This window comes from Ranitomeya imitator, chromosome 1 (genome assembly GCF_032444005.1).
Source record: "Ranitomeya imitator isolate aRanImi1 chromosome 1, aRanImi1.pri, whole genome shotgun sequence".
NCBI lineage: Eukaryota > Metazoa > Chordata > Amphibia > Anura > Dendrobatidae > Ranitomeya > Ranitomeya imitator.
In genome coordinates this window covers 601277499-601421677 of record NC_091282.1, presented here as the reverse complement: position 1 = coordinate 601421677, position 144179 = coordinate 601277499, and positions in this window count along the sequence as shown.

Genomic DNA, 144179 nt, shown 5'->3' with positions numbered 1-144179 from the left:
AGATAAGGTGGCGGATGCCCTGTTGGCCATCTTTTCACGTGTAGGATTTCCCAGGGAAATGCTTACTGATCAAGGGACCCAATTTATGTCTCGCCTAATGGAGGCTCTCTGTAAGAAAATGCAGGTGAAGCACCTGGTATCGAGTGCGTACCACCCACAGACCAATGGCTTGTGTGAACGCTTCAATGGTACCCTCAAACAGATGCTACGCATGCTGGTTGAGACTCAAGGGCGCGACTGGGAGCGGTACCTCCCACACCTGCTGTTCGCTTACCGAGAGGTTCCGCAGGCCTCGACGGGGTTCTCCCCCTTCGAGCTCCTGTACGGCAGGCGAGTTCGGGGACCCCTTGGGTTGGTAAGAGAATCCTGGGAAGAGGAGCCGAACCCTTCTGAAGTGTCCATAGTGGAGTATGTCATGCGCTTCCGTGACAAGATGCAGACCTTGACGCAGTTGGTGCATGACAACATGACGCAGGCTCAGGCTGATCAGAAGCACTGGTACGACCAGAACGCCCGGGAGCGGACCTACCACGTGGGTCAAAAGGTGTGGGTGCTGGTCCCCGTACCAACGGATAAGCTTCAGGCAGCCTGGGAGGGCCCGTACGTCGTCCACCAACAGCTCAACCCGGTCACTTACGTGGTCACGCTTGACCACGCTCGGGGTAGGCGAAAGGCCTTTCACGTCAACATGATGAAGGCTCATCACGAACGTGAACCTTTCGTCCTACCGGTCTGCAGCTTGCCCGAAGACGGTGGGGAAGACACCCTCCTGGACATGCTGGCCCAAGCCAAGGCCAATGGGTCCATCGAGGATGTGGAGGTAAGCGCCTCGTTAACTGAACCCCAGCGGTTGCAGTTGCAAACCACACTGGAACCCTTCCGGGTCGTATTCTCCAACCGACCTGGGAGGACTGAGTTAGCCGTCCACGAGGTGGACACCGGGAATCACGCCCCACTACGGCGAACACCCTATCGAATCTCTGACCAGGTGCAGCAGACTATGCGCCAAGAGATCGATGAGATGTTACAGCTGGGGGTGATTCGACGGTCAAAGAGCGCGTGGGAATCGCCTGTAGTTCTCGTGCCAAAGAAGGACCGGACCACACGGTTCTGCGTGGACTACAGGGGGCTCAACGCCATCACAGCCTCGGATGCGCACCCAATGCCGCGCATCGAGGAGCTGCTTGAGAAGTTAGCTGGCGCAAAATACCTGACAATAATGGATTTGAGTAGAGGATACTGGCAGATTCCCCTGAGCCCCGAGGCGCAGGAGAAGTCCGCCTTTATCACACCCTTTGGACTGTACGAGTCCACGGTCATGCCCTTCGGCATGAAGAATGCCCCTGCCACTTTCCAGCGGATGGTCAACCGCCTGCTTCAGGGACTGGAGACGTACGCCGTGGCGTACTTGGATGACATTGCCATCTTCAGTCCCTCCTGGAAGGAACACCTGCAGCATCTCGAGGAGGTGCTCAGGCGGATTCACCAAGCAGGACTGACTATCAAGCCGGGGAAGTGTCAGATGGGCAAGAGGGAGGTTCACTACCTAGGACACCGGGTAGGCGGAGGCACCCTGAAGCCAGAGCCGGAGAAAGTGGGCGCGATCGTGAACTGGCCCACTCCCGTGACCAAGAAACAGGTGATGTCCTTCTTGGGCACTGCAGGGTACTATAGGCGCTTCGTACAGCACTATAGTAGCCTGGCAAAACCTTTGACGGACCTCACCCGGAAGAAGCTACCCCACATCGTCAACTGGACAGATGGCTGTGAGGGGGCTTTCAAGGCGTTGAAAACCGCACTGTGCAACGCCCCTGTGTTGAAAGCAGTCGACAGCAGTCGACCGTTCTTGGTGCAGACCGACGCCAGCGAGTTTGGCCTTGGTGCTGTACTCAGCCAGGTTGACTCGGAGGACCAAGAGCACCCCGTGTTATACCTGAGTCGGAAACTTTTGCCGAGGGAAGTGGCCTACTCCACCATCGAGAAGGAGTGCCTGGCCATAGTCTGGGCCCTGCAGCGCTTGCAGCCCTACTTGTACGGTCACACCTTCACTGTGGTGACCGACCACAACCCTCTGCGCTGGCTAAACGCCATGTGTGGAACCAACGGCAGGTTGCTACGCTGGAGCCTTGCCCTTCAGCAGTTTGACTTCACCATTGAACATAAAACGGGCAAAGAGCATGGGAATGCAGATGGACTCTCCCGCCAGGGTGAACCTACTGAGGTGCCCATGGAGGCATACCGTGGGGTACTGCCTCCCTAGCGCACACCAAAAGGGGGAGGTGTCACGATATGGTATGAAATATCATAAGTAGTTCTCTTGCTAGCCTGAGTGGGCTAAGCCCCCCCTTCTTGGAGAACAGTTTGTAGCTGCAAATTCCTGGCTTTCCTTCTCTGAGAGTATGGGGGAAGAGAGGTTTTATTGCCGAACGGAATTTACGACTAGCATTTCCTGTGTAAGCTCTAGTCCAGCTAGAACAGGAAAAATGGCTCCAAAAATTCATGAAAGATTCTTTGTTTAGTTTTGTTAGATATTAGGCAAACGATTTAAGCTAGAAATACGAAAATATATATTCATAGTCTCACTCGGTGTAGCTACACATCTCATGACACTCGGGTTTCTAACTCCATCTGGTAAAGAAGTAGGGTTTTCTCTGTAAATATGTATCCCAGATAGGACATATTTGATCTCATTAGAATGCTCACGTTAATCTGAGATGAATGATGAGCTTTTTAGGACGCTGACATGTTTTGTAGTGAAGTTATAGAAATCAGAGAGAATAGTTTAAAGTTTAGGCAGAATGTAGAGAGAGGAGGGTCTGGATAAGCCAGCCTTTCTGTGATGTCACAGCCTTAATGTTTTAAGTGTCTGGCAGGCTCTGAGGAGTCGCTTGCTGCTGGATTTCTTGTCCTGTCCTGGAAGAGCCCTGCTCACGTCCCAATGAGCTGGGACGTATGGAAAAACTCCACTAGCCTGGTTGCTTGTCATGCTTTAAACATGTAAGTGTTGCTTTTCTCATTTATTCCCTTTATGTTATAATTAACCATGTACATATTTGCAATTGTCTCATTTATAACCTCTTTATAAACTATTTTTGATAAAGCATTGCCTAATTATTTTTAATGGGATATACTATTATATATTAGTTCGTTCTCCTGTTCTAAACCGTACCCTAAGTCTCTGAAGGGAAATACGCTACTGTTACTGTTGTGTTGGGTTAGCTTCGGACCCGTTTAATCGAAGCTGGTGGCAGCGAAAGTGTGCTGACGGTTGGATTATGCTGAAGCAACTGCGGGTTTGATAATTATTGTTCCTGCCTGTGTGGGAGTAGTTATCGCGTCGCTGCAGCGTGCCCAATAGCCAGTACATAGCAGGCAGCCTTTCTGGCGACTAATTACCCAGGGTGCAGTACCTAATCTGACCTGAGAGTAAGGGGGGCGCCAGAGAGCTGCAAGTGTTAAGTGGAACTGTAAGCGGGATATACATAAATCCCTGCAGTTCGTGGTATATAGAAAAGCAGTGGGATACCTAGAATAAGCCCCTGCTGTAAACTAAGAGGTCAATAGCCTTGTGTGTGGTTTTTCATCACATCGTGGACTGGAGGGATAACTAAGATAAGCCCCCTGCACATGTGATAGCCGTCTGTTGGCCTAAAGTCACCTCAATCCGTGACGTAGGGGTGACGGTCACGGTGTGACTCCTGACCCGTTGGTGACAGCGGTCGGGGGGAATCGTGACAGTAATGCTATGGCCTGGGGAATCCTACACTGGGCCGTGCTGCACTCTTTGTAATGCTATGGCCTGGGGAATCCTACACTGGGCTGTGCTACACTCTATGTAATACTATGGCCTGGGGAATCCAACACTGTGCTGTGCTGCACTCTATGTAATGCTATGGCCTGGGGAATCCTACACTGTGCTGTGCTGCACTCTATGTAATGCTATGGTCTGGGGAATCCTACACTGGGCTGTGCTGCACGGTATGTAATGCTATGGCCTGGGGAATCCTACACTGTGCTGTGCTGCACTCTATGTAATGCTATGGCCTGGGGAATCCTACACTGTGCTGTGCTGCACTCTATGTAATGCTATGGTCTGGGGAATCCTACACTGGGCTGTGCTGCACGGTATGTAATGCTATGGCCTGGGGAATCCTACACTGTGCTGTGCTGCACTCTATGTAATGCTATGGCCTGGGGAATCCTACACTGTGCTGTGCTGCACTCTATGTAATGCTATGGCCTGGGGAATCCTACACTGGGCTGTGCTGCACTCTATGTAATGCTATGGGCTGGGGAATCCTACACTGGGCTGTGCTGCACTCTATGTAATGCTATGGCCTGGGGAATCCTACACTGGGCTGTGCTGCACTCTATGTAATGCTATGGCCTGGGGAATCCTACACTGGGCTGTGCTGCACTCTATGTAATGCTATGGGCTGGGGAATCCTACACTGGGCTGTGCTACACTGTATGTAATGCTATGGCCTGGGGAATCCTACACTGGGCTGTGCTGCACTCTTTGTAATGCTATGGCCTGGGGATCCTACACTGGGCTGTGCTGCACTCTATGTAATGCTGTGGGCTGGGGAATCCTACACTGGGCTGTGCTGCACTCTTTGTAATGCTATGGCCTGGGGAATCCTACACTGGGCTGTGCTGCACTCTATGTAATGCTATGGCCTGGGGAATCCTACACTGGGCTGTGCTGCACTCTATGTAATGCTATGGCCTGGGGAATCCTACACTGGGTTGTGCTGCACTCTATGTAATGCTATGGCCTGGGGAATCCTACACTGGGCTGTGCTGCACTCTATGTAATGCTATGGCCTGGGGAATCCTACACTGGGCTGTGCTGCACTCTATGTAATGCTATGGCCTGGGGAATCCTACACTGGGTTGTGCTGCACTCTATGTAATGCTATGGCCTGGGGAATCCTACACTGGGCTGTGCTGCACTCTATGTAATGCTATGGCCTGGGGAATCCTACACTGGGTTGTGCTGCACTCTATGTAATGCTATGGCCTGGGGAATCCTACACTGGGCTGTGCTGCACTCTATGTAATGCTATGGCCTGGGGAATCCTACACTGGGCTGTGCTGCACTCTATGTAATGCTATGGCCTGGGGAATCCTACACTGGGTTGTGCTGCACTCTATGTAATGCTATGGCCTGGGGAATCCTACACTGGGTTGTGCTGCACTCTATGTAATGCTATGGCCTGGGGAATCCTACACTGGGTTGTGCTGCACTCTATGTAATGCTATGGCCTGGGGAATCCTACACTGGGCTGTGCTGCACTCTATGTAATGCTATGGCCTGGGGAATCCTACACTGGGCTGTGCTGCACTCTATGTAATACTATGGCCTGGGGAATCCTACACTGGGCTGTGCTGTATGTAATGCTATGGCCTGGGGAATCCTACACTGGGCTGTGCTGCACTCTATGTAATTCTATGGCCTGGGGAATCCTACACTGGGCTGTGCTGGACTCTATGTAATGCTATGGCCTGGGGATCCTACACTGGGCTGTGCTGCACTCTATGTAATGCTATGGCCTGGGGAATCCTACACTGGGCTGTGCTGCACTCTATGTAATGCTATGGCCTGGGGAATCCTACACTGGGCTGTGCTGCACTCTATGTAATGCTATGGCCTGGGGAATCCTACACTGGGTTGTGCTGCACTCTATGTAATGCTATGGCCTGGGGAATCCTACACTGGGTTGTGCTGCACTCTATGTAATGCTATGGCCTGGGGAATCCTACACTGGGTTGTGCTGCACTCTATGTAATGCTATGGCCTGGGGAATCCTACACTGGGCTGTGCTGCACTCTATGTAATGCTATGGCCTGGGGAATCCTACACTGGGCTGTGCTGCACTCTATGTAATACTATGGCCTGGGGAATCCTACACTGGGCTGTGCTGTATGTAATGCTATGGCCTGGGGAATCCTACACTGGGCTGTGCTGCACTCTATGTAATTCTATGGCCTGGGGAATCCTACACTGGGCTGTGCTGGACTCTATGTAATGCTATGGCCTGGGGATCCTACACTGGGCTGTGCTGCACTCTATGTAATGCTATGGCCTGGGGAATCCTACACTGGGCTGTGCTGCACTCTTTGTAATGCTATGGCCTGGGGAATCCTACACTGGGCTGTGCTGCACTCTATGTAATGCTATGGCCTGGGGAATCCAACACTGTGCTGTGCTGCACTCTATGTAATGCTATGGCCTGGGGAATCCTACACTGTGCTGTGCTGCACTCTATGTAATGCTATGGTCTGGGGAATCCTACACTGGGCTGTGCTGCACGGTATGTAATGCTATGGCCTGGGGAATCCTACACTGTGCTGTGCTGCACTCTATGTAATGCTATGGCCTGGGGAATCCTACACTGTGCTATGCTGCACTCTATGTAATGCTATGGTCTGGGGAATCCTACACTGGGCTGTGCTGCACTCTATGTAATGCTATGGGCTGGGGAATCCTACAGTGGGCTGTGCTGCACTCTATGTAATGCTATGGCCTGGGGAATCCTACACTGGGCTGTGCTGTACTCTATGTAATGCTATGGCCTGGTGAATCCTACACTGGGCTGTGCTGCACTCTATGTAATGCTGTGGCCTGGGGAATCCTACACTGGGCTGTGCTGCACTCTATGTAATGCTATGGGCTGGGGAATCCTACACTGGGCTGTGCTACACTGTATGTAATGCTATGGCCTGGGGAATCCTACACTGGGCTGTGCTGCACTCTATGTAATGCTATGGGCTGGGGAATCCTACACTGGGCTGTGCTGCACTCTATGTAATGCTATGGGCTGGGGAATCCTACACTGGGCTGTGCTGCACTCTATGTAATGCTATGGCCTGGGGAATCCTACACTGGGCTGTGCTGCACTCTATGTAATGTTATGGCCTGGGGAATCCTACACTGGGCTGTGCTGCACTCTATGTAATGTTATGGCCTGGGGAATCCTACACTGTGCTGCACTCTATGTAATGCTATGGGCTGGGGAATCCTACACTGGGCAGTGCTACACTGTATGTAATGCTATGGCCTGGGGAATCCTACACTGGGCTGTGCTGCACTCTATGTAATGCTATGGCCTGGGGAATCCTACACTGGGCTATGCTGCACTGTATGTAATGCTATGGGCTGGGGAATCCTACACTGGGCTGTGCTGCACTCTATGTAATGCTATGGGCTGGGGAATCCTACACTGGGCTATGCTGCACTGTATGTAATGCTATGGGCTGGGGAATCCTGCACTGGGCTGTGCTGCACTCTATGTAATGCTATGGCCTGGGGAATCCTACACTGGGCTGTGCCGCACTCTATGTAATGCTATGGCCTGGGGAATCCTACACTGGGCTGTACTGCACTCTATGTAATGCTATGGCCTGGGGAATCCTACACTGGGCTGCACTCTATGTAATGCTATGGCCTGGGGAATCCTACACTGGGCTGTGCTGCACTCTATGTAATGCTATGGCCTGGGGAATCCTACACTGGGCTGTGCTGCACTCTATGTAATGCTATGGCCTGGGGAATCCTACACTGGGCTGTGCTGCACTCTATGTAATGCTATGGCCTGGGGAATCCTACACTGGGCTGTGCTGCACTCTATGTAATGCTATGGCCTGGGGAATCCTACACTGGGCTGTGCTGCACTCTATGTAATGCTATGGCCTGGGGAATCCTACACTGGGCTGCATTCTATGTAATGCTATGGCCTGGGGAATCCTACACTGGGCTGTGCTGCACTCTATGTAATGCTATGGCCTGGGGAATCCTACACTGGGCTGTGCTGCACTCTATGTAATGCTATGGCCTGGGGAATCCTACACTGGGCTGTGCTGCACTCTATGTAATGCTATGGGCTAGGGAATCCTACACTGGGCTGTGCTGCACTCTATGTAATGCTATGGGCTGGGGAATCCTACACTGGGCTGTGCTGCACTCTATGTAATGCTATGGCCTGGGGAATCCTACACTGGGCTCTGCTGCACTGTATGTAATGCTATGGCCTGGGGAATCCTACACTGGGCTGTGCTGCACTCTATGTAATGCTATGGGCTGGGGAATCCTACACTGGGCTGTGCTGCACTCTATGTAATGCTATGGCCTGGGGAATCCTACACTGGGCTGTGCTGCACTCTATGTAATGCTATGGGCTGGGGAATCCTACACTGGGCTGTGCTGCACTCTATGTAATGCTATGGCCTGGGGAATCCTACACTGGGCTGTGCTGCACTCTATGTAATGCTATGGCCTGGGGAATCCTACACTGGGCTGTGCTGCACTCTATGTAATGCTATGGGCTGGGGAATCCTACACTGGGCTGTGCTGCACTCTATGTAATGCTATGGGCTGGGGAATCCTACACTGGGCTGTGCTGCACTCTATGTAATGCTATGGCCTGGGGAATCGTACACTGTGCTGCACTCTATGTAATGCTATGGGCTGGGGAATCCTACACTGGGCTGTGCTACACTGTATGTAATGCTATGGCCTGGGGAATCCTACACTGGGCTGTGCTGCACTCTATGTAATGCTATGGCCTGGGGAATCCTATACTGGGCTATGCTGCACTGTATGTAATGCTATGGGCTGGGGAATCCTACACTGGGCTGTGCTGCACTCTATGTAATGCTATGGGCTGGGGAATCCTACACTGGGCTATGCTGCACTGTATGTAATGCTATGGGCTGGGGAATCCTACACTGGGCTGTGCTGCACTCTATGTAATGCTATGGCCTGGGGAATCCTACACTGGGCTGTGCCGCACTCTATGTAATGCTATGGCCTGGGGAATCCTACACTGGGCTGTACTGCACTCTATGTAATGCTATGGCCTGGGGAATCCTACACTGGGCTGCACTCTATGTAATGCTATGGCCTGGGGAATCCTACACTGGGCTGTGCTGCACTCTATGTAATGCTATGGCCTGGGGAATCCTACACTGGGCTGTGCTGCACTCTATGTAATGCTATGGCCTGGGGAATCCTACACTGGGCTGTGCTGCACTCTATGTAATGCTATGGCCTGGGGAATCCTACACTGGGCTGTCCTGCACTCTATGTAATGCTATGGGCTAGGGAATCCTACACTGGGCTGTGCTGCACTCTATGTAATGCTATGGGCTGGGGAATCCTACACTGGGCTGTGCTGCACTCTATGTAATGCTATGGGCTGGGGAATCCTACACTGTGCTGTGCTGCACTCTATGTAATGCTATGGCCTGGGGAATCCTACACTGGGCTGTGCTGCACTCTATGTAATTCTATGGCCTGGGGAATCCTACACTGGGCTCTGCTGCACTGTATGTAATGCTATGGCCTGGGGAATCCTACACTGGGCTGTGCTGCACTCTATGTAATGCTATGGCCTGGGGAATCCTACACTGGGCTCTGCTGCACTGTATGTAATGCTATGGCCTGGGGAATCCTACACTGGGCTGTGCTGCACTCTATGTAATCCTATGGCCTGGGGAATCCTACACTGTGCTGTGCTGCACTCTATGTAATGCTATGGCCTGGGGAATCCTACACTGGGCTGTGCTGCACTCTATGTAATGCTATGGGCTGGGGAATCCTACACTGGGCTGTGCTGCACTGTATGTAATGCTATGGCCTGGGGAATCCTACACTGGGCTGTGCTGCACTCTATGTAATGCTATGGCCTGGGGAATCCTACAATGGGCTGTGCTGCACTCTATGTAATGCTATGGCTTGGGGAATCCTACACTGGGCTGTGCTGCACTCTATGTAATGCTATGGGCTAGGGAATCCTACACTGGGCTGTGCTGCACTCTATGTAATACTATGGCCTGGGGAATCCTACACTGGGCTGTGCTGTATGTAATGCTATGGGCTGGGGAATCCTACACTGGGCTGCACTCTATGTAATGCTATGGGCTGGGGAATCCTACACTGGGCTGTGCTGCACTGTATGTAATGCTATGGCCTGGGGAATCCTACACTGGGCTGTGCTGCACTCTATGTAATGCTATGGCCTGGGGAATCCTACACTGGGCTGTGCTGCACTCTAATGCTATGGCCTGGGGAATCCAACACTGGGCTGTGCTGCACTCTAATGCTATGGCCTGGGGAATCCAACACTGTGCTGTGCTGCACTCTATGTAATGCTATGGCCTGGGGAATCCTACACTGTGCTGTGCTGCACTCTATGTAATGCTATGGTCTGGGGAATCCTACACTGGGCTGTGCTGCACGGTATGTAATGCTATGGCCTGGGGAATCCTACACTGTGCTGTGCTGCACTCTATGTAATGCTATGGCCTGGGGAATCCTACACTGTGCTGTGCTGCACTCTATGTAATGCTATGGTCTGGGGAATCCTACACTGGGCTGTGCTGCACGGTATGTAATGCTATGGCCTGGGGAATCCTACACTGTGCTGTGCTGCACTCTATGTAATGCTATGGCCTGGGGAATCCTACACTGTGCTGTGCTGCACTCTATGTAATGCTATGGCCTGGGGAATCCTACACTGGGCTGTGCTGCACTCTATGTTATGCTATGGGCTGGGGAATCCTACACTGGGCTGTGCTGCACTCTATGTAATGCTATGGCCTGGGGAATTCTACACTGGGCTGTGCTGCACTCTATGTAATGCTATGGCCTGGGGAATCCTACACTGGGCTGTGCTGCACTCTATGTAATGCTATGGCCTGGGGAATCCTACACTGGGCTGTGTTGCACTCTATGTAATGCTATGGGCTGGGGAATCCTACACTGGGCTGTGCTACACTGTATGTAATGCTATGGCCTGGGGAATCCTACACTGGGCTGTGCTGCACTCTATGTAATGCTATGGCCTGGGGATCCTACACTGGGCTGTGCTGCACTCTATGTAATGCTATGGGCTGGGGAATCCTACACTGGGCTGTGCTGCACTCTTTGTAATGCTATGGCCTGGGGAATCCTACACTGGGCTGTGCTGCACTCTATGTAATGCTATGGCCTGGGGAATCCTACACTGGGCTGTGCTGCACTCTATGTAATGCTATGGCCTGGGGAATCCTACACTGGGTTGTGCTGCACTCTATGTAATGCTATGGCCTGGGGAATCCTACACTGGGCTGAGCTGCACTCTATGTAATGCTATGGCCTGGGGAATCCTACACTGGGCTGTGCTGCACTCTATGTAATGCTATGGCCTGGGGAATCCTACACTGGGCTGAGCTGCACTCTATGTAATGCTATGGCCTGGGGAATCCTACACTGGGCTGTGCTGCACTCTATGTAATGCTATGGCCTGGGGAATCCTACACTGGGCTGTGCTGCACTCTATGTAATACTATGGCCTGGGGAATCCTACACTGGGCTGTGCTGTATGTAATGCTATGGCCTGGGGAATCCTACACTGGGCTGTGCTGCACTCTATGTAATTCTATGGCCTGGGGAATCCTACACTGGGCTGTGCTGGACTCTATGTAATGCTATGGCCTGGGGATCCTACACTGGGCTGTGCTGCACTCTATGTAATGCTATGGCCTGGGGAATCCTACACTTGGCTGTGCTGCACTCTGTGTAATGCTATGGCCTGGGGAATCCTACACTGGGCTGTGCTGCACTGTATGTAATGCTATGGCCTGGGGAATCCTACACTGGGCTGTGCTGCACTCTATGTAATGCTATGGCCTGGGGAATCCTACACTGGGCTATGCTGCACTGTATGTAATGCTATGGGCTGGGGAATCCTACACTGGGCTATGCTGCACTGTATGTAATGCTATGGCCTGGGGAATACTACACTGGGCTGTGCTGCACTGTATGTAATGCTATGGGCTGGGGAATCCTACACTGGGCTGTGCTGCACTGTATGTAACGCTATGGGCTGGGGAATCCTACACTGTGTTGTGCTGCACTGTATGTAATGCTATGGCCTGGGGAATCCTACACTTGGCTGTGCTGCACTGTATGTAATGCTATGGCCTGGGGAATCCTACACTGGGCTGTGCTACACTGTATGTAACGCTATGGCCTGGGGAATCCTGCACTTGGCTGTGCTGCACTCTGTGTAATGCTATGGCCTGGGGAATCCTACACTGGGCTGTGCTGCATTGTATGTAATGCTATGGGCTGGGGAATCCTACACTGGGCTGTGCTGCACTGTATGTAATGCTATGGCCTGGGGAATCCTACACTTGGCTGTGCTGCACTGTATGTAATGCTATGGCCTGGGGAATCTTACACTGGGCTGTGCTACACTGTATGTAATGCTATGGCCTGGGGAATCCTACACTGGGCTGTGCTGCACTCTATGTAATGCTATGGGCTGGGGAATCCTACACTGGGCTGTGCTGCACTCTATGTAATGCTATGGCCTGGGGAATCCTACACTGGGCTGTGCTGCACTCTATGTAATGCTATGGCCTGGGGAATCCTACACTGGGCTGTGCTGCACTCTATGTAATGCTATGGCCTGGGGAATCCTACACTGGGCTGTGCTGCACTCTATGTAATGCTATGGGCTGGGGAATCCTACACTGGGCTGTGCTGCACTCTATGTAATGCTATGGCCTGGGGAATCGTACACTGTGCTGCACTCTATGTAATGCTATGGGCTGGGGAATCCTACACTGGGCTGTGCTACACTGTATGTAATGCTATGGCCTGGGGAATCCTACACTGGGCTGTGCTGCACTCTATGTAATGCTATGGCCTGGGGAATCCTATACTGGGCTATGCTGCACTGTATGTAATGCTATGGGCTGGGGAATCCTACACTGGGCTGTGCTGCACTCTATGTAATGCTATGGGCTGGGGAATCCTACACTGGGCTATGCTGCACTGTATGTAATGCTATGGGCTGGGGAATCCTACACTGGGCTGTGCTGCACTCTATGTAATGCTATGGCCTGGGGAATCCTACACTGGGCTGTGCCGCACTCTATGTAATGCTATGGCCTGGGGAATCCTACACTGGGCTGTACTGCACTCTATGTAATGCTATGGCCTGGGGAATCCTACACTGGGCTGCACTCTATGTAATGCTATGGCCTGGGGAATCCTACACTGGGCTGTGCTGCACTCTATGTAATGCTATGGCCTGGGGAATCCTACACTGGGCTGTGCTGCACTCTATGTAATGCTATGGCCTGGGGAATCCTACACTGGGCTGTGCTGCACTCTATGTAATGCTATGGCCTGGGGAATCCTACACTGGGCTGTGCTGCACTCTATGTAATGCTATGGCCTGGGGAATCCTACACTGGGCTGTGCTGCACTCTATGTAATGCTATGGGCTGGGGAATCCTACACTGTGCTGTGCTGCACTCTATGTAATGCTATGGCCTGGGGAATCCTACACTGGGCTGTGCTGCACTCTATGTAATGCTATGGCCTGGGGAATCCTACACTGGGCTCTGCTGCACTGTATGTAATGCTATGGCCTGGGGAATCCTACACTGGGCTGTGCTGCACTCTATGTAATGCTATGGCCTGGGGAATCCTACACTGGGCTCTGCTGCACTGTATGTAATGCTATGGCCTGGGGAATCCTACACTGGGCTGTGCTGCACTCTATGTAATGCTATGGCCTGGGGAATCCTACACTGTGCTGTGCTGCACTCTATGTAATGCTATGGCCTGGGGAATCCTACACTGGGCTGTGCTGCACTCTATGTAATGCTATGGCCTGGGGAATCCTACAATGGGCTGTGCTGCACTCTATGTAATGCTATGGCTTGGGGAATCCTACACTGGGCTGTGCTGCACTCTATGTAATGCTATGGGCTAGGGAATCCTACACTGGGCTGTGCTGCACTCTATGTAATACTATGGCCTGGGGAATCCTACACTGGGCTGTGCTGTATGTAATGCTATGGGCTGGGGAATCCTACACTGGGCTGCACTCTATGTAATGCTATGGGCTGGGGAATCCTACACTGGGCTGCACTGTATGTAATGCTATGGTCTGGGGAATCCTACACTGGGCTGTGCTGCACTGTATGTAATGCTATGGCCTGGGGAATCCTACACTGGGCTGTGCTGCACTCTAATGCTATGGCCTGGGGAATCCAACACTGGGCTGTGCTGCACTCTAATGCTATGGCCTGGGGAATCCAACACTGTGCTGTGCTGCACTCTATGTAATGCTATGGCCTGGGGAATCCTACACTGTGCTGTGCTGCACTCTATGTAATGCTATGGTCTGGGGAATCCTACACTGGGCTGTGCTGCACGGTATGTAATGCTATGGCCTGGGGAATCCTACACTGGGCTGTGCTGCACTCTATGTAATGCTATGGCCTGGGGAATCCTACACTGTGCTGTGCTGCACTCTATGTAATGCTATGGTATGGGGAATCCTACACTGGGCTGTGCTGCACGGTATCTAATGCTATGGCCTGGGGAATCCTACACTGTGCTGTGCTGCACTCTATGTAATGCTATGGCCTGGGGAATCCTACACTGTGCTGTGCTGCACTCTATGTAATGCTATGGCCTGGGGAATCCTACACTGGGCTGTGCTGCACTCTATGTAATGCTATGGCCTGGGGAATCCTACACTGGGCTGTGTTGCACTCTATGTAATGCTATGGGCTGGGGAATCCTACACTGGGCTGTGCTACACTGTATGTAATGCTATGGCCTGGGGAATCCTACACTGGGCTGTGCTGCACTCTATGTAATGCTATGGCCTGGGGATCCTACACTGGGCTGTGCTGCACTCTATGTAATGCTATGGGCTGGGGAATCCTACACTGGGCTGTGCTGCACTCTTTGTAATGCTATGGCCTGGGGAATCCTACACTGGGCTGTGCTGCACTCTATGTAATGCTATGGCCTGGGGAATCCTACACTGGGCTGTGCTGCACTCTATGTAATGCTATGGCCTGGGGAATCCTACACTGGGTTGTGCTGCACTCTATGTAATGCTATGGCCTGGGGAATCCTACACTGGGCTGTGCTGCACTCTATGTAATGCTATGGCCTGGGGAATCCTACACTGGGCTGAGCTGCACTCTATGTAATGCTATGGCCTGGGGAATCCTACACTGGGCTGTGCTGCACTCTATGTAATGCTATGGCCTGGGGAATCCTACACTGGGCTGTGCTGCACTCTATGTAATACTATGGCCTGGGGAATCCTACACTGGGCTGTGCTGTATGTAATGCTATGGCCTGGGGAATCCTACACTGGGCTGTGCTGCACTCTATGTAATTCTATGGCCTGGGGAATCCTACACTGGGCTGTGCTGGACTCTATGTAATGCTATGGCCTGGGGATCCTACACTGGGCTGTGCTGCACTCTATGTAATGCTATGGCCTGGGGAATCCTACACTGGGCCGTGCTGCACTCTTTGTAATGCTATGGCCTGGGGAATCCTACACTGGGCTGTGCTGCACTCTATGTAATACTATGGCCTGGGGAATCCAACACTGTGCTGTGCTGCACTCTATGTAATGCTATGGCCTGGGGAATCCTACACTGTGCTGTGCTGCACTCTATGTAATGCTATGGTCTGGGGAATCCTACACTGGGCTGTGCTGCACGGTATGTAATGCTATGGCCTGGGGAATCCTACACTGTGCTGTGCTGCACTCTATGTAATGCTATGGCCTGGGGAATCCTACACTGTGCTGTGCTGCACTCTATGTAATGCTATGGTCTGGGGAATCCTACACTGGGCTGTGCTGCACGGTATGTAATGCTATGGCCTGGGGGATCCTACACTGTGCTGTGCTGCACTCTATGTAATGCTATGGCCTGGGGAATCCTACACTGTGCTGTGCTGCACTCTATGTAATGCTATGGCCTGGGGAATCCTACACTGGGCTGTGCTGCACTCTATGTAATGCTATGGGCTGGGGAATCCTACACTGGGCTGTGCTGCACTCTATGTAATGCTATGGCCTGGGGAATCCTACACTGGGCTGTGCTGCACTCTATGTAATGCTATGGCCTGGGGAATCCTACACTGGGCTGTGCTGCACTCTATGTAATGCTATGGGCTGGGGAATCCTACACTGGGCTGTGCTACACTGTATGTAATGCTATGGCCTGGGGAATCCTACACTGGGCTGTGCTGCACTCTATGTAATGCTATGGCCTGGGGAATCCTACACTGGGCTGTGCTGCACTCTTTGTAATGCTATGGCCTGGGGAATCCTACACTGGGCTGTGCTGCACTCTATGTAATGCTATGGCCTGGGGAATCCTACACTGGGCTGTGCTGCACTCTATGTAATGCTATGGCCTGGGGAATCCTACACTGGGTTGTGCTGCACTCTATGTAATGCTATGGCCTGGGGAATCCTACACTGGGCTGTGCTGCACTCTATGTAATGCTATGGCCTGGGGAATCCTACACTGGGCTGTGCTGCACTCTATGTAATGCTATGGCCTGGGGAATCCTACATTGGGCTGTGCTGCACTCTATGTAATGCTATGGTCTGGGGAATCCTACACTGTGCTGTGCTGCACTCTATGTAATGCTATGGTCTGGGGAATCCTACACTGGGCTGTGCTGCACTCTATGTAATACTATGGCCTGGGGAATCCTACACTGGGCTGTGCTGTATGTAATGCTATGGCCTGGGGAATCCTACACTGGGCTGTGCTGCACTCTATGTAATTCTATGGCCTGGGGAATCCTACACTGGGCTGTGCTGGACTCTATGTAATGCTATGGCCTGGGGATCCTACACTGGGCTGTGCTGCACTCTATGTAATGCTATGGCCTGGGGAATCCTACACTGGGCTGTGCTGCACTCTTTGTAATGCTATGGCCTGGGGAATCCTACACTGGGCTGTGCTGCACTCTATGTAATGCTATGGCCTGGGGAATCCAACACTGTGCTGTGCTGCACTCTATGTAATGCTATGGCCTGGGGAATCCTACACTGTGCTGTGCTGCACTCTATGTAATGCTATGGTCTGGGGAATCCTACACTGGGCTGTGCTGCACGGTATGTAATGCTATGGCCTGGGGAATCCTACACTGTGCTGTGCTGCACTCTATGTAATGCTATGGCCTGGGGAATCCTACACTGTGCTGTGCTGCACTCTATGTAATGCTATGGTCTGGGGAATCCTACACTGGGCTGTGCTGCACTCTATGTAATGCTATGGGCTGGGGAATCCTACACTGGGCTGTGCTGCACTCTATGTAATGCTATGGCCTGGGGAATCCTACACTGGGCTGTGCTGTACTCTATGTAATGCTATAGCCTGGGGAATCCTACACTGGGCTGTGCTGCACTCTATGTAATGCTGTGGCCTGGGGAATCCTACACTGGGCTGTGCTGCACTCTATGTAATGCTATGGGCTGGGGAATCCTACACTGGGCTGTTCTGCACTCTATGTAATGCTATGGCCTGGGGATCCTACACTGGGCTGTGCTGCACTCTATGTAATGCTATGGCCTGGGGATCCTACACTGGGCTATGCTACACTGTATGTAATGCTATGGCCTGGGGAATCCTACACTGGGCTGTGCTGCACTCTATGTAATGCTATGGCCTGGGGATCCTACACTGGGCTGTGCTGCACTCTATGTAATGCTATGGGCTGGGGAATCCTACACTGGGCTGTGCTGCACTCTTTGTAATGCTATGGCCTGGGGAATCCTACACTGGGCTGTGCTGCACTCTATGTAATGCTATGGCCTGGGGAATCCTACACTGGGCTGTGCTGCACTCTATGTAATGCTATGGCCTGGGGAATCCTACACTGTGCTGTGCTGCACTCTATGTAATGCTATGGGCTAGGGAATCCTACACTGGGCTGTGCTGCACTCTATGTAATACTATGGCCTGGGGAATCCTACACTGGGCTGTGCTGTATGTAATGCTATGGCCTGGGGAATCCTACACTGGGCTGTGCTGCACTCTATGTAATGCTATGGCCTGGGGATCCTACACTGGGCTGTGCTGCACTTTATGTAATGCTATGGCCTGGGGAATCCTACACTGGGCTATGCTGCACTCTTTGTAATGCTATGGCCTGGGGAATCCTACACTGGGCTGTGCTGCACTCTATGTAATGCTGTGGCCTGGGGAATCCTACACTGGGCTGTGCTGCACTCTATGTAATGCTATGGCCTGGGGAATCCTACACTGGGTTGTGCTGCACTCTATGTAATGCTATGGCCTGGGGAATCCTACACTGGGCTGTGCTGCACTCTATGTAATGCTATGGCCTAGGGAATCCTACACTGGGCTGTGCTGCACTCTATGTAATGCTATGGCCTGGGGAATCCTACACTGGGCTGTGCTGCACTCTATGTAATGCTATGGGCTGGGGAATCCTACACTGTGCTGTGCTGCACTCTATGTAATGCTATGGCCTGGGGAATCCTACACTGGGCTGGGCTGTGCTGCACTCTATGTAATGCTATGGCCTGGGGAATCCTACACTGGGCTGTACTGCACTCTATGTAATGCTATGGGCTGGGGAATCCTACACAGGGCTGTGCTGTATGTAATGCTATGGCCTGGGGAATCCTACACTGGGCTGTGCTGCACTCTATGTAATGCTATGGGCTGGGGAATCCTACACTGTGCTGTGCTGCACTCTATGTAACGCTATGGCCTGGGGAATCCTACACTGGGCTGTGCTGCACTCTATGTAATGCTATGGCCTGGGGAATCCTACACTGGGCTGTGCTGCACTCTATGTAATGCTATGGCCTGGGGAATCCTACACTGGGTTGTGCTGCACTCTATGTAATGCTATGGCCTGGGGAATCCTACACTGGGCTGTGCTGCACTCTATGTAATGTTATGGCCTGGGGAATCCTACACTGGGCTGTGCTGCACTGTATGTAATGCTATGGCCTGGGGAATCCTACACTGGGCTGTGCTGCACTCTATGTAATGCTATGGCCTGGGGAATCCTACACTGGGCTGTGCTGAACTCTATGTAATGCTATGGCCTGGGGAATCCTACACTGGGCTGTGCTGCACTCTATGTAATGCTATGGCCTGGGGAATCCTACTCTGGGCTGTGCTGCACTCTATGTAATGCTATGGCCTGGGGAATCCTACACTGGGCTGTACTGCACTCTATGTAATGCTATGGGCTGGGGAATCCTACACTGGGCTGTGCTGCACTCTATGTAATGCTATGGGCTGGGGAATCCTACACTGGGCTATGCTGCACTCTATGTAATGCTATGGGCTGGGGAATCCTACACTGGGCTGTGCTGCACTCTATGTAATGCTATGGGCTGGGGAATCCTACACTGGGCTGTGCTACACTGTATGTAACGCTATGGCCTGGGGAATCCTACACTGGGCTGTGCTGCACTCTATGTAATGCTATGGCCTGGGGAATCCTACACTGGGCTGTACTGCACTCTATGTAATGCTATGGGCTGGGGAATCCTACACTGGGCTATGCTGCACTCTATGTAATGCTATGGGCTGGGGAATCCTACACTGGGCTGTGCTGCACTCTATGTAATGCTATGGGCTGGGGAATCCTACACTGGGCTGTGCTACACTGTATGTAACGCTATGGCCTGGGGAATCCTACACTGGGCTGTGCTGCACTCTATGTAATGCTATGGCCTGGGGAATCCTACACTGGGCTGTGCTACACTGTATGTAACGCTATGGCCTGGGGAATCCTACACTGGGCTGTGCTGCACTGTATGTAATGCTATGGGCTGGGGAATCCTACACTGGGCTGTGCTGCACTCTATGTAATGCTATGGCCTGGGGAATCCTACACTGGGCTGTGCTGCACTGTATGTAATGCTATGGGCTGGGGAATCCTACACTGGGCTGTGCTGCACTCTATGTAATGCTATGGGCTGGGGAATCCTACACTGGGCTGTGCTGCACTCTATGTAATGCTATGGCCTGGGGAATCCTACACTGGGCTGTGCTACACTGTATGTAACGCTATGGCCTGGGGAATCCTACACTGGGCTGTGCTGCACTCTATGTAATGCTATGGCCTGGGGAATCCTACACTGTGCTGCACTCTATGTAATGCTATGGGCTGGGGAATCCTACACTGGGCTGTGCTACACTGTATGTAATGCTATGGCCTGGGGAATCCTACACTGGGCTGTGCTGCACTCTATGTAATGCTATGGCATGGGGAATCCTACACTGGGCTATGCTGCACTGTATGTAATGTTATGGGCTGGGGAATCCTACACTGGGCTGTGCTGCACTCTATGTAATGCTATGGCCTGGGGAATCCTACACTGGGCTGTGCCGCACTCTATGTAATGCTATGGCCTGGGGAATCCTACACTGGGCTGTACTGCACTCTATGTAATGCTATGGCCTGGGGAATCCTACACTGGGCTGCACTCTATGTAATGCTATGGCCTGGGGAATCCTACACTGGGCTGTGCTGCACTCTATGTAATGCTATGGCCTGGGGAATTCTACACTGGGCTGTGCTGCACTCTATGTAATGATATGGCCTGGGGAATCCTACACTGGGCTGTGCTGCACTGTATGTAATGCTATGGCCTGGGGAATCCTACACTGGGCTGCACTCTATGTAATGCTATGGCCTTGGGAATCCTACACTGGGCTGTGCTGCACTCTATGTAATGCTATGGCCTGGGGAATCCTACACTGGGCTGCACTCTATGTAATGCTATGGCCTGGGGAATCCTACACTGGGCTGTGCTGCACTCAATGTAAAGCTATGGCCTGGGGAATCCTACACTGGGCTGTGCTGCACTCAATGTAAAGCTATGGCCTGGGGAATCCTACACTGGGCTGTGCTGCACTGTATGTAATGCTATGGCCTGGGGAATCCTACACTGGGCTGTGCTGCACTCTATGTAATGCTATGGCCTGGGGAATCCTACACTGGGCTGTGCTGCGGCTCTATGTAATGCTATGGGCTGGGGAATCCTACACTGGGCTGTGCTGCACTCTATGTCATGCTATGGCCTGGGGAATCATACACTGGGCTGTGCTGCACTCTATGTAATGCTATGGCCTGGGGAATCCTACACTGGGCTCTGCTGCACTGTATGTAATGCTATGGCCTGGGGAATCCTACACTGGGCTGTGCTGCACTCTATGTAATGCTATGGCCTGGGGAATCCTACACTGGGCTGTGCTGCACTCTATGTAATGCTATGGGCTGGGGAATCCTACACTGTGCTGTGCTGCACTCTATGTAATGCTATGGCCTGGGGAATCCTACACTGGGCTGTGCTGCACTCTATGTAATGCTATGGGCTGGGGAATCCTACACTGGGCTGTGCTGCACTCTATGTAATGCTATGGCCTGGGGAATTCTACATTGGGCTATGCTGCACTCTATGTAATGCTATGGGCTGGGGAATCCTACACTGTGCTGTGCTGCACTGTATGTAATGCTATGGCCTGGCGAATCCTACACTGGGCTGTGCTGCACTCTATGTAATGCTATGGCCTGGGGAATCCTACACTGGGCTGTGCTGCACTCTATGTAATGCTATGGCCTGGGGAATCCTACACTTGGCTGTGCTGCACTCTATGTAATGCTATGGGCTGGGGAATCCTACACTGGGCTGTGCTGCACTCTATGTAATGCTATGGCCTGGGGAATCCTACACTGGGCTGTGCTGCACTGTATGTAATGCTATGGGCTGGGGAATCCTACACTGGGCTGTGCTGCACTCTATGTAATGCTATGGGCAGGGGAATCCTACACTGGGCTGTGCTGCACTCTATGTAATGCTATGGCCTGGGGAATCCTACACTTGGCTGTGCTGTATGTAATGCTATGGCCTGGGGAATCCTACACTGGGCTGTGCTGCACTCTATGTAATGCTATGGGCTGGGGAATCCTACACTGGGCTCTGCTGCACTGTATGTAATGCTATGGGCTGGGGAATCCTACACTGGGCTGTGCTGCACTCTATGTAATGCTATGGCCTGGGGAATCCTACACTGGGCTGTGCTGTATGTAATGCTATGGGCTGGGGAATCCTACACTGGGCTGTGCTGCACTCTATGTAATGCTATGGGCTGGGGAATCCTACACTGGGCTGTGCTGCACTCTATGTAATGCTATGGCCTGGGGAATCCTACACTGGGCTGTGCTGCACTCTATGTAATGCTATGGGCTAGGGAATCCTACACTGGGCTGTGCTGCACTCTATGTAATGCTATGGGCTGGGGAATCCTACACTGGGCTGTGCTGCACTCTATGTAATGCTATGGGCTGGGGAATCCTACACTGTGCTGTGCTGCACTCTATGTAATGCTATGGCCTGGGGAATCCTACACTGGGCTGTGCTGCACTGTATGTAATGCTATGGGCTGGGGAATCCTACACTGTGCTGTGCTGCACTCTATGTAATGCTATGTCCTGGGGAATCCTACACTGGGCTCTGCTGCACTGTATGTAATGCTATGGCCTGGGGAATCCTACACTGGGCTGTGCTGCACTCTATGTAATGCTATGGCCTGGGGAATCCTACACTGGGCTCTGCTGCACTCTATGTAATGCTATGGCCTGGGGAATCCTACATTGGACTGTGCTGCACTCTATGTAATGCTATGGCCTGGGGAATCCTACACTGGGCTGTGCTACACTGTATGTAATGCTATGGCCTGGGGAATCCTACACTGGGCTGTGCTGCACTCTATGTAATGCTATGGCCTGGGGAATCCTACACTGGGCTGTGCTACACTGTATGTAACGCTACAGCCTGGGGAATCCTACACTGGGCTGTGCTGCACTCTATGTAATGCTATGGGCTGGGGAATCCTACACTGGGCTGTGCTGCACTCTATGTAATGCTATGGCCTGGGGAATCCTACACTGGGCTGTGCTGCACTGTATGTAATGCTATGGGCTGGGGAATCCTACACTGTGCTGTGCTGCACTCTATGTAATGCTATGGCCTGGGGAATCCTACACTGGGCTGTGCTGCACTGTATGTAATGCTATGGCCTGGGGAATCCTACACTGGGCTGTGCTGCACTGTATGTAACGCTATGGCCTGGGGAATCCTACACTGGGCTGTACTGCACTGTATGTAATGCTATGGCCTGGGGAATCCTACACTGGGCTCTGCTGCACTCTATGTAATGCTATGGCCTGGGGAATCCTACACTGGGTTGTGCTAGACTGTATGTAACGCTATGGGCTGGGGAATCCTACACTGGGCTGTGCTGCACTCTATGTAATGCTATGGGCTGGGGAATCCTACACTGGGCTGTGATGCACTCTATGTAATGCTATGGCCTGGGGAATCCTACACTGGGCTGTGCTGCACTCTATGTAATGTTATGGCCTGGGGAATCCTACACTGGGCTGTGCTGCACTCTATGTAATGTTATGGCCTGGGGAATCCTACACTGTGCTGCACTCTATGTAATGCTATGGGCTGGGGAATCCTACATTGGGCTGTGCTACACTGTATGTAATGCTATGGCCTGGGGAATCCTACACTGGGCTGTGCTGCACTCTATGTAATGCTATGGGCTTGGGAATCCTACACTGGGCTATGCTGCACTGTATGTAATGCTATGGGCTGGGGAATCCTACACTGGGCTGTGCTGCACTCTATGTAATGCTATGGCCTGGGGAATCCTACACTGGGCTGTGCCGCACTCTATGTAATGCTATGGCCTGGGGAATCCTACACTGGGCTGTACTGCACTCTATGTAATGCTATGGCCTAGGGAATCCTACACTGGGCTGCACTCTATGTAATGCTATGGCCTGGGGAATCCTACACTGGGCTGTGCTGCACTCTATGTAATGCTATGGCCTGGGGAATCCTACACTGGGCTGTGCTGCACTCTATGTAATGCTATGGCCTGGGGAATCCTACACTGGGCTGTGCTGCACTCTATGTAATGCTATGGCCTGGGGAATCCTACACTGGGCTGTGCTGCACTCTATGTAATGCTATGGCCTGGGGAATCCTACACTGGGCTCTGCTGCACTGTATGTAATGCTATGGCCTGGGGAATCCTACACTGGGCTGTGCTGCACTCTATGTAATGCTATGGCCTGGGGAATCCTACACTGGGCTGTGCTGCACTCTATGTAATGCTATGGCCTGGGGAATCCTACATTGGGCTGTGCTGCACTCTATGTAATGCTATGGCCTGGGGAATCCTACACTGGGCTGTGCTACACTGTATGTAATGCTATGGCCTGGGGAATCCTACACTGGGCTGTGCTGCACTCTATGTAATGCTATGGGCTGAGGAATCTTACACTGGGCTGTGCTGCACTCTGTGTAATGCTATGGGCTGGGGAATCCTACACTGGGCTGTGCTGCACTCTATGTAATGCTATGGCCTGGGGAATCCTACACTGGGCTGTGCTGCACTGTATGTAATGCTATGGGCTGGGGAATCCTACACTGGGCTGTGCTGCACTCTGTGTAATGCTATGGCCTGGGGAATCCTACACTGGGCTGTGCTGCACTGTATGTAATGCTATGGCCTGGGGAATCCTACACTGGGCTGTGCTGCACTCTATGTAATGCTATGGCCTGGGGAATCCTACACTGGGCTGTGCTGCACTCTATGTAATGCTATGGCCTGGGGAATCCTACACTGTGCTGTGCTGCACTGTATGTAATGCTATGGCCTGGGGAATCCTACACTGGGCTGTGCTACACTGTATGTAATGCTATGGGCTGGGGAATCCTACACTGGGCTGTGCTGCACTCTATGTAATGCTATGGCCTGGGGATCCTACACTGGGCTGTGCTGCACTGTATGTAATGCTATGGGCTGGGGAATCCTACACTGGGCTGTGCTACACTGTATGTAACGCTATGGGCTGGGGAATCCTACACTGGGCTGTGCTGCACTGTATGTAATGCTATGGGCTGGGGAATCCTACACTGGGCTGTGCTGCACTGTATGTAATGCTATGGGCTGGGGAATCCTACACTGGGCTGTGCTGTATGTAATGCTATGGGCTGGGCAATCCTACACTGGGCTGTGCTGCACTCTATGTAATGCTATGGGCTGGGGAATCCTACAATGGGCTGTGCTGCACTGTATGTAATGCTATGGGCTGGGGAATCCTACACTGGGCTGTGCTGCACTGTATGTAATGCTATGGGCTGGGGAATCCTACACTGGGCTGTGCTGTATGTAATGCTATGGGCTGGGCAATCCTACACTGGGCTGTGCTGCACTCTATGTAATGCTATGGGCTGGGGAATCCTACAATGGGCTGTGCTGCACTGTATGTAATGCTATGGGCTGGGGAATCCTACACTGGGCTGTGCTGCACTCTATGTAATGCTATGGCCTGGGGAATCCTACACTGTGCTGTGCTGCACTCTATGTAATGCTATGGCCTGGGGAATCCTACACTGGGCTGTGCTGCACTCTATGTAATGCTATGGGCTGGGGAATCCTACACTGGGCTGTGCTGCACTGTATGTAATGCTATGGCCTGGGGAATCCTACACTGGGCTGTGCTGCACTCTATGTAATGCTATGGCCTGGGGAATCCTACACTGGGCTGTGCTGCACTCTATGTAATGCTATGGCCTGGGGAATCCTACACTGGGCTGTGCTGCACTCTATGTAATGCTATGGCCTGGGGAATCCAACACTGTGCTGTGCTGCACTCTATGTAATGCTATGGCCTGGGGAATCCTACACTGTGCTGTGCTGCACTCTATGTAATGCTATGGTCTGGGGAATCCTACACTGGGCTGTGCTGCACGGTATGTAATGCTATGGCCTGGGGAATCCTACACTGTGCTGTGCTGCACTCTATGTAATGCTATGGCCTGGGGAATCCTACACTGGGCTGTGCTGCACTCTATGTAATGCTATGGGCTGGGGAATCCTACACTGGGCTGTGCTGCACTCTATGTAATGCTATGGCCTGGGGAATCCTACACTGGGCTGTGCTGCACTCTATGTAATGCTATGGCCTGGGGAATCCTACACTGGGCTGTGCTGCACTCTATGTAATGCTATGGCCTGGGGAATCCTACACTGGGCTGTGCTACACTGTATGTAATGCTATGGCCTGGGGAATCCTACACTGGGCTGTGCTGCACTCTATGTAATGCTATGGGCTGGGGAATCCTACACTGGGCTGTGCTGCACTCTTTGTAATGCTATGGCCTGGGGAATCCTACACTGGGCTGTGCTGCACTCTATGTAATGCTATGGCCTGGGGAATCCTACACTGGGCTGTGCTGCACTCTATGTAATGCTATGGCCTGGGGAATCCTACACTGGGTTGTGCTGCACTCTATGTAATGCTACGGCCTGGGGAATCCTACACTGGGCTGTGCTGCACTCTATGTAATGCTATGGCCTGGGGAATCCTACACTGTGCTGTGCTGCACTCTATGTAATGCTATGGCCTGGGGAATCCTACACTGGGCTGTGCTGCACTCTATGTAATGCTATGGGCTGGGGAATCCTACACTGGGCTGTGCTGCACTGTATGTAATGCTATGGCCTGGGGAATCCTACACTGGGCTGTGCTGCACTCTATGTAATGCTATGGCCTGGGGAATCCTACACTGGGCTGTGCTGCACTCTATGTAATGCTATGGCCTGGGGAATCCTACACTGGGCTGTGCTGCACTCTATGTAATGCTATGGCCTGGGGAATCCAACACTGTGCTGTGCTGCACTCTATGTAATGCTATGGCCTGGGGAATCCTACACTGTGCTGTGCTGCACTCTATGTAATGCTATGGTCTGGGGAATCCTACACTGGGCTGTGCTGCACGGTATGTAATGCTATGGCCTGGGGAATCCTACACTGTGCTGTGCTGCACTCTATGTAATGCTATGGCCTGGGGAATCTTACACTGTGCTGTGCTGCACTCTATGTAATGCTATGGTCTGGGGAATCCTACACTGGGCTGTGCTGCACGGTATGTAATGCTATGGCCTGGGGAATCCTACACTGTGCTGTGCTGCACTCTATGTAATGCTATGGCCTGGGGAATCCTACACTGTACTGTGCTGCACTCTATGTAATGCTATGGCCTGGGGAATCCTACACTGGGCTGTGCTGCACTCTATGTAATGCTATGGGCTGGGGAATCCTACACTGGGCTGTGCTGCACTCTATGTAATGCTATGGCCTGGGGAATCCTACACTGGGCTGTGCTGCACTCTATGTAATGCTATGGCCTGGGGAATCCTACACTGGGTTGTGCTGCACTCTATGTAATGCTATGGCCTGGGGAATCCTACACTGGGCTGTGCTGCACTCTATGTAATGCTATGGGCTGGGGAATCCTACACTGGGCTGTGCTACACTGTATGTAATGCTATGGCCTGGGGAATCCTACACTGGGCTGTGCTGCACTCTATGTAATGCTATGGCCTGGGGATCCTACACTGGGCTGTGCTGCACTCTATGTAATGCTATGGGCTGGGGAATCCTACACTGGGCTGTGCTGCACTCTTTGTAATGCTATGGCCTGGGGAATCCTACACTGGGCTGTGCTGCACTCTATGTAATGCTATGGCCTGGGGAATCCTACACTGGGCTGTGCTGCACTCTATGTAATGCTATGGCCTGGGGAATCCTACACTGGGTTGTGCTGCACTCTATGTAATGCTATGGCCTGGGGAATCCTACACTGGGCTGTGCTGCACTCTATGTAATGCTATGGCCTGTGGAATCCTACACTGGGCTGTGCTGCACTCTATGTAATGCTATGGCCTGGGGAATCCTACACTGGGCTGTGCTGCACTCTATGTAATACTATGGCCTGGGGAATCCTACACTGGGCTGTGCTGTATGTAATGCTATGGCCTGGGGAATCCTACACTGGGCTGTGCTGCACTCTATGTAATTCTATGGCCTGGGGAATCGTACACTGGGCTGTGCTGCACTCTATGTAATGCCATGGCCTGGGGATCCTACACTGGGCTGTGCTGCACTCTATGTAATGCTATGGCCTGGGGAATCCTACACTGGGCTGTGCTGCACTCTTTGTAATGCTATGGCCTGGGGAATCCTACACTGGGCTGTGCTGCACTCTTTGTAATGCTATGGCCTGGGGAATCCAACACTGTGCTGTGCTGCACTCTATGTAATGCTATGGCCTGGGGAATCCTACACTGGGCTGTGCTGCACTCTATGTAATGCTATGGCCTGGGGAATCCTACACTGGGCTGTGCTGCACTCTATGTAATGCTATGGCCTGGGGAATCCTACACTGGGCTGTGCTGCACTCTATGTAATGCTATGGCTTGGGGAATCCTACACTGGGCTGTGCTGCACTCTATGTAATGCTATGGGCTAGGGAATCCTACACTGGGCTGTGCTGCACTCTATGTAATACTATGGCCTGGGGAATCCTACACTGGGCTGTGCTGTATGTAATGCTATGGCCTGGGGAATCCTACACTGGGCTGTGCTGCACTCTATGTAATTCTATGGCCTGGGGAATCCTACACTGGGCTGTGCTGCACTCTATGTAATGCTATGGCCTGGGGATCCTACACTGGGCTGTGCTGCACTCTATGTAATGCTATGGCCTGGGGAATCCTACACTGGGCTATGCTGCACTCTTTGTAATGCTATGGCCTGGGGAATCCTACACTGGGCTGTGCTGCACTCTATGTAATGCTGTGGCCTGGGGAATCCTACACTGGGCTGTGCTGCACTCTATGTAATGCTATGGCCTGGGGAATCCTACACTGGGTTGTGCTGCACTCTATGTAATGCTATGGCCTGGGGAATCCTACACTGGGCTGTGCTGCACTCTATGTAATGCTATGGCCTAGGGAATCCTACACTGGGTTGTGCTGCACTCTATGTAATGCTATGGCCTGGGGAATCCTACACTGTGCTGTGCTGCACTCTATGTAATGCTATGGCCTGGGGAATCCTACACTGGGCTGTGCTGCACTCTATGTAATGCTATGGGCTGGGGAATCCTATACTGGGCTGTGCTGCACTGTATGTAATGCTATGGCCTGGGGAATCCTACACTGGGCTGTGCTGCACTCTATGTAATGCTATGGCCTGGGGAATCCTACACTGGGCTGTGCTGCACTCTATGTAATGCTATGGCCTGGGGAATCCTACACTGGGCTGTGCTGCACTCTATGTAATGCTATGGCCTGGGGAATCCTACACTGGGCTGTGCTGCACTCTATGTAATGCTATGGCTTGGGGAATCCTACACTGGGCTGTGCTGCACTCTATGTAATGCTATGGGCTAGGGAATCCTACACTGGGCTGTGCTGCACTCTATGTAATACTATGGGCTGGGGAATCCTACACTGGGCTGTGCTGCACTCTATGTAATGCTATGGCCTGGGGAATCCTACACTGGGCTGTGCTGTATGTAATGCTATGGCCTGGGGAATCCTACACTGGGCTGTGCTGCACTCTATGTAATTCTATGGCCTGGGGAATCCTACACTGGGCTGTGCTGCACTCTATGTAATGCTATGGCCTGGGGATCCTACACTGGGCTGTGCTGCACTCTATGTAATGCTATGGCCTGGGGAATCCTACACTGGGCTATGCTGCACTCTTTGTAATGCTATGGCCTGGGGAATCCTACACTGGGCTGTGCTGCACTCTATGTAATGCTGTGGCCTGGGGAATCCTACACTGGGCTGTGCTGCACTCTATGTAATGCTATGGCCTGGGGAATCCTACACTGGGTTGTGCTGCACTCTATGTAATGCTATGGCCTGGGGAATCCTACACTGGGCTGTGCTGCACTCTATGTAATGCTATGGCCTAGGGAATCCTACACTGGGTTGTGCTGCACTCTATGTAATGCTATGGCCTGGGGAATCCTACACTGTGCTGTGCTGCACTCTATGTAATGCTATGGCCTGGGGAATCCTACACTGGGCTGTGCTGCACTCTATGTAATGCTATGGGCTGGGGAATCCTATACTGGGCTGTGCTGCACTGTATGTAATGCTATGGCCTGGGGAATCCTACACTGGGCTGTGCTGCACTCTATGTAATGCTATGGCCTGGGGAATCCTACACTGGGCTGTGCTGCACTCTATGTAATGCTATGGCCTGGGGAATCCTACACTGGGCTGTGCTGCACTCTATGTAATGCTATGGCCTGGGGAATCCTACACTGGGCTGTGCTGCACTCTATGTAATGATATGGCCTGGGGAATCCAACACTGTGCTGTGCTGCACTCTATGTAATGCTATGGCCTGGGGAATCCTACACTGTGCTGTGCTGCACTCTATGTAATGCTATGGTCTGGGGAATCCTACACTGGGCTGTGCTGCACGGTATGTAATGCTATGGCCTGGGGAATCCTACACTGTGCTGTGCTGCACTCTATGTAATGCTATGGCCTGGGGAATCCTACACTGTGCTGTGCTGCACTCTATGTAATGCTATGGCCTGGGGAATCCTACACTGGGCTGTGCTGCACTCTATGTAATGCTATGGGCTGGGGAATCCTACACTGGGCTGTGCTGCACTCTATGTAATGCTATGGCCTGGGGAATCCTACACTGGGCTGTGCTGCACTCTATGTAATGCTATGGCCTGGGGAATCCTACACTGGGCTGTGCTGCACTCTATGTAATGCTATGGCCTGGGGAATCCTACACTGGGCTGTGCTGCACTCTATGTAATGCTATGGGCTGGGGAATCCTACACTGGGCTGTGCTGCACTCTATGTAATGCTATGGGCTGGGGAATCCTACACTGGGCTGTGCTACACTGTATGTAATGCTATGGCCTGGGGAATCCTACACTGGGCTGTGCTGCACTCTATGTAATGCTATGGCCTGGGGATCCTACACTGGGCTGTGCTGCACTCTATGTAATGCTATGAGCTGGGGAATCCTACACTGGGCTGTGCTGCACTCTTTGTAATGCTATGGCCTGGGGAATCCTACACTGGGCTGTGCTGCACTCTATGTAATGCTATGGCCTGGGGAATCCTACACTGGGCTGTGCTGCACTCTATGTAATGCTATGGCCTGGGGAATCCTACACTGGGTTGTGCTGCACTCTGTGTAATGCTACGGCCTGGGGAATCCTACACTGGGCTGTGCTGCACTCTATGTAATGCTATGGCCTGGGGAATCCTACACTGTGCTGTGCTGCACTCTATGTAATGCTATGGCCTGGGGAATCCAACACTGGGCTGTGCTGCACTCTATGTAATGCTATGGGCTGGGGAATCCTACACTGGGCTGTGCTGTATGTAATGCTATGGCCTGGGGAATCCTACACTGGGCTGTGCTGCACTCTATGTAATGCTATGGGCTGGGGAATCCTACACTGTGCTGTGCTGCACTCTATGTAATGCTATGGCCTGGGGAATCCTACACTGGGCTGGGCTGTGCTGCACTCTATGTAATGCTATGGCCTGGGGAATCCTACACTGGGCTGTACTGCACTCTATGTAATGCTATGGGCTGGGGAATCCTACCCTGGGCTGTGCTGTATGTAATGCTATGGCCTGGGGAATCCTACACTGGGCTGTGCTGCACTCTATGTAATGCTATGGGCTGGGGAATCCTACACTGTGCTGTGCTGCACTCTATGTAATGCTATGGCCTGGGAAATCCTACACTGGGCTGTGCTGCACTCTATGTAGCGCTATGGCCTGGGGAATCCTACACTGGGCTGTGCTGCACTCTATGTAATGCTATGGCCTGGGGAATCCTACACTGGGCTGTGCTGCACTCTATGTAATGCTATGGCCTGGGGAATCCTACACTGGGCTGTGCTGCACTCTATGTAATGCTATGGCCTGGGGAATCCTACACTGGGCTGTGCTGCACTCTATGTAATGTTATGGCCTGGGGAATCCTACACTGGGCTGTGCTGCACTGTATGTAATGCTATGGCCTGGGGAATCCTACACTGGGCTGTGCTGCACTCTATGTAATGCTATGGCCTGGGGAATCCTACACTGGGCTGTGCTGCACTCTATGTAATGCTATGGCCTGGGGAATCCTACACTGGGCTGTGCTGCACTCTATGTAATGCTATGGACTGGGGAATCCTACACTGGGCTGTGCTGCACTCTATGTAATGCTATGGCCTGGGGAATCCTACACTGGGCTGTGCTGCACTCTATGTAATGCTATGGCCTGGGGAATCCTACACTGGGCTGTGCTGCACTCTATGTAATGCTATGGGCTGGGGAATCCTACACTGGGCTGTGCTGCACTCTATGTAATGCTATGGGCTGGGGAATCCTACACTGGGCTGTGCTGCACTCTATGTAATGCTATGGGCTGGGGAATCCTACACTGGGCTGTGCTACACTGTATGTAACGCTATGGCCTGGGGAATCCTACACTGGGCTGTGCTGCACTCTATGTAATGCTATGGCCTGGGGAATCCTACACTGGGCTGTGCTGCACTGTATGTAATGCTATGGGCTGGGGAATCCTACACTGGGCTGTGCTGCACTCTATGTAATGCTATGGCCTGGGGAATCCTACACTGGGCTGTGCTGCACTGTATGTAATGCTATGGGCTGGGGAATCCTACACTGGGCTGTGCTGCACTCTATGTAATGCTATGGCCTGGGGAATCCTACTCTGGGCTGTGCTGCACTCTATGTAATGCTATGGCCTGGGGAATCCTACACTGGGCTGTGCTACACTGTATGTAACGCTATGGCCTGGGGAATCATACACTGGGCTGTGCTGCACTCTATGTAATGCTATGGGCTGGGGAATCCTACACTGGGCTGTGCTACACTGTATGTAACGCTATGGCCTGGGGAATCATACACTGGGCTGTGCTGCACTCTATGTAATGCTATGGGCTGGGGAATCCTACACTGGGCTGTGCTACACTGTATGTAACGCTATGGCCTGGGGAATCATACACTGGGCTGTGCTGCACTCTATGTAATGCTATGGGCTGGGGAATCCTACACTGGGCTGTGCTGCACTCTATGTAATGCTATGGCCTGGGGAATCCTACACTGGGCTGTGCTGCACTGTATGTAATGCTATGGGCTGGGGAATCCTACACTGGGCTGTGCTGCACTCTATGTAATGCTATGGCCTGGGGAATCCTACTCTGGGCTGTGCTGCACTCTATGTAATGCTATGGCCTGGGGAATCCTACACTGGGCTGTGCTACACTGTATGTAACGCTATGGCCTGGGGAATCATACACTGGGCTGTGCTGCACTCTATGTAATGTTATGGCCTGGGGAATCCTACGCTGTGCTGCACTCTATGTAATGCTATGGGCTGGGGAATCCTACACTGGGCTGTGCTGCACTCTATGTAATGCTATGGCCTGGGGAATCCTACACTGGGCTGTGCCGCACTCTATGTAATGCTATGGCCTGGGGAATCCTACACTGGGCTGTACTGCACTCTATGTAATGCTATGGCCTGGGGAATCCTACACTGGGCTGCACTCTATGTAATGCTATGGCCTGGGGAATCCTACACTGGGCTGTGCTGCACTCTATGTAATGCTATGGCCTGGGGAATCCTACACTGGGCTGTGCTCCACTCTATGTAATGCTATGGCCTGGGGAATCCTACACTGGGCTGTGCTGCACTCTATGTAATGCTATGGCCTGGGGAATCCTACACTGGGCTGCACTCTATGTAATGCTATGGCCTGGGGAATCCTACACTGGGCTGTGCTGCACTCAATGTAATGCTATGGCCTGGGGAATCCTACACTGGGCTGTGCTGCACTCTATGTAATGCTATGGCCTGGGGAATCCTACACTGGGCTGTGCTGCACTCTATGTAATGCTATGGGCTAGGGAATCCTACACTGGGCTGTGCTGCACTCTATGTAATACTATGGCCTGGGGAATCCTACACTGGGCTGTGCTGTATGTAATGCTATGGCCTGGGGAATCCTACACTGGGCTGTGCTGCACTCTATGTAATGCTATGGGCTAGGGAATCCTACACTGGGCTGTGCTGCACTCTATGTAATGCTATGGCCTGGGGAATCCTACACTGGGCTGTGCTGCACTCTATGTAATTCTATGGCCTGGGGAATACTACACTGGGCTGTGCTGCACTCTATGTAATGCTATGGCCTGGGGAATCCTACACTGGGCTGTGCTGCACTCTATGTAATGCTATGGCCTGGGGAATCCTACACTGGGCTGTGCTGCACTCTATGTAATGCTATGGCCTAGGGAATCCTACACTGGGCTGTGCTGCACTCTATGTAATGCTATGGCCTGGGGAATCCTACACTGTGCTGTGCTGCACTCTATGTAATGCTATGGCCTGGGGAATCCTACACTGGGCTGTGCTGCACTCTATGTAATGCTATGGGCTGGGGAATCCTATACTGGGCTGTGCTGCACTGTATGTAATGCTATGGCCTGGGGAATCCTACACTGGGCTGTGCTGCACTCTATGTAATGCTATGGCCTGGGGAATCCTACACTGGGCTGTGCTGCACTCTATGTAATGCTATGGCCTGGGGAATCCTACACTGGGCTGTGCTGCACTCTATGTAATGCTATGGCCTGGGGAATCCAACACTGTGCTGTGCTGCACTCTATGTAATGCTATGGCCTGGGGAATCCTACACTGTGCTGTGCTGCACTCTATGTAATGCTATGGTCTGGGGAATCCTACACTGGGCTGTGCTGCACGGTATGTAATGCTATGGCCTGGGGAATCCTACACTGGGCTGTGCTGCACTCTATGTAATGCTATGGCCTGGGGAATCCTACACTGGGCTGTGCTGCACTCTATGTAATGCTATGGCCTGGGGAATCCTACACTGGGCTGTGCTGCACTCTATGTAATGCTATGGCCTGGGGAATCCTACACTGGGCTGTGCTGCATTCTATGTAATGCTATGGGCTGGGGAATCCTATACTGGGCTGTGCTGCACTGTATGTAATGCTATGGCCTGGGGAATCCTACACTGTGCTGTGCTGCACTCTATGTAATGCTATGGTCTGGGGAATCCTACACTGGGCTGTGCTGCATGGTATGTAATGCTATGGCCTGGGGAATCCTACACTGTGCTGTGCTGCACTCTATGTAATGCTATGGCCTGGGGAATCCTACACTGTGCTGTGCTGCACTCTATGTAATGCTATGGCCTGGGGAATCCTACACTGGGCTGTGCTGCACTCTATGTAATGCTATGGGCTGGGGAATCCTACACTGGGCTGTGCTGCACTCTATGTAATGCTATGGCCTGGGGAATCCTACACTGGGCTGTTCTGCACTCTATGTAATGCTATGGCCTGGGGAATCCTACACTGGGCTGTGCTGCACTCTATGTAATGCTATGGGCTGGGGAATCCTACACTGGGCTGTGCTGCACTCTATGTAATGCTATGGGCTGGGGAATCCTACACTGGGCTGTGCTGCACTCTATGTAATGCTATGGGCTGGGGAATCCTACACTGGGCTGTGCTACACTGTATGTAATGCTATGGCCTGGGGAATCCTACACTGGGCTGTGCTGCACTCTATGTAATGATATGGCCTGGGGATCCTACACTGGGCTGTGCTGCACTCTATGTAATGCTATGAGCTGGGGAATCCTACACTGGGCTGTGCTGCACTCTTTGTAATGCTATGGCCTGGGGAATCCTACACTGGGCTGTGCTGCACTCTATGTAATGCTATGGGCTAGGGAATCCTACACTGGGCTGTGCTGCACTCTATGTAATGCTATGGCCTGGGGAATCCTACACTGGGCTGTGCTGCACTCTATGTAATGCTACGGCCTGGGGAATACTACACTGGGCTGTGCTGCACTCTATGTAATGCTATGGCCTGGGGAATCCTACACTGGGCTGTGCTGCACTCTATGTAATGCTATGGCCTGGGGAATCCTACACTGGGCTGTGCTGCACTCTGTGTAATGCTATGGCCTAGGGAATCCTACACTGGGCTGTGCTGCACTCTATGTAATGCTATGGCCTGGGGAATCCTACACTGTGCTGTGCTGCACTCTATGTAATGCTATGGCCTGGGGAATCCTACACTGGGCTGTGCTGCACTCTATGTAATGCTATGGGCTGGGGAATCCTATACTGGGCTGTGCTGCACTGTATGTAATGCTATGGCCTGGGGAATCCTACACTGGGCTGTGCTGCACTCTATGTAATGCTATGGCCTGGGGAATCCTACACTGGGCTGTGCTGCACTCTATGTAATGCTATGGCCTGGGGAATCCTACACTGGGCTGTGCTGCACTCTATGTAATGCTATGGCCTGGGGAATCCAACACTGTGCTGTGCTGCACTCTATGTAATGCTATGGCCTGGGGAATCCTACACTGTGCTGTGCTGCACTCTATGTAATGCTATGGTCTGGGGAATCCTACACTGGGCTGTGCTGCACGGTATGTAATGCTATGGCCTGGGGAATCCTACACTGGGCTGTGCTGCACTCTATGTAATGCTATGGCCTGGGGAATCCTACACTGGGCTGTGCTGCACTCTATGTAATGCTATGGCCTGGGGAATCCTACACTGGGCTGTGCTGCACTCTATGTAATGCTATGGCCTGGGGAATCCTACACTGGGCTGTGCTGCATTCTATGTAATGCTATGGGCTGGGGAATCCTATACTGGGCTGTGCTGCACTGTATGTAATGCTATGGCCTGGGGAATCCTACACTGTGCTGTGCTGCACTCTATGTAATGCTATGGTCTGGGGAATCCTACACTGGGCTGTGCTGCACGGTATGTAATGCTATGGCCTGGGGAATCCTACACTGTGCTGTGCTGCACTCTATGTAATGCTATGGCCTGGGGAATCCTACACTGTGCTGTGCTGCACTCTATGTAATGCTATGGCCTGGGGAATCCTACACTGGGCTGTGCTGCACTCTATGTAATGCTATGGGCTGGGGAATCCTACACTGGGCTGTGCTGCACTCTATGTAATGCTATGGCCTGGGGAATCCTACACTGGGCTGTTCTGCACTCTATGTAATGCTATGGCCTGGGGAATCCTACACTGGGCTGTGCTGCACTCTATGTAATGCTATGGGCTGGGGAATCCTACACTGGGCTGTGCTGCACTCTATGTAATGCTATGGGCTGGGGAATCCTACACTGGGCTGTGCTGCACTCTATGTAATGCTATGGGCTGGGGAATCCTACACTGGGCTGTGCTACACTGTATGTAATGCTATGGCCTGGGGAATCCTACACTGGGCTGTGCTGCACTCTATGTAATGATATGGCCTGGGGATCCTACACTGGGCTGTGCTGCACTCTATGTAATGCTATGGGCTGGGGAATCCTACACTGTGTTGTGCTGCACTCTATGTAATGCTATGAGCTGGGGAATCCTACACTGGGCTGTGCTGCACTCTTTGTAATGCTATGGCCTGGGGAATCCTACACTGGGCTGTGCTGCACTCTATGTAATGCTATGGCCTGGGGAATCCTACACTGGGCTGTGCTGCACTCTATGTAATGCTATGGCCTGGGGAATCCTACACTGGGTTGTGCTGCACTCTATGTAATGCTACGGCCTGGGGAATCCTACACTGGGCTGTGCTGCACTCTATGTAATGCTATGGCCTGGGGAATCCTACACTGTGCTGTGCTGCACTCTATGTAATGCTATGGCCTGGGGAATCCTACACTGGGCTGTGCTGCACTCTATGTAATGCTATGGGCTGGGGAATCCTACACTGGGCTGTGCTGTATGTAATGCTATGGCCTGGGGAATCCTACACTGGGCTGTGCTGCACTCTATGTAATGCTATGGGCTGGGGAATCCTACACTGTGCTGTGCTGCACTCTATGTAATGCTATGGCCTGGGGAATACTACACTGGGCTGGGCTGTGCTGCACTCTATGTAATGCTATGGCCTGGGGAATCCTACACTGGGCTGTACTGCACTCTATGTAATGCTATGGGCTGGGGAATCCTACACTGGGCTGTGCTGCACTCTATGTAATGCTATGGGCTGGGGAATCCTACACTGGGCTGTGCTGTATGTAATGCTATGGCCTGGGGAATCCTACACTGGGCTGTACTGCACTCTATGTAATGCTATGGGCTGGGGAATCCTACACTGGGCTGTGCTGTATGTAATGCTATGGCCTGGGGAATCCTACACTGGGCTGTGCTGCACTCTATGTAATGCTATGGGCTGGGGAATCCTATACTGTGCTGTGCTGCACTCTATGTAATGCTATGGCCTGGGGAATCCTACACTGGGCTGTGCTGCACTCTATGTAACGCTATGGCCTGGGGAATCCTACACTGGGCTGTGCTGCACTCTATGTAATGCTATGGCCTGGGGAATCCTACACTGGGCTGTGCTGCACTCTATGTAATGCTATGGCCTGGGGAATCCTACACTGGGCTGTGCTGCACTCTATGTAATGCTATGGCCTGGGGAATCCTACACTGGGCTGTGCTGCACTCTATGTAATGTTATGGCCTGGGGAATCCTACACTGGGCTGTGCTGCACTGTATGTAATGCTATGGCCTGGGGAATCCTACACTGGGCTGTGCTGCACTCTATGTAATGCTATGGCCTGGGGAATCCTACACTGGGCTGTGCTGCACTCTATGTAATGCTATGGCCTGGGGAATCCTACACTGGGCTGTGCTGCACTCTATGTAATGCTATGGCCTGGGGAATCCTACACTGGGCTGTGCTGCACTCTATGTAATGCTATGGCCTGGGGAATCCTACACTGGGCTGTGCTGCACTCTATGTAATGCTATGGCCTGGGGAATCCTACACTGGGCTGTGCTGCACTCTATGTAATGCTATGGCCTGGGGAATCCTACACTGGGCTGTACTGCACTCTATGTAATGCTATGGGCTGGGGAATCCTACACTGGGCTGTGCTGCACTCTATGTAATGCTATGGGCTGGGGAATCCTACACTGGGCTGTGCTGCCCTCTATGTAATGCTATGGGCTGGGGAATCCTACACTGGGCTGTGCTACACTGTATGTAACGCTATGGCCTGGGGAATCCTACACTGGGCTGTGCTGCACTCTATGTAATGCTATGGCCTGGGGAATCCTACACTGGGCTGTGCTGCACTGTATGTAATGCTATGGGCTGGGGAATCCTACACTGGGCTGTGCTGCACTGTATGTAATGCTATGGGCTGGGGAATCCTACACTGGGCTGTGCTGCACTCTATGTAATGCTATGGCCTGGGGAATCCTACACTGTGCTGTGCTGCACTCTATGTAATGCTATGGCCTGGGGAATCCTACACTGGGCTGTGCTGCACTGTATGTAATGCAATGGGCTGGGGAATCCTACACTGGGCTGTGCTGCACTCTATGTAATGCTATGGCCTGGGGAATCCTACACTGGGCTGTGCTGCACTCTATGTAATGCTATGGCCTGGGGAATCCTACACTGGGCTGTGCTACACTGTATGTAACGCTATGGCCTGGGGAATCATACACTGGGCTGTGCTGCACTCTATGTAATGCTATGGGCTGGGGAATCCTACACTGGGCTGTACTGCACTCTATGTAATGCTATGGCCTGGGGAATCCTACACTGGGCTGTGCTGCACTCTATGTAATGTTATGGCCTGGGGAATCCTACACTGTGCTGCACTCTATGTAATGCTATGGGCTGGGGAATCATACACTGGGCTGTGCTGCACTGTATGTAATGCTATGGCCTGGGGAATCCTACACTGGGCTGTGCTGCACTCTATGTAATGCTATGGCCTGGGGAATGCTACACTGGGCTATGCTGCACTGTATGTAATGCTATGGGCTGGGGAATCCTACACTGGGCTGTGCTGCACTCTATGTAATGCTATGGGCTGGGGAATCCTACACTGGGCTATGCTGCACTGTATGTAATGCTATGGGCTGGGGAATCCTACACTGGGCTGTGCTGCACTCTATGTAATGCTATGGCCTGGGGAATCCTACACTGGGCTGTGCCGCACTCTATGTAATGCTATGGCCTGGGGAATCCTACACTGGGCTGTGCTGCACTCTATGTAATGCTATGGCCTGGGGAATCCTACACTGGGCTGCACTCTATGTAATGCTATGGCCTGGGGAATCCTACACTGGGCTGTGCTGCACTCTATGTAATGCTATGGCCTGGGGAATCCTACACTGGGCTGTGCTCCACTCTATGTAATGCTATGGCCTGGGGAATCCTACACTGGGCTGTGCTGCACTCTATGTAATGCTATGGCCTGGGGAATCCTACACTGGGCTGTGCTGCACTCTATGTAATGCTATGGGCTGGGGAATCCTACACTGGGCTGTGCTGCACTCTATGTAATGCTATGGCCTGGGGAATCATACACTGGGCTGTGCTGCACTCTATGTAATGCTATGGGCTGGGGAATCCTACACTGTGCTGTGCTGCACTCTATGTAATACTATGGCCTGGGGAATCCTACACTGGGCTGTGCTGCACTCTATGTAATGCTATGGCCTGGGGAATCCTACATTGGGCTCTGCTGCACTGTATGTAATGCTATGGCCTGGGGAATCCTACACTGGGCTGTGCTGCACTCTATGTAATGCTATGGCCTGGGGATCCTACACTGGGCTGTGCTGCACTGTATGTAACGCTATGGGCTGGGGAATCCTACACTGGGCTGTGCTGTACTCTATGTAATGCTATGGCCTGGGGAATCCTACACTGGGCTGTGCTGCACTGTATGTAATGCTATGTCCTGGGGAATCCTACACTGGGCTCTGCTGCACTCTATGTAATGCTATGGCCTGGGGAATTCTAGATTGGGCTGTGCTGCACTCTATGTAATGCTATGGGCTGGGGAATCCTACACTGGGCTGTGCTGCACTCTATGTAATGCTATGGTCTGGGGAATCCTACACTGGGCTGTGCTGCACTCTATGTAATGCTATGGCCTGGGGAATCCTACACTGGGCTGTGCTGCACTCTATGTAATGCTATGGCCTGGGGAATCCTACACTGGGCTCTGCTGCACTCTATGTAATGCTATGGCCTGGGGAATTCTAGATTGGGCTGTGCTGCACTCTATGTAATGCTATGGGCTGGGGAATCCTACACTGGGCTGTGCTGCACTCTATGTAATGCTATGGTCTGGGGAATCCTACACTGTGCTGTGCTGCACTGTATGTAATGCTATGGCCTGGGGAATCCTACACTGGGCTGTGCTGCACTCTATGTAATGCTATGGCCTGGGGAATCCTACACTGGGCTGTGCTACACTGTATGTAATGCTATGGCCTGGGGAATCCTACACTGTGTTGTGCTGCACTGTATGTAATGCTATGGCCTGGGGAATCCTACACTGGGCTGTGCTGCACTCTATGTAATGCTATGGCCTGGGGAATCCTACACTGGGCTGTGCTGCACTCTATGTAATGCTATGGCCTGGGGAATCCTACACTGGGCTGTGCTGCACTCTATGTAATGCTATGGCCTGGGGAATCCTACACTGGGCTGTGCTGCACTCTATGTAATGCTATGGCCTGGGGAATCCTACACTGGGCTGTGCTGCACTCTATGTAATGCTATGGCCTGGGGAATCCTACACTGGGCTGTGCTGCACTCTATGTAATGCTATGGCCTGGGGAATCCTACACTGGGCTGTACTGCACTCTATGTAATGCTATGGGCTGGGGAATCCTACACTGGGCTGTGCTGCACTCTATGTAATGCTATGGGCTGGGGAATCCTACACTGGGCTGTGCTGCCCTCTATGTAATGCTATGGGCTGGGGAATCCTACACTGGGCTGTGCTACACTGTATGTAACGCTATGGCCTGGGGAATCCTACACTGGGCTGTGCTGCACTCTATGTAATGCTATGGCCTGGGGAATCCTACACTGGGCTGTGCTGCACTGTATGTAATGCTATGGGCTGGGGAATCCTACACTGGGCTGTGCTACACTGTATGTAACGCTATGGCCTGGGGAATCCTACACTGGGCTGTGCTGCACTCTATGTAATGCTATGGCCTGGGGAATCCTACACTGGGCTGTGCTGCACTCTATGTAATGCTATGGCCTGGGGAATCCTACACTGGGCTGTGCTACACTGTATGTAACGCTATGGCCTGGGGAATCCTACACTGGGCTGTGCTGCACTCTATGTAATGCTATGGCCTGGGGAATCCTACACTGGGCTGTGCTGCACTGTATGTAATGCTATGGGCTGGGGAATCCTACACTGGGCTGTGCTGCACTCTATGTAATGCTATGGCCTGGGGAATCCTACACTGGGCTGTGCTGCACTCTATGTAATGCTATGGCCTGGGGAATCCTACACTGGGCTGTGCTACACTGTATGTAACGCTATGGCCTGGGGAATCATACACTGGGCTGTGCTGCACTCTATGTAATGCTATGGGCTGGGGAATCCTACACTGGGCTGTACTGCACTCTATGTAATGCTATGGCCTGGGGAATCCTACACTGGGCTGTGCTGCACTCTATGTAATGTTATGGCCTGGGGAATCCTACACTGTGCTGCACTCTATGTAATGCTATGGGCTGGGGAATCATACACTGGGCTGTGCTGCACTGTATGTAATGCTATGGCCTGGGGAATCCTACACTGGGCTGTGCTGCACTGTATGTAATGCTATGGGCTGGGGAATCCTACACTGGGCTGTGCTGCACTCTATGTAATGCTATGGCCTGGGGAATCCTACACTGGGCTGTGCTGCACTCTATGTAATGCTATGGGCTGGGGAATCCTACACTGGGCTATGCTGCACTCTATGTAATGCTATGGCCTGGGGAATCCTACACTGGGCTGTGCTGCACTGTATGTAATGCTATGGGCTGGGGAATCCTACACTGGGCTGTGCTGCACTCTATGTAATGCTATGGCCTGGGGAATCCTACACTGGGCTGTGCTGCACTCTATGTAATGCTATGGCCTGGGGAATCCTACACTGGGCTGTGCTACACTGTATGTAACGCTATGGCCTGGGGAATCATACACTGGGCTGTGCTGCACTCTATGTAATGCTATGGGCTGGGGAATCCTACACTGGGCTGTACTGCACTCTATGTAATGCTATGGCCTGGGGAATCCTACACTGGGCTGTGCTGCACTGTATGTAATGTTATGGCCTGGGGAATCCTACACTGTGCTGCACTCTATGTAATGCTATGGGCTGGGGAATCATACACTGGGCTGTGCTGCACTGTATGTAATGCTATGGCCTGGGGAATCCTACACTGGGCTGTGCTGCACTCTATGTAATGCTATGGCCTGGGGAATCCTACACTGGGCTATGCTGCACTGTATGTAATGCTATGGGCTGGGGAATCCTACACTGGGCTGTGCTGCACTCTATGTAATGCTATGGGCTGGGGAATCCTACACTGGGCTATGCTGCACTGTATGTAATGCTATGGGCTGGGGAATCCTACACTGGGCTGTGCTGCACTCTATGTAATGCTATGGCCTGGGGAATCCTACACTGGGCTGTGCCGCACTCTATGTAATGCTATGGCCTGGGGAATCCTACACTGGGCTGTACTGCACTCTATGTAATGCTATGGCCTGGGGAATCCTACACTGGGCTGCACTCTATGTAATGCTATGGCCTGGGGAATCCTACACTGGGCTGTGCTGCACTCTATGTAATGCTATGGCCTGGGGAATCCTACACTGGGCTGTGCTCCACTCTATGTAATGCTATGGCCTGGGGAATCCTACACTGGGCTGTGCTGCACTCTATGTAATGCTATGGCCTGGGGAATCATACACTGGGCTGTGCTGCACTCTATGTAATGCTATGGCCTGGGGAATCATACACTGGGCTGTGCTGCACTCTATGTAATGCTATGGGCTGGGGAATCCTACACTGTGCTGTGCTGCACTCTATGTAATACTATGGCCTGGGGAATCCTACACTGGGCTGTGCTGCACTCTATGTAATGCTATGGCCTGGGGAATCCTACATTGGGCTCTGCTGCACTGTATGTAATGCTATGGCCTGGGGAATCCTACACTGGGCTGTGCTGCACTCTATGTAATGCTATGGCCTGGGGATCCTACACTGGGCTGTGCTGCACTGTATGTAACGCTATGGGCTGGGGAATCCTACACTGGGCTGTGCTGTACTCTATGTAATGCTATGGCCTGGGGAATCCTACACTGGGCTGTGCTGCACTGTATGTAATGCTATGGCCTGGGGAATCCTACACTGGGCTCTGCTGCACTCTATGTAATGCTATGGCCTGGGGAATTCTAGATTGGGCTGTGCTGCACTCTATGTAATGCTATGGGCTGGGGAATCCTACACTGGGCTGTGCTGCACTCTATGTAATGCTATGGTCTGGGGAATCCTACACTGGGCTGTGCTGCACTCTATGTAATGCTATGGCCTGGGGAATCCTACACTGGGCTGTGCTGCACTCTATGTAATGCTATGGCCTGGGGAATCCTACACTGGGCTCTGCTGCACTCTATGTAATGCTATGGCCTGGGGAATTCTAGATTGGGCTGTGCTGCACTCTATGTAATGCTATGGGCTGGGGAATCCTACACTGGGCTGTGCTGCACTCTATGTAATGCTATGGTCTGGGGAATCCTACACTGTGCTGTGCTGCACTGTATGTAATGCTATGGCCTGGGGAATCCTACACTGGGCTGTGCTGCACTCTATGTAATGCTATGGCCTGGGGAATCCTACACTGGGCTGTGCTACACTGTATGTAATGCTATGGCCTGGGGAATCCTACACTGTGTTGTGCTGCACTGTATGTAATGCTATGGCCTGGGGAATCCTACACTGGGCTGTGCTGCACTCTATGTAATGCTATGGGCTGGGGAATCCTACACTGGGCTGTGCTGCACTCTATGTAATGCTATGGCCTGGGGAATCCTACACTGGGCTGTGCTGCACTGTATGTAATGCTATGGGCTGGGGAATCCTACACTGGGCTGTGCTACACTGTATGTAATGCTATGGGCTGGGGAATCCTACACTGGGCTGTACTGCACTCTATGTAATGCTATGGCCTGGGGAATCCTACACTGGGCTGTGCTGCACTCTATGTAATGCTATGGCCTGGGGAATCCTACACTGGGCTGTGCTGCACTCTATGTAATGCTATGGCCTGGGGAATCCTACACTGGGCTGCACTCTATGTAATGCTATGGCCTGGGGAATCCTACACTGGGCTGTGCTGCACTCTATGTAATGCTATGGCCCGGGGAATCCTACACTGGGCTGTGCTGCACTCTATGTAATGCTATGGGCTGGGGAATCCTACACTGGGCTGTACTGCACTCTATGTAATGCTATGGCCTGGGGAATCCTACACTGGGCTGTGCTGCACTCTATGTAATGTTATGGCCTGGGGAATCCTACACTGTGCTGTACTCTATGTAATGCTATGGGCTGGGGAATCCTACACTGGGCTGTGCTGCACTCTATGTAATGCTATGGCCTGGGGAATCCTACACTGGGCTATGCTACACTGTATGTAATGCTATGGCCTGGGGAATCCTACACTGGGCTGTGCTGCACTCTATGTAATGCTATGGGCTGGGGAATCCTACACTGGGCTGTGCTGCACTCTATGTAATGCTATGGGCTGGGGAATCCTACACTGGGCTATGCTGCACTGTATGTAATGCTATGGGCTGGGGAATCCTACACTGGGCTGTGCTGCACTCTATGTAATGCTATGGCCTGGGGAATCCTACACTGGGCTGTGCCGCACTCTATGTAATGCTATGGCCTGGGGAATCCTACACTGGGCTGTACTGCACTCTATGTAATGCTATGGCCTGGGGAATCCTACACTGGGCTGCACTCTATGTAATGCTATGGCCTGGGGAATCCTACACTGGGCTGTGTTGCACTCTATGTAATGCTATGGCCTGGGGAATCCTACACTGGGCTGTGCTGCACTCTATGTAATGCTATGGCCTGGGGAATCCTACACTGGGCTGTACTGCACTCTATGTAATGCTATGGCCTGGGGAATCCTACACTGGGCTGCACTCTATGTAATGCTATGGCCTGGGGAATCCTACACTGGGCTGTGCTGCACTCTATGTAATGCTATGGCCTGGGGAATCCTACACTGGGCTGTGCTCCACTCTATGTAATGCTATGGCCTGGGGAATCCTACACTGGGCTGTGCTGCACTCTATGTAATGCTATGGCCTGGGGAATCCTACACTGGGCTGTGCTGCACTCTATGTAATGCTATGGGCTAGGGAATCCTACACTGGGCTGTGCTGCACTCTATGTAATGCTATGGGCTGGGGAATCCTACACTGGGCTGTGCTGCACTCTATGTAATGCTATGGCCTGGGGAATCATACACTGGGCTGTGCTGCACTCTATGTAATGCTATGGGCTGGGGAATCCTACACTGTGCTGTGCTGCACTCTATGTAATACTATGGCCTGGGGAATCCTACACTGGGCTGTGCTGCACTCTATGTAATGCTATGGCCTGGGGAATCCTACATTGGGCTCTGCTGCACTGTATGTAATGCTATGGCCTGGGGAATCCTACACTGGGCTGTGCTGCACTCTATGTAATGCTATGGCCTGGGGATCCTACACTGGGCTGTGCTGCACTGTATGTAACGCTATGGGCTGGGGAATCCTACACTGGGCTGTGCTGCACTCTATGTAATGCTATGGCCTGGGGAATCCTACACTGGGCTGTGCTGCACTCTATGTAATGCTATGGCCTGGGGAATCCTACACTGGGCTCTGCTGCACTCTATGTAATGCTATGGCCTGGGGAATTCTAGATTGGGCTGTGCTGCACTCTATGTAATGCTATGGGCTGGGGAATCCTACACTGGGCTGTGCTGCACTCTATGTAATGCTATGGTCTGGGGAATCCTACACTGTGCTGTGCTGCACTGTATGTAATGCTATGGCCTGGGGAATCCTACACTGGGCTGTGCTGCACTCTATGTAATGCTATGGCCTGGGGAATCCTACACTGGGCTGTGCTACACTGTATGTAATGCTATGGCCTGGGGAATCCTACACTGTGCTGTGCTGCACTCTATGTAATGCTATGGCCTGGGGAATCCTACACTGGGCTGTGCTGCACTCTATGTAATGCTATGGCCTGGGGAATCCTACACTGGGCTCTGCTGCACTCTATGTAATGCTATGGCCTGGGGAATTCTAGATTGGGCTGTGCTGCACTCTATGTAATGCTATGGGCTGGGGAATCCTACACTGGGCTGTGCTGCACTCTATGTAATGCTATGGTCTGGGGAATCCTACACTGTGCTGTGCTGCACTGTATGTAATGCTATGGCCTGGGGAATCCTACACTGGGCTGTGCTGCACTCTATGTAATGCTATGGCCTGGGGAATCCTACACTGGGCTGTGCTACACTGTATGTAATGCTATGGCCTGGGGAATCCTACACTGTGCTGTGCTGCACTCTATGTAATGCTATGGGCTGGGGAATCCTACACTGGGCTGTGCTGCACTCTATGTAATGCTATGGCCTGGGGAATCCTACACTGTGTTGTGCTGCACTGTATGTAATGCTATGGCCTGGGGAATCCTACACTTGGCTGTGCTGCACTCTATGTAATGCTATGGGCTGGGGAATCCTACACTGGGCTGTGCTGCACTCTATGTAATGCTATGGCCTGGGGAATCCTACACTGGGCTGTGCTGCACTGTATGTAATGCTATGGGCTGTGGAATCCTACACTGGGCTGTGCTACACTGTATGTAACGCTATGGGCTGGGGAATCCTACACTGGGCTGTTCTGCACTCTATGTAATGCTATGGCCTGGGGAATCCTACACTGGGCTCTGCTGCACTGTATGTAATGCTATGGCCTGGGGAATCCTACACTGGGCTGTGCTGCACTCTATGTAATGCTATGGCCTGGGGAATCCTACACTGGGCTCTGCTGCACTCTATGTAATGCTATGGCCTGGGGAATCCTACACTGGGCTGTGCTACACTGTATGTAATGCTATGGCCTGGGGAATCCTACACTGGGCTGTGCTGCACTCTATGTAATGCTATGGCCTGGGGAATCCTACACTGGGCTGTGCTGCACTGTATGTAATGCTATGGCCTGGGGAATCCTACACTGGGCTGTGCTGCACTCTATATAATGCTATGGGCTGAGGAATCTTACACTGGGCTGTGCTGCACTCTGTGTAATGCTATGGGCTGGGTAATCCTACACTGGGCTGTGCTGCACTCTATGTAATGCTATGGCCTGGGGAATCCTACACTGGGCTGTGCTGCACTCTATGTAATGCTATGGCCTGGGGAATCCTACACTGGGCTGTGCTACACTGTATGTAATGCTATGGCCTGGGGAATCCTACACTGGGCTGTGCTGCACTCTATGTAATGCTATGGCCTGGGGAATCCTACACTGGGCTGTGCTGCACTGTATGTAATGCTATGGCCTGGGGAATCCTACACTGGGCTGTGCTGCACTCTATGTAATGCTATGGGCTGAGGAATCTTACACTGGGCTGTGCTGCACTCTGTGTAATGCTATGGCCTGGGGAATCCTACACTGGGCTGTGCTGCACTGTATGTAATGCTATGGCCTGGGGAATCCTACACTGGGCTGTGCTACACTGTATGTAATGCTATGGCCTGGGGAATCCTACACTGGGCTGTGCTGCACTCTATGTAATGCTATGGCCTGGGGAATCCTACACTGGGCTGTGCTACACTGTATGTAATGCTATGGCCTGGGGAATCCTACACTGGGCTGTGCTGCACTCTATGTAATGCTATGGCCTGGGGAATCCTACACTGGGCTGTGCTACACTGTATGTAATGCTATGGCCTGGGGAATCCTACACTGGGCTGTGCTGCACTCTATGTAATGCTGTGGCCTGGGGAATCCTACACTGGGCTGTGCTGCACTCTATGTAATGCTATGGGTTGGGGAATCCTACACTGGGCTGTGCTACACTGTATGTAACGCTATGGGCTGGGGAATCCTACACTGGGCTGTGCTGCACTCTATGTAATGCTATGGCCTGGGGAATCCTACACTGGGCTGTGCTGTATGTAATGCTATGGGCTGGGGAATCCTACAATGGGCTGTGCTGCACTGTATGTAATGCTATGGGCTGGGGAATCCTACACTGGGCTGCGCTGCACTCTATGTAATGCTATGGCCTGGGGAATCTTACACTGTGCTGTGCTGCACTCTATGTAATGCTATGGCCTGGGGAATCCTACACTGGGCTGTGCTGCACTCTATGTAATGCTATGGGCTGGGGAATCCTACACTGGGCTGTGCTGCACTGTATGTAATGCTATGGCCTGGGGAATCCTACACTGGGCTGTGCTGCACTCTATGTAATGCTATGGCCTGGGGAATCCTACACTGGGCTGTGCTGCACTCTATGTAATGCTATGGCCTGGGGAATCCTACACTGGGCTGTGCTGCACTCTATGTAATGCTATGGCCTGGGGAATCCAACACTGTGCTGTGCTGCACTCTATGTAATGCTATGGCCTGGGGAATCCTACACTGTGCTGTGCTGCACTCTATGTAATGCTATGGTCTGGGGAATCCTACACTGGGCTGTGCTGCAGGGTATGTAATGCTATGGCCTGGGGAATCCTACACTGTGCTGTGCTGCACTCTATGTAATGCTATGGCCTGGGGAATCCTACACTGGGCTCTGCTGCACTCTATGTAATGCTATGGCCTGGGGAATCCTACATTGGGCTGTGCTGCACTCTATGTAATGCTATGGCCTGGGGAATCCTACACTGGGCTGTGCTACACTGTATGTAATGCTATGGCCTGGGGATCCTACACTGGGCTGTGCTGCACTCTATGTAATGCTATGGGCTGAGGAATCTTACACTGGGCTGTGCTGCACTCTATGTAATGCTATGGCCTGGGGAATCCTACACTGTGTTGTGCTGCACTGTATGTAATGCTATGGCCTGGGGAATCCTACACTGGGCTGTGCTGCACTCTGTGTAATGCTATGGCCTGGGGAATCCTACACTGGGCTGTGCTGCACTGTATGTAATGCTATGGGCTGGGGAATCCTACACTGGGCTGTGCTGCACTCTATGTAATGCTATGGGCTGGGGAATCCTACACTGGGCTGTGCTGTACTCTGTGTAATGCTATGGGCTGGGGAATCCTACACTGGGCTGTGCTGCACTGTATGTAATGCTATGGGCTGGGGAATCCTACACTGGGCTGTGCTGCACTCTATGTAATGCTATGGGCTGGGGAATCCTACACTGTGCTGTGCTGCACTGTATGTAATGCTATGGCCTGGGGAATCCTACACTGGGCTGTGCTGCACTCTATGTAATGCTATGGCCTGGGGAATCCTACACTGGGCTGTGCTGCACTCTATGTAATGCTATGGGCTGGGGAATCCTACACTGGGCTGTGCTGCACTCTATGTAATGCTATGGCCTGGGGAATCCTACACTGGGCTGTGCTACACTGTATGTAACGCTATGGCCTGGGGAATCCTACACTGTGCTGTGCTGCACTCTATGTAATGCTATGGCCTGGGGAATCCTACACTGGGTTGTGCTAGACTGTATGTAACGCTATGGGCTGGGGAATCCTACACTGGGCTGTGCTGCACTCTATGTAATGCTATGGGCTGGGGAATCCTACACTGGGCTGTGCTGCACTCTATGTAATGCTATGGGCTGGGGAATCCTACACTGGGCTGTGCTGCACTCTATGTAATGCTATGGCCTGGGGAATCCTACACTGGGCTGTGCTGCACTCTATGTAATGTTATGGCCTGGGGAATCCTACACTGGGCTGTGCTGCACTCTATGTAATGTTATGGCCTGGGGAATCCTACACTGTGCTGCACTCTATGTAATGCTATGGGCTGGGGAATCCTACACTGGGCTGTGCTACACTGTATGTAATGCTATGGCCTGGGGAATCCTACACTGGGCTGTGCTGCACTCTATGTAATGCTATGGCCTGGGGAATCCTACACTGGGCTATGCTGCACTGTATGTAATGCTATGGGCTGGGGAATCCTACACTGGGCTGTGCTGCACTCTATGTAATGCTATGGGCTGGGGAATCCTACACTGGGCTATGCTGCACTGTATGTAATGCTATGGCCTGGGGAATCCTACACTGGGCTGTGCTGCACTCTATGTAATGCTATGGCCTGGGGAATCCTACACTGGGCTATGCTGCACTGTATGTAATGCTATGGGCTGGGGAATCCTACACTGGGCTGTGCTGCACTCTATGTAATGCTATGGGCTGGGGAATCCTACACTGGGCTATGCTGCACTGTATGTAATGCTATGGCCTGGGGAATCCTACACTGGGCTGTGCTACACTGTATGTAATGCTATGGCCTGGGGAATCCTACACTGTGTTGTGCTGCACTCTATGTAATGCTATGGCCTGGGGAATCCTACACTGGGCTGTGCTGCACTCTATGTAATGCTATGGCCTGGGGAATCCTACACTGGGCTGTGCCGCACTCTATGTAATGCTATGGGCTGGGGAATCCTACACTGGGCTGTGCTACACTGTATGTAATGCTATGGCCTGGGGAATCCTACACTGGGCTGTGCTGCACTCTGTAATGCTATGGCCTGGGGAATCCTACACTGGGCTATGCTGCACTGTATGTAATGCTATGGGTTGGGGAATCCTACACTGGGCTGTGCTGCACTCTATGTAATGCTATGGGCTGGGGAATCCTACACTGGGCTATGCTGCACTGTATGTAATGCTATGGGCTGGGGAATCCTACACTGGGCTGTGCTGCACTCTATGTAATGCTATGGCCTGGGGAATCCTGCACTGGGCTGTGCTGCACTCTATGTAATGCTATGGCCTGGGGAATCCTACACTGGGCTGTGCCGCACTCTATGTAATGCTATGGCCTGGGGAATCCTACACTGGGCTGCACTCTATGTAATGCTATGGCTTGGGGAATCCTACACTGGGCTGTGCTGCACTCTATGTAATGCTATGGCCTGGGGAATCCTACACTGGGCTGTGCTGCACTCTATGTAATGCTATGGCCTGGGGAATCCTACACTGGGCTGTGCTGCACTCTATGTAATGCTATGGCCTGGGGAATCCTACACTGGGCTGCACTCTATGTAATGCTATGGCCTGGGGAATCCTACACTGGGCTGTGCTGCACTCTATGTAATGCTATGGCCTGGGGAATCCTACACTGGGCTGTGCCGCACTCTATGTAATGCTATGGCCTGGGGAATCCTACACTGGGCTGTACTGCACTCTATGTAATGCTATGGCCTGGGGAATCCTACACTGGGCTGTGCTGCACTCTATGTAATGCTATGGCCTGGGGAATCCTACACTGGGCTGTGCTGCACTCTATGTAATGCTATGGCCTGGGGAATCCTACACTGGGCTGTGCTGCACTCTATGTAATGCTATGGCCTGGGGAATCCTACACTGGGCTGCACTCTATGTAATGCTATGGCCTGGGGAATCCTACACTGGGCTGTGCTGCATTCTATGTAATGCTATGGCCTGGGGAATCCTACACTGGGCTGTGCTGCACTCTATGTAATGCTATGGCCTGGGGAATCCTACACTGGGCTGTGCTGCACTCTATGTAATGCTATGGGCTAGGGAATCCTACACAGGGCTGTGCTGCACTCTATGTAATGCTATGGGCTGGGGAATCCTACACTGGGCTGTGCTGCACTCTATGTAATGCTATGGCCTGGGGAATCCTACACTGGGCTGTGCTGTTTGTAATGCTATGGGCTGGGGAATCCTACACTGGGCTGTGCTGCACTCTATGTAATGCTATGGCCTGGGGAATCCTACACTGGGCTGTGCTGCACTCTATGTAATGCTATAGCCTGGGGAATCCTACACTGGGCTCTGCTGCGCTGTATGTAATGCTATGGCCTGGGGAATCCTACACTGGGCTCTGCTGCACTCTATGTAATGCTATGGCCTGGGGAATCCTACACTGGGCTGTGCTGCACTGTATGTAATGCTATGGGCTGGGGAATCCTACACTGGGCTGTGCTGCACTGTATGTAACGCTATGGGCTGGGGAATCCTACACTGGGCTGTGCTGCACTCTATGTAACGCTATGGGCTGGGGAATCCTACACTGGGCTGTGCTGCACTCTATGTAATGCTATGGGCTGGGGAATCCTACACTGTGCTGTGCTGCACTGTATGTAATGCTATGGCCTGGGGAATCCTACACTGGGCTGTGCTGCACTCTATGTAATGCTATGGCCTGGGGAATCCTACACTGGGCTGTGCTACACTGTATGTAACGCTATGGCCTGGGGAATCCTACACTGGGCTGTGCTGCACTCTATGTAATGCTATGGCCTGGGGAATCCTACACTGGGCTGTGCTGCACTCTATGTAATGCTATGGCCTGGGGAATCCTACACTGGGCTGTGCTGCACTGTATGTAACGCTATGGCCAGGGGAATCCTACACTGGGCTGTGCTGCACTCTATGTAATGCTATGGCCTGGGGAATCCTACACTGGGCTGTGCTGCACTCTATGTAATGCTATGGCCTGGGGAATCCTACACTGGGCTGTGCTGCACTCTATGTAATGCTATGGCCTGGGGAATCCTACACTGGGCTGTGCTGCACTCTATGTAATGCTGTGGCCTGGGGAATCCTACACTGGGCTGTGCTGCACTCTATGTAATGCTATGGCCTGGGGAATCCTACACTGGGCTGTGCTGCACTGTATGTAATGCTATGGCCTGGGGAATCCTACACTGGGCTGTGCTGCACTGTATGTAATGCTATGGGCTGGGGAATTCTACACTGGGCTGTGCTGCACTGTATGTAATGCTATGGCCTGGGGAATCCTACACTGGGCTGTGCTGCACTCTATGTAATGCTATGGCCTGGGGAATCCTACACTGGGCTGTGCAGCACTGTATGTAATGCTATGGCCTGGAGAATCCTACACTGGGCTGTGCTGCACTCTATGTAATGCTATGGCCTGGGGAATCCTACACTGGGCTGTGCTGCACTCTATGTAATGCTATGGGCTGGGGAATCCTACACTGTGCTGTGCTGCACTGTATGTAATGCTATGGCCTGGGGAATCCTACACTGGGCTGTGCTGCACTCTATGTAATGCTATGGCCTGGGGAATCCTACACTGGGCTGTGCTGCACTGTATGTAATGCTATGGCCTGGGGAATCCTACACTGGGCTGTGCTGCACTGTATGTAATGCTATGGCCTGGGGAATCCTACACTGGGCTGTGCTGCACTCTATGTAATGCTATGGCCTGGGGAATCCTACACTGGGATGTGCTGCACTGTATGTAATGCTATGGGCTGGGGAATCCTACACTGGGCTGTGCTGCACTCTATGTAACGCTATGGGCTGGGGAATCCTACACTGGGCTGTGCTGCACTCTATGTAATGCTATGGGCTGGGGAATCCTACACTGTGCTGTGCTGCACTGTATGTAATGCTATGGCCTGGGGAATCCTACACTGGGCTGTGCTGCACTCTATGTAATGCTATGGCCTGGGGAATCCTACACTGGGCTGTGCTACACTGTATGTAACGCTATGGCCTGGGGAATCCTACACTGGGCTGTGCTGCACTCTATGTAATGCTATGGCCTGGGGAATCCTACACTGGGCTGTGCTGCACTCTATGTAATGCTATGGCCTGGGGAATCCTACACTGGGCTGTGCTGCACTGTATGTAACGCTATGGCCAGGGGAATCCTACACTGGGCTGTGCTGCACTCTATGTAATGCTATGGCCTGGGGAATCCTACACTGGGCTGTGCTACACTGTATGTAACGCTATGGCCAGGGGAATCCTACACTGGGCTGTGCTGCACTCTATGTAATGCTGTGGCCTGGGGAATCCTACACTGGGATGTGCTGCACTCTATGTAATGCCATGGCCTGGGGAATCCTACACTGGGCTGTGCTGCACTCTATGTAATGCTGTGGGCTGGGGAATTCTACACTGGGCTGTGCTGCACTGTATGTAATGCTATGGGCTGGGGAATTCTACACTGGGCTGTGCTGCACTGTATATAATGCTATGGCCTGGGGAATCCTACACTGGGCTGTGCTGCACTGTATGTAATGCTATGGGCTGGGGAATTCTACACTGGGCTGTGCTGCACTCTATGTAATGCTATGGCCTGGGGAATCCTACACTGGGCTGTGCTGCACTCTATGTAATGCTATGGCCTGGGGAATCCTACACTGGGCTGTGCTGCACTGTATGTAATGCTATGGCCTGGAGAATCCTACACTGGGCTGTGCTGCACTCTATGTAATGCTATGGCCTGGGGAATCCTACACTGGGCTGTGCTGCACTGTATGTAATGCTATGGCCTGGGGAATCCTACACTGGGCTGTGCTGCACTCTATGTAATGCTATGGCCTGCGGAATCCTACACTGTGTTGTGCTGCACTCTATGTAATGCTATGGGCTGGGGAATCCTACACTGGGCTGTGCTGCACTCTATGTAATGCTATGGCTGGGGAATCCTACACTGGGCTGTGCTGCACTCTATGTAATGCTATGGCCTGGGGAATCCTACACTGGGCTGTGCTACACTGTATGTAACGCTGTGGCCTGGGGAATCCTACACTGGGCTGTGCTACACTGTATGTAATGCTATGGGCTGGGGAATCCTACACTGGGCTGTGCTGCACTCTATGTAATGCTATGGCCTGGGGAATCCTACACTGGGCTGTGCTGCACTGTATGTAATGCTATGGCCTGGGGAATCCTACACTGGGCTGTGCTGCACTGTATGTAATGCTATGGCCTGGGGAATCCTACACTGGGCTGGGCTGCACTGTATGTAATGCTATGGCCTGGGGAATCCTACACTGGGCTGTGCTGCACTGTATGTAATGCTATGGCCTGGGGAATCCTACACTGGGCTGTGCTGCACTGTATGTAATGCTATGGCCTGGAGAATCCTACACTGGGCTGGGCTGCACTGTATCTAATGCTATGGCCTGGGGAATCCTACACTGGGCTGTGCTGCACTCTATGTAATGCTATGGGCTGGGGAATCCTACACTGGGCTGTGCTGCACTCTATGTAATGCTATGGCCTGGGGAATCCTACACTGGGTTGTGCTAGACTGTATGTAACGCTATGGGCTGGGGAATCCTACACTGGGCTGTGCTGCACTCTATGTAATGCTATGGGCTGGGGAATCCTACACTGGGCTGTGCTGCACTCTATGTAATGCTATGGCCTGGGGAATCCTACACTGGGCTGTGCTGCACTCTATGTAATGCTATGGCCTGGGGAATCCTACACTGGGCTGCACTCTATGTAATGCTATGGCCTGGGGAATCCTACACTGGGCTGTGCTGCACTCTATGTAATGCTATGGCCTGGGGAATCCTACACTGGGCTGCACTCTATGTAATGCTATGGCCTGGGGAATTCTACACTGGGCTGTGCTGCACTCTATGTAATGCTATGGCCTGGGGAATCCTACACTGGGCTGCACTCTATGTAATGCTATGGCCTGGGGAATCCTACACTGGGCTGTGCTGCACTCTATGTAATGCTATGGCCTGGGGAATCCTACACTGGGCTGCACTCTATGTAATGCTATGGCCTGGGGAATCCTACACTGGGCTGTGCTGCACTCTATGTAATGCTATGGCCTGGGGAATCCTACACTGGGCTGTGCTGCACTCTATGTAATGCTATGGGCTAGGGAATCCTACACTGGGCTGTGCTGCACTCTATGTAATGCTATGGGCTGGGGAATCCTACACTGGGCTGTGCTGCACTCTATGTAATGCTATGGCCTGGGGAATCCTACACTGGGCTGTGCTGTTTGTAATGCTATGGGCTGGGGAATCCTACACTGGGCTGTGCTGCACTCTATGTAATGCTATGGCCTGGGGAATCCTACACTGGGCTGTGCTGCACTCTATGTAATGCTATAGCCTGGGGAATCCTACACTGGGCTCTGCTGCGCTGTATGTAATGCTATGGCCTGGGGAATCCTACACTGGGCTCTGCTGCACTCTATGTAATGCTATGGCCTGGGGAATCCTACATTGGGCTGTACTGCACTCTATGTAATGCTATGGCCTGGGGAATCCTACACTGTGTTGTGCTGCACTCTATGTAATGCTATGGCCTGGGGAATCCTACACTGGGCTGTGCTACACTGTATGTAATGCTATGGCCTGGGGAATCCTACACTGGGCTGTGCTGCACTCTATGTAATGCTATGGGCTGAGGAATCTTACACTGGGCTGTGCTGCACTCTATGTAATGCTATGGCCTGGGGAATCCTACACTGGGCTGTGCTGCACTGTATGTAATGCTATGGCCTGGGGAATCCTACACTGGGCTGTGCTGCACTCTATGTAATGCTATGGGCTGGGGAATCCTACACTGGGCTGTGCTGCACTGTATGTAATGCTATGGGCTGGGGAATCCTACACTGGGCTGTGCTGCACTCTATGTAATGCTATGGCCTGGGGAATCCTACACTGGGCTGTGCTGCACTGTATGTAATGCTATGGCCTGGGGAATCCTACACTGGGCTGTGCTGCACTGTATGTAATGCTATGGCCTGGGAAATCCTACACTGGGCTGTGCTGCACTGTATGTAACGCTATGGGCTGGGGAATCCTACACTGGGCTGTGCTGCACTCTATGTAATGCTATGGCCTGGGGAATCCTACACTGGGCTGTGCTGCACTGTATGTAATGCTATGGCCTGGGGAATCCTACACTGGGCTGTGCTGCACTGTATGTAATGCTATGGCCTGGGAAATCCTACACTGGGCTGTGCTGCACTGTATGTAACGCTATGGGCTGGGGAATCCTACACTGGGCTGTGCTGCACTCTATGTAATGCTATGGCCTGGGGAATCCTACACTGGGCTGTGCTGCACTGTATGTAATGCTATGGGCTGGGGAATCCTACACTTGGCTGTGCTGCACTGTATGTAATGCTATGGCCTGGGGAATCCTACACTGGGCTGTGCTGCACTCTATGTAATGCTATGGCCTGGGGAATCCTACACTGTGCTGTGCTGCACTCTATGTAATGCTGTGGCCTGGGGAATCCTACACTGTGCTGTGCTGCACTCTATGTAATGCTGTGGCCTGGGGAATCCTACACTGTGCTGTGCTGCACTCTATGTAATGCTGTGGCCTGGGGAATCCTACACTGGGATGTGCTGCACTCTATGTAATGCCATGGCCTGGGGAATCCTACACTGGGCTGTGCTGCACTCTATGTAATGCTGTGGGCTGGGGAATCCTACACTGGGCTGTGCTGCACTGTATGTAATGCTATGGCCTGGGGAATCCTACACTGGGCTGTGCTGCACTCTATGTAATGCTATGGCCTGGGGAATCCTACACTGGGCTGTGCTGCACTGTATGTAATGCTATGGCCTGGAGAATCCTACACTGGGCTGTGCTGCACTCTATGTAATGCTATGGCCTGGGGAATCCTACACTGTGTTGTGCTGCACTCTATGTAATGCTATGGCCTGGGGAATCCTACACTGTGTTGTGCTGCACTCTATGTAATGCTATGGGCTGGGGAATCCTACACTGGGCTGTGCTGCACTCTATGTAATGCTATGGCCTGGGGAATCCTACACTGGGCTGTGCTGCACTGTATGTAATGCTATGGCCTGGGGAATCCTACACTGGGCTGTGCTGCACTGTATGTAATGCTATGGGCTGGGGAATCCTACACTTGGCTGTGCTGCACTGTATGTAATGCTATGGCCTGGGGAATCCTACACTGGGCTGTGCTGCACTCTATGTAATGCTATGGCCTGGGGAATCCTACACTGGGCTGTGCTGCACTCTATGTAATGCTATGGCCTGGGGAATCCTACACTGGGCTGTGCTGCACTGTATGTAATGCTATGGCCTGGAGAATCCTACACTGGGCTGTGCTGCACTCTATGTAATGCTATGGCCTGGGGAATCCTACACTGTGTTGTGCTGCACTCTATGTAATGCTATGGGCTGGGGAATCCTACACTGGGCTGTGCTGCACTCTATGTAATGCTATGGCCTGGGGAATCCTACACTGGGCTGTGCTGCACTGTATGTAATGCTATGGCCTGGGGAATCCTACACTGGGCTGTGCTGCACTCTATGTAATGTTATGGGCTGGGGAATCCTACACTGGGCTGTGCTGCACTCTATGTAATACTATGGGCTGGGGAATCCTACACTGGGCTGTACTACACTGTATGTAATGCTATGGCCTGGGGAATCCTACACTGGGCTGTGCTACACTGTATGTAACGCTATGGCCTGGGGAATCCTACACTGGGCTGTGCTACACTGTATGTAATGCTATGGCCTGGGGAATCCTACACTGGGCTGTGCTGCACTCTATGTAATGCTATGGCCTGGGGAATCCTACACTGGGCTGTGCTGCACTGTATGTAATGCTATGGCCTGGGGAATCCTACACTGGGCTGTGCTGCACTCTATGTAATGCTATGGGCTGGGGAATCCTACACTGGGCTGTGCTGCACTCTATGTAATGCTATGGCCTGGGGAATCCTACACTGGGTTGTGCTAGACTGTATGTAACGCTATGGGCTGGGGAATCCTACACTGGGCTGTGCTGCACTCTATGTAATGCTATGGGCTGGGGAATCCTACACTGGGCTGTGCTGCACTCTATGTAATGCTATGGCCTGGGGAATCCTACACTGGGCTGTGCTGCACTCTATGTAATGTTATGGCCTGGGGAATCCTACACTGGGCTGTGCTGCACTGTATGTAATGCTATGGCCTGGGGAATCCTACACTGTGCTGCACTCTATGTAATGCTATGGGCTGGGGAATCCTACACTGGGCTGTGCTACACTGTATGTAATGCTATGGCCTGGGGAATCCTACACTGGGCTGTGCTGCTCTCTATGTAATGCTATGGCCTGGGGAATCCTACACTGGGCTATGCTGCACTGTATGTAATGCTATGGGCTGGGGAATCCTACACTGGGCTGTGCTGCACTCTATGTAATGCTATGGGCTGGGGAATCCTACACTGGGCTATGCTGCACTGTATGTAATGCTATGGGCTGGGGAATCCTACACTGGGCTGTGCTGCACTCTATGTAATGCTATGGGCTGGGGAATCCTACACTGGGCTGTGCTGCACTCTATGTAATGCTATGGGCTGGGGAATCCTACACTGGGCTATGCTGCACTGTATGTAATGCTATGGGCTGGGGAATCCTACACTGGGTTGTGCTGCACTCTATGTAATGCTATGGCCTGGGGAATCCTACACTGGGCTGTGCCGCACTCTATGTAATGCTATGGCCTGGGGAATCCTACACTGGGCTGTGCTACACTGTATGTAACGCTATGGCCTGGGGAATCCTACACTGGGCTGTGCTGCACTCTATGTAATGCTATGGCCTGGGGAATCCTACACTGGGCTGTGCTGCACTCTATGTAATGCTATGGGCTAGGGAATCCTACACTGGGCTGTGCTGCACTCTATGTAATGCTATGGGCTGGGGAATCCTACACTGGGCTGTGCTGCACTCTATGTAATGCTATGGCTTGGGGAATCCTACACTGGGCTGTACTGCACTCTATGTAATGCTATGGCCTGGGGAATCCTACACTGGGCTGCACTCTATGTAATGCTATGGCCTGGGGAATCCTACACTGGGCTGTGCTGCACTCTATGAAATGCTATGGCCTGGGGAATCCTACACTGGGCTGTGCTGCACTCTATGTAATGTTATGGCCTGGGGAATCCTACACTGGGCTGTGCTGCACTGTATGTAATGCTATGGCCTGGGGAATCCTACACTGTGCTGCACTCTATGTAATGCTATGGGCTGGGGAATCCTACACTGGGCTGTGCTACACTCTATGTAATGCTATGGCCTGGGGAATCCTACACTGGGCTGTGCTGCTCTCTATGTAATGCTATAGCCTGGGGAATCCTACACTGGGCTCTGCTGCGCTGTATGTAATGCTATGGCCTGGGGAATCCTACACTGGGCTCTGCTGCACTCTATGTAATGCTATGGCCTGGGGAATCCTACATTGGGCTGTACTGCACTCTATGTAATGCTATGGCCTGGGGAATCCTACACTGGGCTGTGCTGCACTGTATGTAATGCTATGGCCTGGGGAATCCTACACTGTGCTGCACTCTATGTAATGCTATGGGCTGGGGAATCCTACACTGGGCTCTGCTGCACTCTATGTAATGCTATGGCCTGGGGAATCCTACATTGGGCTGTACTGCACTCTATGTAATGCTATGGCCTGGGGAATCCTACACTGGGCTGTGCTGCACTGTATGTAATGCTATGGCCTGGGGAATCCTACACTGTGCTGCACTCTATGTAATGCTATGGGCTGGGGAATCCTACACTGGGCTGTGCTACACTCTATGTAATGCTATGGCCTGGGGAATCCTACACTGGGCTGTGCTGCTCTCTATGTAATGCTATAGCCTGGGGAATCCTACACTGGGCTCTGCTGCGCTGTATGTAATGCTATGGCCTGGGGAATCCTACACTGGGCTCTGCTGCACTCTATGTAATGCTATGGCCTGGGGAATCCTACATTGGGCTGTACTGCACTCTATGTAATGCTATGGCCTGGGGAATCCTACACTGGGCTGTGCTGCACTGTATGTAATGCTATGGCCTGGGGAATCCTACACTGTGCTGCACTCTATGTAATGCTATGGGCTGGGGAATCCTACACTGGGCTCTGCTGCACTCTATGTAATGCTATGGGCTGGGGAATCCTACACTGGGCTGTGCTGCACTCTATGTAATGCTATGGCCTGGGGAATCCTACACTGGGCTGCACTCTATGTAATGCTATGGCCTGGGGAATCCTACACTGGGCTGTGCTGCACTCTATGTAATGCTATGGCCTGGGGAATCCTACACTGGGCTCTGCTGCACTCTATGTAATGCTATGGCCTGGGGAATCCTACATTGGGCTGTACTGCACTCTATGTAATGCTATGGCCTGGGGAATCCTACACTGGGCTGTGCTGCACTCTATGTAATGCTATGGCCTGGGGAATCCTACACTGGGCTCTGCTGCACTCTATGTAATGCTATGGCCTGGGGAATCCTACATTGGGCTGTACTGCACTCTATGTAATGCTATGGCCTGGGGAATCCTACACTGGGCTGTGCTGCACTCTATGTAATGCTATGGCCTGGGGAATCCTACACTGGGCTCTGCTACACTGTATGTAATGCTATGGCCTGGGGAATCCTACACTGGGCTGTGCTGCTCTCTATGTAATGCTATGGCCTGGGGAATCCTACACTGGGCTATGCTGCACTGTATGTAATGCTATGGCCTGGGGAATCCTACACTGGGCTGTGCTGCACTCTATGTAATGCTATGGCCTGGGGAATCCTACACTGGGCTCTGCTACACTGTATGTAATGCTATGGCCTGGGGAATCCTACACTGGGCTGTGCTGCACTCTATGTAATGCTATGGCTTGGGGAATCCTACACTGGGCTGTGCTGCACTCTATGTAATGCTATGGGCTAGGGAATCCTACACTGGGCTGTGCTGCACTCTATGTAATACTATGGCCTGGGGAATCCTACACTGGGCTGTGCTGTATGTAATGCTATGGGCTGGGGAATCCTACACTGTGCTGCACTCTATGTAATGCTATGGGCTGGGGAATCCTACACTGGGCTGCACTCTATGTAATGCTATGGGCTGGGGAATCCTACACTGGGCTGTGCTGCACTCTATGTAATGCTATGGCCTGGGGAATCCTACACTGGGCTGCACTCTATGTAATGCTATGGCCTGGGGAATCCTACACTGGGCTGTGCTGCACTCTATGTAATGCTATGGCCTGGGGAATCCTACACTGGGCTGTGCTGCACTCTATGTAATGCTATGGCCTGGGGAATCCTACACTGGGCTGTGCTGCACTCTATGTAATGCTATGGGCTAGGGAATCCTACACTGGGCTGTGCTGCACTCTATGTAATGCTATGGGCTGGGGAATCCTACACTGGGCTGTGCTGCACTCTATGTAATGCTATGGCTTGGGGAATCCTACACTGGGCTGTGCTGCACTCTATGTAATGCTATGGGCTGGGGAATCCTACACTGTGCTGTGCTGCACTCTATGTAATGCTATGGCCTTGGGAATCCTACACTGGGCTGTGCTGCACTCTATGTAATGCTATGGCCTGGGGAATCCTACACTGGGCTCTGCTGCACTCTATGTAATGCTATGGCCTGGGTAATCCTACACTGGGCTCTGCTGCACTCTATGTAATGCTGTGGCCTGGGGAATCCTACACTGGGCTCTGCTGCACTCTATGTAATGCTATGGCCTGGGGAATCCTACACTGGGCTGTGCTGCACTCTATGTAATGCTATGGCCTGGGGAATCCTACATTGGGCTGTGCTGCACTCTATGTAATGCTATGGCCTGGGGAATCCTACACTGGGCTGTGCTACACTGTATGTAATGCTATGGCCTGGGGAATCCTACACTGGGCTGTGCTGCACTGTATGTAATGCTATGGCCTGGGGAATCCTACACTGGGCTGTGCTGCACTGTATGTAATGCTATGGCCTGGGGAATCCTACACTGGGCTGGGCTGCACTGTATGTAATGCTATGGCCTGGGGAATCCTACACTGGGCTGTGCTGCACTCTATGTAATGCTATGGGCTGGGGAATCCTACACTGGGCTGTGCTGCACTCTATGTAATGCTATGGCCTGGGGAATCCTACACTGGGTTGTGCTAGACTGTATGTAACGCTATGGGCTGGGGAATCCTACACTGGGCTGTGCTGCACTCTATGTAATGCTATGGCCTGGGGAATCCTACACTGGGCTGTGCTGCACTCTATGTAATGCTATGGCCTGGGGAATCCTACACTGGGCTGTGCTGCACTCTATGTAATGCTATGGCCTGGGGAATCCTACACTGGGCTGCACTCTATGTAATGCTATGGCCTGGGGAATCCTACACTGGGCTGTGCTGCACTCTATGTAATGCTATGGGCTGGGGAATCCTACACTGGGCTGTGCTGCACTCTATGTAATGCTATGGCCTGGGGAATCCTACACTGGGCTGTGCTGTTTGTAATGCTATGGGCTGGGGAATCCTACACTGGGCTGTGCTACACTCTATGTAATGCTATGGCCTGGGGAATCCTACACTGGGCTGTGCTGCTCTCTATGTAATGCTATAGCCTGGGGAATCCTACACTGGGCTCTGCTGCGCTGTATGTAATGCTATGGCCTGGGGAATCCTACACTGGGCTCTGCTGCACTCTATGTAATGCTATGGCCTGGGGAATCCTACATTGGGCTGTACTGCACTCTATGTAATGCTATGGCCTGGGGAATCCTACACTGGGCTGTGCTGCACTGTATGTAATGCTATGGCCTGGGGAATCCTACACTGTGCTGCACTCTATGTAATGCTATGGGCTGGGGAATCCTACACTGGGCTGTGCTGCACTCTATGTAATGCTATGGCCTGGGGAATCCTACACTGGGCTCTGCTACACTGTATGTAATGCTATGGCCTGGGGAATCCTACACTGGGCTGTGCTGCTCTCTATGTAATGCTATGGCCTGGGGAATCCTACACTGGGCTATGCTGCACTGTATGTAATGCTATGGGCTGGGGAATCCTACACTGGGCTGTGCTGCACTCTATGTAATGCTATGGCTTGGGGAATCCTACACTGGGCTGTGCTGCACTCTATGTAATGCTATGGGCTAGGGAATCCTACACTGGGCTGTGCTGCACTCTATGTAATACTATGGCCTGGGGAATCCTACACTGGGCTGTGCTGTATGTAATGCTATGGGCTGGGGAATCCTACACTGGGCTGCACTCTATGTAATGCTATGGGCTGGGGAATCCTACACTGGGCTGCACTGTATGTAATGCTATGGTCTGGGGAATCCTACACTGGGCTGTGCTGCACTGTATGTAATGCTATGGCCTGGGGAATCCTACACTGGGCTGTGCTGCACTCTAATGCTATGGCCTGGGGAATCCAACACTGGGCTGTGCTGCACTCTAATGCTATGGCCTGGGGAATCCAACACTGTGCTGTGCTGCACTCTATGTAATGCTATGGCCTGGGGAATCCTACACTGTGCTGTGCTGCACTCTATGTAATGCTATGGTCTGGGGAATCCTACACTGGGCTGTGCTGCACGGTATGTAATGCTATGGCCTGGGGAATCCTACACTGTGCTGTGCTGCACTCTATGTAATGCTATGGCCTGGGGAATCCTACACTGTGCTGTGCTGCACTCTATGTAATGCTATGGCCTGGGGAATCCTACACTGGGCTGTGCTGCACTCTATGTTATGCTATGGGCTGGGGAATCCTACACTGGGCTGTGCTGCACTCTATGTAATGCTATGGCCTGGGGAATCCTACACTGGGCTGTGCTACACTGTATGTAATGCTATGGCCTGGGGAATCCTACACTGGGCTGTGCTGCACTCTATGTAATGCTATGGCCTGGGGATCCTACACTGGGCTGTGCTGCACTCTATGTAATGCTATGGGCTGGGGAATCCTACACTGGGCTGTGCTGCACTCTTTGTAATGCTATGGCCTGGGGAATCCTACACTGGGCTGTGCTGCACTCTATGTAATGCTATGGCCTGGGGAATCCTACACTGGGCTGTGCTGCACTGTATGTAATGCTATGGCCTGGGGAATCCTACACTGGGCTGTGCTACACTGTATGTAATGCTATGGCCTGGGGAATCCTACACTGGGTTGTGCTGCACTCTATGTAATGCTATGGCCTGGGGAATCCTACACTGGGCTGTGCTGCACTGTATGTAATGCTATGGGCTGGGGAATCCTACACTGGGCTGTGCTGCACTCTATGTAATGCTATGGCCTGGGGAATCCTACACTGGGTTGTGCTGCACTCTATGTAATGCTATGGCCTGGGGAATCCTACACTGGGCTGTGCTGCACTGTATGTAACGCTATGGGCTGGGGAATCCTACACTGGGCTGTGCTGCACTCTATGTAATGCTATGGCCTGGGGAATCCTACACTGGGTTGTGCTGCACTCTATGTAATGCTATGGCCTGGGGAATCCTACACTGGGCTGTGCTGCACTGTATGTAATGCTATGGGCTGGGGAATCCTACACTGGGCTGTGCTGCACTCTATGTAATGCTATGGCCTGGGGAATCCTACACTGGGCTGAGCTGCACTCTATGTAATGCTATGGCCTGGGGAATCCTACACTGGGCTGTGCTGCACTCTATGTAATGCTATGGCCTGGGGAATCCTACACTGGGCTGTGCTGCACTGTATGTAACGCTATGGGCTGGGGAATCCTACACTGGGCTGTGCTACACTGTATGTAACGCTATGGGCTGGGGAATCCTACACTGGGCTGTGCTGCACTGTATGTAACGCTATGGCCTGGGGAATCCTACACTGTGTTGTGCTACACTGTATGTAACGCTATGGGCTGGGGAATCCTACACTGGGCTGTGCTACACTGTATGTAACGCTATGGGCTGGGGAATCCTACACTGTGTTGTGCTGCACTGTATGTAATGCTATGGCCTGGGGAATCCTACACTTGGCTGTGCTGCACTGTATGTAATGCTATGGCCTGGGGAATCCTGCACTTGGCTGTGCTGCACTCTGTGTAATGCTATGGCCTGGGGAATCCTACACTGGGCTGTGCTACACTGTATGTAATGCTATGGCCTGGGGAATCCTACACTTGGCTGTGCTGCACTGTATGTAATGCTATGGCCTGGGGAATCCTACACTGGGCTGTGCTACACTGTATGTAATGCTATGGCCTGGGGAATCCTACACTGGGCTGTGCTGCACTCTATGTAATGCTATGGGCTGGGGAATCCTACACTGGGCTGTGCTGCACTCTATGTAATGCTATGGCCTGGGGAATCCTACACTGGGCTGTGCTGCACTCTATGTAATGCTATGGCCTGGGGAATCCTACACTGGGCTGTGCTGCACTCTATGTAATGCTATGGCCTGGGGAATCCTACACTGGGCTGTGCTGCACTCTATGTAATGCTATGGGCTGGGGAATCCTACACTGGGCTGTGCTGCACTCTATGTAATGCTATGGCCTGGGGAATCGTACACTGTGCTGCACTCTATGTAATGCTATGGGCTGGGGAATCCTACACTGGGCTGTGCTACACTGTATGTAATGCTATGGCCTGGGGAATCCTACACTGGGCTGTGCTGCACTCTATGTAATGCTATGGCCTGGGGAATCCTATACTGGGCTATGCTGCACTGTATGTAATGCTATGGGCTGGGGAATCCTACACTGGGCTGTGCTGCACTCTATGTAATGCTATGGGCTGGGGAATCCTACACTGGGCTATGCTGCACTGTATGTAATGCTATGGGCTGGGGAATCCTACACTGGGCTGTGCTGCACTCTATGTAATGCTATGGCCTGGGGAATCCTACACTGGGCTGTGCCGCACTCTATGTAATGCTATGGCCTGGGGAATCCTACACTGGGCTGTACTGCACTCTATGTAATGCTATGGCCTGGGGAATCCTACACTGGGCTGCACTCTATGTAATGCTATGGCCTGGGGAATCCTACACTGGGCTGTGCTGCACTCTATGTAATGCTATGGCCTGGGGAATCCTACACTGGGCTGTGCTGCACTCTATGTAATGCTATGGCCTGGGGAATCCTACACTGGGCTGTGCTGCACTCTATGTAATGCTATGGCCTGGGGAATCCTACACTGGGCTGTGCTGCACTCTATGTAATGCTATGGGCTAGGGAATCCTACACTGGGCTGTGCTGCACTCTATGTAATGCTATGGCCTGGGGAATCCTACACTGGGCTGTGCTGCACTCTATGTAATGCTATGGGCTGGGGAATCCTACACTGTGCTGTGCTGCACTCTATGTAATGCTATGGCCTGGGGAATCCTACACTGGGCTGTGCTGCACTCTATGTAATGCTATGGCCTGGGGAATCCTACACTGGGCTCTGCTGCACTGTATGTAATGCTATGGCCTGGGGAATCCTACACTGGGCTGTGCTGCACTCTATGTAATGCTATGGCCTGGGGAATCCTACACTGGGCTCTGCTGCACTGTATGTAATGCTATGGCCTGGGGAATTCTACACTGGGCTGTGCTGCACTCTATGTAATGCTATGGCCTGGGGAATCCTACACTGTGCTGTGCTGCACTCTATGTAATGCTATGGCCTGGGGAATCCTACACTGGGCTGTGCTGCACTCTATGTAATGCTATGGGCTGGGGAATCCTACACTGGGCTGTGCTGCACTGTATGTAATGCTATGGCCTGGGGAATCCTACACTGGGCTGTGCTGCACTCTATGTAATGCTATGGCCTGGGGAATCCTACAATGGGCTGTGCTGCACTCTATGTAATGCTATGGCTTGGGGAATCCTACACTGGGCTGTGCTGCACTCTATGTAATGCTATGGGCTAGGGAATCCTACACTGGGCTGTGCTGCACTCTATGTAATACTATGGCCTGGGGAATCCTACACTGGGCTGTGCTGTATGTAATGCTATGGGCTGGGGAATCCTACACTGGGCTGCACTCTATGTAATGCTATGGGCTGGGGAATCCTACACTGGGCTGCACTGTATGTAATGCTATGGTCTGGGGAATCCTACACTGGGCTGTGCTGCACTGTATGTAATGCTATGGCCTGGGGAATCCTACACTGGGCTGTGCTGCACTCTATGTAATGCTATGGGCTGGGGAATCCTACACTGGGCTGTGCTGCACTCTATGTAATGCTATGGCCTGGGGAATCCTACACTGGGCTGTGCTGTTTGTAATGCTATGGGCTGGGGAATCCTACACTGGGCTGTGCTACACTCTATGTAATGCTATGGCCTGGGGAATCCTACACTGGGCTGTGCTGCTCTCTATGTAATGCTATAGCCTGGGGAATCCTACACTGGGCTCTGCTGCGCTGTATGTAATGCTATGGCCTGGGGAATCCTACACTGGGCTCTGCTGCACTCTATGTAATGCTATGGCCTGGGGAATCCTACATTGGGCTGTACTGCACTCTATGTAATGCTATGGCCTGGGGAATCCTACACTGGGCTGTGCTGCACTGTATGTAATGCTATGGCCTGGGGAATCCTACACTGTGCTGCACTCTATGTAATGCTATGGGCTGGGGAATCCTACACTGGGCTGTGCTGCACTCTATGTAATGCTATGGCCTGGGGAATCCTACACTGGGCTCTGCTACACTGTATGTAATGCTATGGCCTGGGGAATCCTACACTGGGCTGTGCTGCTCTCTATGTAATGCTATGGCCTGGGGAATCCTACACTGGGCTATGCTGCACTGTATGTAATGCTATGGGCTGGGGAATCCTACACTGGGCTGTGCTGCACTCTATGTAATGCTATGGCTTGGGGAATCCTACACTGGGCTGTGCTGCACTCTATGTAATGCTATGGGCTAGGGAATCCTACACTGGGCTGTGCTGCACTCTATGTAATACTATGGCCTGGGGAATCCTACACTGGGCTGTGCTGTATGTAATGCTATGGGCTGGGGAATCCTACACTGGGCTGCACTCTATGTAATGCTATGGGCTGGGGAATCCTACACTGGGCTGCACTGTATGTAATGCTATGGTCTGGGGAATCCTACACTGGGCTGTGCTGCACTGTATGTAATGCTATGGCCTGGGGAATCCTACACTGGGCTGTGCTGCACTCTAATGCTATGGCCTGGGGAATCCAACACTGGGCTGTGCTGCACTCTAATGCTATGGCCTGGGGAATCCAACACTGTGCTGTGCTGCACTCTATGTAATGCTATGGCCTGGGGAATCCTACACTGTGCTGTGCTGCACTCTATGTAATGCTATGGTCTGGGGAATCCTACACTGGGCTGTGCTGCACGGTATGTAATGCTATGGCCTGGGGAATCCTACACTGTGCTGTGCTGCACTCTATGTAATGCTATGGCCTGGGGAATCCTACACTGTGCTGTGCTGCACTCTATGTAATGCTATGGCCTGGGGAATCCTACACTGGGCTGTGCTGCACTCTATGTTATGCTATGGGCTGGGGAATCCTACACTGGGCTGTGCTGCACTCTATGTAATGCTATGGCCTGGGGAATCCTACACTGGGCTGTGCTACACTGTATGTAATGCTATGGCCTGGGGAATCCTACACTGGGCTGTGCTGCACTCTATGTAATGCTATGGCCTGGGGATCCTACACTGGGCTGTGCTGCACTCTATGTAATGCTATGGGCTGGGGAATCCTACACTGGGCTGTGCTGCACTCTTTGTAATGCTATGGCCTGGGGAATCCTACACTGGGCTGTGCTGCACTCTATGTAATGCTATGGCCTGGGGAATCCTACACTGGGCTGTGCTGCACTGTATGTAATGCTATGGCCTGGGGAATCCTACACTGGGCTGTGCTACACTGTATGTAATGCTATGGCCTGGGGAATCCTACACTGGGTTGTGCTGCACTCTATGTAATGCTATGGCCTGGGGAATCCTACACTGGGCTGTGCTGCACTGTATGTAATGCTATGGGCTGGGGAATCCTACACTGGGCTGTGCTGCACTCTATGTAATGCTATGGCCTGGGGAATCCTACACTGGGTTGTGCTGCACTCTATGTAATGCTATGGCCTGGGGAATCCTACACTGGGCTGTGCTGCACTGTATGTAACGCTATGGGCTGGGGAATCCTACACTGGGCTGTGCTGCACTCTATGTAATGCTATGGCCTGGGGAATCCTACACTGGGTTGTGCTGCACTCTATGTAATGCTATGGCCTGGGGAATCCTACACTGGGCTGTGCTGCACTGTATGTAATGCTATGGGCTGGGGAATCCTACACTGGGCTGTGCTGCACTCTATGTAATGCTATGGCCTGGGGAATCCTACACTGGGCTGAGCTGCACTCTATGTAATGCTATGGCCTGGGGAATCCTACACTGGGCTGTGCTGCACTCTATGTAATGCTATGGCCTGGGGAATCCTACACTGGGCTGTGCTGCACTGTATGTAACGCTATGGGCTGGGGAATCCTACACTGGGCTGTGCTACACTGTATGTAACGCTATGGGCTGGGGAATCCTACACTGGGCTGTGCTGCACTGTATGTAACGCTATGGCCTGGGGAATCCTACACTGTGTTGTGCTACACTGTATGTAACGCTATGGGCTGGGGAATCCTACACTGGGCTGTGCTACACTGTATGTAACGCTATGGGCTGGGGAATCCTACACTGTGTTGTGCTGCACTGTATGTAATGCTATGGCCTGGGGAATCCTACACTTGGCTGTGCTGCACTGTATGTAATGCTATGGCCTGGGGAATCCTGCACTTGGCTGTGCTGCACTCTGTGTAATGCTATGGCCTGGGGAATCCTACACTGGGCTGTGCTACACTGTATGTAATGCTATGGCCTGGGGAATCCTACACTTGGCTGTGCTGCACTGTATGTAATGCTATGGCCTGGGGAATCCTACACTGGGCTGTGCTACACTGTATGTAATGCTATGGCCTGGGGAATCCTACACTGGGCTGTGCTGCACTCTATGTAATGCTATGGGCTGGGGAATCCTACACTGGGCTGTGCTGCACTCTATGTAATGCTATGGCCTGGGGAATCCTACACTGGGCTGTGCTGCACTCTATGTAATGCTATGGCCTGGGGAATCCTACACTGGGCTGTGCTGCACTCTATGTAATGCTATGGCCTGGGGAATCCTACACTGGGCTGTGCTGCACTCTATGTAATGCTATGGGCTGGGGAATCCTACACTGGGCTGTGCTGCACTCTATGTAATGCTATGGCCTGGGGAATCGTACACTGTGCTGCACTCTATGTAATGCTATGGGCTGGGGAATCCTACACTGGGCTGTGCTACACTGTATGTAATGCTATGGCCTGGGGAATCCTACACTGGGCTGTGCTGCACTCTATGTAATGCTATGGCCTGGGGAATCCTATACTGGGCTATGCTGCACTGTATGTAATGCTATGGGCTGGGGAATCCTACACTGGGCTGTGCTGCACTCTATGTAATGCTATGGGCTGGGGAATCCTACACTGGGCTATGCTGCACTGTATGTAATGCTATGGGCTGGGGAATCCTACACTGGGCTGTGCTGCACTCTATGTAATGCTATGGCCTGGGGAATCCTACACTGGGCTGTGCCGCACTCTATGTAATGCTATGGCCTGGGGAATCCTACACTGGGCTGTACTGCACTCTATGTAATGCTATGGCCTGGGGAATCCTACACTGGGCTGCACTCTATGTAATGCTATGGCCTGGGGAATCCTACACTGGGCTGTGCTGCACTCTATGTAATGCTATGGCCTGGGGAATCCTACACTGGGCTGTGCTGCACTCTATGTAATGCTATGGCCTGGGGAATCCTACACTGGGCTGTGCTGCACTCTATGTAATGCTATGGCCTGGGGAATCCTACACTGGGCTGTGCTGCACTCTATGTAATGCTATGGGCTAGGGAATCCTACACTGGGCTGTGCTGCACTCTATGTAATGCTATGGCCTGGGGAATCCTACACTGGGCTGTGCTGCACTCTATGTAATGCTATGGGCTGGGGAATCCTACACTGTGCTGTGCTGCACTCTATGTAATGCTATGGCCTGGGGAATCCTACACTGGGCTGTGCTGCACTCTATGTAATGCTATGGCCTGGGGAATCCTACACTGGGCTCTGCTGCACTGTATGTAATGCTATGGCCTGGGGAATCCTACACTGGGCTGTGCTGCACTCTATGTAATGCTATGGCCTGGGGAATCCTACACTGGGCTCTGCTGCACTGTATGTAATGCTATGGCCTGGGGAATTCTACACTGGGCTGTGCTGCACTCTATGTAATGCTATGGCCTGGGGAATCCTACACTGTGCTGTGCTGCACTCTATGTAATGCTATGGCCTGGGGAATCCTACACTGGGCTGTGCTGCACTCTATGTAATGCTATGGGCTGGGGAATCCTACACTGGGCTGTGCTGCACTGTATGTAATGCTATGGCCTGGGGAATCCTACACTGGGCTGTGCTGCACTCTATGTAATGCTATGGCCTGGGGAATCCTACAATGGGCTGTGCTGCACTCTATGTAATGCTATGGCTTGGGGAATCCTACACTGGGCTGTGCTGCACTCTATGTAATGCTATGGGCTAGGGAATCCTACACTGGGCTGTGCTGCACTCTATGTAATACTATGGCCTGGGGAATCCTACACTGGGCTGTGCTGTATGTAATGCTATGGGCTGGGGAATCCTACACTGGGCTGCACTCTATGTAATGCTATGGGCTGGGGAATCCTACACTGGGCTGCACTGTATGTAATGCTATGGTCTGGGGAATCCTACACTGGGCTGTGCTGCACTGTATGTAATGCTATGGCCTGGGGAATCCTACACTGGGCTGTGCTGCACTCTAATGCTATGGCCTGGGGAATCCAACACTGGGCTGTGCTGCACTCTAATGCTATGGCCTGGGGAATCCAACACTGTGCTGTGCTGCACTCTATGTAATGCTATGGCCTGGGGAATCCTACACTGTGCTGTGCTGCACTCTATGTAATGCTATGGTCTGGGGAATCCTACACTGGGCTGTGCTGCACGGTATGTAATGCTATGGCCTGGGGAATCCTACACTGTGCTGTGCTGCACTCTATGTAATGCTATGGCCTGGGGAATCCTACACTGTGCTGTGCTGCACTCTATGTAATGCTATGGTCTGGGGAATCCTACACTGGGCTGTGCTGCACGGTATGTAATGCTATGGCCTGGGGAATCCTACACTGTGCTGTGCTGCACTCTATGTAATGCTATGGCCTGGGGAATCCTACACTGTGCTGTGCTGCACTCTATGTAATGCTATGGCCTGGGGAATCCTACACTGGGCTGTGCTGCACTCTATGTTATGCTATGGGCTGGGGAATCCTACACTGGGCTGTTCTGCACTCTATGTAATGCTATGGCCTGGGGAATTCTACACTGGGCTGTGCTGCACTCTATGTAATGCTATGGCCTGGGGAATCCTACACTGGGCTGTGCTGCACTCTATGTAATGCTATGGCCTGGGGAATCCTACACTGGGCTGTGTTGCACTCTATGTAATGCTATGGCCTGGGGAATCCTACACTGGGCTGTGCTACACTGTATGTAATGCTATGGCCTGGGGAATCCTACACTGGGCTGTGCTGCACTCTATGTAATGCTATGGCCTGGGGATCCTACACTGGGCTGTGCTGCACTCTATGTAATGCTATGGGCTGGGGAATCCTACACTGGGCTGTGCTGCACTCTTTGTAATGCTATGGCCTGGGGAATCCTACACTGGGCTGTGCTGCACTCTATGTAATGCTATGGCCTGGGGAATCCTACACTGGGCTGTGCTGCACTCTATGTAATGCTATGGCCTGGGGAATCCTACACTGGGTTGTGCTGCACTCTATGTAATGCTATGGCCTGGGGAATCCTACACTGGGCTGTGCTGCACTCTATGTAATGCTATGGCCTGGGGAATCCTACACTGGGCTGAGCTGCACTCTATGTAATGCTATGGCCTGGGGAATCCTACACTGGGCTGTGCTGCACTCTATGTAATGCTATGGCCTGGGGAATCCTACACTGGGCTGTGCTGCACTCTATGTAATACTATGGCCTGGGGAATCCTACACTGGGCTGTGCTGTATGTAATGCTATGGCCTGGGGAATCCTACACTGGGCTGTGCTGCACTCTATGTAATTCTATGGCCTGGGGAATCCTACACTGGGCTGTGCTGGACTCTATGTAATGCTATGGCCTGGGGATCCTACACTGGGCTGTGCTGCACTCTATGTAATGCTATGGCCTGGGGAATCCTACACTGGGCCGTGCTGCACTCTTTGTAATGCTATGGCCTGGGGAATCCTACACTGGGCTGTGCTGCACTCTATGTAATACTATGGCCTGGGGAATCCAACACTGTGCTGTGCTGCACTCTATGTAATGCTATGGCCTGGGGAATCCTACACTGTGCTGTGCTGCACTCTATGTAATGCTATGGTCTGGGGAATCCTACACTGGGCTGTGCTGCACGGTATGTAATGCTATGGCCTGGGGAATCCTACACTGTGCTGTGCTGCACTCTATGTAATGCTATGGCCTGGGGAATCCTACACTGTGCTGTGCTGCACTCTATGTAATGCTATGGTCTGGGGAATCCTACACTGGGCTGTGCTGCACGGTATGTAATGCTATGGCCTGGGGGATCCTACACTGTGCTGTGCTGCACTCTATGTAATGCTATGGCCTGGGGAATCCTACACTGTGCTGTGCTGCACTCTATGTAATGCTATGGCCTGGGGAATCCTACACTGGGCTGTGCTGCACTCTATGTAATGCTATGGGCTGGGGAATCCTACACTGGGCTGTGCTGCACTCTATGTAATGCTATGGCCTGGGGAATCCTACACTGGGCTGTGCTGCACTCTATGTAATGCTATGGCCTGGGGAATCCTACACTGGGCTGTGCTGCACTCTATGTAATGCTATGGGCTGGGGAATCCTACACTGGGCTGTGCTACACTGTATGTAATGCTATGGCCTGGGGAATCCTACACTGGGCTGTGCTGCACTCTATGTAATGCTATGGCCTGGGGAATCCTACACTGGGCTGTGCTGCACTCTTTGTAATGCTATGGCCTGGGGAATCCTACACTGGGCTGTGCTGCACTCTATGTAATGCTATGGCCTGGGGAATCCTACACTGGGCTGTGCTGCACTCTATGTAATGCTATGGCCTGGGGAATCCTACACTGGGTTGTGCTGCACTCTATGTAATGCTATGGCCTGGGGAATCCTACACTGGGCTGTGCTGCACTCTATGTAATGCTATGGCCTGGGGAATCCTACACTGGGCTGTGCTGCACTCTATGTAATGCTATGGCCTGGGGAATCCTACACTGGGCTGTGCTGCACTCTATGTAATACTATGGCCTGGGGAATCCTACACTGGGCTGTGCTGTATGTAATGCTATGGCCTGGGGAATCCTACACTGGGCTGTGCTGCACTCTATGTAATTCTATGGCCTGGGGAATCCTACACTGGGCTGTGCTGGACTCTATGTAATGCTATGGCCTGGGGATCCTACACTGGGCTGTGCTGCACTCTATGTAATGCTATGGCCTGGGGAATCCTACACTGGGCTGTGCTGCACTCTTTGTAATGCTATGGCCTGGGGAATCCTACACTGGGCTGTGCTGCACTCTATGTAATGCTATGGCCTGGGGAATCCAACACTGTGCTGTGCTGCACTCTATGTAATGCTATGGCCTGGGGAATCCTACACTGTGCTGTGCTGCACTCTATGTAATGCTATGGTCTGGGGAATCCTACACTGGGCTGTGCTGCACGGTATGTAATGCTATGGCCTGGGGAATCCTACACTGTGCTGTGCTGCACTCTATGTAATGCTATGGCCTGGGGAATCCTACAATGTGCTGTGCTGCACTCTATGTAATGCTATGGTCTGGGGAATCCTACACTGGGCTGTGCTGCACTCTATGTAATGCTATGGGCTGGGGAATCCTACACTGGGCTGTGCTGCACTCTATGTAATGCTGTGGCCTGGGGAATCCTACACTGGGCTGTGCTGCACTCTATGTAATGCTATGGGGTGGGGAATCCTACACTGGGCTGTGCTACATTGTATGTAATGCTATGGCCTGGGGAATCCTACACTGGGCTGTGCTGCACTCTATGTAATGCTATGGCCTGGGGATCCTACACTGGGCTGTGCTGCACTCTATGTAATGCTATGGGCTGGGGAATCCTACACTGGGCTGTGCTGCACTCTTTGTAATGCTATGGCCTGGGGAATCCTACACTGGGCTGTGCTGCACTCTATGTAATGCTATGGCCTCGGGAATCCTACACTGGGCTGTGCTGCACTCTATGTAATGCTATGGCCTGGGGAATCCTACACTGGGTTGTGCTGCACTCTATGTAATGCTATGGCCTGGGGAATCCTACACTGGGCTGTGCTGCACTCTATGTAATGCTATGGCCTGGGGAATCCTACACTGGGCTGTGCTGCACTCTATGTAATGCTATGGCCTGGGGAATCCTACACTGTGCTGTGCTGCACTCTATGTAATGCTATGGGCTAGGGAATCCTACACTGGGCTGTGCTGCACTCTATGTAATACTATGGCCTGGGGAATCCTACACTGGGCTGTGCTGTATGTAATGCTATGGCCTGGGGAATCCTACACTGGGCTGTGCTGCACTCTATGTAATGCTATGGCCTGGGGATCCTACACTGGGCTGTGCTGCACTCTATGTAATGCTATGGCCTGGGGAATCCTACACTGGGCTATGCTGCACTCTTTGTAATGCTATGGCCTGGGGAATCCTACACTGGGCTGTGCTGCACTCTATGTAATGCTGTGGCCTGGGGAATCCTACACTGGGCTGTGCTGCACTCTATGTAATGCTATGGCCTGGGGAATCCTACACTGGGTTGTGCTGCACTCTATGTAATGCTATGGCCTGGGGAATCCTACACTGGGCTGTGCTGCACTCTATGTAATGCTATGGCCTAGGGAATCCTACACTGGGCTGTGCTGCACTCTATGTAATGCTATGGCCTGGGGAATCCTACACTGGGCTGTGCTGCACTCTATGTAATGCTATGGGCTGGGGAATCCTACACTGTGCTGTGCTGCACTCTATGTAATGCTATGGCCTGGGGAATCCTACACTGGGCTGGGCTGTGCTGCACTCTATGTAATGCTATGGCCTGGGGAATCCTACACTGGGCTGTACTGCACTCTATGTAATGCTATGGGCTGGGGAATCCTACACTGAGCTGTGCTGTATGTAATGCTATGGCCTGGGGAATCCTACACTGGGCTGTGCTGCACTCTATGTAATGCTATGGGCTGGGGAATCCTACACTGTGCTGTGCTGCACTCTATGTAACGCTATGGCCTGGGGAATCCTACACTGGGCTGTGCTGCACTCTATGTAATGCTATGGCCTGGGGAATCCTACACTGGGCTGTGCTGCACTCTATGTAATGCTATGGCCTGGGGAATCCTACACTGGGTTGTGCTGCACTCTATGTAATGCTATGGCCTGGGGAATCCTACACTGGGCTGTGCTGCACTCTATGTAATGTTATGGCCTGGGGAATCCTACACTGGGCTGTGCTGCACTGTATGTAATGCTATGGCCTGGGGAATCCTACACTGGGCTGTGCTGCACTCTATGTAATGCTATGGCCTGGGGAATCCTACACTGGGCTGTGCTGAACTCTATGTAATGCTATGGCCTGGGGAATCCTACACTGGGCTGTGCTGCACTCTATGTAATGCTATGGCCTGGGGAATCCTACACTGGGCTGTGCTGCACTCTATGTAATGCTATGGCCTGGGGAACCCTACACTGGGCTGTGCTGCACTCTATGTAATGCTATGGCCTGGGGAATCCTACACTGGGCTGTGCTGCACTCTATGTAATGCTATGGCCTGGGGAATCCTACACTGGGCTGTACTGCACTCTATGTAATGCTATGGGCTGGGGAATCCTACACTGGGCTGTGCTGCACTCTATGTAATGCTATGGGCTGGGGAATCCTACACTGGGCTGTGCTGCACTCTATGTAATGCTATGGGCTGGGGAATCCTACACTGGGCTGTGCTACACTGTATGTAACGCTATGGCCTGGGGAATCCTACACTGGGCTGTGCTGCACTCTATGTAATGCTATGGCCTGGGGAATCCTACACTGGGCTGTGCTACACTGTATGTAACGCTATGGCCTGGGGAATCCTACACTGGGCTGTGCTGCACTGTATGTAATGCTATGGGCTGGGGAATCCTACACTGGGCTGTGCTGCACTCTATGTAATGCTATGGCCTGGGGAATCCTACACTGGGCTGTGCTGCACTGTATGTAATGCTATGGGCTGGGGAATCCTACACTGGGCTGTGCTGCACTCTATGTAATGCTATGGGCTGGGGAATCCTACACTGGGCTGTGCTGCACTCTATGTAATGCTATGGCCTGGGGAATCCTACACTGGGCTGTGCTACACTGTATGTAACGCTATGGCCTGGGGAATCCTACACTGGGCTGTGCTGCACTCTATGTAATGCTATGGCCTGGGGAATCCTACACTGGGCTGTGCTACACTGTATGTAACGCTATGGCCTGGGGAATCATACACTGGGCTGTGCTGCACTCTATGTAATGTTATGGCCTGGGGTATCCTACACTGTGCTGCACTCTATGTAATGCTATGGCATGGGGAATCCTACACTGGGCTATGCTGCACTGTATGTAATGTTATGGGCTGGGGAATCCTACACTGGGCTGTGCTGCACTGTATGTAATGCTATGGGCTGGGGAATCCTACACTGGGCTGTGCTGCACTCTATGTAATGCTATGGGCTGGGGAATCCTACACTGGGCTATGCTGCACTGTATGTAATGCTATGGGCTGGGGAATCCTACACTGGGCTGTGCTGCACTCTATGTAATGCTATGGCCTGGGGAATCCTACACTGGGCTGTGCCGCACTCTATGTAATGCTATGGCCTGGGGAATCCTACACTGGGCTGTACTGCACTCTATGTAATGCTATGGCCTGGGGAATCCTACACTGGGCTGCACTCTATGTAATGCTATGGCCTGGGGAATCCTACACTGGGCTGTACTGCACTCTATGTAATGCTATGGGCTGGGGAATCCTACACTGAGCTGTGCTGTATGTAATGCTATGGCCTGGGGAATCCTACACTGGGCTGTGCTGCACTCTATGTAATGCTATGGGCTGGGGAATCCTACACTGTGCTGTGCTGCACTCTATGTAACGCTATGGCCTGGGGAATCCTACACTGGGCTGTGCTGCACTCTATGTAATGCTATGGCCTGGGGAATCCTACACTGGGCTGTGCTGCACTCTATGTAATGCTATGGCCTGGGGAATCCTACACTGGGTTGTGCTGCACTCTATGTAATGCTATGGCCTGGGGAATCCTACACTGGGCTGTGCTGCACTCTATGTAATGTTATGGCCTGGGGAATCCTACACTGGGCTGTGCTGCACTGTATGTAATGCTATGGCCTGGGGAATCCTACACTGGGCTGTGCTGCACTCTATGTAATGCTATGGCCTGGGGAATCCTACACTGGGCTGTGCTGAACTCTATGTAATGCTATGGCCTGGGGAATCCTACACTGGGCTGTGCTGCACTCTATGTAATGCTATGGCCTGGGGAATCCTACACTGGGCTGTGCTGCACTCTATGTAATGCTATGGCCTGGGGAATCCTACACTGGGCTGTGCTGCACTCTATGTAATGCTATGGCCTGGGGAATCCTACACTGGGCTGTGCTGCACTCTATGTAATGCTATGGCCTGGGGAATCCTACACTGGGCTGTACTGCACTCTATGTAATGCTATGGGCTGGGGAATCCTACACTGGGCTGTGCTGCACTCTATGTAATGCTATGGGCTGGGGAATCCTACACTGGGCTGTGCTGCACTCTATGTAATGCTATGGGCTGGGGAATCCTACACTGGGCTGTGCTACACTGTATGTAACGCTATGGCCTGGGGAATCCTACACTGGGCTGTGCTGCACTCTATGTAATGCTATGGCCTGGGGAATCCTACACTGGGCTGTGCTACACTGTATGTAACGCTATGGCCTGGGGAATCCTACACTGGGCTGTGCTGCACTGTATGTAATGCTATGGGCTGGGGAATCCTACACTGGGCTGTGCTGCACTCTATGTAATGCTATGGCCTGGGGAATCCTACACTGGGCTGTGCTGCACTGTATGTAATGCTATGGGCTGGGGAATCCTACACTGGGCTGTGCTGCACTCTATGTAATGCTATGGGCTGGGGAATCCTACACTGGGCTGTGCTGCACTCTATGTAATGCTATGGCCTGGGGAATCCTACACTGGGCTGTGCTACACTGTATGTAACGCTATGGCCTGGGGAATCCTACACTGGGCTGTGCTGCACTCTATGTAATGCTATGGCCTGGGGAATCCTACACTGGGCTGTGCTACACTGTATGTAACGCTATGGCCTGGGGAATCATACACTGGGCTGTGCTGCACTCTATGTAATGTTATGGCCTGGGGTATCCTACACTGTGCTGCACTCTATGTAATGCTATGGCATGGGGAATCCTACACTGGGCTATGCTGCACTGTATGTAATGTTATGGGCTGGGGAATCCTACACTGGGCTGTGCTGCACTGTATGTAATGCTATGGGCTGGGGAATCCTACACTGGGCTGTGCTGCACTCTATGTAATGCTATGGGCTGGGGAATCCTACACTGGGCTATGCTGCACTGTATGTAATGCTATGGGCTGGGGAATCCTACACTGGGCTGTGCTGCACTCTATGTAATGCTATGGCCTGGGGAATCCTACACTGGGCTGTGCCGCACTCTATGTAATGCTATGGCCTGGGGAATCCTACACTGGGCTGTACTGCACTCTATGTAATGCTATGGCCTGGGGAATCCTACACTGGGCTGCACTCTATGTAATGCTATGGCCTGGGGAATCCTACACTGGGCTGTGCTGCACTCTATGTAATGCTATGGCCTGGGGAATCCTACACTGGGCTGTGCTGCACTCTATGTAATGCTATGGCCTGGGGAATCCTACACTGGGCTGTGCTGAACTCTATGTAATGCTATGGCCTGGGGAATCCTACACTGGGCTGTGCTGCACTCTATGTAATGCTATGGCCTGGGGAATCCTACACTGGGCTGTGCTGCACTCTATGTAATGCTATGGCCTGGGGAATCCTACACTGGGCTGTGCTGCACTCTATGTAATGCTATGGCCTGGGGAATCCTACACTGGGCTGTGCTGCACTCTATGTAATGCTATGGCCTGGGGAATCCTACACTGGGCTGTACTGCACTCTATGTAATGCTATGGGCTGGGGAATCCTACACTGGGCTGTGCTGCACTCTATGTAATGCTATGGGCTGGGGAATCCTACACTGGGCTGTGCTGCACTCTATGTAATGCTATGGGCTGGGGAATCCTACACTGGGCTGTGCTACACTGTATGTAACGCTATGGCCTGGGGAATCCTACACTGGGCTGTGCTGCACTCTATGTAATGCTATGGCCTGGGGAATCCTACACTGGGCTGTGCTACACTGTATGTAACGCTATGGCCTGGGGAATCCTACACTGGGCTGTGCTGCACTGTATGTAATGCTATGGGCTGGGGAATCCTACACTGGGCTGTGCTGCACTCTATGTAATGCTATGGCCTGGGGAATCCTACACTGGGCTGTGCTGCACTGTATGTAATGCTATGGGCTGGGGAATCCTACACTGGGCTGTGCTGCACTCTATGTAATGCTATGGGCTGGGGAATCCTACACTGGGCTGTGCTGCACTCTATGTAATGCTATGGCCTGGGGAATCCTACACTGGGCTGTGCTACACTGTATGTAACGCTATGGCCTGGGGAATCCTACACTGGGCTGTGCTGCACTCTATGTAATGCTATGGCCTGGGGAATCCTACACTGGGCTGTGCTACACTGTATGTAACGCTATGGCCTGGGGAATCATACACTGGGCTGTGCTGCACTCTATGTAATGTTATGGCCTGGGGTATCCTACACTGTGCTGCACTCTATGTAATGCTATGGCATGGGGAATCCTACACTGGGCTATGCTGCACTGTATGTAATGTTATGGGCTGGGGAATCCTACACTGGGCTGTGCTGCACTGTATGTAATGCTATGGGCTGGGGAATCCTACACTGGGCTGTGCTGCACTCTATGTAATGCTATGGGCTGGGGAATCCTACACTGGGCTATGCTGCACTGTATGTAATGCTATGGGCTGGGGAATCCTACACTGGGCTGTGCTGCACTCTATGTAATGCTATGGCCTGGGGAATCCTACACTGGGCTGTGCCGCACTCTATGTAATGCTATGGCCTGGGGAATCCTACACTGGGCTGTACTGCACTCTATGTAATGCTATGGCCTGGGGAATCCTACACTGGGCTGCACTCTATGTAATGCTATGGCCTGGGGAATCCTACACTGGGCTGTGCTGCACTCTATGTAATGCTATGGCCTGGGGAATTCTACACTGGGCTGTGCTGCACTCTATGTAATGATATGGCCTGGGGAATCCTACACTGGGCTGCACTCTATGTAATGCTATGGCCTTGGGAATCCTACACTGGGCTGTGCTGCACTCTATGTAATGCTATGGCCTGGGGAATCCTACACTGGGCTGCACTCTATGTAATGCTATGGCCTGGGGAATCCTACACTGGGCTGTGCTGCACTCAATGTAAAGCTATGGCCTGGGGAATCCTACACTGGGCTGTGCTGCACTCAATGTAAAGCTATGGCCTGGGGAATCCTACACTGGGCTGTGCTGCACTGTATGTAATGCTATGGCCTGGGGAATCCTACACTGGGCTGTGCTGCACTCTATGTAATGCTATGGCCTGGGGAATCCTACACTGGGCTGTGCTGCGGCTCTATGTAATGCTATGGGCTGGGGAATCCTACACTGGGCTGTGCTGCACTCTATGTCATGCTATGGCCTGGGGAATCATACACTGGGCTGTGCTGCACTCTATGTAATGCTATGGGCTGGGGAATCCTACACTGTGCTGTGCTGCACTCTATGTAATACTATGGCCTGGGGAATCCTACACTGGGCTGTGCTGCACTCTATGTAATGCTATGGCCTGGGGAATCCTACACTGGGCTCTGCTGCACTGTATGTAATGCTATGGCCTGGGGAATCCTACACTGGGCTGTGCTGCACTCTATGTAATGCTATGGGCTGGGGAATCCTACACTGTGCTGTGCTGCACTCTATGTAATACTATGGCCTGGGGAATCCTACACTGGGCTGTGCTGCACTCTATGTAATGCTATGGGCTGGGGAATCCTACACTGTGCTGTGCTGCACTCTATGTAATGCTATGGCCTGGGGAATCCTACACTGGGCTGTGCTGCACTCTATGTAATGCTATGGGCTGGGGAATCCTACACTGGGCTGTGCTGCACTCTATGTAATGCTATGGCCTGGGGAATTCTACATTGGGCTATGCTGCACTCTATGTAATGCTATGGGCTGGGGAATCCTACACTGTGCTGTGCTGCACTGTATGTAATGCTATGGCCTGGCGAATCCTACACTGGGCTGTGCTGCACTCTATGTAATGCTATGGCCTGGGGAATCCTACACTGGGCTGTGCTGCACTCTATGTAATGCTATGGCCTGGGGAATCCTACACTTGGCTGTGCTGCACTCTATGTAATGCTATGGGCTGGGGAATCCTACACTGGGCTGTGCTGCACTCTATGTAATGCTATGGCCTGGGGAATCCTACACTGGGCTGTGCTGCACTGTATGTAATGCTATGGGCTGGGGAATCCTACACTGGGCTGTGCTACACTGTATGTAACGCTATGGGCTGGGGAATCCTACACTGGGCTGTGCTGCACTCTATGTAATGCTATGGGCAGGGGAATCCTACACTGGGCTGTGCTGCACTCTATGTAATGCTATGGCCTGGGGAATCCTACACTTGGCTGTGCTGTATGTAATGCTATGGCCTGGGGAATCCTACACTGGGCTGTGCTGCACTCTATGTAATGCTATGGCCTGGGGAATCCTACACTGGGCTGTGCTGCACTCTATGTAATGCTATGGCCTGGGGAATCCTACACTGGGCTGTGCTGTATGTAATGCTATGGGCTGGGGAATCCTACACTGGGCTGTGCTGCACTCTATGTAATGCTATGGGCTGGGGAATCCTACACTGGGCTGTGCTGCACTCTATGTAATGCTATGGCCTGGGGAATCCTACACTGGGCTGTGCTGCACTCTATGTAATGCTATGGGCTAGGGAATCCTACACTGGGCTGTGCTGCACTCTATGTAATGCTATGGGCTGGGGAATCCTACACTGGGCTGTGCTGCACTCTATGTAATGCTATGGGCTGGGGAATCCTACACTGTGCTGTGCTGCACTCTATGTAATGCTATGGCCTGGGGAATCCTACACTGGGCTGTGCTGCACTGTATGTAATGCTATGGGCTGGGGAATCCTACACTGTGCTGTGCTGCACTCTATGTAATGCTATGTCCTGGGGAATCCTACACTGGGCTCTGCTGCACTGTATGTAATGCTATGGCCTGGGGAATCCTACACTGGGCTGTGCTGCACTCTATGTAATGCTATGGCCTGGGGAATCCTACACTGGGCTCTGCTGCACTCTATGTAATGCTATGGCCTGGGGAATCCTACATTGGGCTGTGCTGCACTCTATGTAATGCTATGGCCTGGGGAATCCTACACTGGGCTGTGGTACACTGTATGTAATGCTATGGCCTGGGGAATCCTACACTGGGCTGTGCTGCACTCTATGTAATGCTATGGGCTGGGGAATCCTACACTGGGCTGTGCTGCACTGTATGTAATGCTATGGGCTGGGGAATCCTACACTGGGCTGTGCTACACTGTATGTAATGCTATGGGCTGGGGAATCCTACACTGGGCTGTGCTGCACTGTATGTAACGCTACGGCCTGGGGAATCCTACACTGGGCTGTGCTGCACTCTATGTAATGCTATGGCCTGGGGAATCCTACACTGGGCTGTGCTGCACTCTATGTAATGCTATGGCCTGGGGAATCCTACACTGGGCTGTGCTGCACTGTATGTAATGCTATGGGCTGGGGAATCCTACACTGTGCTGTGCTGCACTCTATGTAATGCTATGGCCTGGGGAATCCTACACTGGGCTGTGTTGCACTGTATGTAATGCTATGGCCTGGGGAATCCTACACTGGGCTGTGCTGCACTCTATGTAATGCTATGGCCTGGGGAATCCTACACTGGGTTGTGCTAGACTGTATGTAACGCTATGGGCTGGGGAATCCTACACTGGGCTGTGCTGCACTCTATGTAATGCTATGGGCTGGGGAATCCTACACTGGGCTGTGATGCACTCTATGTAATGCTATGGCCTGGGGAATCCTACACTGGGCTGTGCTGCACTCTATGTAATGTTATGGCCTGGGGAATCCTACACTGGGCTGTGCTGCACTCTATGTAATGTTATGGCCTGGGGAATCCTACACTGTGCTGCACTCTATGTAATGCTATGGGCTGGGGAATCCTACATTGGGCTGTGCTACACTGTATGTAATGCTATGGCCTGGGGAATCCTACACTGGGCTGTGCTGCACTCTATGTAATGCTATGGGCTTGGGAATCCTACACTGGGCTATGCTGCACTGTATGTAATGCTATGGGCTGGGGAATCCTACACTGGGCTGTGCTGCACTCTATGTAATGCTATGGCCTGGGGAATCCTACACTGGGCTGTGCTGCACTCTATGTAATGCTATGGCCTGGGGAATCCTACACTGGGCTGTGCTGCACTGTATGTAATGCTATGGGCTGGGGAATCCTACACTGTGCTGTGCTGCACTCTATGTAATGCTATGGCCTGGGGAATCCTACACTGGGCTGTGTTGCACTGTATGTAATGCTATGGCCTGGGGAATCCTACACTGGGCTGTGCTGCACTCTATGTAATGCTATGGCCTGGGGAATCCTACACTGGGTTGTGCTAGACTGTATGTAACGCTATGGGCTGGGGAATCCTACACTGGGCTGTGCTGCACTCTATGTAATGCTATGGCCTGGGGAATCCTACACTGGGCTGTGCTGCACTCTATGTAATGCTATGGCCTAGGGAATCCTACACTGGGCTGCACTCTATGTAATGCTATGGCCTGGGGAATCCTACACTGGGCTGTGCTGCACTCTATGTAATGCTATGGCCTGGGGAATCCTACACTGGGCTGTGCTGCACTCTATGTAATGCTATGGCCTGGGGAATCCTACACTGGGCTGTGCTGCACTCTATGTAATGCTATGGCCTGGGGAATCCTACACTGGGCTCTGCTGCACTGTATGTAATGCTATGGCCTGGGGAATCCTACACTGGGCTGTGCTGCACTCTATGTAATGCTATGGCCTGGGGAATCCTACACTGGGCTGTGCTGCACTCTATGTAATGCTATGGCCTGGGGAATCCTACATTGGGCTGTGCTGCACTCTATGTAATGCTATGGCCTGGGGAATCCTACACTGGGCTGTGCTACACTGTATGTAATGCTATGGCCTGGGGAATCCTACACTGGGCTGTGCTGCACTCTATGTAATGCTATGGCCTGGGGAATCCTACACTGGGCTGTGCTGCACTCTATGTAATGCTATGGCCTGGGGAATCCTACACTGGGCTGTGCTGCACTGTATGTAATGCTATGGCCTGGGGAATCCTACACTGGACTGTGCTGCACTCTGTGTAATGCTATGGCCTGGGGAATCCTACACTGGGCTGTGCTGCACTCTATGTAATGCTATGGGCTGGGGAATCCTACACTGGGCTGTGCTGCACTCTGTGTAATGCTATGGCCTGGGGAATCCTACACTGGGCTGTGCTGCACTGTATGTAATGCTATGGCCTGGGGAATCCTACACTGGGCTGTGCTGCACTCTATGTAATGCTATGGCCTGGGGAATCCTACACTGGGCTGTGCTGCACTCTATGTAATGCTATGGCCTGGGGAATCCTACACTGTGCTGTGCTGCACTGTATGTAATGCTATGACCTGGGGAATCCTACACTGGGCTGTGCTACACTGTATGTAATGCTATGGGCTGGGGAATCCTACACTGGGCTGTGCTGCACTGTATGTAATGCTATGGGCTGGGGAATCCTACACTGGGCTGTGCTACACTGTATGTAACGCTATGGGCTGTGGAATCCTACACTGGGCTGTGCTGCACTGTATGTAATGCTATGGGCTGGGGAATCCTACACTGGGCTGTGCTGTATGTAATGCTATGGGCTGGGCAATCCTACACTGGGCTGTGCTGCACTCTATGTAATGCTATGGGCTGGGGAATCCTACAATGGGCTGTGCTGCACTGTATGTAATGCTATGGGCTGGGGAATCCTACACTGGGCTGTGCTGCACTCTATGTAATGCTATGGCCTGGGGAATCCTACACTGTGCTGTGCTGCACTCTATGTAATGCTATGGCCTGGGGAATCCTACACTGGGCTGTGCTGCACTCTATGTAATGCTATGGGCTGGGGAATCCTACACTGGGCTGTGCTGCACTGTATGTAATGCTATGGCCTGGGGAATCCTACACTGGGCTGTGCTGCACTCTATGTAATGCTATGGCCTGGGGAATCCTACACTGGGCTGTGCTGCACTCTATGTAATGCTATGGCCTGGGGAATCATACACTGGGCTGTGCTGCACTCTATGTAATGCTATGGCCTGGGGAATCCAACACTGTGCTGTGCTGCACTCTATGTAATGCTATGGCCTGGGGAATCCTACACTGTGCTGTGCTGCACTCTATGTAATGCTATGGTCTGGGGAATCCTACACTGGGCTGTGCTGCACGGTATGTAATGCTATGGCCTGGGGAATCCTACACTGTGCTGTGCTGCACTCTATGTAATGCTATGGCCTGGGGAATCCTACACTGTGCTGTGCTGCACTCTATGTAATGCTATGGCCTGGGGAATCCTACACTGGGCTGTGCTGCACTCTATGTAATGCTATGGGCTGGGGAATCCTACACTGGGCTGTGCTGCACTCTATGTAATGCTATGGCCTGGGGAATCCTACACTGGGCTGTGCTGCACTCTATGTAATGCTATGGCCTGGGGAATCCTACACTGGGCTGTGCTACACTGTATGTAATGCTATGGCCTGGGGAATCCTACACTGGGCTGTGCTGCACTCTATGTAATGCTATGGGCTGGGGAATCCTACACTGGGCTGTGCTGCACTCTTTGTAATGCTATGGGCTGGGGAATCCTACACTGGGCTGTGCTGCACTCTTTGTAATGCTATGGCCTGGGGAATCCTACACTGGGCTGTGCTGCACTCTATGTAATGCTATGGCCTGGGGAATCCTACACTGGGCTGTGCTGCACTCTATGTAATGCTATGGCCTGGGGAATCCTACACTGGGTTGTGCTGCACTCTATGTAATGCTACGGCCTGGGGAATCCTACACTGGGCTGTGCTGCACTCTATGTAATGCTATGGCCTGGGGAATCCTACACTGTGCTGTGCTGCACTCTATGTAATGCTATGGCCTGGGGAATCCTACACTGGGCTGTGCTGCACTCTATGTAATGCTATGGGCTGGGGAATCCTACACTGGGCTGTGCTGCACTGTATGTAATGCTATGGCCTGGGGAATCCTACACTGGGCTGTGCTGCACTCTATGTAATGCTATGGCCTGGGGAATCCTACACTGGGCTGTGCTGCACTCTATGTAATGCTATGGCCTGGGGAATCCTACACTGGGCTGTGCTGCACTCTATGTAATGCTATGGCCTGGGGAATCCAACACTGTGCTGTGCTGCACTCTATGTAATGCTATGGCCTGGGAAATCCTACACTGTGCTGTGCTGCACTCTATGTAATGCTATGGTCTGGGGAATCCTACACTGGGCTGTGCTGCACGGTATGTAATGCTATGGCCTGGGGAATCCTACACTGTGCTGTGCTGCACTCTATGTAATGCTATGGCCTGGGGAATCCTACACTGTGCTGTGCTGCACTCTATGTAATGCTATGGTCTGGGGAATCCTACACTGGGCTGTGATGCACGGTATGTAATGCTATGGCCTGGGGAATCCTACACTGTGCTGTGCTGCACTCTATGTAATGCTATGGCCTGGGGAATCCTACACTGTACTGTGCTGCACTCTATGTAATGCTATGGCCTGGGGAATCCTACACTGGGCTGTGCTGCACTCTATGTAATGCTATGGGCTGGGGAATCCTACACTGGGCTGTGCTGCACTCTATGTAATGCTATGGCCTGGGGAATCCTACACTGGGCTGTGCTGCACTCTATGTAATGCTATGGCCTGGGGAATCCTACACTGGGTTGTGCTGCACTCTATGTAATGCTATGGCCTGGGGAATCCTACACTGGGCTGTGCTGCACTCTATGTAATGCTATGGGCTGGGGAATCCTACACTGGGCTGTGCTACACTGTATGTAATGCTATGGCCTGGGGAATCCTACACTGGGCTGTGCTGCACTCTATGTAATGCTATGGCCTGGGGATCCTACACTGGGCTGTGCTGCACTCTATGTAATGCTATGGGCTGGGGAATCCTACACTGGGCTGTGCTGCACTCTTTGTAATGCTATGGCCTGGGGAATCCTACACTGGGCTGTGCTGCACTCTATGTAATGCTATGGCCTGGGGAATCCTACACTGGGCTGTGCTGCACTCTATGTAATGCTATGGCCTGGGGAATCCTACACTGGGTTGTGCTGCACTCTATGTAATGCTATGGCCTGGGGAATCCTACACTGGGCTGTGCTGCACTCTATGTAATGCTATGGCCTGTGGAATCCTACACTGGGCTGTGCTGCACTCTATGTAATGCTATGGCCTGGGGAATCCTACACTGGGCTGTGCTGCACTCTATGTAATACTATGGCCTGGGGAATCCTACACTGGGCTGTGCTGCACTCTATGTAATACTATGGCCTGGGGAATCCTACACTGGTCTGTGCTGTATGTAATGCTATGGCCTGGGGAATCCTACACTGGGCTGTGCTGCACTCTATGTAATTCTATGGCCTGGGGAATCGTACACTGGGCTGTGCTGCACTCTATGTAATGCCATGGCCTGGGGATCCTACACTGGGCTGTGCTGCACTCTATGTAATGCTATGGCCTGGGGAATCCTACACTGGGCTGTGCTGCACTCTTTGTAATGCTATGGCCTGGGGAATCCTACACTGGGCTGTGCTGCACTCTTTGTAATGCTATGGCCTGGGGAATCCAACACTGTGCTGTGCTGCACTCTATGTAATGCTATGGCCTGGGGAATCCTACACTGGGCTGTGCTGCACTCTATGTAATGCTATGGCCTGGGGAATCCTACACTGGGCTGTGCTGCACTCTATGTAATGCTATGGCCTGGGGAATCCTACACTGGGCTGTGCTGCACTCTATGTAATGCTATGGCTTGGGGAATCCTACACTGGGCTGTGCTGCACTCTATGTAATGCTATGGGCTAGGGAATCCTACACTGGGCTGTGCTGCACTCTATGTAATACTATGGCCTGGGGAATCCTACACTGGGCTGTGCTGTATGTAATGCTATGGCCTGGGGAATCCTACACTGGGCTGTGCTGCACTCTATGTAATTCTATGGCCTGGGGAATCCTACACTGGGCTGTGCTGCACTCTATGTAATGCTATGGCCTGGGGATCCTACACTGGGCTGTGCTGCACTCTATGTAATGCTATGGCCTGGGGAATCCTACACTGGGCTATGCTGCACTCTTTGTAATGCTATGGCCTGGGGAATCCTACACTGGGCTGTGCTGCACTCTATGTAATGCTGTGGCCTGGGGAATCCTACACTGGGCTGTGCTGCACTCTATGTAATGCTATGGCCTGGGGAATCCTACACTGGGTTGTGCTGCACTCTATGTAATGCTATGGCCTGGGGAATCCTACACTGGGCTGTGCTGCACTCTATGTAATGCTATGGCCTAGGGAATCCTACACTGGGTTGTGCTGCACTCTATGTAATGCTATGGCCTGGGGAATCCTACACTGTGCTGTGCTGCACTCTATGTAATGCTATGGCCTGGGGAATCCTACACTGGGCTGTGCTGCACTCTATGTAATGCTATGGGCTGGGGAATCCTATACTGGGCTGTGCTGCACTGTATGTAATGCTATGGCCTGGGGAATCCTACACTGGGCTGTGCTGCACTCTATGTAATGCTATGGCCTGGGGAATCCTACACTGGGCTGTGCTGCACTCTATGTAATGCTATGGCCTGGGGAATCCTACACTGGGCTGTGCTGCACTCTATGTAATGCTATGGCCTGGGGAATCCTACACTGGGCTGTGCTGCACTCTATGTAATGCTATGGCTTGGGGAATCCTACACTGGGCTGTGCTGCACTCTATGTAATGCTATGGGCTAGGGAATCCTACACTGGGCTGTGCTGCACTCTATGTAATACTATGGCCTGGGGAATCCTACACTGGGCTGTGCTGTATGTAATGCTATGGCCTGGGGAATCCTACACTGGGCTGTGCTGCACTCTATGTAATTCTATGGCCTGGGGAATCCTACACTGGGCTGTGCTGCACTCTATGTAATGCTATGGCCTGGGGATCCTACACTGGGCTGTGCTGCACTCTATGTAATGCTATGGCCTGGGGAATCCTACACTGGGCTATGCTGCACTCTTTGTAATGCTATGGCCTGGGGAATCCTACACTGGGCTGTGCTGCACTCTATGTAATGCTGTGGCCTGGGGAATCCTACACTGGGCTGTGCTGCACTCTATGTAATGCTATGGCCTGGGGAATCCTACACTGGGTTGTGCTGCACTCTATGTAATGCTATGGCCTGGGGAATCCTACACTGGGCTGTGCTGCACTCTATGTAATGCTATGGCCTAGGGAATCCTACACTGGGTTGTGCTGCACTCTATGTAATGCTATGGCCTGGGGAATCCTACACTGTGCTGTGCTGCACTCTATGTAATGCTATGGCCTGGGGAATCCTACACTGGGCTGTGCTGCACTCTATGTAATGCTATGGGCTGGGGAATCCTATACTGGGCTGTGCTGCACTGTATGTAATGCTATGGCCTGGGGAATCCTACACTGGGCTGTGCTGCACTCTATGTAATGCTATGGCCTGGGGAATCCTACACTGGGCTGTGCTGCACTCTATGTAATGCTATGGCCTGGGGAATCCTACACTGGGCTGTGCTGCACTCTATGTAATGCTATGGCCTGGGGAATCCTACACTGGGCTGTGCTGCACTCTATGTAATGATATGGCCTGGGGAATCCAACACTGTGCTGTGCTGCACTCTATGTAATGCTATGGCCTGGGGAATCCTACACTGTGCTGTGCTGCACTCTATGTAATGCTATGGTCTGGGGAATCCTACACTGGGCTGTGCTGCACGGTATGTAATGCTATGGCCTGGGGAATCCTACACTGTGCTGTGCTGCACTCTATGTAATGCTATGGCCTGGGGAATCCTACACTGTGCTGTGCTGCACTCTATGTAATGCTATGGCCTGGGGAATCCTACACTGGGCTGTGCTGCACTCTATGTAATGCTATGGGCTGGGGAATCCTACACTGGGCTGTGCTGCACTCTATGTAATGCTATGGCCTGGGGAATCCTACACTGGGCTGTGCTGCACTCTATGTAATGCTATGGCCTGGGGAATCCTACACTGGGCTGTGCTGCACTCTATGTAATGCTATGGCCTGGGGAATCCTACACTGGGCTGTGCTGCACTCTATGTAATGCTATGGGCTGGGGAATCCTACACTGGGCTGTGCTGCACTCTATGTAATGCTATGGGCTGGGGAATCCTACACTGGGCTGTGCTACACTGTATGTAATGCTATGGCCTGGGGAATCCTACACTGGGCTGTGCTGCACTCTATGTAATGCTATGGCCTGGGGATCCTACACTGGGCTGTGCTGCACTCTATGTAATGCTATGAGCTGGGGAATCCTACACTGGGCTGTGCTGCACTCTTTGTAATGCTATGGCCTGGGGAATCCTACACTGGGCTGTGCTGCACTCTATGTAATGCTATGGCCTGGGGAATCCTACACTGGGCTGTGCTGCACTCTATGTAATGCTATGGCCTGGGGAATCCTACACTGGGTTGTGCTGCACTCTGTGTAATGCTACGGCCTGGGGAATCCTACACTGGGCTGTGCTGCACTCTATGTAATGCTATGGCCTGGGGAATCCTACACTGTGCTGTGCTGCACTCTATGTAATGCTATGGCCTGGGGAATCCAACACTGGGCTGTGCTGCACTCTATGTAATGCTATGGGCTGGGGAATCCTACACTGGGCTGTGCTGTATGTAATGCTATGGCCTGGGGAATCCTACACTGGGCTGTGCTGCACTCTATGTAATGCTATGGGCTGGGGAATCCTACACTGTGCTGTGCTGCACTCTATGTAATGCTATGGCCTGGGGAATCCTACACTGGGCTGGGCTGTGCTGCACTCTATGTAATGCTATGGCCTGGGGAATCCTACACTGGGCTGTACTGCACTCTATGTAATGCTATGGGCTGGGGAATCCTACCCTGGGCTGTGCTGTATGTAATGCTATGGGCTGGGGAATCCTACACTGGGCTGTGCTACACTGTATGTAATGCTATGGCCTGGGGAATCCTACACTGGGCTGTGCTGCACTCTATGTAATGCTATGGCCTGGGGATCCTACACTGGGCTGTGCTGCACTCTATGTAATGCTATGAGCTGGGGAATCCTACACTGGGCTGTGCTGCACTCTTTGTAATGCTATGGCCTGGGGAATCCTACACTGGGCTGTGCTGCACTCTATGTAATGCTATGGCCTGGGGAATCCTACACTGGGCTGTGCTGCACTCTATGTAATGCTATGGCCTGGGGAATCCTACACTGGGTTGTGCTGCACTCTGTGTAATGCTACGGCCTGGGGAATCCTACACTGGGCTGTGCTGCACTCTATGTAATGCTATGGCCTGGGGAATCCTACACTGTGCTGTGCTGCACTCTATGTAATGCTATGGCCTGGGGAATCCAACACTGGGCTGTGCTGCACTCTATGTAATGCTATGGGCTGGGGAATCCTACACTGGGCTGTGCTGTATGTAATGCTATGGCCTGGGGAATCCTACACTGGGCTGTGCTGCACTCTATGTAATGCTATGGGCTGGGGAATCCTACACTGTGCTGTGCTGCACTCTATGTAATGCTATGGCCTGGGGAATCCTACACTGGGCTGGGCTGTGCTGCACTCTATGTAATGCTATGGCCTGGGGAATCCTACACTGGGCTGTACTGCACTCTATGTAATGCTATGGGCTGGGGAATCCTACCCTGGGCTGTGCTGTATGTAATGCTATGGCCTGGGGAATCCTACACTGGGCTGTGCTGCACTCTATGTAATGCTATGGGCTGGGGAATCCTACACTGTGCTGTGCTGCACTCTATGTAATGCTATGGCCTGGGAAATCCTACACTGGGCTGTGCTGCACTCTATGTAATGCTATGGCCTGGGGAATCCTACACTGGGCTGTGCTGCACTCTATGTAATGTTATGGCCTGGGGAATCCTACACTGGGCTGTGCTGCACTGTATGTAATGCTATGGCCTGGGGAATCCTACACTGGGCTGTGCTGCACTCTATGTAATGCTATGGCCTGGGGAATCCTACACTGGGCTGTGCTGCACTCTATGTAATGCTATGGCCTGGGGAATCCTACACTGGGCTGTGCTGCACTCTATGTAATGCTATGGCCTGGGGAATCCTACACTGGGCTGTGCTGCACTCTATGTAATGCTATGGCCTGGGGAATCCTACACTGGGCTGTGCTGCACTCTATGTAATGCTATGGCCTGGGGAATCCTACACTGGGCTGTGCTGCACTCTATGTAATGCTATGGGCTGGGGAATCCTACACTGGGCTGTGCTGCACTCTATGTAATGCTATGGGCTGGGGAATCCTACACTGGGCTGTGCTACACTGTATGTAACGCTATGGCCTGGGGAATCCTACACTGGGCTGTGCTGCACTCTATGTAATGCTATGGGCTGGTGAATCCTACACTGGGCTGTGCTGCACTCTATGTAATGCTATGGGCTGGGGAATCCTACACTGGGCTGTGCTACACTGTATGTAACGCTATGGCCTGGGGAATCCTACACTGGGCTGTGCTGCACTCTATGTAATGCTATGGCCTGGGGAATCCTACACTGGGCTGTGCTGCACTGTATGTAATGCTATGGGCTGGGGAATCCTACACTGGGCTGTGCTGCACTCTATGTAATGCTATGGCCTGGGGAATCCTACACTGGGCTGTGCTGCACTGTATGTAATGCTATGGGCTGGGGAATCCTACACTGGGCTGTGCTGCACTCTATGTAATGCTATGGCCTGGGGAATCCTACACTGGGCTGTGCTGCACTCTATGTAATGCTATGGCCTGGGGAATCCTACACTGGGCTGTGCTACACTGTATGTAACGCTATGGCCTGGGGAATCATACACTGGGCTGTGCTGCACTCTATGTAATGTTATGGCCTGGGGAATCCTACGCTGTGCTGCACTCTATGTAATGCTATGGGCTGGGGAATCCTACACTGGGCTGTGCTACACTGTATGTAATGCTATGGCCTGGGGAATCCTACACGGGGCTGTGCTGCACTCTATGTAATGCTATGGGCTGGGGAATCCTACACTGGGCTATGCTGCACTGTATGTAATGCTATGGGCTGGGGAATCCTACACTGGGCTGTGCTGCACTCTATGTAATGCTATGGCCTGGGGAATCCTACACTGGGCTGTGCCGCACTCTATGTAATGCTATGGCCTGGGGAATCCTACACTGGGCTGTACTGCACTCTATGTAATGCTATGGCCTGGGGAATCCTACACTGGGCTGCACTCTATGTAATGCTATGGCCTGGGGAATCCTACACTGGGCTGTGCTGCACTCTATGTAATGCTATGGCCTGGGGAATCCTACACTGGGCTGTGCTCCACTCTATGTAATGCTATGGCCTGGGGAATCCTACACTGGGCTGTGCTGCACTCTATGTAATGCTATGGCCTGGGGAATCCTACACTGGGCTGCACTCTATGTAATGCTATGGCCTGGGGAATCCTACACTGGGCTGTGCTGCACTCAATGTAATGCTATGGCCTGGGGAATCCTACACTGGGCTGTGCTGCACTCTATGTAATGCTATGGCCTGGGGAATCCTACACTGGGCTGTGCTGCACTCTATGTAATGCTATGGGCTAGGGAATCCTACACTGGGCTGTGCTGCACTCTATGTAATACTATGGCCTGGGGAATCCTACACTGGGCTGTGCTGTATGTAATGCTATGGCCTGGGGAATCCTACACTGGGCTGTGCTGCACTCTATGTAATGCTATGGGCTAGGGAATCCTACACTGGGCTGTGCTGCACTCTATGTAATGCTATGGCCTGGGGAATCCTACACTGGGCTGTGCTGCACTCTATGTAATTCTATGGCCTGGGGAATACTACACTGGGCTGTGCTGCACTCTATGTAATGCTATGGCCTGGGGAATCCTACACTGGGCTGTGCTGCACTCTATGTAATGCTATGGCCTGGGGAATCCTACACTGGGCTGTGCTGCACTCTATGTAATGCTATGGCCTAGGGAATCCTACACTGGGCTGTGCTGCACTCTATGTAATGCTATGGCCTGGGGAATCCTACACTGTGCTGTGCTGCACTCTATGTAATGCTATGGCCTGGGGAATCCTACACTGTGCTGTGCTGCACTCTATGTAATGCTATGGGCTGGGGAATCCTATACTGGGCTGTGCTGCACTGTATGTAATGCTATGGCCTGGGGAATCCTACACTGGGCTGTGCTGCACTCTATGTAATGCTATGGCCTGGGGAATCCTACACTGGGCTGTGCTGCACTCTATGTAATGCTATGGCCTGGGGAATCCTACACTGGGCTGTGCTGCACTCTATGTAATGCTATGGCCTTGGGAATCCAACACTGTGCTGTGCTGCACTCTATGTAATGCTATGGCCTGGGGAATCCTACACTGTGCTGTGCTGCACTCTATGTAATGCTATGGTCTGGGGAATCCTACACTGGGCTGTGCTGCACGGTATGTAATGCTATGGCCTGGGGAATCCTACACTGTGCTGTGCTGCACTCTATGTAATGCTATGGCCTGGGGAATCCTACACTGTGCTGTGCTGCACTCTATGTAATGCTATGGCCTGGGGAAACCTACACTGGGCTGTGCTGCACTCTATGTAATGCTATGGGCTGGGGAATCCTACACTGGGCTGTGCTGCACTGTATGTAATGCTATGGGCTGGGGAATCCTACACTGGGCTGTGCTGCACTCTATGTAATGCTATGGGCTGGGGAATCCTACACTGGGCTGTGCTGCACTCTATGTAATGCTATGGGCTGGGGAATCCTACACTGGGCTGTGCTGCACTCTATGTAATGCTATGGCCTGGGGAATCCTACACTGGGCTGTGCTGCACTCTATGTAATGCTATGGCCTGGGGAATCCTACACTGGGCTGTGCTGCACTCTATGTAATGCTATGGCCTGGGGAATCCTACACTGGGCTGTGCTGCATTCTATGTAATGCTATGGGCTGGGGAATCCTATACTGGGCTGTGCTGCACTGTATGTAATGCTATGGCCTGGGGAATCCTACACTGTGCTGTGCTGCACTCTATGTAATGCTATGGTCTGGGGAATCCTACACTGGGCTGTGCTGCACGGTATGTAATGCTATGGCCTGGGGAATCCTACACTGTGCTGTGCTGCACTCTATGTAATGCTATGGCCTGGGGAATCCTACACTGTGCTGTGCTGCACTCTATGTAATGCTATGGCCTGGGGAATCCTACACTGGGCTGTGCTGCACTCTATGTAATGCTATGGGCTGGGGAATCCTACACTGGGCTGTGCTGCACTCTATGTAATGCTATGGCCTGGGGAATCCTACACTGGGCTGTTCTGCACTCTATGTAATGCTATGGCCTGGGGAATCCTACACTGGGCTGTGCTGCACTCTATGTAATGCTATGGCCTGGGGAATCCTACACTGGGCTGTGCTGCACTCTATGTAATGCTATGGGCTGGGGAATCCTACACTGGGCTGTGCTGCACTCTATGTAATGCTATGGGCTGGGGAATCCTACACTGGGCTGTGCTACACTGTATGTAATGCTATGGCCTGGGGAATCCTACACTGGGCTGTGCTGCACTCTATGTAATGATATGGCCTGGGGATCCTACACTGGGCTGTGCTGCACTCTATGTAATGCTATGAGCTGGGGAATCCTACACTGGGCTGTGCTGCACTCTTTGTAATGCTATGGCCTGGGGAATCCTACACTGGGCTGTGCTGCACTCTATGTAATGCTATGGCCTGGGGAATCCTACACTGGGCTGTGCTGCACTCTATGTAATGCTATGGCCTGGGGAATCCTACACTGGGTTGTGCTGCACTCTATGTAATGCTACGGCCTGGGGAATCCTACACTGGGCTGTGCTGCACTCTATGTAATGCTATGGCCTGGGGAATCCTACACTGTGCTGTGCTGCACTCTATGTAATGCTATGGCCTGGGGAATCCTACACTGGGCTGTGCTGCACTCTATGTAATGCTATGGGCTGGGGAATCCTACACTGGGCTGTGCTGTATGTAATGCTATGGCCTGGGGAATCCTACACTGGGCTGTGTTGCACTCTATGTAATGCTATGGGCTGGGGAATCCTACACTGTGCTGTGCTGCACTCTATGTAATGCTATGGCCTGGGGAATACTACACTGGGCTGTGCTGTATGTAATGCTATGGGCTGGGGAATCCTACACTGGGCTGCACTCTATGTAATGCTATGGGCTGGGGAATCCTACACTGGGCTGCACTGTATGTAATGCTATGGTCTGGGGAATCCTACACTGGGCTGTGCTGCACTGTATGTAATGCTATGGCCTGGGGAATCCTACACTGGGCTGTGCTGCACTCTAATGCTATGGCCTGGGGAATCCAACACTGGGCTGTGCTGCACTCTAATGCTATGGCCTGGGGAATCCAACACTGTGCTGTGCTGCACTCTATGTAATGCTATGGCCTGGGGAATCCTACACTGTGCTGTGCTGCACTCTATGTAATGCTATGGTCTGGGGAATCCTACACTGGGCTGTGCTGCACGGTATGTAATGCTATGGCCTGGGGAATCCTACACTGTGCTGTGCTGCACTCTATGTAATGCTATGGCCTGGGGAATCCTACACTGTGCTGTGCTGCACTCTATGTAATGCTATGGTCTGGGGAATCCTACACTGGGCTGTGCTGCACGGTATGTAATGCTATGGCCTGGGGAATCCTACACTGTGCTGTGCTGCACTCTATGTAATGCTATGGCCTGGGGAATCCTACACTGTGCTGTGCTGCACTCTATGTAATGCTATGGCCTGGGGAATCCTACACTGGGCTGTGCTGCACTCTATGTTATGCTATGGGCTGGGGAATCCTACACTGGGCTGTTCTGCACTCTATGTAATGCTATGGCCTGGGGAATTCTACACTGGGCTGTGCTGCACTCTATGTAATGCTATGGCCTGGGGAATCCTACACTGGGCTGTGCTGCACTCTATGTAATGCTATGGCCTGGGGAATCCTACACTGGGCTGTGTTGCACTCTATGTAATGCTATGGCCTGGGGAATCCTACACTGGGCTGTGCTACACTGTATGTAATGCTATGGCCTGGGGAATCCTACACTGGGCTGTGCTGCACTCTATGTAATGCTATGGCCTGGGGATCCTACACTGGGCTGTGCTGCACTCTATGTAATGCTATGGGCTGGGGAATCCTACACTGGGCTGTGCTGCACTCTTTGTAATGCTATGGCCTGGGGAATCCTACACTGGGCTGTGCTGCACTCTATGTAATGCTATGGCCTGGGGAATCCTACACTGGGCTGTGCTGCACTCTATGTAATGCTATGGCCTGGGGAATCCTACACTGGGTTGTGCTGCACTCTATGTAATGCTATGGCCTGGGGAATCCTACACTGGGCTGTGCTGCACTCTATGTAATGCTATGGCCTGGGGAATCCTACACTGGGCTGAGCTGCACTCTATGTAATGCTATGGCCTGGGGAATCCTACACTGGGCTGTGCTGCACTCTATGTAATGCTATGGCCTGGGGAATCCTACACTGGGCTGTGCTGCACTCTATGTAATACTATGGCCTGGGGAATCCTACACTGGGCTGTGCTGTATGTAATGCTATGGCCTGGGGAATCCTACACTGGGCTGTGCTGCACTCTATGTAATTCTATGGCCTGGGGAATCCTACACTGGGCTGTGCTGGACTCTATGTAATGCTATGGCCTGGGGATCCTACACTGGGCTGTGCTGCACTCTATGTAATGCTATGGCCTGGGGAATCCTACACTGGGCCGTGCTGCACTCTTTGTAATGCTATGGCCTGGGGAATCCTACACTGGGCTGTGCTGCACTCTATGTAATACTATGGCCTGGGGAATCCAACACTGTGCTGTGCTGCACTCTATGTAATGCTATGGCCTGGGGAATCCTACACTGTGCTGTGCTGCACTCTATGTAATGCTATGGTCTGGGGAATCCTACACTGGGCTCTGCTGCACGGTATGTAATGCTATGGCCTGGGGAATCCTACACTGTGCTGTGCTGCACTCTATGTAATGCTATGGCCTGGGGAATCCTACACTGTGCTGTGCTGCACTCTATGTAATGCTATGGTCTGGGGAATCCTACACTGGGCTGTGCTGCACGGTATGTAATGCTATGGCCTGGGGGATCCTACACTGTGCTGTGCTGCACTCTATGTAATGCTATGGCCTGGGGAATCCTACACTGTGCTGTGCTGCACTCTATGTAATGCTATGGCCTGGGGAATCCTACACTGGGCTGTGCTGCACTCTATGTAATGCTATGGGCTGGGGAATCCTACACTGGGCTGTGCTGCACTCTATGTAATGCTATGGCCTGGGGAATCCTACACTGGGCTGTGCTGCACTCTATGTAATGCTATGGCCTGGGGAATCCTACACTGGGCTGTGCTGCACTCTATGTAATGCTATGGGCTGGGGAATCCTACACTGGGCTGTGCTACACTGTATGTAATGCTATGGCCTGGGGAATCCTACACTGGGCTGTGCTGCACTCTATGTAATGCTATGGCCTGGGGAATCCTACACTGGGCTGTGCTGCACTCTTTGTAATGCTATGGCCTGGGGAATCCTACACTGGGCTGTGCTGCACTCTATGTAATGCTATGGCCTGGGGAATCCTACACTGGGCTGTGCTGCACTCTATGTAATGCTATGGCCTGGGGAATCCTACACTGGGTTGTGCTGCACTCTATGTAATGCTATGGCCTGGGGAATCCTACACTGGGCTGTGCTGCACTCTATGTAATGCTATGGCCTGGGGAATCCTACACTGGGCTGTGCTGCACTCTATGTAATGCTATGGCCTGGGGAATCCTACACTGGGCTGTGCTGCACTCTATGTAATACTATGGCCTGGGGAATCCTACACTGGGCTGTGCTGTATGTAATGCTATGGCCTGGGGAATCCTACACTGGGCTGTGCTGCACTCTATGTAATTCTATGGCCTGGGAAATCCTACACTGGGCTGTGCTGGACTCTATGTAATGCTATGGCCTGGGGATCCTACACTGGGCTGTGCTGCACTCTATGTAATGCTATGGCCTGGGGAATCCTACACTGGGCTGTGCTGCACTCTTTGTAATGCTATGGCCTGGGGAATCCTACACTGGGCTGTGCTGCACTCTATGTAATGCTATGGCCTGGGGAATCCAACACTGTGCTGTGCTGCACTCTATGTAATGCTATGGCCTGGGGAATCCTACACTGTGCTGTGCTGCACTCTATGTAATGCTATGGTCTGGGGAATCCTACACTGGGCTGTGCTGCACGGTATGTAATGCTATGGCCTGGGGAATCCTACACTGTGCTGTGCTGCACTCTATGTAATGCTATGGCCTGGGGAATCCTACACTGTGCTGTGCTGCACTCTATGTAATGCTATGGTCTGGGGAATCCTACACTGGGCTGTGCTGCACTCTATGTAATGCTATGGGCTGGGGAATCCTACACTGGGCTGTGCTGCACTCTATGTAATGCTATGGCCTGGGGAATCCTACACTGGGCTGTGCTGTACTCTATGTAATGCTATAGCCTGGGGAATCCTACACTGGGCTGTGCTGCACTCTATGTAATGCTGTGGCCTGGGGAATCCTACACTGGGCTGTGCTGCACTCTGTGTAATGCTATGGGCTGGGGAATCCTACACTGGGCTGTGCTACATTGTATGTAATGCTATGGCCTGGGGAATCCTACACTGGGCTGTGCTGCACTCTATGTAATGCTATGGCCTGGGGATCCTACACTGGGCTGTGCTGCACTCTATGTAATGCTATGGGCTGGGGAATCCTACACTGGGCTGTGCTGCACTCTTTGTAATGCTATGGCCTGGGGAATCCTACACTGGGCTGTGCTGCACTCTATGTAATGCTATGGCCTCGGGAATCCTACACTGGGCTGTGCTGCACTCTATGTAATGCTATGGCCTGGGGAATCCTACACTGGGTTGTGCTGCACTCTATGTAATGCTATGGCCTGGGGAATCCTACACTGGGCTGTGCTGCACTCTATGTAATGCTATGGCCTGGGGAATCCTACACTGGGCTGTGCTGCACTCTATGTAATGCTATGGCCTGGGGAATCCTACACTGTGCTGTGCTGCACTCTATGTAATGCTATGGGCTAGGGAATCCTACACTGGGCTGTGCTGCACTCTATGTAATACTATGGCCTGGGGAATCCTACACTGGGCTGTGCTGTATGTAATGCTATGGCCTGGGGAATCCTACACTGGGCTGTGCTGCACTCTATGTAATGCTATGGCCTGGGGATCCTACACTGGGCTGTGCTGCACTCTATGTAATGCTATGGCCTGGGGAATCCTACACTGGGCTATGCTGCACTCTTTGTAATGCTATGGCCTGGGGAATCCTACACTGGGCTGTGCTGCACTCTATGTAATGCTGTGGCCTGGGGAATCCTACACTGGGCTGTGCTGCACTCTATGTAATGCTATGGCCTGGGGAATCCTACACTGGGTTGTGCTGCACTCTATGTAATGCTATGGCCTGGGGAATCCTACACTGGGCTGTGCTGCACTCTATGTAATGCTATGGCCTAGGGAATCCTACACTGGGCTGTGCTGCACTCTATGTAATGCTATGGCCTGGGGAATCCTACACTGGGCTGTGCTGCACTCTATGTAATGCTATGGGCTGGGGAATCCTACACTGTGCTGTGCTGCACTCTATGTAATGCTATGGCCTGGGGAATCCTACACTGGGCTGGGCTGTGCTGCACTCTATGTAATGCTATGGCCTGGGGAATCCTACACTGGGCTGTACTGCACTCTATGTAATGCTATGGGCTGGGGAATCCTACACTGAGCTGTGCTGTATGTAATGCTATGGCCTGGGGAATCCTACACTGGGCTGTGCTGCACTCTATGTAATGCTATGGGCTGGGGAATCCTACACTGTGCTGTGCTGCACTCTATGTAACGCTATGGCCTGGGGAATCCTACACTGGGCTGTGCTGCACTCTATGTAATGCTATGGCCTGGGGAATCCTACACTGGGCTGTGCTGCACTCTATGTAATGCTATGGCCTGGGGAATCCTACACTGGGTTGTGCTGCACTCTATGTAATGCTATGGCCTGGGGAATCCTACACTGGGCTGTGCTGCACTCTATGTAATGTTATGGCCTGGGGAATCCTACACTGGGCTGTGCTGCACTGTATGTAATGCTATGGCCTGGGGAATCCTACACTGGGCTGTGCTGCACTCTATGTAATGCTATGGCCTGGGGAATCCTACACTGGGCTGTGCTGAACTCTATGTAATGCTATGGCCTGGGGAATCCTACACTGGGCTGTGCTGCACTCTATGTAATGCTATGGCCTGGGGAATCCTACACTGGGCTGTGCTGCACTCTATGTAATGCTATGGCCTGGGGAATCCTACACTGGGCTGTGCTGCACTCTATGTAATGCTATGGCCTGGGGAATCCTACACTGGGCTGTGCTGCACTCTATGTAATGCTATGGCCTGGGGAATCCTACACTGGGCTGTACTGCACTCTATGTAATGCTATGGGCTGGGGAATCCTACACTGGGCTGTGCTGCACTCTATGTAATGCTATGGGCTGGGGAATCCTACACTGGGCTGTGCTGCACTCTATGTAATGCTATGGGCTGGGGAATCCTACACTGGGCTGTGCTACACTGTATGTAACGCTATGGCCTGGGGAATCCTACACTGGGCTGTGCTGCACTCTATGTAATGCTATGGCCTGGGGAATCCTACACTGGGCTGTGCTACACTGTATGTAACGCTATGGCCTGGGGAATCCTACACTGGGCTGTGCTGCACTGTATGTAATGCTATGGGCTGGGGAATCCTACACTGGGCTGTGCTGCACTCTATGTAATGCTATGGCCTGGGGAATCCTACACTGGGCTGTGCTGCACTGTATGTAATGCTATGGGCTGGGGAATCCTACACTGGGCTGTGCTGCACTCTATGTAATGCTATGGGCTGGGGAATCCTACACTGGGCTGTGCTGCACTCTATGTAATGCTATGGCCTGGGGAATCCTACACTGGGCTGTGCTACACTGTATGTAACGCTATGGCCTGGGGAATCCTACACTGGGCTGTGCTGCACTCTATGTAATGCTATGGCCTGGGGAATCCTACACTGGGCTGTGCTACACTGTATGTAACGCTATGGCCTGGGGAATCATACACTGGGCTGTGCTGCACTCTATGTAATGTTATGGCCTGGGGTATCCTACACTGTGCTGCACTCTATGTAATGCTATGGCATGGGGAATCCTACACTGGGCTATGCTGCACTGTATGTAATGTTATGGGCTGGGGAATCCTACACTGGGCTGTGCTGCACTGTATGTAATGCTATGGGCTGGGGAATCCTACACTGGGCTGTGCTGCACTCTATGTAATGCTATGGGCTGGGGAATCCTACACTGGGCTATGCTGCACTGTATGTAATGCTATGGGCTGGGGAATCCTACACTGGGCTGTGCTGCACTCTATGTAATGCTATGGCCTGGGGAATCCTACACTGGGCTGTGCCGCACTCTATGTAATGCTATGGCCTGGGGAATCCTACACTGGGCTGTACTGCACTCTATGTAATGCTATGGCCTGGGGAATCCTACACTGGGCTGCACTCTATGTAATGCTATGGGCTGGGGAATCCTACACTGGGCTGTGCTGCACTCTATGTAATGCTATGGCCTGGGGAATCCTACACTGGGCTGTGCCGCACTCTATGTAATGCTATGGCCTGGGGAATCCTACACTGGGCTGTACTGCACTCTATGTAATGCTATGGCCTGGGGAATCCTACACTGGGCTGCACTCTATGTAATGCTATGGCCTGGGGAATCCTACACTGGGCTGTGCCGCACTCTATGTAATGCTATGGCCTGGGGAATCCTACACTGGGCTGTGCTGCACTCTATGTAATGATATGGCCTGGGGAATCCTACACTGGGCTGCACTCTATGTAATGCTATGGCCTTGGGAATCCTACACTGGGCTGTGCTGCACTCTATGTAATGCTATGGCCTGGGGAATCCTACACTGGGCTGCACTCTATGTAATGCTATGGCCTGGGGAATCCTACACTGGGCTGTGCTGCACTCAATGTAAAGCTATGGCCTGGGGAATCCTACACTGGGCTGTGCTGCACTCAATGTAAAGCTATGGCCTGGGGAATCCTACACTGGGCTGTGCTGCACTGTATGTAATGCTATGGCCTGGGGAATCCTACACTGGGCTGTGCTGCACTCTATGTAATGCTATGGCCTGGGGAATCCTACACTGGGCTGTGCTGCGGCTCTATGTAATGCTATGGGCTGGGGAATCCTACACTGGGCTGTGCTGCACTCTATGTCATGCTATGGCCTGGGGAATCATACACTGGGCTGTGCTGCACTCTATGTAATGCTATGGGCTGGGGAATCCTACACTGTGCTGTGCTGCACTCTATGTAATACTATGGCCTGGGGAATCCTACACTGGGCTGTGCTGCACTCTATGTAATGCTATGGCCTGGGGAATCCTACACTGGGCTCTGCTGCACTGTATGTAATGCTATGGCCTGGGGAATCCTACACTGGGCTGTGCTGCACTCTATGTAATGCTATGGGCTGGGGAATCCTACACTGTGCTGTGCTGCACTCTATGTAATACTATGGCCTGGGGAATCCTACACTGGGCTGTGCTGCACTCTATGTAATGCTATGGGCTGGGGAATCCTACACTGTGCTGTGCTGCACTCTATGTAATGCTATGGCCTGGGGAATCCTACACTGGGCTGTGCTGCACTCTATGTAATGCTATGGGCTGGGGAATCCTACACTGGGCTGTGCTGCACTCTATGTAATGCTATGGCCTGGGGAATTCTACATTGGGCTATGCTGCACTCTATGTAATGCTATGGGCTGGGGAATCCTACACTGTGCTGTGCTGCACTGTATGTAATGCTATGGCCTGGCGAATCCTACACTGGGCTGTGCTGCACTCTATGTAATGCTATGGCCTGGGGAATCCTACACTGGGCTGTGCTGCACTCTATGTAATGCTATGGCCTGGGGAATCCTACACTTGGCTGTGCTGCACTCTATGTAATGCTATGGGCTGGGGAATCCTACACTGGGCTGTGCTGCACTCTATGTAATGCTATGGCCTGGGGAATCCTACACTGGGCTGTGCTGCACTGTATGTAATGCTATGGGCTGGGGAATCCTACACTGGGCTGTGCTACACTGTATGTAACGCTATGGGCTGGGGAATCCTACACTGGGCTGTGCTGCACTCTATGTAATGCTATGGGCAGGGGAATCCTACACTGGGCTGTGCTGCACTCTATGTAATGCTATGGCCTGGGGAATCCTACACTTGGCTGTGCTGTATGTAATGCTATGGCCTGGGGAATCCTACACTGGGCTGTGCTGCACTCTATGTAATGCTATGGCCTGGGGAATCCTACACTGGGCTGTGCTGCACTCTATGTAATGCTATGGCCTGGGGAATCCTACACTGGGCTGTGCTGTATGTAATGCTATGGGCTGGGGAATCCTACACTGGGCTGTGCTGCACTCTATGTAATGCTATGGGCTGGGGAATCCTACACTGGGCTGTGCTGCACTCTATGTAATGCTATGGCCTGGGGAATCCTACACTGGGCTGTGCTGCACTCTATGTAATGCTATGGGCTAGGGAATCCTACACTGGGCTGTGCTGCACTCTATGTAATGCTATGGGCTGGGGAATCCTACACTGGGCTGTGCTGCACTCTATGTAATGCTATGGGCTGGGGAATCCTACACTGTGCTGTGCTGCACTCTATGTAATGCTATGGCCTGGGGAATCCTACACTGGGCTGTGCTGCACTGTATGTAATGCTATGGCCTGGGGAATCCTACACTGGGCTCTGCTGCACTCTATGTAATGCTATGGCCTGGGGAATCCTACATTGGGCTGTGCTGCACTCTATGTAATGCTATGGCCTGGGGAATCCTACACTGGGCTGTGCTACACTGTATGTAATGCTATGGCCTGGGGAATCCTACACTGGGCTGTGCTGCACTCTATGTAATGCTATGGGCTGGGGAATCCTACACTGGGCTGTGCTGCACTGTATGTAACGCTACGGCCTGGGGAATCCTACACTGGGCTGTGCTGCACTCTATGTAATGCTATGGCCTGGGGAATCCTACACTGGGCTGTGCTGCACTCTATGTAATGCTATGGCCTGGGGAATCCTACACTGGGCTGTGCTGCACTGTATGTAATGCTATGGGCTGGGGAATCCTACACTGTGCTGTGCTGCACTCTATGTAATGCTATGGCCTGGGGAATCCTACACTGGGCTGTGTTGCACTGTATGTAATGCTATGGCCTGGGGAATCCTACACTGGGCTGTGCTACACTGTATGTAATGCTATGGCCTGGGGAATCCTACACTGGGTTGTGCTAGACTGTATGTAACGCTATGGGCTGGGGAATCCTACACTGGGCTGTGCTGCACTCTATGTAATGCTATGGGCTGGGGAATCCTACACTGGGCTGTGATGCACTCTATGTAATGCTATGGGCTGGGGAATCCTACACTGGGCTGTGCTACACTGTATGTAATGCTATGGCCTGGGGAATCCTACACTGGGTTGTGCTAGACTGTATGTAACGCTATGGGCTGGGGAATCCTACACTGGGCTGTGCTGCACTCTATGTAATGCTATGGGCTGGGGAATCCTACACTGGGCTCTGCTGCACTGTATGTAATGCTATGGCCTGGGGAATCCTACACTGGGCTGTGCTGCACTCTATGTAATGTTATGGCCTGGGGAATCCTACACTGGGCTGTGCTGCACTCTATGTAATGTTATGGCCTGGGGAATCCTACACTGTGCTGCACTCTATGTAATGCTATGGGCTGGGGAATCCTACATTGGGCTGTGCTACACTGTATGTAATGCTATGGCCTGGGGAATCCTACACTGGGCTGTGCTGCACTCTATGTAATGCTATGGGCTTGGGAATCCTACACTGGGCTATGCTGCACTGTATGTAATGCTATGGGCTGGGGAATCCTACACTGGGCTGTGCTGCACTCTATGTAATGCTATGGCCTGGGGAATCCTACACTGGGCTGTGCTGCACTCTATGTAATGCTATGGCCTGGGGAATCCTACACTGGGCTGTGCTGCACTGTATGTAATGCTATGGGCTGGGGAATCCTACACTGTGCTGTGCTGCACTCTATGTAATGCTATGGCCTGGGGAATCCTACACTGGGCTGTGTTGCACTGTATGTAATGCTATGGCCTGGGGAATCCTACACTGGGCTGTGCTGCACTCTATGTAATGCTATGGCCTGGGGAATCCTACACTGGGTTGTGCTAGACTGTATGTAACGCTATGGGCTGGGGAATCCTACACTGGGCTGTGCTGCACTCTATGTAATGCTATGGCCTGGGGAATCCTACACTGGGCTGTGCTGCACTCTATGTAATGCTATGGCCTAGGGAATCCTACACTGGGCTGCACTCTATGTAATGCTATGGCCTGGGGAATCCTACACTGGGCTGTGCTGCACTCTATGTAATGCTATGGCCTGGGGAATCCTACACTGGGCTGTGCTGCACTCTATGTAATGCTATGGCCTGGGGAATCCTACACTGGGCTGTGCTGCACTCTATGTAATGCTATGGCCTGGGGAATCCTACACTGGGCTGTGCTGCACTCTATGTAATGCTATGGCCTGGGGAATCCTACACTGGGCTCTGCTGCACTGTATGTAATGCTATGGCCTGGGGAATCCTACACTGGGCTGTGCTGCACTCTATGTAATGCTATGGCCTGGGGAATCCTACATTGGGCTGTGCTGCACTCTATGTAATGCTATGGCCTGGGGAATCCTACACTGGGCTGTGCTACACTGTATGTAATGCTATGGCCTGGGGAATCCTACACTGGGCTGTGCTGCACTCTATGTAATGCTATGGGCTGAGGAATCTTACACTGGGCTGTGCTGCACTCTGTGTAATGCTATGGGCTGGGGAATCCTACACTGGGCTGTGCTGCACTCTATGTAATGCTATGGCCTGGGGAATCCTACACTGGGCTGTGCTGCACTGTATGTAATGCTATGGCCTGGGGAATCCTACACTGGACTGTGCTGCACTCTGTGTAATGCTATGGCCTGGGGAATCCTACACTGGGCTGTGCTGCACTCTATGTAATGCTATGGGCTGGGGAATCCTACACTGGGCTGTGCTGCACTCTGTGTAATGCTATGGCCTGGGGAATCCTACACTGGGCTGTGCTGCACTGTATGTAATGCTATGGCCTGGGGAATCCTACACTGGGCTGTGCTGCACTGTATGTAATGCTATGGCCTGGGGAATCCTACACTGGACTGTGCTGCACTCTGTGTAATGCTATGGCCTGGGGAATCCTACACTGGGCTGTGCTGCACTCTATGTAATGCTATGGGCTGGGGAATCCTACACTGGGCTGTGCTGCACTCTGTGTAATGCTATGGCCTGGGGAATCCTACACTGGGCTGTGCTGCACTCTATGTAATGCTATGGGCTGGGGAATCCTACACTGGGCTGTGCTGCACTCTGTGTAATGCTATGGCCTGGGGAATCCTACACTGGGCTGTGCTGCACTCTATGTAATGCTATGGCCTGGGGAATCCTACACTGGGCTGTGCTGCACTCTATGTAATGCTATGGCCTGGGGAATCCTACACTGTGCTGTGCTGCACTGTATGTAATGCTATGACCTGGGGAATCCTACACTGGGCTGTGCTACACTGTATGTAATGCTATGGGCTGGGGAATCCTACACTGGGCTGTGCTGCACTGTATGTAATGCTATGGGCTGGGGAATCCTACACTGGGCTGTGCTACACTGTATGTAACGCTATGGGCTGGGGAATCCTACACTGGGCTGTGCTGCACTGTATGTAATGCTATGGGCTGGGGAATCCTACACTGGGCTGTGCTGTATGTAATGCTATGGGCTGGGCAATCCTACACTGGGCTGTGCTGCACTCTATGTAATGCTATGGGCTGGGGAATCCTACAATGGGCTGTGCTGCACTGTATGTAATGCTATGGGCTGGGGAATCCTACACTGGGCTGTGCTGCACTCTATGTAATGCTATGGCCTGGGGAATCCTACACTGTGCTGTGCTGCACTCTATGTAATGCTATGGCCTGGGGAATCCTACACTGGGCTGTGCTGCACTCTATGTAATGCTATGGGCTGGGGAATCCTACACTGGGCTGTGCTGCACTGTATGTAATGCTATGGCCTGGGGAATCCTACACTGGGCTGTGCTGCACTCTATGTAATGCTATGGCCTGGGGAATCCTACACTGGGCTGTGCTGCACTCTATGTAATGCTATGGCCTGGGGAATCATACACTGGGCTGTGCTGCACTCTATGTAATGCTATGGCCTGGGGAATCCAACACTGTGCTGTGCTGCACTCTATGTAATGCTATGGCCTGGGGAATCCTACACTGTGCTGTGCTGCACTCTATGTAATGCTATGGTCTGGGGAATCCTACACTGGGCTGTGCTGCACGGTATGTAATGCTATGGCCTGGGGAATCCTACACTGTGCTGTGCTGCACTCTATGTAATGCTATGGCCTGGGGAATCCTACACTGTGCTGTGCTGCACTCTATGTAATGCTATGGCCTGGGGAATCCTACACTGGGCTGTGCTGCACTCTATGTAATGCTATGGGCTGGGGAATCCTACACTGGGCTGTGCTGCACTCTATGTAATGCTATGGCCTGGGGAATCCTACACTGGGCTGTGCTGCACTCTATGTAATGCTATGGCCTGGGGAATCCTACACTGGGCTGTGCTACACTGTATGTAATGCTATGGCCTGGGGAATCCTACACTGGGCTGTGCTGCACTCTATGTAATGCTATGGGCTGGGGAATCCTACACTGGGCTGTGCTGCACTCTTTGTAATGCTATGGCCTGGGGAATCCTACACTGGGCTGTGCTGCACTCTATGTAATGCTATGGCCTGGGGAATCCTACACTGGGCTGTGCTGCACTCTATGTAATGCTATGGCCTGGGGAATCCTACACTGGGTTGTGCTGCACTCTATGTAATGCTACGGCCTGGGGAATCCTACACTGGGCTGTGCTGCACTCTATGTAATGCTATGGCCTGGGGAATCCTACACTGTGCTGTGCTGCACTCTATGTAATGCTATGGCCTGGGGAATCCTACACTGGGCTGTGCTGCACTCTATGTAATGCTATGGGCTGGGGAATCCTACACTGGGCTGTGCTGCACTGTATGTAATGCTATGGCCTGGGGAATCCTACACTGGGCTGTGCTGCACTCTATGTAATGCTATGGCCTGGGGAATCCTACACTGGGCTGTGCTGCACTCTATGTAATGCTATGGCCTGGGGAATCCTACACTGGGCTGTGCTGCACTCTATGTAATGCTATGGCCTGGGGAATCCAACACTGTGCTGTGCTGCACTCTATGTAATGCTATGGCCTGGGAAATCCTACACTGTGCTGTGCTGCACTCTATGTAATGCTATGGTCTGGGGAATCCTACACTGGGCTGTGCTGCACGGTATGTAATGCTATGGCCTGGGGAATCCTACACTGTGCTGTGCTGCACTCTATGTAATGCTATGGCCTGGGGAATCCTACACTGTGCTGTGCTGCACTCTATGTAATGCTATGGTCTGGGGAATCCTACACTGGGCTGTGATGCACGGTATGTAATGCTATGGCCTGGGGAATCCTACACTGTGCTGTGCTGCACTCTATGTAATGCTATGGCCTGGGGAATCCTACACTGTACTGTGCTGCACTCTATGTAATGCTATGGCCTGGGGAATCCTACACTGGGCTGTGCTGCACTCTATGTAATGCTATGGGCTGGGGAATCCTACACTGGGCTGTGCTGCACTCTATGTAATGCTATGGCCTGGGGAATCCTACACTGGGCTGTGCTGCACTCTATGTAATGCTATGGCCTGGGGAATCCTACACTGGGTTGTGCTGCACTCTATGTAATGCTATGGCCTGGGGAATCCTACACTGGGCTGTGCTGCACTCTATGTAATGCTATGGGCTGGGGAATCCTACACTGGGCTGTGCTACACTGTATGTAATGCTATGGCCTGGGGAATCCTACACTGGGCTGTGCTGCACTCTATGTAATGCTATGGCCTGGGGATCCTACACTGGGCTGTGCTGCACTCTATGTAATGCTATGGGCTGGGGAATCCTACACTGGGCTGTGCTGCACTCTTTGTAATGCTATGGCCTGGGGAATCCTACACTGGGCTGTGCTGCACTCTATGTAATGCTATGGCCTGGGGAATCCTACACTGGGCTGTGCTGCACTCTATGTAATGCTATGGCTTGGGGAATCCTACACTGGGTTGTGCTGCACTCTATGTAATGCTATGGCCTGGGGAATCCTACACTGGGCTGTGCTGCACTCTATGTAATGCTATGGCCTGTGGAATCCTACACTGGGCTGTGCTGCACTCTATGTAATGCTATGGCCTGGGGAATCCTACACTGGGCTGTGCTGCACTCTATGTAATACTATGGCCTGGGGAATCCTACACTGGGCTGTGCTGCACTCTATGTAATACTATGGCCTGGGGAATCCTACACTGGGCTGTGCTGTATGTAATGCTATGGCCTGGGGAATCCTACACTGGGCTGTGCTGCACTCTATGTAATTCTATGGCCTGGGGAATCGTACACTGGGCTGTGCTGCACTCTATGTAATGCCATGGCCTGGGGATCCTACACTGGGCTGTGCTGCACTCTATGTAATGCTATGGCCTGGGGAATCCTACACTGGGCTGTGCTGCACTCTTTGTAATGCTATGGCCTGGGGAATCCTACACTGGGCTGTGCTGCACTCTTTGTAATGCTATGGCCTGGGGAATCCAACACTGTGCTGTGCTGCACTCTATGTAATGCTATGGCCTGGGGAATCCTACACTGGGCTGTGCTGCACTCTATGTAATGCTATGGCCTGGGGAATCCTACACTGGGCTGTGCTGCACTCTATGTAATGCTATGGCCTGGGGAATCCTACACTGGGCTGTGCTGCACTCTATGTAATGCTATGGCTTGGGGAATCCTACACTGGGCTGTGCTGCACTCTATGTAATGCTATGGGCTAGGGAATCCTACACTGGGCTGTGCTGCACTCTATGTAATACTATGGCCTGGGGAATCCTACACTGGGCTGTGCTGTATGTAATGCTATGGCCTGGGGAATCCTACACTGGGCTGTGCTGCACTCTATGTAATTCTATGGCCTGGGGAATCCTACACTGGGCTGTGCTGCACTCTATGTAATGCTATGGCCTGGGGATCCTACACTGGGCTGTGCTGCACTCTATGTAATGCTATGGCCTGGGGAATCCTACACTGGGCTATGCTGCACTCTTTGTAATGCTATGGCCTGGGGAATCCTACACTGGGCTGTGCTGCACTCTATGTAATGCTGTGGCCTGGGGAATCCTACACTGGGCTGTGCTGCACTCTATGTAATGCTATGGCCTGGGGAATCCTACACTGGGTTGTGCTGCACTCTATGTAATGCTATGGCCTGGGGAATCCTACACTGGGCTGTGCTGCACTCTATGTAATGCTATGGTCTAGGGAATCCTACACTGGGTTGTGCTGCACTCTATGTAATGCTATGGCCTGGGGAATCCTACACTGTGCTGTGCTGCACTCTATGTAATGCTATGGCCTGGGGAATCCTACACTGGGCTGTGCTGCACTCTATGTAATGCTATGGCCTGGGGAATCCTACACTGGGCTGTGCTGCACTCTATGTAATGCTATGGGCTGGGGAATCCTATACTGGGCTGTGCTGCACTGTATGTAATGCTATGGCCTGGGGAATCCTACACTGGGCTGTGCTGCACTCTATGTAATGCTATGGCCTGGGGAATCCTACACTGGGCTGTGCTGCACTCTATGTAATGCTATGGCCTGGGGAATCCTACACTGGGCTGTGCTGCACTCTATGTAATGCTATGGCCTGGGGAATCCTACACTGGGCTGTGCTGCACTCTATGTAATGATATGGCCTGGGGAATCCAAAACTGTGCTGTGCTGCACTCTATGTAATGCTATGGCCTGGGGAATCCTACACTGTGCTGTGCTGCACTCTATGTAATGCTATGGTCTGGGGAATCCTACACTGGGCTGTGCTGCACGGTATGTAATGCTATGGCCTGGGGAATCCTACACTGTGCTGTGCTGCACTCTATGTAATGCTATGGCCTGGGGAATCCTACACTGTGCTGTGCTGCACTCTATGTAATGCTATGGCCTGGGGAATCCTACACTGGGCTGTGCTGCACTCTATGTAATGCTATGGGCTGGGGAATCCTACACTGGGCTGTGCTGCACTCTATGTAATGCTATGGCCTGGGGAATCCTACACTGGGCTGTGCTGCACTCTATGTAATGCTATGGCCTGGGGAATCCTACACTGGGCTGTGCTGCACTCTATGTAATGCTATGGCCTGGGGAATCCTACACTGGGCTGTGCTGCACTCTATGTAATGCTATGGGCTGGGGAATCCTACACTGGGCTGTGCTGCACTCTATGTAATGCTATGGGCTGGGGAATCCTACACTGGGCTGTGCTACACTGTATGTAATGCTATGGCCTGGGGAATCCTACACTGGGCTGTGCTGCACTCTATGTAATGCTATGGCCTGGGGATCCTACACTGGGCTGTGCTGCACTCTATGTAATGCTATGAGCTGGGGAATCCTACACTGGGCTGTGCTGCACTCTTTGTAATGCTATGGCCTGGGGAATCCTACACTGGGCTGTGCTGCACTCTATGTAATGCTATGGCCTGGGGAATCCTACACTGGGCTGTGCTGCACTCTATGTAATGCTATGGCCTGGGGAATCCTACACTGGGTTGTGCTGAACTCTGTGTAATGCTACGGCCTGGGGAATCCTACACTGGGCTGTGCTGCACTCTATGTAATGCTATGGCCTGGGGAATCCTACACTGTGCTGTGCTGCACTCTATGTAATGCTATGGCCTGGGGAATCCAACACTGGGCTGTGCTGCACTCTATGTAATGCTATGGGCTGGGGAATCCTACACTGGGCTGTGCTGTATGTAATGCTATGGCCTGGGGAATCCTACACTGGGCTGTGCTGCACTCTATGTAATGCTATGGGCTGGGGAATCCTACACTGTGCTGTGCTGCACTCTATGTAATGCTATGGCCTGGGGAATCCTACACTGGGCTGGGCTGTGCTGCACTCTATGTAATGCTATGGCCTGGGGAATCCTACACTGGGCTGTACTGCACTCTATGTAATGCTATGGGCTGGGGAATCCTACCCTGGGCTGTGCTGTATGTAATGCTATGGGCTGGGGAATCCTACACTGGGCTGTGCTACACTGTATGTAATGCTATGGCCTGGGGAATCCTACACTGGGCTGTGCTGCACTCTATGTAATGCTATGGCCTGGGGATCCTACACTGGGCTGTGCTGCACTCTATGTAATGCTATGAGCTGGGGAATCCTACACTGGGCTGTGCTGCACTCTTTGTAATGCTATGGCCTGGGGAATCCTACACTGGGCTGTGCTGCACTCTATGTAATGCTATGGCCTGGGGAATCCTACACTGGGCTGTGCTGCACTCTATGTAATGCTATGGCCTGGGGAATCCTACACTGGGTTGTGCTGCACTCTGTGTAATGCTACGGCCTGGGGAATCCTACACTGGGCTGTGCTGCACTCTATGTAATGCTATGGCCTGGGGAATCCTACACTGTGCTGTGCTGCACTCTATGTAATGCTATGGCCTGGGGAATCCAACACTGGGCTGTGCTGCACTCTATGTAATGCTATGGGCTGGGGAATCCTACACTGGGCTGTGCTGTATGTAATGCTATGGCCTGGGGAATCCTACACTGGGCTGTGCTGCACTCTATGTAATGCTATGGGCTGGGGAATCCTACACTGTGCTGTGCTGCACTCTATGTAATGCTATGGCCTGGGGAATCCTACACTGGGCTGGGCTGTGCTGCACTCTATGTAATGCTATGGCCTGGGGAATCCTACACTGGGCTGTACTGCACTCTATGTAATGCTATGGGCTGGGGAATCCTACCCTGGGCTGTGCTGTATGTAATGCTATGGCCTGGGGAATCCTACACTGGGCTGTGCTGCACTCTATGTAATGCTATGGGCTGGGGAATCCTACACTGTGCTGTGCTGCACTCTATGTAATGCTATGGCCTGGGAAATCCTACACTGGGCTGTGCTGCACTCTATGTAGCGCTATGGCCTGGGGAATCCTACACTGGGCTGTGCTGCACTCTATGTAATGCTATGGCCTGGGGAATCCTACACTGGGCTGTGCTGCACTCTATGTAATGCTATGGCCTGGGGAATCCTACACTGGGCTGTGCTGCACTCTATGTAATGCTATGGCCTGGGGAATCCTACACTGGGCTGTGCTGCACTCTATGTAATGCTATGGCCTGGGGAATCCTACACTGGGCTGTGCTGCACTCTATGTAATGTTATGGCCTGGGGAATCCTACACTGGGCTGTGCTGCACTGTATGTAATGCTATGGCCTGGGGAATCCTACACTGGGCTGTGCTGCACTCTATGTAATGCTATGGCCTGGGGAATCCTACACTGGGCTGTGCTGCACTCTATGTAATGCTATGGCCTGGGGAATCCTACACTGGGCTGTGCTGCACTCTATGTAATGCTATGGCCTGGGGAATCCTACACTGGGCTGTGCTGCACTCTATGTAATGCTATGGCCTGGGGAATCCTACACTGGGCTGTGCTGCACTCTATGTAATGCTATGGCCTGGGGAATCCTACACTGGGCTGTGCTGCACTCTATGTAATGCTATGGGCTGGGGAATCCTACACTGGGCTGTGCTGCACTCTATGTAATGCTATGGGCTGGGGAATCCTACACTGGGCTGTGCTACACTGTATGTAACGCTATGGCCTGGGGAATCCTACACTGGGCTGTGCTGCACTCTATGTAATGCTATGGGCTGGTGAATCCTACACTGGGCTGTGCTGCACTCTATGTAATGCTATGGGCTGGGGAATCCTACACTGGGCTGTGCTACACTGTATGTAACGCTATGGCCTGGGGAATCCTACACTGGGCTGTGCTGCACTCTATGTAATGCTATGGCCTGGGGAATCCTACACTGGGCTGTGCTGCACTGTATGTAATGCTATGGGCTGGGGAATCCTACACTGGGCTGTGCTGCACTCTATGTAATGCTATGGCCTGGGGAATCCTACACTGGGCTGTGCTGCACTGTATGTAATGCTATGGGCTGGGGAATCCTACACTGGGCTGTGCTGCACTCTATGTAATGCTATGGCCTGGGGAATCCTACACTGGGCTGTGCTGCACTCTATGTAATGCTATGGCCTGGGGAATCCTACACTGGGCTGTGCTACACTGTATGTAACGCTATGGCCTGGGGAATCATACACTGGGCTGTGCTGCACTCTATGTAATGTTATGGCCTGGGGAATCCTACGCTGTGCTGCACTCTATGTAATGCTATGGGCTGGGGAATCCTACACTGGGCTGTGCTACACTGTATGTAATGCTATGGCCTGGGGAATCCTACACTGGGCTGTGCTGCACTCTATGTAATGCTATGGGCTGGGGAATCCTACACTGGGCTATGCTGCACTGTATGTAATGCTATGGGCTGGGGAATCCTACACTGGGCTGTGCTGCACTCTATGTAATGCTATGGCCTGGGGAATCCTACACTGGGCTGTGCCGCACTCTATGTAATGCTATGGCCTGGGGAATCCTACACTGGGCTGTACTGCACTCTATGTAATGCTATGGCCTGGGGAATCCTACACTGGGCTGCACTCTATGTAATGCTATGGCCTGGGGAATCCTACACTGGGCTGTGCTGCACTCTATGTAATGCTATGGCCTGGGGAATCCTACACTGGGCTGTGCTCCACTCTATGTAATGCTATGGCCTGGGGAATCCTACACTGGGCTGTGCTGCACTCTATGTAATGCTATGGCCTGGGGAATCCTACACTGGGCTGCACTCTATGTAATGCTATGGCCTGGGGAATCCTACACTGGGCTGTGCTGCACTCAATGTAATGCTATGGCCTGGGGAATCCTACACTGGGCTGTGCTGCACTCTATGTAATGCTATGGCCTGGGGAATCCTACACTGGGCTGTGCTGCACTCTATGTAATGCTATGGGCTAGGGAATCCTACACTGGGCTGTGCTGCACTCTATGTAATACTATGGCCTGGGGAATCCTACACTGGGCTGTGCTGTATGTAATGCTATGGCCTGGGGAATCCTACACTGGGCTGTGCTGCACTCTATGTAATGCTATGGGCTAGGGAATCCTACACTGGGCTGTGCTGCACTCTATGTAATGCTATGGCCTGGGGAATCCTACACTGGGCTGTGCTGCACTCTATGTAATTCTATGGCCTGGGGAATACTACACTGGGCTGTGCTGCACTCTATGTAATGCTATGGCCTGGGGAATCCTACACTGGGCTGTGCTGCACTCTATGTAATGCTATGGCCTGGGGAATCCTACACTGGGCTGTGCTGCACTCTATGTAATGCTATGGCCTAGGGAATCCTACACTGGGCTGTGCTGCACTCTATGTAATGCTATGGCCTGGGGAATCCTACACTGTGCTGTGCTGCACTCTATGTAATGCTATGGCCTGGGGAATCCTACACTGTGCTGTGCTGCACTCTATGTAATGCTATGGGCTGGGGAATCCTATACTGGGCTGTGCTGCACTGTATGTAATGCTATGGCCTGGGGAATCCTACACTGGGCTGTGCTGCACTCTATGTAATGCTATGGCCTGGGGAATCCTACACTGGGCTGTGCTGCACTGTATGTAATGCTATGGCCTGGGGAATCCTACACTGGGCTGTGCTGCACTCTATGTAATGCTATGGCCTTGGGAATCCAACACTGTGCTGTGCTGCACTCTATGTAATGCTATGGCCTGGGGAATCCTACACTGTGCTGTGCTGCACTCTATGTAATGCTATGGGCTGGGGAATCCTACACTGGGCTGTGCTGCACGGTATGTAATGCTATGGCCTGGGGAATCCTACACTGTGCTGTGCTGCACTCTATGTAATGCTATGGCCTGGGGAATCCTACACTGTGCTGTGCTGCACTCTATGTAATGCTATGGCCTGGGGAAACCTACACTGGGCTGTGCTGCACTCTATGTAATGCTATGGGCTGGGGAATCCTACACTGGGCTGTGCTGCACTGTATGTAATGCTATGGGCTGGGGAATCCTACACTGGGCTGTGCTGCACTCTATGTAATGCTATGGGCTGGGGAATCCTACACTGGGCTGTGCTGCACTCTATGTAATGCTATGGGCTGGGGAATCCTACACTGGGCTGTGCTGCACTCTATGTAATGCTATGGCCTGGGGAATCCTACACTGGGCTGTGCTGCACTCTATGTAATGCTATGGCCTGGGGAATCCTACACTGGGCTGTGCTGCACTCTATGTAATGCTATGGCCTGGGGAATCCTACACTGGGCTGTGCTGCATTCTATGTAATGCTATGGGCTGGGGAATCCTATACTGGGCTGTGCTGCACTGTATGTAATGCTATGGCCTGGGGAATCCTACACTGTGCTGTGCTGCACTCTATGTAATGCTATGGTCTGGGGAATCCTACACTGGGCTGTGCTGCACGGTATGTAATGCTATGGCCTGGGGAATCCTACACTGTGCTGTGCTGCACTCTATGTAATGCTATGGCCTGGGGAATCCTACACTGTGCTGTGCTGCACTCTATGTAATGCTATGGCCTGGGGAATCCTACACTGGGCTGTGCTGCACTCTATGTAATGCTATGGGCTGGGGAATCCTACACTGGGCTGTGCTGCACTCTATGTAATGCTATGGCCTGGGGAATCCTACACTGGGCTGTTCTGCACTCTATGTAATGCTATGGCCTGGGGAATCCTACACTGGGCTGTGCTGCACTCTATGTAATGCTATGGCCTGGGGAATCCTACACTGGGCTGTGCTGCACTCTATGTAATGCTATGGGCTGGGGAATCCTACACTGGGCTGTGCTGCACTCTATGTAATGCTATGGGCTGGGGAATCCTACACTGGGCTGTGCTACACTGTATGTAATGCTATGGCCTGGGGAATCCTACACTGGGCTGTGCTGCACTCTATGTAATGATATGGCCTGGGGATCCTACACTGGGCTGTGCTGCACTCTATGTAATGCTATGAGCTGGGGAATCCTACACTGGGCTGTGCTGCACTCTTTGTAATGCTATGGCCTGGGGAATCCTACACTGGGCTGTGCTGCACTCTATGTAATGCTATGGCCTGGGGAATCCTACACTGGGCTGTGCTGCACTCTATGTAATGCTATGGCCTGGGGAATCCTACACTGGGTTGTGCTGCACTCTATGTAATGCTACGGCCTGGGGAATCCTACACTGGGCTGTGCTGCACTCTATGTAATGCTATGGCCTGGGGAATCCTACACTGTGCTGTGCTGCACTCTATGTAATGCTATGGCCTGGGGAATCCTACACTGGGCTGTGCTGCACTCTATGTAATGCTATGGGCTGGGGAATCCTACACTGGGCTGTGCTGTATGTAATGCTATGGGCTGGGGAATCCTACACTGGGCTGGGCTGTGCTGCACTCTATGTAATGCTATGGCCTGGGGAATCCTACACTGGGCTGTACTGCACTCTATGTAATGCTATGGGCTGGGGAATCCTACACTGGGCTGTGCTGTATGTAATGCTATGGCCTGGGGAATCCTACACTGGGCTGTGCTGCACTCTATGTAATGCTATGGGCTGGGGAATCCTACACTGTGCTGTGCTGCACTCTATGTAATGCTATGGCCTGGGGAATCCTACACTGGGTTGTGCTGCACTCTGTGTAACGCTATGGCCTGGGGAATCCTACACTGGGCTGTGCTGCACTCTATGTAATGCTATGGCCTGGGGAATCCTACACTGGGCTGTGCTGCACTCTATGTAATGCTATGGCCTGGGGAATCCTACACTGGGCTGTGCTGCACTCTATGTAATGCTATGGCCTGGGGAATCCTACACTGGGCTGTGCTGCACTCTATGTAATGTTATGGCCTGGGGAATCCTACACTGGGCTGTGCTGCACTGTATGTAATGCTATGGCCTGGGGAATCCTACACTGGGCTGTGCTGCACTCTATGTAATGCTATGGCCTGGGGAATCCTACACTGGGCTGTGCTGCACTCTATGTAATGCTATGGCCTGGGGAATCCTACACTGGGCTGTGCTGCACTGTATGTAATGCTATTGGCTGGGGAATCCTACACTGGGCTGTGCTGCACTCTATGTAATGCTATGGCCTGGGGAATCCTACACTGGGCTGTGCTGCACTGTATGTAATGCTATGGGCTGGGGAATCCTACACTGGGCTGTGCTGCACTCTATGTAATGCTATGGCCTGGGGAATCCTACACTGGGCTGTGCTGCACTCTATGTAATGCTATGGCCTGGGGAATCCTACACTGGGCTGTGCTACACTGTATGTAACGCTATGGCCTGGGGAATCATACACTGGGCTGTGCTGCACTCTATGTAATGCTATGGGCTGGGGAATCCTACACTGGGCTGTGCTGCACTCTATGTAATGCTATGGCCTGGGGAATCCTACACTGTGCTGCACTCTATGTAATGCTATGGGCTGGGGAATCCTACACTGGGCTGTGCTGCACTCTATGTAATGCTATGGCCTGGGGAATCCTACACTGGGCTGTGCTGCACTCTATGTAATGCTATGGGCTGGGGAATCCTACACTGGGCTGTGCTGCACTCTATGTAATGCTATGGGCTGGGGAATCCTACACTGGGCTGTGCTGCACTGTATGTAATGCTATGGGCTGGGGAATCCTACACTGGGCTGTGCTGCACTCTATGTAATGCTATGGGCTGGGGAATCCTACACTGGGCTATGCTGCACTGTATGTAATGCTATGGCCTGGGGAATCCTACACTGGGCTATGCTGCACTGTATGTAATGCTATGGCCTGGGGAATCCTACACTGGGCTGTGCTGTATGTAATGCTATGGCCTGGGGAATCCTACACTGTGCTGTGCTGCACTCTATGTAATGCTATGGCCTGGGGAATCCTACACTGGGCTGTGCCGCACTCTATGTAATGCTATGGCCTGGGGAATCCTACACTGGGCTGTACTGCACTCTATGTAATGCTATGGCCTGGGGAATCCTACACTGGGCTGCACTCTATGTAATGCTATGGCCTGGGGAATCCTACACTGGGCTGTGCTGCACTCTATGTAATGCTATGGCCTGGGGAATCCTACAATGGGCTGTGCTCCACTCTATGTAATGCTATGGCCTGGGGAATCCTACACTGGGCTGTGCTGCACTCTATGTAATGCTATGGCCTGGGGAATCCTACACTGGGCTGTGCTGCACTCTATGTAATGCTATGGGCTAGGGAATCCTACACTGGGCTGTGCTGCACTCTATGTAATGCTATGGCCTGGGGAATCCTACACTGGGCTGTGCTACACTGTATGTAACGCTATGGCCTGGGGAATCATACACTGGGCTGTGCTGCACTCTATGTAATGTTATGGCCTGGGGTATCCTACACTGTGCTGCACTCTATGTAATGCTATGGCATGGGGAATCCTACACTGGGCTATGCTGCACTGTATGTAATGTTATGGGCTGGGGAATCCTACACTGGGCTGTGCTGCACTGTATGTAATGCTATGGGCTGGGGAATCCTACACTGGGCTGTGCTGCACTCTATGTAATGCTATGGGCTGGGGAATCCTACACTGGGCTATGCTGCACTGTATGTAATGCTATGGGCTGGGGAATCCTACACTGGGCTGTGCTGCACTCTATGTAATGCTATGGCCTGGGGAATCCTACACTGGGCTGTGCCGCACTCTATGTAATGCTATGGCCTGGGGAATCCTACACTGGGCTGTACTGCACTCTATGTAATGCTATGGCCTGGGGAATCCTACACTGGGCTGCACTCTATGTAATGCTATGGGCTGGGGAATCCTACACTGGGCTGTGCTGCACTCTATGTAATGCTATGGCCTGGGGAATCCTACACTGGGCTGTGCCGCACTCTATGTAATGCTATGGCCTGGGGAATCCTACACTGGGCTGTACTGCACTCTATGTAATGCTATGGCCTGGGGAATCCTACACTGGGCTGCACTCTATGTAATGCTATGGCCTGGGGAATCCTACACTGGGCTGTGCCGCACTCTATGTAATGCTATGGCCTGGGGAATCCTACACTGGGCTGTGCTGCACTCTATGTAATGATATGGCCTGGGGAATCCTACACTGGGCTGCACTCTATGTAATGCTATGGCCTTGGGAATCCTACACTGGGCTGTGCTGCACTCTATGTAATGCTATGGCCTGGGGAATCCTACACTGGGCTGCACTCTATGTAATGCTATGGCCTGGGGAATCCTACACTGGGCTGTGCTGCACTCAATGTAAAGCTATGGCCTGGGGAATCCTACACTGGGCTGTGCTGCACTCAATGTAAAGCTATGGCCTGGGGAATCCTACACTGGGCTGTGCTGCACTGTATGTAATGCTATGGCCTGGGGAATCCTACACTGGGCTGTGCTGCACTCTATGTAATGCTATGGCCTGGGGAATCCTACACTGGGCTGTGCTGCGGCTCTATGTAATGCTATGGGCTGGGGAATCCTACACTGGGCTGTGCTGCACTCTATGTCATGCTATGGCCTGGGGAATCATACACTGGGCTGTGCTGCACTCTATGTAATGCTATGGGCTGGGGAATCCTACACTGTGCTGTGCTGCACTCTATGTAATACTATGGCCTGGGGAATCCTACACTGGGCTGTGCTGCACTCTATGTAATGCTATGGCCTGGGGAATCCTACACTGGGCTCTGCTGCACTGTATGTAATGCTATGGCCTGGGGAATCCTACACTGGGCTGTGCTGCACTCTATGTAATGCTATGGGCTGGGGAATCCTACACTGTGCTGTGCTGCACTCTATGTAATACTATGGCCTGGGGAATCCTACACTGGGCTGTGCTGCACTCTATGTAATGCTATGGGCTGGGGAATCCTACACTGTGCTGTGCTGCACTCTATGTAATGCTATGGCCTGGGGAATCCTACACTGGGCTGTGCTGCACTCTATGTAATGCTATGGGCTGGGGAATCCTACACTGGGCTGTGCTGCACTCTATGTAATGCTATGGCCTGGGGAATTCTACATTGGGCTATGCTGCACTCTATGTAATGCTATGGGCTGGGGAATCCTACACTGTGCTGTGCTGCACTGTATGTAATGCTATGGCCTGGCGAATCCTACACTGGGCTGTGCTGCACTCTATGTAATGCTATGGCCTGGGGAATCCTACACTGGGCTGTGCTGCACTCTATGTAATGCTATGGCCTGGGGAATCCTACACTTGGCTGTGCTGCACTCTATGTAATGCTATGGGCTGGGGAATCCTACACTGGGCTGTGCTGCACTCTATGTAATGCTATGGCCTGGGGAATCCTACACTGGGCTGTGCTGCACTGTATGTAATGCTATGGGCTGGGGAATCCTACACTGGGCTGTGCTACACTGTATGTAACGCTATGGGCTGGGGAATCCTACACTGGGCTGTGCTGCACTCTATGTAATGCTATGGGCAGGGGAATCCTACACTGGGCTGTGCTGCACTCTATGTAATGCTATGGCCTGGGGAATCCTACACTTGGCTGTGCTGTATGTAATGCTATGGCCTGGGGAATCCTACACTGGGCTGTGCTGCACTCTATGTAATGCTATGGCCTGGGGAATCCTACACTGGGCTGTGCTGCACTCTATGTAATGCTATGGCCTGGGGAATCCTACACTGGGCTGTGCTGTATGTAATGCTATGGGCTGGGGAATCCTACACTGGGCTGTGCTGCACTCTATGTAATGCTATGGGCTGGGGAATCCTACACTGGGCTGTGCTGCACTCTATGTAATGCTATGGCCTGGGGAATCCTACACTGGGCTGTGCTGCACTCTATGTAATGCTATGGGCTAGGGAATCCTACACTGGGCTGTGCTGCACTCTATGTAATGCTATGGGCTGGGGAATCCTACACTGGGCTGTGCTGCACTCTATGTAATGCTATGGGCTGGGGAATCCTACACTGTGCTGTGCTGCACTCTATGTAATGCTATGGCCTGGGGAATCCTACACTGGGCTGTGCTGCACTGTATGTAATGCTATGGCCTGGGGAATCCTACACTGGGCTCTGCTGCACTCTATGTAATGCTATGGCCTGGGGAATCCTACATTGGGCTGTGCTGCACTCTATGTAATGCTATGGCCTGGGGAATCCTACACTGGGCTGTGCTACACTGTATGTAATGCTATGGCCTGGGGAATCCTACACTGGGCTGTGCTGCACTCTATGTAATGCTATGGGCTGGGGAATCCTACACTGGGCTGTGCTGCACTGTATGTAACGCTACGGCCTGGGGAATCCTACACTGGGCTGTGCTGCACTCTATGTAATGCTATGGCCTGGGGAATCCTACACTGGGCTGTGCTGCACTCTATGTAATGCTATGGCCTGGGGAATCCTACACTGGGCTGTGCTGCACTGTATGTAATGCTATGGGCTGGGGAATCCTACACTGTGCTGTGCTGCACTCTATGTAATGCTATGGCCTGGGGAATCCTACACTGGGCTGTGTTGCACTGTATGTAATGCTATGGCCTGGGGAATCCTACACTGGGCTGTGCTACACTGTATGTAATGCTATGGCCTGGGGAATCCTACACTGGGTTGTGCTAGACTGTATGTAACGCTATGGGCTGGGGAATCCTACACTGGGCTGTGCTGCACTCTATGTAATGCTATGGGCTGGGGAATCCTACACTGGGCTGTGATGCACTCTATGTAATGCTATGGGCTGGGGAATCCTACACTGGGCTGTGCTACACTGTATGTAATGCTATGGCCTGGGGAATCCTACACTGGGTTGTGCTAGACTGTATGTAACGCTATGGGCTGGGGAATCCTACACTGGGCTGTGCTGCACTCTATGTAATGCTATGGGCTGGGGAATCCTACACTGGGCTCTGCTGCACTGTATGTAATGCTATGGCCTGGGGAATCCTACACTGGGCTGTGCTGCACTCTATGTAATGTTATGGCCTGGGGAATCCTACACTGGGCTGTGCTGCACTCTATGTAATGTTATGGCCTGGGGAATCCTACACTGTGCTGCACTCTATGTAATGCTATGGGCTGGGGAATCCTACATTGGGCTGTGCTGCACTCTATGTAATGTTATGGCCTGGGGAATCCTACACTGTGCTGCACTCTATGTAATGCTATGGGCTGGGGAATCCTACACTGGGCTGTGCTACACTGTATGTAATGCTATGGCCTGGGGAATCCTACACTGGGCTGTGCTGCACTCTATGTAATGCTATGGGCTTGGGAATCCTACACTGGGCTATGCTGCACTGTATGTAATGCTATGGGCTGGGGAATCCTACACTGGGCTGTGCTGCACTCTATGTAATGCTATGGCCTGGGGAATCCTACACTGGGCTGTGCTGCACTCTATGTAATGCTATGGCCTGGGGAATCCTACACTGGGCTGTGCTGCACTGTATGTAATGCTATGGGCTGGGGAATCCTACACTGTGCTGTGCTGCACTCTATGTAATGCTATGGCCTGGGGAATCCTACACTGGGCTGTGTTGCACTGTATGTAATGCTATGGCCTGGGGAATCCTACACTGGGCTGTGCTGCACTCTATGTAATGCTATGGCCTGGGGAATCCTACACTGGGTTGTGCTAGACTGTATGTAACGCTATGGGCTGGGGAATCCTACACTGGGCTGTGCTGCACTCTATGTAATGCTATGGCCTGGGGAATCCTACACTGGGCTGTGCTGCACTCTATGTAATGCTATGGCCTAGGGAATCCTACACTGGGCTGCACTCTATGTAATGCTATGGCCTGGGGAATCCTACACTGGGCTGTGCTGCACTCTATGTAATGCTATGGCCTGGGGAATCCTACACTGGGCTGTGCTGCACTCTATGTAATGCTATGGCCTGGGGAATCCTACACTGGGCTGTGCTGCACTCTATGTAATGCTATGGCCTGGGGAATCCTACACTGGGCTGTGCTGCACTCTATGTAATGCTATGGCCTGGGGAATCCTACACTGGGCTGTGCTGCACTCTATGTAATGCTATGGCCTGGGGAATCCTACATTGGGCTGTGCTGCACTCTATGTAATGCTATGGCCTGGGGAATCCTACACTGGGCTGTGCTACACTGTATGTAATGCTATGGCCTGGGGAATCCTACACTGGGCTGTGCTGCACTCTATGTAATGCTATGGGCTGAGGAATCTTACACTGGGCTGTGCTGCACTCTGTGTAATGCTATGGGCTGGGGAATCCTACACTGGGCTGTGCTGCACTCTATGTAATGCTATGGCCTGGGGAATCCTACACTGGGCTGTGCTGCACTGTATGTAATGCTATGGCCTGGGGAATCCTACACTGGACTGTGCTGCACTCTGTGTAATGCTATGGCCTGGGGAATCCTACACTGGGCTGTGCTGCACTCTATGTAATGCTATGGGCTGGGGAATCCTACACTGGGCTGTGCTGCACTCTGTGTAATGCTATGGCCTGGGGAATCCTACACTGGGCTGTGCTGCACTGTATGTAATGCTATGGCCTGGGGAATCCTACACTGGGCTGTGCTGCACTGTATGTAATGCTATGGCCTGGGGAATCCTACACTGGACTGTGCTGCACTCTGTGTAATGCTATGGCCTGGGGAATCCTACACTGGGCTGTGCTGCACTCTATGTAATGCTATGGGCTGGGGAATCCTACACTGGGCTGTGCTGCACTCTGTGTAATGCTATGGCCTGGGGAATCCTACACTGGGCTGTGCTGCACTCTATGTAATGCTATGGGCTGGGGAATCCTACACTGGGCTGTGCTGCACTCTGTGTAATGCTATGGCCTGGGGAATCCTACACTGGGCTGTGCTGCACTCTATGTAATGCTATGGCCTGGGGAATCCTACACTGGGCTGTGCTGCACTCTATGTAATGCTATGGCCTGGGGAATCCTACACTGTGCTGTGCTGCACTGTATGTAATGCTATGACCTGGGGAATCCTACACTGGGCTGTGCTACACTGTATGTAATGCTATGGGCTGGGGAATCCTACACTGGGCTGTGCTGCACTGTATGTAATGCTATGGGCTGGGGAATCCTACACTGGGCTGTGCTACACTGTATGTAACGCTATGGGCTGGGGAATCCTACACTGGGCTGTGCTGCACTGTATGTAATGCTATGGGCTGGGGAATCCTACACTGGGCTGTGCTGTATGTAATGCTATGGGCTGGGCAATCCTACACTGGGCTGTGCTGCACTCTATGTAATGCTATGGGCTGGGGAATCCTACAATGGGCTGTGCTGCACTGTATGTAATGCTATGGGCTGGGGAATCCTACACTGGGCTGTGCTGCACTCTATGTAATGCTATGGCCTGGGGAATCCTACACTGTGCTGTGCTGCACTCTATGTAATGCTATGGCCTGGGGAATCCTACACTGGGCTGTGCTGCACTCTATGTAATGCTATGGGCTGGGGAATCCTACACTGGGCTGTGCTGCACTGTATGTAATGCTATGGCCTGGGGAATCCTACACTGGGCTGTGCTGCACTCTATGTAATGCTATGGCCTGGGGAATCCTACACTGGGCTGTGCTGCACTCTATGTAATGCTATGGCCTGGGGAATCATACACTGGGCTGTGCTGCACTCTATGTAATGCTATGGCCTGGGGAATCCAACACTGTGCTGTGCTGCACTCTATGTAATGCTATGGCCTGGGGAATCCTACACTGTGCTGTGCTGCACTCTATGTAATGCTATGGTCTGGGGAATCCTACACTGGGCTGTGCTGCACGGTATGTAATGCTATGGCCTGGGGAATCCTACACTGTGCTGTGCTGCACTCTATGTAATGCTATGGCCTGGGGAATCCTACACTGTGCTGTGCTGCACTCTATGTAATGCTATGGCCTGGGGAATCCTACACTGGGCTGTGCTGCACTCTATGTAATGCTATGGGCTGGGGAATCCTACACTGGGCTGTGCTGCACTCTATGTAATGCTATGGCCTGGGGAATCCTACACTGGGCTGTGCTGCACTCTATGTAATGCTATGGCCTGGGGAATCCTACACTGGGCTGTGCTACACTGTATGTAATGCTATGGCCTGGGGAATCCTACACTGGGCTGTGCTGCACTCTATGTAATGCTATGGGCTGGGGAATCCTACACTGGGCTGTGCTGCACTCTTTGTAATGCTATGGCCTGGGGAATCCTACACTGGGCTGTGCTGCACTCTATGTAATGCTATGGCCTGGGGAATCCTACACTGGGCTGTGCTGCACTCTATGTAATGCTATGGCCTGGGGAATCCTACACTGGGTTGTGCTGCACTCTATGTAATGCTACGGCCTGGGGAATCCTACACTGGGCTGTGCTGCACTCTATGTAATGCTATGGCCTGGGGAATCCTACACTGTGCTGTGCTGCACTCTATGTAATGCTATGGCCTGGGGAATCCTACACTGGGCTGTGCTGCACTCTATGTAATGCTATGGGCTGGGGAATCCTACACTGGGCTGTGCTGCACTGTATGTAATGCTATGGCCTGGGGAATCCTACACTGGGCTGTGCTGCACTCTATGTAATGCTATGGCCTGGGGAATCCTACACTGGGCTGTGCTGCACTCTATGTAATGCTATGGCCTGGGGAATCCTACACTGGGCTGTGCTGCACTCTATGTAATGCTATGGCCTGGGGAATCCAACACTGTGCTGTGCTGCACTCTATGTAATGCTATGGCCTGGGAAATCCTACACTGTGCTGTGCTGCACTCTATGTAATGCTATGGTCTGGGGAATCCTACACTGGGCTGTGCTGCACGGTATGTAATGCTATGGCCTGGGGAATCCTACACTGTGCTGTGCTGCACTCTATGTAATGCTATGGCCTGGGGAATCCTACACTGTGCTGTGCTGCACTCTATGTAATGCTATGGTCTGGGGAATCCTACACTGGGCTGTGATGCACGGTATGTAATGCTATGGCCTGGGGAATCCTACACTGTGCTGTGCTGCACTCTATGTAATGCTATGGCCTGGGGAATCCTACACTGTACTGTGCTGCACTCTATGTAATGCTATGGCCTGGGGAATCCTACACTGGGCTGTGCTGCACTCTATGTAATGCTATGGGCTGGGGAATCCTACACTGGGCTGTGCTGCACTCTATGTAATGCTATGGCCTGGGGAATCCTACACTGGGCTGTGCTGCACTCTATGTAATGCTATGGCCTGGGGAATCCTACACTGGGTTGTGCTGCACTCTATGTAATGCTATGGCCTGGGGAATCCTACACTGGGCTGTGCTGCACTCTATGTAATGCTATGGGCTGGGGAATCCTACACTGGGCTGTGCTACACTGTATGTAATGCTATGGCCTGGGGAATCCTACACTGGGCTGTGCTGCACTCTATGTAATGCTATGGCCTGGGGATCCTACACTGGGCTGTGCTGCACTCTATGTAATGCTATGGGCTGGGGAATCCTACACTGGGCTGTGCTGCACTCTTTGTAATGCTATGGCCTGGGGAATCCTACACTGGGCTGTGCTGCACTCTATGTAATGCTATGGCCTGGGGAATCCTACACTGGGCTGTGCTGCACTCTATGTAATGCTATGGCTTGGGGAATCCTACACTGGGTTGTGCTGCACTCTATGTAATGCTATGGCCTGGGGAATCCTACACTGGGCTGTGCTGCACTCTATGTAATGCTATGGCCTGTGGAATCCTACACTGGGCTGTGCTGCACTCTATGTAATGCTATGGCCTGGGGAATCCTACACTGGGCTGTGCTGCACTCTATGTAATACTATGGCCTGGGGAATCCTACACTGGGCTGTGCTGCACTCTATGTAATACTATGGCCTGGGGAATCCTACACTGGGCTGTGCTGTATGTAATGCTATGGCCTGGGGAATCCTACACTGGGCTGTGCTGCACTCTATGTAATTCTATGGCCTGGGGAATCGTACACTGGGCTGTGCTGCACTCTATGTAATGCCATGGCCTGGGGATCCTACACTGGGCTGTGCTGCACTCTATGTAATGCTATGGCCTGGGGAATCCTACACTGGGCTGTGCTGCACTCTTTGTAATGCTATGGCCTGGGGAATCCTACACTGGGCTGTGCTGCACTCTTTGTAATGCTATGGCCTGGGGAATCCAACACTGTGCTGTGCTGCACTCTATGTAATGCTATGGCCTGGGGAATCCTACACTGGGCTGTGCTGCACTCTATGTAATGCTATGGCCTGGGGAATCCTACACTGGGCTGTGCTGCACTCTATGTAATGCTATGGCCTGGGGAATCCTACACTGGGCTGTGCTGCACTCTATGTAATGCTATGGCTTGGGGAATCCTACACTGGGCTGTGCTGCACTCTATGTAATGCTATGGGCTAGGGAATCCTACACTGGGCTGTGCTGCACTCTATGTAATACTATGGCCTGGGGAATCCTACACTGGGCTGTGCTGTATGTAATGCTATGGCCTGGGGAATCCTACACTGGGCTGTGCTGCACTCTATGTAATTCTATGGCCTGGGGAATCCTACACTGGGCTGTGCTGCACTCTATGTAATGCTATGGCCTGGGGATCCTACACTGGGCTGTGCTGCACTCTATGTAATGCTATGGCCTGGGGAATCCTACACTGGGCTATGCTGCACTCTTTGTAATGCTATGGCCTGGGGAATCCTACACTGGGCTGTGCTGCACTCTATGTAATGCTGTGGCCTGGGGAATCCTACACTGGGCTGTGCTGCACTCTATGTAATGCTATGGCCTGGGGAATCCTACACTGGGTTGTGCTGCACTCTATGTAATGCTATGGCCTGGGGAATCCTACACTGGGCTGTGCTGCACTCTATGTAATGCTATGGTCTAGGGAATCCTACACTGGGTTGTGCTGCACTCTATGTAATGCTATGGCCTGGGGAATCCTACACTGTGCTGTGCTGCACTCTATGTAATGCTATGGCCTGGGGAATCCTACACTGGGCTGTGCTGCACTCTATGTAATGCTATGGGCTGGGGAATCCTATACTGGGCTGTGCTGCACTGTATGTAATGCTATGGCCTGGGGAATCCTACACTGGGCTGTGCTGCACTCTATGTAATGCTATGGCCTGGGGAATCCTACACTGGGCTGTGCTGCACTCTATGTAATGCTATGGCCTGGGGAATCCTACACTGGGCTGTGCTGCACTCTATGTAATGCTATGGCCTGGGGAATCCTACACTGGGCTGTGCTGCACTCTATGTAATGATATGGCCTGGGGAATCCAAAACTGTGCTGTGCTGCACTCTATGTAATGCTATGGCCTGGGGAATCCTACACTGTGCTGTGCTGCACTCTATGTAATGCTATGGTCTGGGGAATCCTACACTGGGCTGTGCTGCACGGTATGTAATGCTATGGCCTGGGGAATCCTACACTGTGCTGTGCTGCACTCTATGTAATGCTATGGCCTGGGGAATCCTACACTGTGCTGTGCTGCACTCTATGTAATGCTATGGCCTGGGGAATCCTACACTGGGCTGTGCTGCACTCTATGTAATGCTATGGGCTGGGGAATCCTACACTGGGCTGTGCTGCACTCTATGTAATGCTATGGCCTGGGGAATCCTACACTGGGCTGTGCTGCACTCTATGTAATGCTATGGCCTGGGGAATCCTACACTGGGCTGTGCTGCACTCTATGTAATGCTATGGCCTGGGGAATCCTACACTGGGCTGTGCTGCACTCTATGTAATGCTATGGGCTGGGGAATCCTACACTGGGCTGTGCTGCACTCTATGTAATGCTATGGGCTGGGGAATCCTACACTGGGCTGTGCTACACTGTATGTAATGCTATGGCCTGGGGAATCCTACACTGGGCTGTGCTGCACTCTATGTAATGCTATGGCCTGGGGATCCTACACTGGGCTGTGCTGCACTCTATGTAATGCTATGAGCTGGGGAATCCTACACTGGGCTGTGCTGCACTCTTTGTAATGCTATGGCCTGGGGAATCCTACACTGGGCTGTGCTGCACTCTATGTAATGCTATGGCCTGGGGAATCCTACACTGGGCTGTGCTGCACTCTATGTAATGCTATGGCCTGGGGAATCCTACACTGGGTTGTGCTGAACTCTGTGTAATGCTACGGCCTGGGGAATCCTACACTGGGCTGTGCTGCACTCTATGTAATGCTATGGCCTGGGGAATCCTACACTGTGCTGTGCTGCACTCTATGTAATGCTATGGCCTGGGGAATCCAACACTGGGCTGTGCTGCACTCTATGTAATGCTATGGGCTGGGGAATCCTACACTGGGCTGTGCTGTATGTAATGCTATGGCCTGGGGAATCCTACACTGGGCTGTGCTGCACTCTATGTAATGCTATGGGCTGGGGAATCCTACACTGTGCTGTGCTGCACTCTATGTAATGCTATGGCCTGGGGAATCCTACACTGGGCTGGGCTGTGCTGCACTCTATGTAATGCTATGGCCTGGGGAATCCTACACTGGGCTGTACTGCACTCTATGTAATGCTATGGGCTGGGGAATCCTACCCTGGGCTGTGCTGTATGTAATGCTATGGGCTGGGGAATCCTACACTGGGCTGTGCTACACTGTATGTAATGCTATGGCCTGGGGAATCCTACACTGGGCTGTGCTGCACTCTATGTAATGCTATGGCCTGGGGATCCTACACTGGGCTGTGCTGCACTCTATGTAATGCTATGAGCTGGGGAATCCTACACTGGGCTGTGCTGCACTCTTTGTAATGCTATGGCCTGGGGAATCCTACACTGGGCTGTGCTGCACTCTATGTAATGCTATGGCCTGGGGAATCCTACACTGGGCTGTGCTGCACTCTATGTAATGCTATGGCCTGGGGAATCCTACACTGGGTTGTGCTGCACTCTGTGTAATGCTACGGCCTGGGGAATCCTACACTGGGCTGTGCTGCACTCTATGTAATGCTATGGCCTGGGGAATCCTACACTGTGCTGTGCTGCACTCTATGTAATGCTATGGCCTGGGGAATCCAACACTGGGCTGTGCTGCACTCTATGTAATGCTATGGGCTGGGGAATCCTACACTGGGCTGTGCTGTATGTAATGCTATGGCCTGGGGAATCCTACACTGGGCTGTGCTGCACTCTATGTAATGCTATGGGCTGGGGAATCCTACACTGTGCTGTGCTGCACTCTATGTAATGCTATGGCCTGGGGAATCCTACACTGGGCTGGGCTGTGCTGCACTCTATGTAATGCTATGGCCTGGGGAATCCTACACTGGGCTGTACTGCACTCTATGTAATGCTATGGGCTGGGGAATCCTACCCTGGGCTGTGCTGTATGTAATGCTATGGCCTGGGGAATCCTACACTGGGCTGTGCTGCACTCTATGTAATGCTATGGGCTGGGGAATCCTACACTGTGCTGTGCTGCACTCTATGTAATGCTATGGCCTGGGAAATCCTACACTGGGCTGTGCTGCACTCTATGTAGCGCTATGGCCTGGGGAATCCTACACTGGGCTGTGCTGCACTCTATGTAATGCTATGGCCTGGGGAATCCTACACTGGGCTGTGCTGCACTCTATGTAATGCTATGGCCTGGGGAATCCTACACTGGGCTGTGCTGCACTCTATGTAATGCTATGGCCTGGGGAATCCTACACTGGGCTGTGCTGCACTCTATGTAATGCTATGGCCTGGGGAATCCTACACTGGGCTGTGCTGCACTCTATGTAATGTTATGGCCTGGGGAATCCTACACTGGGCTGTGCTGCACTGTATGTAATGCTATGGCCTGGGGAATCCTACACTGGGCTGTGCTGCACTCTATGTAATGCTATGGCCTGGGGAATCCTACACTGGGCTGTGCTGCACTCTATGTAATGCTATGGCCTGGGGAATCCTACACTGGGCTGTGCTGCACTCTATGTAATGCTATGGCCTGGGGAATCCTACACTGGGCTGTGCTGCACTCTATGTAATGCTATGGCCTGGGGAATCCTACACTGGGCTGTGCTGCACTCTATGTAATGCTATGGCCTGGGGAATCCTACACTGGGCTGTGCTGCACTCTATGTAATGCTATGGGCTGGGGAATCCTACACTGGGCTGTGCTGCACTCTATGTAATGCTATGGGCTGGGGAATCCTACACTGGGCTGTGCTACACTGTATGTAACGCTATGGCCTGGGGAATCCTACACTGGGCTGTGCTGCACTCTATGTAATGCTATGGGCTGGTGAATCCTACACTGGGCTGTGCTGCACTCTATGTAATGCTATGGGCTGGGGAATCCTACACTGGGCTGTGCTACACTGTATGTAACGCTATGGCCTGGGGAATCCTACACTGGGCTGTGCTGCACTCTATGTAATGCTATGGCCTGGGGAATCCTACACTGGGCTGTGCTGCACTGTATGTAATGCTATGGGCTGGGGAATCCTACACTGGGCTGTGCTGCACTCTATGTAATGCTATGGCCTGGGGAATCCTACACTGGGCTGTGCTGCACTGTATGTAATGCTATGGGCTGGGGAATCCTACACTGGGCTGTGCTGCACTCTATGTAATGCTATGGCCTGGGGAATCCTACACTGGGCTGTGCTGCACTCTATGTAATGCTATGGCCTGGGGAATCCTACACTGGGCTGTGCTACACTGTATGTAACGCTATGGCCTGGGGAATCATACACTGGGCTGTGCTGCACTCTATGTAATGTTATGGCCTGGGGAATCCTACGCTGTGCTGCACTCTATGTAATGCTATGGGCTGGGGAATCCTACACTGGGCTGTGCTACACTGTATGTAATGCTATGGCCTGGGGAATCCTACACTGGGCTGTGCTGCACTCTATGTAATGCTATGGGCTGGGGAATCCTACACTGGGCTATGCTGCACTGTATGTAATGCTATGGGCTGGGGAATCCTACACTGGGCTGTGCTGCACTCTATGTAATGCTATGGCCTGGGGAATCCTACACTGGGCTGTGCCGCACTCTATGTAATGCTATGGCCTGGGGAATCCTACACTGGGCTGTACTGCACTCTATGTAATGCTATGGCCTGGGGAATCCTACACTGGGCTGCACTCTATGTAATGCTATGGCCTGGGGAATCCTACACTGGGCTGTGCTGCACTCTATGTAATGCTATGGCCTGGGGAATCCTACACTGGGCTGTGCTCCACTCTATGTAATGCTATGGCCTGGGGAATCCTACACTGGGCTGTGCTGCACTCTATGTAATGCTATGGCCTGGGGAATCCTACACTGGGCTGCACTCTATGTAATGCTATGGCCTGGGGAATCCTACACTGGGCTGTGCTGCACTCAATGTAATGCTATGGCCTGGGGAATCCTACACTGGGCTGTGCTGCACTCTATGTAATGCTATGGCCTGGGGAATCCTACACTGGGCTGTGCTGCACTCTATGTAATGCTATGGGCTAGGGAATCCTACACTGGGCTGTGCTGCACTCTATGTAATACTATGGCCTGGGGAATCCTACACTGGGCTGTGCTGTATGTAATGCTATGGCCTGGGGAATCCTACACTGGGCTGTGCTGCACTCTATGTAATGCTATGGGCTAGGGAATCCTACACTGGGCTGTGCTGCACTCTATGTAATGCTATGGCCTGGGGAATCCTACACTGGGCTGTGCTGCACTCTATGTAATTCTATGGCCTGGGGAATACTACACTGGGCTGTGCTGCACTCTATGTAATGCTATGGCCTGGGGAATCCTACACTGGGCTGTGCTGCACTCTATGTAATGCTATGGCCTGGGGAATCCTACACTGGGCTGTGCTGCACTCTATGTAATGCTATGGCCTAGGGAATCCTACACTGGGCTGTGCTGCACTCTATGTAATGCTATGGCCTGGGGAATCCTACACTGTGCTGTGCTGCACTCTATGTAATGCTATGGCCTGGGGAATCCTACACTGTGCTGTGCTGCACTCTATGTAATGCTATGGGCTGGGGAATCCTATACTGGGCTGTGCTGCACTGTATGTAATGCTATGGCCTGGGGAATCCTACACTGGGCTGTGCTGCACTCTATGTAATGCTATGGCCTGGGGAATCCTACACTGGGCTGTGCTGCACTCTATGTAATGCTATGGCCTGGGGAATCCTACACTGGGCTGTGCTGCACTCTATGTAATGCTATGGCCTTGGGAATCCAACACTGTGCTGTGCTGCACTCTATGTAATGCTATGGCCTGGGGAATCCTACACTGTGCTGTGCTGCACTCTATGTAATGCTATGGGCTGGGGAATCCTACACTGGGCTGTGCTGCACGGTATGTAATGCTATGGCCTGGGGAATCCTACACTGTGCTGTGCTGCACTCTATGTAATGCTATGGCCTGGGGAATCCTACACTGTGCTGTGCTGCACTCTATGTAATGCTATGGCCTGGGGAAACCTACACTGGGCTGTGCTGCACTCTATGTAATGCTATGGGCTGGGGAATCCTACACTGGGCTGTGCTGCACTGTATGTAATGCTATGGGCTGGGGAATCCTACACTGGGCTGTGCTGCACTCTATGTAATGCTATGGGCTGGGGAATCCTACACTGGGCTGTGCTGCACTCTATGTAATGCTATGGGCTGGGGAATCCTACACTGGGCTGTGCTGCACTCTATGTAATGCTATGGCCTGGGGAATCCTACACTGGGCTGTGCTGCACTCTATGTAATGCTATGGCCTGGGGAATCCTACACTGGGCTGTGCTGCACTCTATGTAATGCTATGGCCTGGGGAATCCTACACTGGGCTGTGCTGCATTCTATGTAATGCTATGGGCTGGGGAATCCTATACTGGGCTGTGCTGCACTGTATGTAATGCTATGGCCTGGGGAATCCTACACTGTGCTGTGCTGCACTCTATGTAATGCTATGGTCTGGGGAATCCTACACTGGGCTGTGCTGCACGGTATGTAATGCTATGGCCTGGGGAATCCTACACTGTGCTGTGCTGCACTCTATGTAATGCTATGGCCTGGGGAATCCTACACTGTGCTGTGCTGCACTCTATGTAATGCTATGGCCTGGGGAATCCTACACTGGGCTGTGCTGCACTCTATGTAATGCTATGGGCTGGGGAATCCTACACTGGGCTGTGCTGCACTCTATGTAATGCTATGGCCTGGGGAATCCTACACTGGGCTGTTCTGCACTCTATGTAATGCTATGGCCTGGGGAATCCTACACTGGGCTGTGCTGCACTCTATGTAATGCTATGGCCTGGGGAATCCTACACTGGGCTGTGCTGCACTCTATGTAATGCTATGGGCTGGGGAATCCTACACTGGGCTGTGCTGCACTCTATGTAATGCTATGGGCTGGGGAATCCTACACTGGGCTGTGCTACACTGTATGTAATGCTATGGCCTGGGGAATCCTACACTGGGCTGTGCTGCACTCTATGTAATGATATGGCCTGGGGATCCTACACTGGGCTGTGCTGCACTCTATGTAATGCTATGAGCTGGGGAATCCTACACTGGGCTGTGCTGCACTCTTTGTAATGCTATGGCCTGGGGAATCCTACACTGGGCTGTGCTGCACTCTATGTAATGCTATGGCCTGGGGAATCCTACACTGGGCTGTGCTGCACTCTATGTAATGCTATGGCCTGGGGAATCCTACACTGGGTTGTGCTGCACTCTATGTAATGCTACGGCCTGGGGAATCCTACACTGGGCTGTGCTGCACTCTATGTAATGCTATGGCCTGGGGAATCCTACACTGTGCTGTGCTGCACTCTATGTAATGCTATGGCCTGGGGAATCCTACACTGGGCTGTGCTGCACTCTATGTAATGCTATGGGCTGGGGAATCCTACACTGGGCTGTGCTGTATGTAATGCTATGGCCTGGGGAATCCTACACTGGGCTGTGCTGCACTCTATGTAATGCTATGGGCTGGGGAATCCTACACTGTGCTGTGCTGCACTCTATGTAATGCTATGGCCTGGGGAATACTACACTGGGCTGGGCTGTGCTGCACTCTATGTAATGCTATGGCCTGGGGAATCCTACACTGGGCTGTACTGCACTCTATGTAATGCTATGGGCTGGGGAATCCTACACTGGGCTGTGCTGTATGTAATGCTATGGCCTGGGGAATCCTACACTGGGCTGTGCTGCACTCTATGTAATGCTATGGGCTGGGGAATCCTACACTGTGCTGTGCTGCACTCTATGTAATGCTATGGCCTGGGGAATCCTACACTGGGTTGTGCTGCACTCTGTGTAACGCTATGGCCTGGGGAATCCTACACTGGGCTGTGCTGCACTCTATGTAATGCTATGGCCTGGGGAATCCTACACTGGGCTGTGCTGCACTCTATGTAATGCTATGGCCTGGGGAATCCTACACTGGGCTGTGCTGCACTCTATGTAATGCTATGGCCTGGGGAATCCTACACTGGGCTGTGCTGCACTCTATGTAATGTTATGGCCTGGGGAATCCTACACTGGGCTGTGCTGCACTGTATGTAATGCTATGGCCTGGGGAATCCTACACTGGGCTGTGCTGCACTCTATGTAATGCTATGGCCTGGGGAATCCTACACTGGGCTGTGCTGCACTCTATGTAATGCTATGGCCTGGGGAATCCTACACTGGGCTGTGCTGCACTGTATGTAATGCTATTGGCTGGGGAATCCTACACTGGGCTGTGCTGCACTCTATGTAATGCTATGGCCTGGGGAATCCTACACTGGGCTGTGCTGCACTGTATGTAATGCTATGGGCTGGGGAATCCTACACTGGGCTGTGCTGCACTCTATGTAATGCTATGGCCTGGGGAATCCTACACTGGGCTGTGCTGCACTCTATGTAATGCTATGGCCTGGGGAATCCTACACTGGGCTGTGCTACACTGTATGTAACGCTATGGCCTGGGGAATCATACACTGGGCTGTGCTGCACTCTATGTAATGCTATGGGCTGGGGAATCCTACACTGGGCTGTGCTGCACTCTATGTAATGCTATGGCCTGGGGAATCCTACACTGTGCTGCACTCTATGTAATGCTATGGGCTGGGGAATCCTACACTGGGCTGTGCTGCACTCTATGTAATGCTATGGCCTGGGGAATCCTACACTGGGCTGTGCTGCACTCTATGTAATGCTATGGGCTGGGGAATCCTACACTGGGCTGTGCTGCACTCTATGTAATGCTATGGGCTGGGGAATCCTACACTGGGCTGTGCTGCACTGTATGTAATGCTATGGGCTGGGGAATCCTACACTGGGCTGTGCTGCACTCTATGTAATGCTATGGGCTGGGGAATCCTACACTGGGCTATGCTGCACTGTATGTAATGCTATGGCCTGGGGAATCCTACACTGGGCTATGCTGCACTGTATGTAATGCTATGGCCTGGGGAATCCTACACTGGGCTGTGCTGTATGTAATGCTATGGCCTGGGGAATCCTACACTGTGCTGTGCTGCACTCTATGTAATGCTATGGCCTGGGGAATCCTACACTGGGCTGTGCCGCACTCTATGTAATGCTATGGCCTGGGGAATCCTACACTGGGCTGTACTGCACTCTATGTAATGCTATGGCCTGGGGAATCCTACACTGGGCTGCACTCTATGTAATGCTATGGCCTGGGGAATCCTACACTGGGCTGTGCTGCACTCTATGTAATGCTATGGCCTGGGGAATCCTACAATGGGCTGTGCTCCACTCTATGTAATGCTATGGCCTGGGGAATCCTACACTGGGCTGTGCTGCACTCTATGTAATGCTATGGCCTGGGGAATCCTACACTGGGCTGTGCTGCACTCTATGTAATGCTATGGGCTAGGGAATCCTACACTGGGCTGTGCTGCACTCTATGTAATGCTATGGGCTGGGGAATCCTACACTGGGCTGTGCTGCACTCTATGTAATGCTATGGCCTGGGGAATCATACACTGGGCTGTGCTGCACTCTATGTAATGCTATGGCCTGGGGAATCCTACACTGTGCTGTGCTGCACTCTATGTAATACTATGGCCTGGGGAATCCTACACTGTGCTGTGCTGCACTCTATGTAATGCTATGGCCTGGGGAATCATACACTGGGCTGTGCTGCACTCTATGTAATGCTATGGCCTGGGGAATCCTACACTGGCTGTGCTGCACTCTATGTAATGCTATGGCCTGGGGAATCCTACATTGGGCTCTGCTGCACTGTATGTAATGCTATGGCCTGGGGAATCCTACACTGGGCTGTGCTGCACTCTATGTAATGCTATGGCCTGGGGATCCTACACTGGGCTGTGCTGCACTGTATGTAACGCTATGGGCTGGGGAATCCTACACTGGGCTGTGCTGTACTCTATGTAATGCTATGGCCTGGGGAATCCTACACTGGGCTGTGCTGCACTCTATGTAATGCTTTGGCCTGGGGAATCCTACACTGGGCTGTGCTGCACTCTATGTAATGCTATGGCCTGGGGAATCCTACACTGGGCTCTGCTGCACTCTATGTAATGCTATGGCCTGGGGAATTCTAGATTGGGCTGTGCTGCACTCTATGTAATGCTATGGGCTGGGGAATCCTACACTGGGCTGTGCTGCACTCTATGTAATGCTATGGCCTGGGGAATCCTACACTGTGCTGTGCTGTATGTAATGCTATGGCCTGGGGAATCCTACACTGGGCTGTGCTGCACTCTATGTAATGCTATGGGCTGGGGAATCCTACACTGTGCTGTGCTGCACTCTATGTAATGCTATGGCCTGGGGAATACTACACTGGGCTGGGCTGTGCTGCACTCTATGTAATGCTATGGCCTGGGGAATCCTACACTGGGCTGTACTGCACTCTATGTAATGCTATGGGCTGGGGAATCCTACACTGGGCTGTGCTGTATGTAATGCTATGGCCTGGGGAATCCTACACTGGGCTGTGCTGCACTCTATGTAATGCTATGGGCTGGGGAATCCTACACTGTGCTGTGCTGCACTCTATGTAATGCTATGGCCTGGGGAATCCTACACTGTGCTGTGCTGCACTCTATGTAATGCTATGGGCTGGGGAATCCTACACTGGGCTGTACTGCACTCTATGTAATGCTATGGCCTGGGGAATCCTACACTGGGCTGGGCTGCACTCTATGTAACGCTATGGCCTGGGGAATCCTACACTGGGCTGTGCTGCACTCTATGTAATGCTATGGCCTGGGGAATCCTACACTGGGCTGTGCTGCACTCTATGTAATGTTATGGCCTGGGGAATCCTACACTGGGCTGTGCTGCACTCTATGTAATGCTATGGCCTGGGGAATCCTACACTGGGCTGTGCTGCACTCTATGTAATGCTATGGCCTGGGGAATCCTACACTGGGCTGTGCTGCACTCTATGTAATGCTATGGCCTGGGGAATCCTACACTGGGCTGTGCTGCACTCTATGTAATGCTATGGCCTGGGGAATCCTACACTGGGCTGTGCTGCACTCTATGTAATGCTATGGCCTGGGGAATCCTA